Source organism: Notothenia rossii, assembly GCF_949606895.1.
Source record: "Notothenia rossii genome assembly, chromosome: 8".
NCBI lineage: Eukaryota > Metazoa > Chordata > Actinopteri > Perciformes > Nototheniidae > Notothenia > Notothenia rossii.
Window position 1 is genome coordinate 24,502,233 of NC_136906.1, and position 144,179 is coordinate 24,646,411.

Genomic DNA, 144,179 nt, shown 5'->3' on the forward strand with positions numbered 1-144,179 from the left:
TTCCTTTATAACTGTGTAATCAACAGCACTCCAGTTGTTATTCATTCATTTTAAATAATTGAAAAATACAGTTAGTTAATCTGTGGTAAATTATCACAATCAATGTGATATAAACTTGGAAACCACACACCATACTAGCAGTCCAAATCTTCTGCTGGTAGGAAGTCATGGAAGGCACTTCAACTGGATTTCACACTTGCATGTCAACAAAGTTGAGAGCTGAAAAACTGGAAAGGCCACAGTCCTCATGTACAGGCAGCAGATAGAGAGTCTCATGAGACAGCTTCTTTCGGCCAATTTAATCAGATACATAAGTAAGGCTAAATAGATGAGGGTACAGCAATTGTGATGTTTCATATCAGTTTCATATCTCATGAATTCAAACAGCTGCAGTACGGACTTATAATGTACTGCAGCTAAGAAAAAGAGCACATTTCATTTTGGCCAAGGTTCAATCATTTTATTTTCCTTTTACTTGTACTTTCGAGATCACATGTGTTTTTATTTCACCATCAAAACATTATCTGTATTCCAGATTAAAACATTTATTTTTCTGATTTCAAATTAATTATGTACATTTCTAAAGAAAATCATCCCATTATCCAGGGGAAACAACATTGTTATTCCAAGATAATGACACCAATGGCTTGTATTCAAGGACACAAATACAAGTTAGTTGTTGAAAAAGGAAAACAACCGAAAAATAAAATGTCATGGCCATTGATGGCTTCCATAAAAAACAGGTTAGTTAATGTTTCTTTTAATACAACACAAGATGTTTACATGTTACGGAAGCCCCAAAAGGCCATACTGATGTTTGTTGAGATAACAAGAAAACTGTTCATTAACTAAACATGATAGGACCGTATCTCTTCGTCTCGGTAAAACAACATTTGGTATTTCCAGATAATGACATCAATAACTTTTCATCTTGAAAACAAAAATTAACTGATGGAGGAAATAAAGTACTTGAACGATTGTCATTACCTTTTAATGAGAGGGAAAGAGCATTTTTTATTTTGAGATAATCACAAAAATAACTTGAGATCTCGAGAAAAATAATAAATGCAAACTTTTATCATTGGAAAAAGGCAGGGGGGGGGGGAAACATGGCAGTTGATGGCTTCCATATAATTATTACTTTAACTACACAGTGGTTGTATTAATTGCATTTCCATACCTTTTAATTCTAGTTCGAACAGAAGTAGAACAACACACTTTAACAGGACAGTGGGACTCGGATTGAGGCGTATGACTTCCATAACTTCACAGCTCATGCCCGCTGAAGGTTGGACACAATCAGGCAAGTGTTTGTGGGCCATGACCCAGATACTTATTTCCAGTCCCGGGCTTTGGACACTGCACCACGGAATCATCTCCCATTTCAGTCCACACTCACGAGCGGTGCACTCACTCAACAAAGAAACTGAGTTTCCCGTGTGAACTCACGGACGGAGCTTCGCAGTGTAAAAACCATAGACTGTAAAAACTCACTTGAGCAGTCACATCTGGGAGGGCTGTGTTTACTCTGATTACAGCCGGGTGGTTATGTTTACTGGAGGCAGAGGGGAAATGGGGTTTGGACTTGAGAGTGGGACTATCACTGGGGAGGTTCCCAAGCCAAACCCAAAACCGACTCGACCTAAATAAATCTAATTTAGTGTATGTAAACATTCAAACACTCAGTCAACAACAGGCCACAAGGAACTTCAATGCATAATCACTTTTTTTATATATTTAAATAATATATTTTGTATTAACGCTAGTCATATTAAGACTCTTATTGTGCAAGGATGTTTCCATAGATGCATATTCCTGTTGTGCCAGTGGGCTTCAAGTGTATTATAGTGAGTATGGCACCGGCTGCAGGCCAATGTCTATAGACATCATATAATAACCAAGTGATGATGAACAGCTAATGACATCACATGAGATCAATTAATAGCTATTTATTGACCGTGGTGAAAAGTTATTTTAAGTATTACAATCTATAAGAGTGTAGTGGAACACTAATGCCTTTAAAGGAAGTGAACAAGTAAGACCTGCAGTGACAATATTTCATACATGGTGGTAAAAAAAGGAAAGAAAGTGTCACAGCAGATTTTAAAAATAGCAAAGTATGAAAACCTCAGTTTGCCCATTGGCTTTCCAAATGTCCAATAACCCTATTTTTAAACCCCCACTGAGTCAACACTAGCCAGAAAAAAGCTGAGTCAACGTCAGATCTTTAATTCGGGCAATGCCCTGCACAGTAATTCAACAAATAAAAGTTATTTTGTTGTGAGCAGCAGCTATCTGATCGTTCCCTCCCGGATAAACATCTGACCTCCGGGTTGAGTTTTGTTTGAGTTTCGGCAGAGGAACGCTCAAGTTGCCTTTTCATTGTGTGATTCTACTGCGCCCCATAAACACTTCCTTATCGGTTTCAAGTTTAATTCAAGAGTCTGATAACAGTAAAGAAAAACAATACAAGTCAGATATTTATGCCAGCATGATTAATGTTAAATGCTTTATTTACAAAAGGCACACAGGAAAAGCACTTGTTTGTGTCAGTAAACTGATACTGGACAAGCATTTTCAAACACCTTGCTGAGGCCTTGCACGTGGTATTGACACCATATGCAGAAACTGCCATTTTTGGAGTACTGCCTGGCCACCGAATGTTGAGGAAAACTAAGGGCAGTATAGCCTTTGCATCTCTATTAGCACGTAGAAGAATACTACTAGAATGGAAATCCTCGTTAGCACCTAATGCATCACTATGGCTTAAAGATCTTATATTGTATCTGAACTTGGAAAAGATTAAATTGATTGAGGCTGATAATACAGCTCAGTGAGGTAAAGGACTCTTGAGTGTTTAGATAGTGAACTTTAATCTAAGTTATCTCAGTGGGTCTCAAACAGTTTGGTCACAATTTATGTAAACAAATATTTCCAAGGCACATCTTTATAATAGGGAGGCGTGTGACGCAGTGGGTTGTGCGTAGGTGTTTGGATCAGGCGGTCACAGGTTCAAACCCCACTGCAGTCAGCATGTCGTTGTGTCCCTGCACTTCACCCCAAATGTTTACCTATATATGTATTTATTTATTTATTTATCTACTTTACTTTGTTGGACCGGGAGGGGGAGGGAAGAATATAGACCCTATAATGTAACTCATTGTGCCTGACTCAATAAAAATATATATAAAAAAATAATATTGTGTCAGTAAATACTACACATTGGATGGTCATGGCCACAAAGGAAATCTGGCCATAGGGCATATTTTCGGTCGAAGGGTGCTTTTCTCAAACATTTGGCAGCGTTTCTGTCACACTTGCACAGCAACTTTTCACATTTGTCCTCCAGATCGTCTGCAACAAAGAACACACATGTCTTCCTTAAGTGTTTAAAGTTTTATCAACAACATTGTGTTAATGTTTATGCATTCTCCCTGGCTGTTCGTTTCACAAACAAGTCTAGCCTTATTCAAAACCACCACAAAAAGAGATAACAATTCCCCTGTGCTGGCATCACTCCACTGGTTACCTGTTTCTTTTAGTATCGAGTTTAAAGTCCTTTTATTAATTTACAAAGCCTTACATCAACACCTTCTTATCTCAGCGATTGCCTTTCTTTTCATGTTCCAACAAGAACCATTAAGGCCCAGATACACCGTCCAGTCACCTGAGAAGTCGCCGACGCCGACACCGACTGTTGCGTCGCCGGACTCTCCTGCGTATTTGCCGACTTCGCGCACTGGAACACACCGCAAATCCGAGCCGAGCACGTATGAACTGCGCATGCGTGAGTGGCAATAACTCTCCTTACCAGCAGGTGGCGGTAGTGTGTATTCATCATTCAAAAGAGGCAACAACCGGAACAACCGGAAGACAGAGAAGAAGAACAGACTCCGTGATATAAACAAACAACAAATAGCGTTTTTCTTTCCATTTTCATTCTCGTCCATTGGAAACATGAACGAACAGGAGTTCTATAAACCGATGAGGTGAAATAGCCGTCCGTGTCTGTTCCATCTTCCATTTTAAATCATGTGTTTACCTCCCTCACTTCCGTTAACGCTTCTCATGCACTGATTCGCTAGCTGAATAGCCAATCAGTGTTATCCCTTTGTCCGACTTCCGGTGGTGTTCCCGACGCATGTTGAATCGGCAAGAAAATGCGTCAGGTCGGCAGAAAAGACCCGACGGTGCGGGTGCACACCACTCCGAATAGGGCGTGCCCACGCTCATGTTCGGCCCGACTCCCATTTACTGCCGATTTCGGGCCGGTGTATCTGGGCCTTTAGATCCTCCACTGCCCTTCTATTAGAAATCCCAAGGGTATCACACAAGAGATCTTGTGAGGCTGCGTTCTGTTTTTACAGCCCTAAACTATGGAAGAGCCTCCACGTGGATCTTAGAACAGCAAACTCTGTTGAAATGTTTAAAAGTAAATTAAAAACCTATCTTTTTAATGTGGTTTTTATTTGGGTCAACTTTCAATTCCCACTGGTATCATTAGTGGAGTGCTGTGCAACTTTTTCAAAATATTCAGCTTTTTTAACTCTTTTTTTAAACACGTAACTCAATGGGAGGAACCTTCAAATCCTCTTTTAGCTACACCTTGTTAAAAAATGCTGCTCCTTCCACATACTTTCAGCTAGATACTTCATTCCAACGTTTTTCTCCCTTGTGTGTGTGAAATGATGAAGACATTCAGCTATTAAAGTTGTATACAGATTTGTTATATCTTTTACAGTTTTGAATTATCAACGTTTAAGTTTTGGTAAATGTTCAGGCCGTTTTAGATTTTATAATGGGTGTCTATGGAACAACACTTAAAATCCTCTTTTACCTACACCATGTGCAAAATGACATTCCTTCCTCAGCTGTTGAACAGCTAAATAGTGGAATGCTGTTGAATACACCACATATCTAACTCCTTCAGCTCCAGAAACCATTCAACTATTAAATGATGCAGCTATTTCAGTACATTGAGGCTACGGTTTGTTGTTATACCTTTTTTTTTTTACTTTTTTTTTTAAAATATTAAGCTTCATTACTATTTTTCCGACTCTTCCAGTTCAACATTTCACTTTCAAGTTTTCAACAAAGTCAGTGAAATGCATTTGAGCTGTAACAGTTTTGATTCAGATCATTTTCACTGTTTTACTGTATTTTTTCTGTTTTGCTTTTATTTGACATTTATTTTATTTTATTTATTTATTTATTTGTATACATATAATTGTAACGCAATACATGATTGTCACTAAAAGCCTTGTCTCTACATTACAATAAAAAATACAAAATAATTGATTAATTAATTTGAATAACAATTCAAGTTAGTAGCTATTATAGGCATAAAAAGACAGAAATGTATAATTCATTCTTTTATAGAAATGTTTCTTCTGCCCGTAAAGTGTCCAAACCGGGCTTGTCTGGATAGGTGCATTTTTAAAACATAGTCATTGTCCTTGCCGGTTTCAGTTGGATTATTGTAGTTGCTCCGATCAGATCGGTCTCCTCCATTTTGTAGATTATTTACGACTTTTGAATCCACACAAACACATCGTCAAAATCCGGTTTACTTTGAGCATGTGTTTAAAACAGTTTAATCTCTTTGTGAATTGTTTCAACTTGCGCCGTCCTTTAATTTCTTCATACAGCGGAAATCCAAATGAATTAATCCTGAGTCCAATAACCATCAGAGTCACTCCAATAGTGCTCCTTAATTACGCTTTCATCCTCCTTTAACAAAATACTTCACATTCATCCAGTTTGTGACAGTAGTTGTAGCATTTTTTAGACTTTTAAACTTTAATTTAATTGTGTGTGTGGGGGGGGGTGGGCGCAACTTCCAACAGGACTCATTTGGGGGGGCTCTTGGGAAAAAAGGTTGGGAACCCCTGCTTTAACGGATCATTTTATTCTCTGAAAATTAGAGTAAATGTGACTACTGAACAGAAATTGTGGATATAATAATTTCCTCTACATTGAGTAATTTGAAGAATGTCAACAGGCCTCTATTTTTGGTACTTGAGTGTGTACACCTTATTAAGTCTGCTTCTATTTATATAGAGGAATCACCATGGTTTATGGGGGCTTAAATATATGTTACAAACATCCTGTCTTTACCCTCCAATCAGCTGAATGTTTTTCATAGATTTTTCCGTTCATCAAACAGAGCCTGATCTGTGTCTCACATTCAGATTTACCCAAGCACAGAACATTATGTGTACAGTAGCTGTCTTACTTCCACAAACACAACATATTATGCATGCAAAAGCACAAAAAAAAATCAATACCACACTCCGCTTCCTTGTCCTCACACTTCCACTGATACTGGTCTGTTTTGGTTCGGCACCCAAGAAGCTCTGCATCTCCATAACAGCAATCATGTCTGTGGCAACACCTGTGATAGATAACATGATATGAGTTTTATTTTGAAGGCTGAACTCCAGACTACACAAGGCAGGGTCAAAAAAGCAGTAGGTGGGTAGTCACAGCACTGTGGTTTCAAACACACCATGGCTATTTTAAAAGGAAGGACAGGATCACCACATAAGTTTTCACAACAGATAGTTAGCAGTTCCCTGGTTTGAGGGGGTTTCGGTGGCTTGCGGCGAAGAAGGAAAAAAATAGACAATTAGGATTTGGGTGTGGAATTCTTGGGCTTATTTCGAAGTACCCATTGGAGTATGTGAGTCTATTCGATTTAAACATCACTCCTTCCTTTTAACCCATCGGCTAGCATCTGTGGTTCAGACGACTTATTGGGAAACGGAAACTGTGTGTGTGCAGGAGCAGGATGGAGGGGGACTGAGAGGAGGAAATAATGCATGATCTGTGGAAGGGCTGAATTAGATCCTTTGCATCACATAATGTATAGTTAGTCCGTTTATAGGGACAGCTGGATGTTTACAGCCTGCTACACACTATCATCATGTGTCCAGATATCCTTGGAAATAAAAACACAGACTTGACAGACAGTGTTTTTTATAAGAGTGTGATTAAAAATGAAATTGAAGTCGAGGCCTCACCAGTCCGCCTTGTCTCTGGGCCAGCCTTGCCCCCCGAGCCCACAGTAGCATCCATACATCATGTAAGCCAGAGCAGTTCTCCCCGTGCTGCATTTGATGGTTCCCGCCAGCTCCAGTAAGCCTCTCTTCGTCCGCTGGGAGGTGCGCGTCACCGCAGGGGCCACAGCCACTGCAGAGTGAAGAAGGAGGAGGAACAAACTCTTGTCTCGTAAACGACAAAAACATTCCATATTCTCTGGATGTGTTTTTATGGTAAGGTTTTAAAACAATTGTGTTATATTCATGGGTAGACACAATACTAGAAATTGCCATCTCTCCAGCACAATTACCATAATCAAGACTTCTTTGTGCTATTTAGGGGTGTCACAAAATACCAGTTTTGAAAAAAAACGGTATTTTGATATTGTGTTAGTAATAAAAAAATACATAATTAAATATAACGAAAACAACCAAGGCGCCTCAAGTCATCAATCATATAATTTTGTGTACATTTTCCTCTCTCCAGCTTTCTACACTTGTATTTTAAAGGTCACCATAATGCAAAATCCACTTTTTCACATCTTTTATACATCAACATGTGTCCCCTCTGTGTAAAGAGATTCTGAAAGTTTCTTTCTCTTTTTGTTCTGATCCATTTATATAAAAACCTGTCTGAAAATGAGCCGATCAGATTTTGGCCACTTTATGATGTCATAACGATGTTTTGGCTTGTGTAACCATTAGCCAATCACCAACCAAGGTAATATTTTTCCAAGGCCCACAACTTTTACCCAGTTTATCAGTTTGTACTAACCTCACTGAGCTCAGGCACCTGCAGCCTTGGGTGCTATGCTCTCAGTGTTTTGTGTCCCTGTTCCTGCCTGTTGGCGTCAGCTGATATGAGGTGTTATAGTGATTTGCCTGTTTTATCTTGTTATGCATCATGTTGATTATTCTCTCAGAACCAGCTAAATACATGGGTCTAGGGGTAGAGATCTGGCAGAATTGGTTTGGCATCCGTTGTGTCAACTCGTGGCACACGATATGTCTTGTGAACTCTCCGGCCGAAGCTCCAAAAAAACCATCAGTGTTTGCCATCAAAGTTCCTGCTCTCCTCGTGTCTCGTCTCCATTGCTTCAGTTGTTTCCATCACATCGATGAAAAACAGTATAATAGGGGACCTTTAAGTTTCTTTGGCCTTGACAGTTCTGTAGTGAAAAACTTAAATTGGTGTTATATTTTTGTACACCATGTTATTAGGTACACCTACAGTAGACTAAATGAACACAGTCCAGCAGTAAATCCTACCTTCATGAAGATTATAATACTCAGTTGTTGTTGTTGTTGTTGTTGTTGTTGTTGTTGTTGTTGTTGTTGTTGTTGTTGTTGGAATAGTTTCAAGAGAGGAGTTAAACAACTTTATCAGAATCAGAAACGGGTTTGTTGCCAGGTAGGTTCACAAGTACGAGGAATTTGACTTGATGTCATGGTGCATACATAAAACATTTAAAACAAAATGTTTAAAAGTACACAGGTAGCGAACTATATTAAGAACAACAAAGCGCACCAAAACACAGAAGCGGCCATCTGCGGCGCCATCTTAATTTTTGCCATAATGATAACTTAGGATGATGTGCTGTTACATTGTATGCTTTGTAGAGGTGTTTCTGTTCTTTTTCCAACTTCTACAGTAAATGTCAACTGGATCTTCTTTATTTTTTTAAGGCTGCATGACTCTGCTACAATGTGTATGATGTTCTTATATGCACACACATATCATTCAATCTCTGTATCATACGTCACTATCACATTTTATTTTTTGAAAAAAAAAGCACATTAATAGCCAACTTAGTGGCAACAGCTATCTAGAAAGGTATTCATTTGTTTTTCACAAGCATGTGTTTCTAGAATCCCTCTGAAAACCCCGGAGTTACAGTAAAGTAGTAAAACAAGACTTAACTTTACACTGACTCACTTCTCACACCAGAAAGCTTTACTCTGCGTCAGAGGTGGGAAGTAACTAAGTAAATGTACTCAAGTACAATTTTGAGATAGTTGTACTTCAATTGAGTATTTTCATTTTATGCTACTTAGTTCTTCTACTCCACTACAATTCAGAGGTAAATATTTTACTTTTACTTCACTGCATTTATTTTTAATACCTTTCGTCACTATAGCAGATTTGGTATAATAATGTGAAATATAATCAACTCTTAAATCATACTTTAGTTACACCATGGGTAAATTCACAAGCTACCCTGTAGTATACAAAGTAACTGGCTGCACCTTTACCAACTTTGATAAACACATAATGCATCAAAAATCAATAAAGTAATCTACCTGTTGGGGATTCATAATTAAATTGTTCGTCTTTAAAATCAAAACATATATCATATATAATAATCTGAAATGGACCAAAATGCATAGTGAGTACTTTTACTTTTTGTACTTTAAGTACATTTTTTAATGCTAATACTTTGTTCTTTTACTTGAGTAACATTTTAAATGCAGCACCTTTGCTTGTAACAGAGTATTCCTACACTCTGGTATTGTACTTCTACTTTCACTTAAGTACAAGAGCTGAGTACTTTTCCCACCTCTGCTTTGCCCGAACCAGGCTCAGATTTGAAATGGTGGGAAAGTATTCAATGTTGTAGAGAAAAATACATTGAATTTGTCTTGACTTGCTCCCTTAGAATAACATTTCCACTGAATCACCACCACACAAGTAGTGTCCTCCTTGAGGCTTTTACCTGCAGCTCACTGTGCCATGAAAATAACTTATCAAGCAGTTCCTCACTAGTTTGAGTTCATCCACAAAGTTAAAACTCTCCTTACCACATAACAGGAGCAGTATCCGGCAGAAAGCAGTCATGGCATGCATCAGGCTGAACTCCACACCAAGAGCTGTTCACTGACGAGAGTGGAGCATTGACTGAGTGGAGTGTTTTTTTTAGAAGCTGCTTCAATAATCTCCTGAGCATCACCATTGGCCAGAGGCTAATCCAGTGTTAGTCTAACGGTACGCCTCCTGCTGGACACAGCCTGCCTCTCATCACATCTATGGCAAACAGTGTTAGTGTGATTAAAGAGATGTATTTTCAGTTCTCTACAGATACCTGCCTGCCTGTTTTGACTTGTTAACCTGTGTGCTGCATCTCCCCTGCCACTTGAACATTGCTGTGATTGTGGTTCAAGTTAACACATAAAACTTAAACATAAAAAGGCTTCAGGTGTCTGTCACGGTCTGTTTCTAGATGGGGTTCTTATGTTTTGCTGCTAATACTTTTGTGCTTTTACTCAAGTAACATTTTGAATGCAGAATGTATCACGATTCTTATGTCATGTCACGGTTTTAGTTTGGTGTGTCTGGTAATGGGTGTTTTGCTGTTCTCCCTGTCATGTTTTCCTCCTTGGGTATTTTCTGGTCCCTCTCCCTGGCCCTTTCTCATTTCTCTTACTCCCCTCCTCGACTCCCCTCCTCGACTCCTATCCTCGAGACTTAGTCCCGCCCACAGGAGATGCGAGCGGAGGAGCCGAGGAGGGGAACCGAGGAGAGAGGAGGGGAAGCAGCAGGCGGTTAGAGAAATGAGAACTCCTCTCCTCTGAGCGGTCATTTTAAAGAGACGTCCGTTAATGATGACAGGAGGCACAGCAGCCCTCTGTCTGATGGACAGATGTGTTCATGACGACTTATATATTTACTTTTAATTCATTCACAGTGCGGTATAATGAGACAATAACACGCTACAGATGCGGGGACACACACACACACACACACACACACACACACACACACACACACACACACACACACACATATATATATGTATATATTTATATAAATATATATAATTTCAGAATCAAAAAGAGCACTCTCATAATAACGTAACACTATCAGAGACTGGATATATCGCCCCTGGATATACCAGCCCCGCCCCTGATTGTTTTCACCTGTGTCTTGTTGTCGTGTGTTTAAATTCCCCTGTCTCCCCCCAGTGTTCAGTGTCAGTTTGTCTTGTCTCTTGCCATGGTCAGGTCTATGCTCTCTTTGTGCTCTAGAAAAGTGTTGTTCCTCACTACGTGAGCGATTTCCTTTTGTTCAAATGTTTTGCCATCTCATCCTGAGATTCGATAGTGACCTTTTTTGTTCATCTTGCTTTGTTGGAAAAATAAAGCATCTTACAAATACTTTACCTCTGTCTCCCGGGTCGTGCAATTGGGTCCTATATCCTGAGTGTCTGAGTTCATAAAAGAATGTTAATATTTCTGCACCGCAGTATTATTACTTTTACTTAAGATCTGAGTTCTTCTTACTTTTATGTTAATTTTTCATTTTGCAGTTGGGTTTTTAGGGTTATGCCAATGTGAAGTATTACTGCTTAGAACATTTTTTTAAAAGATGTGATCCTTGGGCTGAGAAAGATTAAAATTAGAGATCACCAAATCTGGAGATGTGTGGTATTCACTTGAAACAGAGAGAATGCAAAAATGTATTCTTAAAAATAACTTATAGCTATCAGTAAAAACTACAATATTTGTCTTTGAGATGTATTTGAATAGAAGCACAAAGTGGCAAAAAAATGAACTAGCCTAGCCGAAGTAGCCTACATTGACTTACAATATATGTGGTAAATGAATTGAACAAATAGAGAACAAGTATTAGTATCTTGACTATGAGTTGAGGGACAGATTTTAATTAGCTGAAGGTCTAATTGTAGCTTTTCCTTTTTAAGCAACACATTATATGACTCCACTTCCTCCAAACAAATGCCTCTAGACTTACAGATTATGGTAATCATACTCTAATAACATAGCTTTCCCTTTGTAATCTTAAAGACTGCCTCCATCTCCCTTGTAAATAAACATGTCAGTGTGGGGAACAGATCTTCTCTCCATATAAAACAAAGTGCCACTATCATTATTGTCAGTATGATTTACAGAGCAGCACTCCAAGTGTCTGAGTTCCACCGCTGAGATTGTTTATTTGACAAATTGCTGATCTGAAAATGGCATGAATAGTGTCATATCTTTGGGTTTCATCTTTTTATTATGTTTTCTAAGAGTATATTTCTAGCTCTGTTGTGCTGGTCTCCATTGTCATTCATAATGTGGTAATGTCAGGGCAGCTAAATCATAAGAGGAGCAGGGTAACAGGGGAAATATTCACAGTGTTTAGTCATTCAGCTCCTCAGTCAGGCTCCTGCACAATGTGAGATAAGCACCTCCTCCTGGCAGTTATGATATGCACTTCATGAGAGCAGACACATCCCTCGATACCTGTGAATCTGAATATTTCCAGCTCCATCCATTGCTTCAAAACATCCACTGAATGTTTAGATCACATCAAGATGGATACATCGGAATGAAAAGCTTGCAAAAGCCTCAAATGTGCAGTAAAAACAAAGAAAGATGCTGACAATTGATGGTGTTTAATATTTGTTTTCTCTTCATTAGCATACCCAATGGCCTTTGGTGAAATACTCCTGTTTGTGAAAGGAGAAAGGAGATAGATGCACATTACCAAATGATCAAAAGAATAATAATAATCTGATTCAAACAGAGTTTCAGCCTGTTATTATAATGTTAAGTTAAGAACTAACTGTTACCAGTAGCCTACAGCTCGGAGTCTGTGCATGCATTTGGAATACATTTGGAATAAATATTATATTAAAAGAGAAGTTACCATTTATTATATTCCTCATAACAATAATAATATTCATGTCATATTATTAGAATAAAGGGTTCTTATTTCCAATATCATTGTACCGTCGAATCTGCTAATTAAATGAACATTTGAAGGTACACAATGTTCTAAAAGTAATGCATTCTTTTCGTGAGCAAAATTATCCTTGTTTCGCCGATACATTGTCATGTCCACTTCCCTAACAAAATAATGTAATCAACCACGATACAATGTGTGTTGAGGAGCAGGTTTAATTCGTGTGTGGTATGTTTTTTTTTTAAATAAATACATTTGTGAGGTACAATGTAAGTGTGTGAAAAACAATTCATCCATCACTGGATAAGCTCAAATCTCACAGTGCAGCTAGTAACCCAATAATATATTGTAAATGTTCTGTATGCTGGAAGTGAAGTTAAGTCCTTTGATCACTCCTTGTGTTGTCCTTGGCCTCTTTATGATACACAGTTCCACATTTACAGGATCTAAGAGGCTTAATGTTTTGATTATTTCAAAAAGGAAATGATTAGGAATATCACTGCCAGAGGAATGTTTGTAGGAAGAAGAGTTAGAGGGTGAGAGGAGTTTTCATACTTCTAGGTTTAATAGTCTGAACTCTAATGTGCTTTGTAGATTTCATAATAGAAATGGAAACAGCAATCTCAGCGATGCATAAGCAATGGGCAAAGAGCATTGTGAAAGTTAGACTTCACATTAAGTCTTTTTTTAGTTCTCAAGGTTACTCCACAAATAGAAAATAAATAGAAAATCACTTACATGGGCAAACAAATTCATATTCAGTAAATCAATGAGTCAGTTCCAGTTCAGTGATGTGTCAGTTCCCGTTCAATTGCCTTAGAAAAAGCCTAACTTATTTTGGTATGCATGATAACCAAACAGTCATGCACATCCTGAGTGTCAAACAGCCTCATTATGTGCATAGACATTTGATCCACTCATCCAAACACTTGTAAATCACCCATTAGATCACAGTCAGTTAGAAGGCACATTCAACTAAACATAAAGCAATACAACAAATAAACAACAACTTCAATGTTTAACAAACACTTATCTTTGGCTCAAACCACTGCCATTGCACGGTTGTTGAAAGTGCACTCAATGGAAAAAAATAACAGTAAAAGTGATGTAAAAATGTAAAGACAGACATGTTTTAAAACAATGTACTCCTGTAGTTAACTTTTTTTATGTTAAAAATGTGATAAGGTGCTTTCATTTAATTGTTTCCGTGACTTGTAAGGCTGTTATGTTTGTGTTTGTTTGTTTGTTTGCAGAACAGTTGTTTTTGTTTTTATTTACTGACAAAGCAAATCAGCTGTTAACAAATCAAATGCACAACAGATTAAAGAAACCATTTTCTAAATCAAAAATTATATTTTATCATTGTGTTTTAAAAACACCGGTAATCTTTGCTGTTATTATTAGGCTCAAGAGTTACAGATTGTCAATGTGAAATGGCACTGTGCGCTGTCTCTAGGGGGCAGCACTGCTCTGAGTCTGTGTTGACTCTGCCTCTATTCTAAGCAGAAGAAGAAGCAAAGGGCGGCCTTCAGCGATACAGCACATCTAGCCAAGTTATTTTAGCTAAAACAAGAAAACCCTTTCCCTCCTTTTGGATAACCGACGTAAAGGTTGTTTGGAATTAAGAACCACTCATGTAAGTATGTACAGCAGACATGTTAGATCATTAAAGTGATATTTACCACGACTAAGGCGGGAGCTAACATGTATTGCTCGCTATTGTTTGGGGAACTAGTTTAACTTGGGCATGCCTGCGTTGTGCTTTGTTAGGTGCAGTCTACTTCCTAGAAACTTAGTCGGGTATCGACACGTAGCTAGTGAGGCCGGTGTGTTTCCAGCAGCGGAAGACCCTGTTGTGTTTTCTCTCAGTGGAGGTAGTTGTGTGTTGGCAGTAGTTAAACTATGTGAGGCTAATGCTAGCTGATGATGATTGCTAACTGGAAGTCTCCTCGGCGGGTTCCCGGCCGCGGGTAACACACGTGCGCTAAATGCACATGCGTCCATTGTCGGACACTTCCCAGTTTCTCAGAAAACGTAACTTTAAAAAGTCTCTCTAGTCACCAACTCGTTTTGAAACAGACGCAACAGTTAAGCGTTGAATGCTCTGATTAAAACAAAAATGTTCCCAAAGTTCCGTTTGTTGTAGCTTTGCTGACAAAAAGAGGACAGGCGCACCCTTTTATATCTAATTCTGACACCATATTTCTGCCTCTTCCTGCTACACTCATCCTCATTTGATTATAAACTAGTTTTAAAGAAATAGCAACTAAGAAAACAACCATTTATGTCAAACATTAGCTATGACGGGACAGGGTGACAGTTTGACTGGCCCAAATATGGTAATACCACGACGAATCTATTGACAATAGCGTTACACGTCACAACACATATTCAGGACACATAAGGTATATGTTATTATTCTTATGTTATAAAACATTTTCATTCGTTAAAAAAATATACGTTAAAATCTGACATACCAGTCAGTGCTATCGAAATGGTGTCCGATAATAGACACCTTGCTTACTGTTGCTGTATTAAACAGTTTCCCATTGGTATAAGTACTAACTTTTTCGTCCACAACTTCAGATATAAAGTTGTTGACGGTATCCGCTTACAAAAGCTAAAAGATGTGTCTCTCCTCAGTTTCCGGAACGACATGTGTCGTCATTACTAAATGCGGAAGCTATAAACATTGAAAGCGAGAAGAATTACTTTAATATAGTTCCTGAGAACCCTGAGCGTATGAAGTCATTAAACCGGTCTGACAGCCTGCTCATTGTGATTTATGAAAGTAGGGATTGTTTTTGTTTAAGTGGTCATTGAAGCTGGTCTATGCCCATGTCTTTTACCAGTTAATGTACTATGTTATGAACCATATGTGTTGTCATTTCAGGTGCCGATAGAGGAGTGGATATTAAGTCAAACATGTCCGGAGCGTGTCAGGACAGAAGGACTCGCTGGCAGGAGATTCAGAAAGGCCTGCAGTTCATCCAGTAAGTGTCAGCATTAGGATCTGTGGTTGTTACATTTGGGGGTGCATCTAAATTGTACTTCAAACCCTGATAAATAACATACATATGAAGAGAGTAATGACTGTTGTGATCCTGTGTTTGACACCTCCTAATGTTACCATGCCCACTTGTCCTCTTGTCCTTCTCCCTTGGAAACATTGTAGGTGATAACTAGATAGAAACTCTTTCTAGTTTCGTGTCTGCAAGTTATTTTTGCAATAATCCGGGCTACCCCTACACACTGCATGATGCAATAATGATTTGTCAGCTCTGTGTCATGCATTGTTGTTCAGCGAGACAGCTGATTACTGTCCTTTAGTTTATTTTATAATGTGGGAGTTTCCCCTGATCAGAGCTTTTTATTCATGCATAATGTACACTCTCAGTATATCCACAACATATTGCTTTTTAGATTCATGACAGGCAGCAGAGTGATGAATCTGGCAGATACTTAAAATACTTGCACTGCACGTCATCACTGTTCCTACTGAAACTTCACTGGTGTGTGAATGTGCGAAGCCTTGAATAGTTCAGTACACAAAGGAGTAAAGAAAACTTTAAATGCCAGACAAGAGCAGAACAAGAAACCTGAATGACAAAACGCCTTCACAGGGAATACTGAGAGATGTTCTATCATGACATTATTATGAACACACACTTTCAATAATATTGCCCGTTTATAGTTAAACAAATCGCCTGCCCAATTACGCAATTCCCACAATGATTAATATCTGTTGCTGATAAAAGTCTTTTATCAGTTGGTTCTGTGCCAGCATGCAGATTTTTTGAATATTCCCTTATATTAATTTGCGTGGTTTTCTTATATGACTTTTTAAAAACAGACTTGTTTGCATTTAGCTATCAATGTTAAAAAAACGTTCTTTTTATTTTAGATCAACCCTTCCATTTCCTGGAAGTCAAGACCAGTATGAGGTAAGCTATGCACATTTTATTCAGGTTTTTTCCAGCTTCCGTCTTGTTTCAAGTTACACTGACCAAGTATGTCAAGTGTGTGAGTAAAGATGCGTGAATGAAAGTCAATCCATCAGCACTATGTTTAACTTGTACTGATTTGATTCTCTATTGTTTCAGTTGTTCATAAAGGATCTCGTTTGGAATCTTTTTGGTGAAGGAAACGACGTGTTTAGAGAAGGGGATTGGACAAAATCCATTGAGATGTTCACCGAAGCCTTGAGTATAGCAGAGTATGCGGATTCGGAAGATATCTGTGTTCCAGCGAGTTTACTGGAAAAGCTGTATGCCAATCGAGCTGCCGCGTACCTCAACATTGTTCCGGTAAGTCGGCCACATTTGATTCCTGTTTCAATTCTGCCCAAATCACGTTAAAAAACCAATCCTTTTGACGCTACCAAACACTTAATATCTGAGTAAATACAACAAGCAACTTATGTCTTGTTGTGGTCTCTGCGCATGAGGCCTCTGCAGATTGATTATTAGCTTCATACAGATAAATCTACAAACCTCAAAATGCCAGTTTACAGGTAGAAGTATGTCCTTAAATGTCACTACCTTTTGAAAAGATGAGCTCTTGTTTTGCACCTTATCGTCCTCAGATTCTAGGACTATATACTAAATGTTAAGTTCCACTGCTCATGGTGCATAGGGAAATCTTAACCATTAACTGATATGTTGGGACATGTCCTCTATATCTTGCTGGTCGTGTACATACTCAGTTCAGTTTGACAAGTGACCTAATTTAACCTGTAGTGTGTGTATAAAACTTTTTTTTTATTTGATTGGCTTCCCTTCAAGTATCGCTTTCATTATGTCTCATCAAAGATAATCATACACTTTTTTTCCCAAGGCGAAAATGTCGACCTGTCAAACTCAGGTGTGACCGTCTTTAAGGTGGGGTAGGTAATTTTGGAGAAACCAGCTCGAGTGCGCTAGAATTAAGAAGTACACAACCCCAAAAAATCTGCCCCTTCCTTCAGACTTCCTCACAGAGCCCCTCCTCCAACACACACGAACGCGCACATGACCAATGAAGGCACGAGATAAGTTTGTGCACAGATGGAAGGCTGACAGGCAGGTAGGCCATGCCGCGGGCCAAGGCAGATCATTGGACTTGCTTTTTACAGCGCCACGGCTTCCACAGATGAAATATTTGTATATATTTATTGTCAAAGCATTTAATGTATTCATTGCTATCGGGATGTTAAGAGCATTCCATGGAATATAACAAGTGTTTCTGAAGTGAATTACCTACCCTACCTTTAATATATAAATGCTAAAATCACTATTGCCTCATTTATCAAGATCCACATGCATCATTTGTTTCACTTCAATTTTAAGCATTTAGCATCAACATAAGACCAAAAATAAGATCTTTATATCAGCATTACTTTCAGTGTTCAATGTATTCCTTGAGAGCAAAGAACAATATTATAAAGTTTGTAGAGGCAAGAGCGCATGGAGCCTGTTTGATTTCCAAACTCCCCCCATTGACACTGTGCACCTCTGATTAAACAGTGACAGTTAACCTGAGGACACACGGCTATATTTGATTTATTTGGGGGTGGGGCTAGAGAGATTCTTTAACTTTGAATCCACCTTACATTCATCTTAGTGTGTCATTTTGTGAAGGGTGTGCTTGAGGCGTTGCATCTTTTTCAGACACAATTAGAGTGCTGGGTAATTTCAAATGAATAGACATGCTATACATCATTCCACAAATGGTGAACTATCCCTTTTTAAAAAGCAAAACATGTTGTTGTGCTTAACTGATGCTTGTATCAACCAGTTCATTTCTCAGCTTGTCATATAGCGTCTTAAGTCATGTTATCAGGAACCAGTTATGCGATGCTTTGAGGTTCAATGAGGTGTACAATCATTTGATTGTCATGCCTAACTGGATCAATAAATACATGCATTAATACGGTAGGAAGATAATGAATTGATTACTTTTTGTTTTTTGTTTTTTTAAATGAATACATCAAACAATAATCGATGTGAAAAGCTACATGAACAATGAAGTGAATTATACAATATACAAGATTCATCAATATTAGTGAAGTCACATTGGGTTGGGTGACAGAAAGCACACACGGATGCCGTTTAGTTCCACTTGAAAAGTAATGATTCTCTGGTAGATTTTCCAGAAAACAAATAAATCCAAAATCCAAATATCACTATTCTGATCATGCAATTGTCCAAAAGAAGGGTGTCAAGAATAATGCCCCAAAAATGCATAAAAAACATGTGCCAATAATGTGATTAGACTTTCCACACATTTTTGACATCACTCATTCACAAAAAAAGGCCTATTATCAAAACATAACTATATAAATAAACGTAAATACTTTAGCAGTTATAAAAATAGATTTCATAATCCATACCGTATCCCAAAATAAAATTGATCACAAATCAAATGCTATTAATGGCTCCAATAATTGTAGTATAATAAAAATCAATATAATGTTATTTTCAGTGACATGTTATAAATTGTTAAAATGTGGTAAATCATAGAATTAAAGGCGATGAAGACCTGTTTTATTTTAAAGAATTGTTGTTGTCATACAACCACCTACATAAAGAGTGGGGGCGCAACTTCCAACAGGAGTCATTTGGGGGGGGCTCTTGGGAAAAAAGGTTGGGAACCACTGCTCTAAGACTTGGTCCATTTGAGAATTATCGATGCTTTCAGAGCTACATTCACTTCCTATTTCCTGTCGGTGTCTCTTTGCATTGCGTCTTGTCCCGGCAGTAAAACACACTTTACTGTCTTCAGGGAAACCACTCCCCTACATCAACCCACTGAACACGTAAATGCAATTTATGATCAAACAGTGCTTTCTTTGTTCACAATGTTTAAGTATACATTTCCCCCCCCCCCCCCCCCCCCCATAGGGACTGTACGACCAAGCGTTAGAAGACTGTGAAAAGGCTCTCCAGTTGAACGAGGGGAACTACAGAGCGCTGTACAGAAAAGCTAAATCCCTGAAAGAGATCGGGAGACATCAAGAGGCCTATGAGGCTGTTGCCAAATGTTCCCTCACAGTGCCTCAGGTAAAGGCGTCGCATCATCCGGTTAAATGTTGATTTATCAAAACGTGAAAGAAATCTTCCTTATTTTCTTGTCTCAGCCTTTTTTTTACAAAAGTCAGGCACATTTAGCTGCTTTTCAGACCCCCTGCAGGACCCTCACTCCCAGCAGAGTCAGGATGTTTGTGGCGTGCTGCCCTGCATTGAGGCTTCTTTACTTTCAGTTAAGACATTTCAGGTAAAACTGATGTAGGCCAAACTTCAGTGTAAATAGCAGCCACATTACATTTCAAGTTTAAGAGGCTTTAGTTTTGTTGGGCAATCCTAATTTGTTACATTTTTATACATTGTTTTGCTTCAAAATGGAGTCTCTTTGTCACACTGCACCACAGTCCAAGAGAGTTGTATAGTATATGGAAAGTATCAGTTTGGAGATGTTAGACAAGATGGTAGACAAGACAAGTTTACCTGTAACCAAAATACATATTTACTTAAAATGTAACAAAACTTAACAAAGGACTAAATCAGTAATGTATTGGTGTGTGTGAAAATAAGCAGCAAACACAACAGTGGCTGTGTCCAAAAACACAGTCCGTATGGCATGGTGTTGGGCTTTTTATCCAAGCTCTTCAGGCTGATGACTTGGATCACCTGAAACACACATTAGGAGCCAGCCAGTAGATCTCCAGAAGGTTACAAATACTGACGTTTTAAAGGGAATCAACAACAGCACTTCAGGGGTGTGCCACATCATACACAATGTGTCACTCTTGATTCATAGAAGCAGGTTTTTATAAAAATACAAATGTGCTAAAGATAACCCTTTTCACATTGCAAAATACTTTTAATACATCATCTTAAAGCCTGAGCATCTTCGGAGTATCTTTACACCCCTAGTCAGGATATAGTGACCATTTCAGCTTATATGACAAAATGTTATTTCCATTAAAGTTGCCACCTATATTTTTAATCAAAAGGAAAATAATAAGTGAAGATCAAAGGCAGTGATTATCTAAAGTGTGTTTTGAGTAAACACTGTCAACTCTCCTTATTTCCCAGGATGCCAGTGTCACAAACCTGACTCAGGACCTTGCCAACATTTTGGGATTGAAAATCCGTAAAGCTTATGTAAGGAGTAAGGTACGTGCCCCAGGAACTATCGCAAACCGCCATGAAGCTTTTTTAATGAATTACCGTGATTTAAAAAGTGAATTGGAAGTGATACCGTTTCCTTTTCTACATGCTAGTTAAATGTATTAAAATCTGACTCGGATGTATGGCCCTCAAAATAAAATGTCGACATACATTTAGGGTTGTTCTTCTTAAAAATGAACTGAAAGTCCAACATTTTCTTTTGTTCAATGTTTACAGCCTGCCTTGAATGTTATGCGAGGAACAAATTACCAAGATGCGTCAGGTGACAAGGTACGAGACATAACAGTCTAAAACATATATTTCTATACTCCTCTAAGAAATCCATTCTTAAATGAATCTCTTCTGCATTTCTTAAGTTTTCCTATGACTCGTCTTCAGTTGAAGATATTGAAATTGGTAAGTTTAATCAAACACAGTTCATATTTATCGTTTTTGAAAGGGGAAAGAGAGAACGCCGCTCATCCTGTTTTCCCCGTTGTGTTTCAGAAGTGCCTCAGCTCACGCAGGACAGCAGTCTTCTGGCTCCGCTGCCAGCTCCAATCCAAGCTCCAGTGGAAATGCACCAAACTCTAAATGAATGCGCAATGGATGAACTTTCTCCCATCACCAGTATCTCATCTGTTACCCTGTCTGAGCCGCCGGGCTTCGAGTCCATCTCCCTCCCTGTGTCTGTGTCCCTTCCTGTGTCTGCCCCATCGTCAGTCCCTCTTGCCACGTACGTTAACGGCTGCCGAGCGAGTAAACCTTGCACGATGCTCGACTCGAGTAATGATTTTGACGTAGACATCATCGGGGACGACCTAGATGATCTACTGGACCAAGCTGGCCCCGAATCAGCCATGGTAAAGTGGCGTGATGAATGAAATGTGACAGTGTTGATGTCTGAGCAGAAGTGTAACTCCTATGTGTCCCCTCCCTCAGATTATCCCCACCATGAAGGGGCCTCTTCCTCTTCCAACCAGTATCGCCTCGGGCAGCTCCATGTCCAGTCCATTCCTGATGCCCTCCCACATCAACCCGTACCTCCACAGCAGCGTGCAGCATTGCACCGTCACGCTGCCCCCCCTCTATCACAAGTCGGGGTCAAGTACGTATTTTGGGATGGACACTTTTGACGCCCTCCCCCCACCGCTCGACTCCCTGGATAGTCTCAACATAACGGACTATAAAACAGGTATACTACTTTCTGACTTTGGTCCATATTTGTTCAAATAAATATATTATAGCCAATCAATATGCAGGTTCTGAACGGCTGCTAGAAATCCTTAAAAACACTTATATCTTAATATTAATATATCGTTTTTGAAGGTTTCAAAAGTGCTATGATTTTGGAATAAGTGCTTTAACACTGCTGGAAATAAGTATTTGTATTTCTTTTTATAAAAACTATCTGACTGAAAAGTACTTTTTAGATATGCTTTGTCTTTATGTGAGAAAGAATAATTTCCGACGGCTGTAAGGGGCTTGAAAGGCTCAATAATACTCTTTTGAAAGAGTATAACCTTTTCATTTAATCTTTTTCTTCCTCCTTTAGATATGTCAGATTATGCTCAGAGTCCATTCACTCAACAGGTAATTATTGTCTATCAATCATCAGCCTTTGTCATTCTAAGACTTGCTCTAGGCTTATATTTGATCAATTTCCCCCCCTTTTATTTTTTCCAACAGATGAACAATATTGATTCCCCCATGGGAATGGCGGTCGGTATGCCTGAAGTGAAGGGTCTTCCTGTTGCTGTGGATTTAACAAAGAACCCCTTAGCTGACACACATGAATTCAAACAAGCGTGCTCCATCTGCTACGTCAAAACTGGTGAGGAGTTCTTTATCCAGTTGTGTGCGGTTTGTGTCTTCGAGGTGCGTAATGTACTATTAAGTCACATATGTTTCTTTATTTATTCCCACAGGCCCTGGTGTATTGGATTACTCGCTACACACAGAAGAGCATAAATGCAAAAAGGACGCTTTACTCGGCAGACTCAAACATACAGCCGACCAAACGTGGAAGCTAATTCGGCCCAGACCCACAAAAACACAATATGTTGGGCCCTATTACATTTGCAAAGGTAACTTTTATAAACATGTATTTGTTTGTCTCTTTGCTTTGAAATTGCTGCATTTGCCTCTATATTACCAGCTGTCCTTTTTTTTTTTGCTGCAAGTTCCATTGATATTCCCACTTTTGACACTTGGCTGTCATCCAGACATCACTTGTGTGTGCGACCACAGAAAACATGACAATGTCCCTGTGTTGTTTCAGAGGTGGCGGTTGGAAAGGAGTGCCTGTACCCTGGCCACTGCACATTTGCATACTGCCAGGAAGAGATTGATGTTTGGACTCTGGAGCGGAAAGGTTTTATCTCCAGAGAGCTCCTCTTCGACCCCTACGGGCCAAACTCTAATGTCCGACTGACTGTCCCCAAGATCTTACAGGAGCATCATGGGATATTCATGTTTCTCTGTGGAGTAAGTTTATTTTACACTAACTCCTCAGTGCTGCTATTTTCAATGGCGCCCATTGGCATAATTGTTAATCGTTCCAGTGTGAGGAGAAAAAAGGCCATTACTAAATATTATATTTGTCAATGTTTTCTTAAATACATTTTTCTTGACTTTCTTGCCTGTTATTAGATGTATAGGACAGAAAAGGGGGTACATTTGAAGCAAAGTGCCATTGGTCTGATGTGAACCCCAGTTACAATCTGCTGTTTTTATAAACTTTTAAAATGTTCTGAACGCTTATCTTAATTTGCAGGTTTGCTTTGACCACAAACCCAGAATAATCAGCAAAACCAACAAAGATGACTCATCGCTTTGCTCTCATCCAGTGACGAAGCACATCTTTGAAGATCATAAGTAAGTCACTTCACTCTTTACATCATTTAAGAGGATTTAATAAAGAAGATTCTACCAAAAAACACAAGACTATGTGCAGATATATGAGGGATAGGCTTGTTGACATTGTACCCATGTTTATCTCTTAGGTGCCTGGTCCACATTTTGAAGGAGAATACAGTTCGTTATTCAAAGATCAGACCGCTGAGTTCTCAGTGCCAGCTGGATCTCTGTCGCCATGAAGTCCGCTACGGCTGCGTGAGGGAGGACGAGTGCTTCTACGCCCACAGCCTCATCGAGCTCAAGGTCTGGATGATGCAGCACGAGCTCGGTAAGGATGCTTCATTAAATACTTCTCCACGGCCTGGAACACAGTTTCCCTAAATGTCATTTATTTACCTTTTTATTTTTCATCACATAGGTATCCCTCATGAAAGTATTGTCCAAGAAGCGAAGAAGTTTTGGAATGCCACGGCTTCGTTGCAGGGAGCCCAGGTAAGCCCAGCAGAAGCACTCTGTGGATATGCTGAGACAAACATTGGTTTACAGTTTCTTCTTATGGCGCTTTTCCACTGCAGGACCTAGCATCGCTTAGCACAGCTTAGTTTGGCCTTGGTAGGCCAGGCTCACTTTAAGCTGCGTTTCCATTACAGTTTAGTAACTGGGGTACTTACTATAGTAACGCAGTGTAGGCGGGGTGATCGGCTGTTCGGCGGGCTGCGTAAAACTGCCGTGACGTCATCTTCAATGCGAACCACAAAACCAAAACATCCACTGTTAGCACTCAGAGCTCACAGCTCCTCATCTCTGTTCAGAAACTTGACAAAAGTTAAACAAGTACAAACCACAGACTGTCTGTCATGTCGAATACAGTTGCTGGTTTATATATGTCTGTAGGCCGTTGTTGTGAGTGTGAATGGAGCATATACAATGTTAGCTTAGCCTGATTGATCCGATCTCCATTCAGAGGACACGCATTTTAAAAGGTTTTTCGCCTGCCGTCTGTCTGCAGACCGGTATCAGTATGTTGTTACTTCGGCATCATTTTGAAACGTGTATTACAATTAAGTCATGGTAAAATATGTTCATTTTGTTGTAGTTGTAGCCCCCTTACCAGCGATTCTCTCTGACCATTCAGCAGTCAAGAGTGTTTACGTCACTAGTTTAGCATATTCAGGCCGGTTGTTGGCCCAGTAAGAACCTCGATTTTGGAGGGCCAGAAAAAAGGTGAAAAAGTAGCCCTGAGCCGGAACTACCCCTGGTGGAAAAGCAAAAAGAGCCGGCCAAACCCGGCCCGCTTAAACCGTGCTACGTGCTGCAGTGGAAAAGCGCCATTAGACTGAGGGTAGAGGTCTTCACAGGTCTGAACATGTGCCCACAAACCCAAAGACCCCGGCAATGTAGGAACAGGACCCCGTTGTTTAATCCACTGAATGTCACAGTGGAAGTACACGGGTCGACGAGGATCAGCTTTGCAGTTTCAGGTTTTTTAATTAAGATTTGGTTTGCAGTCAAGACATTGGATCCATTGTTATCCATGTGTGACGACACTTACAACTCAGTGTTTCCCATACATTGATTTATTTGTGGCGGGCCGCCACAATTAAATATTGTCCACCACAAATGGATCTCATAAAAGAATAAAAATAATAATATTTTAATTTGTTTTATTTTGGTGGTCTAATGGATAGTGAGGTGGGCTGATGATCGGAAGGTTGCGAGTTCAAATCCCGCCTGGAACGCCACTACTAGTTTGCCCTTGAGTAAGGCACTTAGCACTCAGTTACTCCAGGGAGAATGTCCCTGTAATTGGTCATTGTAAGTCGCTTTGGAATAAGGCGTCTGCTAAATGCCTAAATTGTAAATTATATTTTTGGGAGAATAAATCCCACAGATCCTCAACTTCGGAGTGTCTCACTCATTAACAACGCAACACAGAGCAACAAGAAAGTTGTCTACAGTAGCCATGAACTTGCATGTATTTTTTGTGGTGTGGTGCCCCCACAAATAGAATCAAATTCTGTGGGAAACCCTGCAACTGGAACATTTTTAGAAAAAGTCCCTCATGCTCCATTATATTTAAAAACACTAAAACAAACATCAACTATCAGGTGAGAGCTAGTTCCTAAATAACTGCTGTTACTGTCTGATGTACAGGGACTCACCAATCACTCTGCTAGACCACTTGTCTGACTGGGGGTTTCTGCTCTTCAAAGTTCCCTGGTCAAACCATACCACTAAAAAGTAGGGGTCTAACGGTTCACAAACATTTCGGTAAGGCACGTACCTCGGTTTTTAGTTCACGGTTCGGTTCGGTACGTTTTCGGTACAGCAGAAAAAATTATCACAAAACATAAAATATATATATATATTTTTTTTTATTATTATTAAACTGTGAATAATGTATTCACTCAAATAAATACAAAATATAATAAAATAAACATTAAGGTGCAGCATTTCGATGAACTGAAATAATCTGTATTTGAACTTTACTGTACTAGTACTCACAAAACAAACTATTAGTTTTGGGTTTTTAATTATTATTAAACTGAATATTCACGCAAATAAATTTTCCAAAAAAGCTTTGGTTCGGTCTACCTGTCTTTGTCCGTCATCCTTGTACGTAACTGCGAAACCAAGATGTTCCCAAACCGGAGACTTCGATGATGCTTGAGGATTTTTGAGCTCAACTTTATCTGCGTTCACTATTTTGACAGTTCCTCAAATACTCACTAAATTTGAACGCATCCCTGTGACCAGCTCTCATAGTATGCCTCTCGTCCAATGAAATGACTTGCTCGCTCTATGACGCGTTGAACCCAATGTGAGCAAATTACTCTGAATGCTGCGACGCAGCACCTGAGATTACTTCCAAAAAGTACACACGTGTACCAAATAATTTCGGTACGTGTACCGTTACACCCCTACTAAAAAGGATAGAATAAAAGCACTATGAAACAACAGCATCATGGTTTTGTCAATGTGGAAGTATTCATTTCCTCAAACAGATATTCTATTCCATGCCTTTTTTTTGTACACTGCTTTACAAGTTTCTTCAAAGTTCAGTTTTAAATCAATACGTGTTGTGTTGCGTTGCATCCAGCAAACATATGTTGGACTGTGCTCGCCATGAGCTAGATTGAACATGTAACAGTGGCTCTGACCCTGGATGGGTTCCACGTTGGGAGAGTTTGAGTGGACTTGAGGAGACCTTTTTATTCACCCTCTTGGCTTTGACTTCAACAAATCAATTTTTCCACTAATAACTTATTTAAATAAATTCTAAAAAGTAGAGTCCATTAAACATTAGTCAAATGTTTGCTCACATATAAACATTTTAAGTTATTAATTCCTTTCCTTAGGTTTGACATGCCTCTGTAATTCACTTTTCATTTATGTTGTTCCTAAATACTTGTATTATATCACTTCACAAAGATATTAACCAGTCCTTCGCATTCCATCAACAGCTCTCCCTCCCACAGAAGAGATTCGGGCCTCCCAACCTGAAGATGATGTTTGTTTGTGGCCAGTGTTGGAGAAATGGCCAGCTAAGCGAAGCCGACAAAAACAAGAAGTATTGCTCAGCCAAAGCCAGACACACGTAAGTAGCACAACGTCTTGGAACACATCGAGTGTGGACAGGAGGTAATTGATAGGTGAAAATGTGCAATCCACAAACTCATTCTGTCTTTCTGTCTCAGGTGGGCGAAAGACAGGCGGGTGGTGCTTGTAAGTTCAAATGAAAGGAAAAAGTGGACAACAGTTAGACCACTTCCAACCAAAAAACCCATCCCATCTCAATTTGAGGTACGTGCCAGACATTCTGCGACTCCACGGTCGCTTGTTCTTTGTTTCTGATTAAAACAAATCTCCTGCCATGGTCACTGAATGTTACTTTTTTTTACTTTCTTAGATTTGCATGCATGTGACAGCCGGCAAGAAGTGTCAGTACATCGGGAATTGCACGTTTGCTCACAGTCTAGAAGAGAGAGACCTTTGGACCTACATGAAGGAAAACAACAGTGAGTAAAGTCAAGGAGACGTGCTCTCTTACTTTGGTTGGATTTTTTTAATTAGTAGAATTTTATTTCCAGCAAAGTAATCATTTATTTCGCCCCCTCATTTAGTTCCAGATATGGATCAGCTTTATGAGCAGTGGCTGCAGTCTCAGAAGCCCGGCTGGGGGGACGATACCTCCAGTAACTCTGTGAGGGAGAACGGCAAACAGATCCACATGCCAACAGACTACGCTGAGGAAGTGGTGAGTTTAAAAACCCAGCATGGATCACGCACTTCTTCTGCATTGTGACAAACTGGTCAGGTTGCAGAGAGGAATACTTCATCACCCAAAAAATGACCATCAATCACTCACCCCAGCCACCATAAATGATTGAGCAAAATGTTCTTCTCCCATGCCTTCATGGTGAGAAAAAAAAAAAAAGCTGAAAAGTCTTGATAAATCTAAGTTGTTAAATTAAATAGCCATGTTTACAAAACTATATCAAAACATCCATTTACAAACTCTTCAGAACTTTTATAATTGAGTATCATTCATCCACATTCATCCAATGTTGGAACATGAACATGTGCTCTTTTATTAAATAAACTAAACGCCTAAGTTATTTATTCAATGTATGGGCATGTTTCAGTGTCCACTGCTTTGCGTATTCACATTCTCCCTCAGCTCTGTTTCTGAAGGCTCTGCTCTTCCCCCCCACACACACACACACACACACACACACACACACACACATACACGCACACACGCACACATGCACACATGCACACACGCACACATGCACACACTCACAATCAGAGACAAGAGCGGAGGAAAGGAGGAGAACAACGAAGTGTAAAAAAGTCAAACAAATCTGCATTATTGCCCCGAGCTCTGCTGTTTGCCCGTTTGTGGCCATTTTTTCCGTTATCGTCACGGGAGAAGGACACACATAGCCTACCCAGGTGGACGCGCGCGAACGCGACAACGAACGTGACGTGCGCATTCTAAAATTAGCTCACAGATGGTGAGCAGGTACCGCGGTTTTGAACTGCTGTATTGAATTTGACAGAAAACAACAATGAAACGCCAGCAGAAGAATAGTCTAATGAGTTGGGTGAAAAAAAAGACAGGAGATGTGAGTTGGTTTATTCAGTAAATTAGCTCAGGATAATTGGATGTTCTGTCTACACCTGTTGTGAGGCTAATGCAGGATTTGCTAGCTTGATGCTACCGGCATTTAACGGGAGTGACTCAACAAATTGCCTCTTAAAATGTATCGTCAGCAATGTATGACAAGCAGACTGCTTGTTTAATGTTAGACTCACACCAATAGCTCAATATGATCATAACACGATTGCTCTCATGTCAGAGGTCAGATGAGGTGGAGCTGCCTCCAGCAATAGAGGATGAGGCAGAGAGAAGCAGCAGCAGCAGCACAGGGTTGCAGCACGTATGTTATATGCTGTAGTCAGGTGATTTAAATGTATCAATGAAAGGAATGCTGGAATAACTGCATACTGATACCGGTTAGTAAAAACCATGAATTAATACTTTAACGAGTCTGCTCACACGACGGCTGGTGTATTATGCGAGTCAAAACAGTTCCATCGTGTTGTACATCGTTTTGTTCGAGAAGTCATGTTCAAGGAGTTGGTGAGTGTACGACTGGAACTGCACCAGTTGCCAAGGTTTGTACACGGCTTTGATACAGCTTTCCTTTTGGTAAACGGCCATCTTCATTCACTTCTATTCATCAAGACTTTTCTGTTTTTCGAGTATTCATTCATCGTGGACCTATGAGAAAATCCAAGTTGTCTTTAACACTTTAATGGCGCTGAGTAATTGATTGGTGGGTAAAGTATTCCTTTAACTTCCTTTCCTAGTTTGAATCTCAAGCGTTGACACGGTGCTGTTGTGAAAACACAGACCCACAGCTGCCGTGTTGTGCTCCTTTCTTTTGGCAGATGTTCCATCAGTTGTCAGAATCTGCGGGTTCAGTAAAATGCATTACTGCCTTAATATTTAAACTGTGTCAACATTTTTGATAGAATCTTGTTTCACTGTAGTTATTTGCCAAGTGATTAAAAACGAAACAGCAATAACTTTGACTGATTAGCAAACAGACGGTAATGAGTTATTTGTGTAAATGTGATTTCTCCCTGTGTGTTGGCAGGCTGGCAATCACTGCTGGCTGTGTGGTAAGAACTGCAACAGTGAGAAGCAGTGGCAGCAGCACATCACTTCAGAAAAACACAAAGACCGGGTTTTCAACTCTGAGGATGATCAGAACTGCTGGCAGTATCGCTTCCCCACCGGCACTTTCAAAGTTTGTGAGAGGTAAGAAACACAACTCGGTGATCTGGCATGGGGCTGTCTTAGATACAAAAATAGATGATTATGTTTACAGAAAGATGAACTGTATAGATACATACACAGCCGTAGGTACCTTTTGTATAAATAAAGAATACCTACTTTATTAAAGGGGCCATTTTATGTTTTGGGGTTTTCCCTTTCCTGTGGTTCTCGCACAAAAGGATATTCTTTATGGCTCGGATACAATTACCAGTGTACATTTTCAGAATGAGGAAACAATGCATTTTTCCAACATTTGGAACTTTTTAAATTATCGTAAGGTACAATTTGATATTGAAAATATAAGGGTTTTCATAGACTTAGATCTCCTAGATGAGTCACACAACACGGGGGGGGGGGATATGGATGCTTCAATTTATCGATGCAATGTTCACTTCCTACAAAAGTAGTGCATGAGAGCAAATCATCTACCAATCATCAATGTTGTTTACTAACGTGATTATCCCTCCTCTCTAAGCACCGTGTATGTTGCTGAGCCTCGTGGATTGATAGCTGACCTTTTGACCTTGTGTCCCGACAGGTTCCTCAAAGACACGTGCACGGAGGACGAGCTGTGTAAGCTGGCGCACGGGGACCAGGAACTAAAAGAATGGATGGAGCGCCGGGAATTCCTTTTGATGAAACTTGCCAAAGCCAGAAAAGACCATCTTATAGCACCCAATGACAATGACTTTGGAAAATACAGTTTTCTCCTTAAAGATATTATTTAATGGTGGGATGACAATATCTGAGCTACGTTGCAGTTAATGCAGTATTCAAACAGTCTGAGTCAGGTGATCCTACAGGGCCTCTGAGGCGCACAGGAAGCAGCCTGATGGCAGCATGATTTTTAAGGGGGGGTGGCGTTCAGGGCCGGCCCTCTGATTGGTGGCTGGTTTTCTCTGATCTGAACTACACGAGTGTTATCATTAACAGCAACAACTGAGTGGGAGAGCTATATTCTACTCATTCAGTAGAATATCTAAAAGCAGTGCGGAAGATGGCACGTGTAAACCTTAAATCTGTTCAGATGCAGCTGACCTTACAGTAATTTCTTTTCATAAGCAGTTTGTATATGTTCATGACCTTTAACCTTCGATATGTTTTAAGTATGTTATACTTAAATTGAGAGTATGGATGACATTCTCCTATTTGAATCAGTCAGCATAGGTCACTTTCCATTTAACCCATAGTGTTACCAGTGTATTGGAACCACACCAAATAAAGCTTTTTTAAAACCTGTTTAATCTGCTGTGGTATTAATTACTGGTGGTGGGCAGAAGCGTGTGTGTGTATATATATATGTTATTACAAGTAAAAGCTTGTATTGAAATCCTTAAGGAAAGATTTATAGGTATTAGTTACTTAAGGAATAGCTCACTTCAGGCCGTGATATATGCTCATTATATCACAGCTAAGGGGGTTGTCCACGCCCCTTAGCTGTGATATAATGAGCATATATCACGGCCTGAAGTGAGCTATTGCTTTTATAAGACGACTACCAAGTGTGGCAATATGAAAGAAAAATACACACTATAATTTAAATAGTTTTTATTAGTAAATAATGATGTTCAAAATAAAATAGTCCCTCCGTTGCCTTCTGCACAAAACATAGTGCGACGTGGTTGCTACCCAACAACACTAACAGCTGGCGAACATATTAGACAGAGATGGACAGATCCATTATTTGGCTTTTTATTTACATTAATGTGTATGTTGCTGTTTATTGTGCACCAACTGAAAAACTGTCCAGCATCAGTAGCATGGCTTACGTGGTCACTTCTATAGGTTGAGGTTGTTCTAGGCTGTTGCTTGGCGTGGCGAGAATATATTGCTCCACTTTCTCCGGTCCCCGAGATTGGGTTTACAGTAGCTCTGGAGAGAGCTTTCGCACCCGTAGCCACTAACGGTCATAATTTCTCTGCTTTGTTTCAAGACCCGCATCAGAAAGCTTTTGAATGGTGCTACTTTTCCAGTTGGTCTACCTGCTCCTCACGTAGCTCTGCATGCCGTCGTGCTTTTTTTTTCTGGAGATAGGCACTGCTCAATCCACGACAGACAGCAAGCGCATTTCGTGGCATCTGCAGGCAGTGGCAAGTACTTCCGCCATCTGCCACAGAGGCCGCTACTCCTTGGTATCTGTGGCAAGTATATGCCAGAGATGCCACAACTTGCCGTGGCATTTGCGCATGCTGAACGGGAGTTGCCACAAGATGCCAGAGTTAAGAGAAGGTTTACGGTAGCTGCCACTCGCCTTCCGTGGCAAATGCTGATATTTAAACCCGTATTTATCGCGTAAAATGTCGCTGTTTTGGCATGACTTTATCGGACTGATCTGTACACAAGACTGATGATCTGTTACTGATGGTCCGATCTCTATTTTTCAAAAAGATTAAACATATGTTCTATAGATTTTACTTGGAGAACGTGGTTTGTTAAAATAAATAAACCTGCTATTTTTATGATAATACTCAAGATATATTATTAGTAAGTTGACATAAAGATCTAACATTGTTGACCAGAGGTGGGAAGTAGGCTAACTTGTATACTCAAGTACTGTACTTGTGATTTAGAAATAGCCTACTTGTGCTTTAGTTGAGTATGTAAATGGTATGTTACTTAGTACTTACCCCACTACAATTCAGAGGTAAATTGTGTAATTGTAGCCTACTCCCCTACATTTATTTAATACGCTACCTTTAGTTACTTACTACAGATTCTGATTAATGATGATAAATATAATCAAGTCTTAAATCAGACTTTATAGTTACTCCTGCAGTAAATTCACAAGATACCCTACAGCAGGGGCGGGGAACCTTTTTCCTCTCAAGGGCCATTTCAATTTTTTCAACATCCTCCGAGGGCCGTACAAATGATTGACCTCTGCTTAAAAATACTAAAATCACAGCCCATTCATTTCGCCTTTCTTTCATTCCGTGCAAAGAAAAAGCAACCTCTTAATCCAGATATTTTACTATGACTCGTGCATGCATTCACGTGCACGGTTGAGGCATGACCACCAAAACAGAAAGCACATTGGACACAAGATGTGTGCAAAAGTATTTAGTTTCCTATCCATGTGGACTGATTTAAGTGGGGGGGACCTAACCTCCTCTAGGGGGGTCCTCACCTCCTCCAGTGGGGTCCGGGGGGCATGCTCCCCCGAGATTTTTTTTTAAATGTTGAAGTTAAAAGCATCAATCTGGTGCACTTTGAGAGCAACATTAGGAGATCTATGGTTAGATCTCTAAACATCAATATGAAACAGAACTGTAAGCAGATTTCTTTTTCTTTATGGATATTTTACAAATCACTCTCCTTTCAAACTGTATTCTTGTTTATTAATAAAAAAAATGATTTACTGTCATATAGTATTTTATACCTGTTTACTTTTATCTTGTTTTTTTATAACTATAATGATCATATAAAGATGTGCCTTTACCTCACTGGTTGTAGAAAAAGCTTCTTATATTCGTTAGCATAGCTAGCTAACCAGATGCTAATAACAACAAAGTTATTGACTGTATGATCAGTATGACAGATGAACAGATCGCCACTGGGATTACAACTAAAGACACAGCCACGAAAATACTGCGGCATGTGTCCGGCTCCTTATGGGTACGACGCTCTGGTGCTCTCCGTCAGAAGAACTGCACCCCTGTCAGACGAGACATATACCACGTGATGACACGTTAGGCTCGTGTTGTGTTCAAGGAACCTGACCTTGGCCAGGAAAAACAGGCACTCGCTTGTTAAATTTTTTTGCGGTCTAGATTAATTTAATTTTTTTTCTTTTTTGCGTGTGTTTATAAATTACCTCGAGGGCCGTAGCAAATGGTCTCTTGGGCCGTATACGGCCCGGGGGCCGGAGGTTCCCCACCCCTGCCCTACAGTATACAAAGTCATTAAAACTAGCTGCACCTTTACCAGCTTTGATAACACTTTAATGATCAATCATTATAATGAAAACATGTAATATGTACTTTAAGTATATTTTTATGCTAATCATTTTGCGCTTTTACTTGAGTAACATTTTAATGCAGGACTTTTACTTGTAACAGAGTATTCCAACATTTAGGTTGGCTACTTCTACTTTTACTTCACACTAGAACCGCCAGGGGTCGCTGTATAGCCTACCTAAAACCACCAACGTGTCAAATGAACAAATGCATTGATTTTCAAGGTACAATGTTATTGTATTTATCATACTAGAACACAATGAGTGTTGCCACTACTCGCCGTGGCATGTGCCTTGGCATTTGTGGAATCTGCCACAGAGGCCACTGTGGTATCTGTTGTGTTCTAATATACTCCTGCCAATAGGGGGCGCAGTGTAACCAGAGTATACATACAATGTTGAGAGAAGAAGAGTAAGCCCAGGAGTTGATACTGTGGCAGTTAAGCATGACGAACAGTAAAGAGTTGAGTACCCGTATCCTCTGTCCCTTGTTTCATTAATTTTTTTCTACTAATACACAACAAATTGGCGACGAGGATGGCCGTGGCTTCTACTCCTTTACCTCCCACCTTTCTTCAGTGTCCGGGAGAACCTACTATGCCATTTGGAACATGGCTAAAAATGTTCGAAAACTATCTGCTAGTGATCGACGTGGAAGGAGCCAAGTGGCCGGATACCCGTATACGTGCTACACAGCGTCGGAACCGAAGCACAGAGGATATTCTACACATTGACTGAAACGGGAACTACATACAACCATGCCGTGGCTGCACTACAGGCGCATTTCGTGCCGAAGGTAAACGTAATTGCGGAGAGACACAGGTTCCGCCAACGAGCCCAGAGACATGATGAAACAATTGCACAGTACGTCTCTGCGCTACGTGAAATGCTCGTTTTTTGTGAATTTGGAAATGCAGAACAGGATATGCTGCGTGATCAGATCGTGGAAAAAGCCTACAGTGGACGCATACGTGAACGCTTGCTGCTAGAAGACAAACTGACACTGGATAAAGCCATTCAGATTGCAAATCAGGTGGAAATGGCGGCGCGCAACGTGGCCGAGTTCTCCAACAGTGAAGTGCCTGTGAGAGAGATCAGCGCGCCAAAATGGGAACAAAAACGTCCCGCTGCAAGTAAACAAAGGCAAGGTGAGAGAAAGTCTGAGCAAGCACGAAGATGTTACAGATGTGATTCAGATAAACATATGGCCAATTCCACACAATGCCCTGCTACAAACAAAATATGCAAATCCTGTGGAAAAACTGGGCATTTTGCCAAAATGTTTCGTTCAGAACAAAAACGTGAAGTGAGGGAGGTCGTTATTCCAGAACTGACTGTTTTATTGCTGAATAATTCTGCCCCAAAAGAGAAGAAAATAATGTGCACTGTAGATTTGGGACTTTCTCCTGCTAACCAGTCATTTGAGATGATAGTAGATACTGGTTCTTCAGTGTCACTGCTGCCGGCTCATGTGTACGAGACCTATTTCAGTCACATACCACTGAAACCTACAAAGGTTCCTCTAGTCACATACTCAAGACAGAGAATCCCAGTACTAGGGAAACTGCATTTACGTGCATTCCATGACGGAAATACTGCCTCAGCTACCCTTTTCATTGTGAAGTCAGGTTCAATACTGCTGGGCCTGGACCTGTTTGAGGCACTGGAAATGGTCATCATGAGAAACAGAGTGGTACTGAAGTCAGAGCACACAGTCAGAGAGATAACAACCCCACCTGCAACTCCTACTACACCGACACCTACTGCATCTGCACCTGTTAATACAGTTTTACCTATGGGCTGTGTTAGGAACGTAGTACACAAAGTAAGAGTGAAAGATGAGGTGAAGCCTGTGCAGCAGAAATTGAGAAGGTTTCCATTCTCAGTCAGAGATGCTGTTTCTGCAGAGTTAAAGCGCCTTCTTGATGCTGACATCATTGAAAAAATAGATGCCTCTCCCTGGGTATCACCGATCGTTGTGACTCAACGAAAGAACTCATCTAAAATAAGGATGTGTACAGACCTCAGGGAGCCTAACAAGGTCGTCATAATGGATTGCTACCCCATTCCACACATGGAGGAGCTCTTCTCAGAACTCAGAGGAGCTACCATATTCTCAACCCTCGACCTGGCTAATGCATACTACCAGCTTCCACTGCATGAGGACAGCAGAGATCTGACTGCTTTCATTACTCACGAGGGACTTTTCAGGTACAAGCGAGTTTGTTATGGGCTAGCATCAGCACCCTCAGCATTTCAGAAGATGATGTCCATGGTGCTGAAAGATTTACCTGGAGTGCAGGCATATCTGGATGATATCATCATTTACTCCTCATGCCGTGCTGAGCATGAAACCCGCCTGGAATCAGTACTGTACCGACTGCAGGAAGCTGGACTAAGTCTCAACACAGATAAATGCAAATTCTACCAGGACAAACTAACGTATCTAGGTCATCTCTTGACCTAACAATCAACATCGGCACCTCTGTTGTTTCCCCGACTCAGACTGCAAGGAATCTGGGTGTGGTCCTAGATAACAAATTGTCCTTCACTGCAAACATCGCTGCTACAACCCGCTGCTGCAGATACACGCTTTACAACATCAGGAGGATACGTCCCCAGCTGACCCAGACATCAGCGCAGATTCTGGTCCAGGCTCTCGTCATCTCACGCCTAGACTACTGCAACTCCCTCCTGGCTGGTCTACCTGCATGTGCCATCCGACCTCTGCAGCTCATCCAGAATGCAGCGGCTCGTCTGGTCTTCAACCTTCCCAAATTCTCCCACACCACACCGCTCCTCCGCTCCCTTCACTGGCTTCCAGTAACTGCTAGAATCCACTTCAAGACACTGGTACTTGCGTACCATGCTGTGAATGGATCTGGCCCTTCCTACATCCAGGACATGGTTAAACCGTACACCCCAGCACGTGCACTCCGCTCTGCATCAGCCAAACAGCTCGCTGCACCCGCACTGCGAGGGGGACCCAAGTTCCCGTCAGCAAAAACACGTGGGTTTGCTATCCTGGCTCCAAAATGGTGGAATGAGCTCCCCATTGAAATCAGGACAGCAGATAGCTTACACATCTTCCGACGCAAACTGAAAACTCATCTCTTTAGACTCCACTTCGAGCGATAGAATTACTAACAAAGCACTTATATACTAATAAAGGGCTGGCTTTCTAAATGCCAGTTGAGTAGCACTTGAAATGTTTGGCTCTATGAAACCTGATGTACTTATATGATTCTGTTTTCTTAAAGGTTGTATCTTCCTGGTCGAATGCACTTATTGTAAGTCGCTTTGGATAAAAGCGTCAGCTAAATGCAATGTAATGTAATGTAATGTAATGTAATGTAGGACACAGCATAAGCAAGGAAGGTCTGCTGCCAAATGATGACCACATTGCAGCTATTCGGGATGCTCCATCACCCAGTGATCCAGTGACTCTCAGGTCTTTTCTTGGCCTAACATCGTGGTACTCCAAGTTCATACAGAACTATGCAACTGTGGTGGAACCAATGAGAGATGTGCTACGCAGAGCTACATTCACATGGACTGATGAGGCACAGAGTAGTTTTCAGCAGGTTAAACTACTCATCACAGACAGTTCATCACTCGCTCTTTTTGACCCGTCACGGCCCACCATAGTGTCTACAGATGCCTCGGACTATGGCATAGGTGGGGTGCTGACACAGATACATCGTGACAACACTGAAAGAACAGTGGCATTTGCTTCGCGCTCTCTTAGTGCTGCAGAGAGAAAGTACTCTGTGGTAGAAAAAGAAGCTTTGGCCTGTGTGTGGGCTGCAGAGCGTTGGAGAACCTACTTGTGGGGAACAAAGTTCACCTTAAGGACTGATCACCAAGCTTTGACCACACTCTTGGCTACAAAAGGCATGGGGAGAGCTGGTATGAGAGTAGCACGCTGGTCGGCCAGGCTACTCTGCTTCAACTATGATATTGTCTACAGACCCGGTGCTCAGAACCATGCAGCAGATTGCCTTTCCCGCCTGCCACTGCCACACGGACAGGACTGCACCTCAGACACGGAACCAGAGATGGTTGCTGCTGTCTCTGCCCTGCTGACTGCTGTTCCCTCGTCTGACTTCACAGATGCCTGCACTTCCTGTCCAGAGTTACGTCAGCTACGCAACTACATGACAGACGGGTGGCCAGCTTCATCCAAAGGCCTGCCTGCTAACATGTTGCCGTACTACCAGGTGAGAAATGAACTTTCTGCACATGAACAACTCATTCTGAGAGGGAGTCACAGGTTAGTTGTTCCAGTAAAGCTACACTCACACATGGTATCCTTAGCACACGAGAGCCACCAAGGCATTGTACGCACAAAACAGAGACTCAGAGACTTATATTGGTGGCCTAAAATGGATGCACTGGTACAATCGGTTATCGCCGCCTGTGTGTCCTGCCAGATGAATGATAAAACAGCTAAAACTAACCCTGCACCTATGACACCAGTCCCTCTGCCTCAGGGGCCATGGCAAAAGCTTGCCCTCGACATCGTGGGCCCATTTGAGACTGGTCCGGTGGACTGTAAGTTTGCTATTACTATGACTGACTACTATTCAAAATGGCCAGAAGTGTGTTTTGCCCCAAGATGCACTACTGCAACAGTGATCACCTTCATGAGATCAGTGTTCAGCCAAAAAGTGAACCCTGTGTCTGAGTGACAGATAACGGTCCACAATTCACATCCTCAGAACTCGCCTTTTTCCTAGAAGAAAGAGACATCCAACACATCAGGACTACAATCTACCATCCAGAAGGAAATGGAGCGGTGGAGAGGCTAAATAGAGTGCTGAAGGAAAGCATTCTCACGGCACAGAGAGAGAACGCTCCGTGGAAAGCTCACGTTGCTGAGTTTCTTCAGGTCTACAGAGCTACACCTCACGCCACTACAGGGACATCTCCGTTCCAGCTCATGTATGGAAGAAAAATGCGAACCAAACTCTCAATCCTGCCACAGCTTACGGATACTCAGGATCAGGAACTGAGAGACAGAGTGGAAAAGAAACAGTGGCACATGAAAACATATTCTGATGCAAAAAGAAATGCCAAGATTCCCAAAATACATCCGGGAAGCCTGGTGCGTGTGAGAAACCCGCTGCATGTCAAAAAGGGAAAGCCAAAGTTCAGTGAGCCTCTGAAAGTGACCAAGCAGAAAGGACCTCACAGTTACACACTTGATAATGGAAAAACCTGGGATGCTTCACACCTGTCGGTGCTTCCAGAAACATTCACTCCTCCATCAGAAGAAGTGAGGCCTGCTGAGCCAGCTACAGTGCATGGTGCTCAGAGCAGGAACCAGCGAATCAGAAAGCAGCCTGTTTGGATTGAGGACTATGTCACTTAAACTGTGGTTGAATTAATGTTTGAAAATGTTCTGCATATTGTGATATGTGAAGTTATTATCATTACAGATGTTTTCATGGTTACTACGTAAGTGTCTGTTTAAAATGCTAATGTTATGCATGCTGTTCAAGGGGAGAAGTAACTCTTTTTAAGAAGGGGGGAAATGTTGTGTTCTAATATACTCCTGCCAATAGGGGGCGCAGTGTAACCAGAGTATACATACAATGTTGAGAGAAGAAGAGTAAGCCCGGGAGTTGATGCTGTGGCAGTTAAGCATGACGAACAGTAAAGAGTTGAGTACCCGTATCCTCTGTCCCTTGTTTCATTAATTTCTTTCTACTAATACACAACCGTATCTGTGGCAAGTATATGCTACAGATGCCACAACTTGCCGTGGCAAGTCTATATGCCATAACTTGCCGTGGCAAGTATATGCCACAACTTACCGTGGCATTTGCGCATGCTGAATGGGAGTTGCCACAAGATGCCAGAGTTAAGAGAAGGTTTACGGTAGCTGCTACTCGCCTTCCGTGGCAAATGCTGCTATTTAAACCCGTATTTATCGTGTAAAATGTCGCTGTTTTGGCATGACTTTATCGAACTGATCTGTACACAGGACTGATGATCTGTATAAATGGACTGATAGTCCGATCTCTTGTTTTCAAAGAAATTAAACATCATTGATTTGAGATTTTACTTGGAGAACGTGGTTTATTACAATAAATAAACGTGCTATTTTTATGATAATACTCGGTATTCGAGTTGAGGGGGGATGGCATCCCTCCTGAAATAAAAACGGTTAAAATCATCCCCCTTCTAAAACTGCCACCATCCATCCCTTATGTACGCCTGTTTTATTGCGTAGGTAACGATCAGCACTATAGATGAGAGTAACAAATGCGTCAATTCCGGGCAAAAATAATGGCTCCGCCCACTTTTGGGGGAAAACAATGCTGTCAGTTGAACGGCGGTCAATACAAATTCTGAAGTTTTTGCCAATCCGATCAGAAATGTAAGAAAACCGGAGATTTTTGGATCTTCAAAGAGCCCGATTCCAATGGCCAGACAGGCAAACAATTGCATTAAGCCATTAGAAATCGACGATCGGGCTCGATATATGGTTAAATATAGCAGTAGGCTATTTATTTTCATAGATGAGAGTAACATCTACGTCACTTTACGGCCCCGCCCACTTTTGGGGGAAACAACGGCTGTCATTTGAATGGCGATCGAGCCTGAAGCAACAGAGATCTTCTGTTACTGTCCTTTCTTCTTAGAGGAAGTACAGAAACACGTAACTCTGGATTTGTTTTAATGTTTGAGGTGCAATAAACTACACAGCAGCTTTTTGGCATGATAAAACTATTATGTTCCGCCTCACTCATGAGAGTAACAGCTGGAGAAATTACAGCCTCGCCTACAGATTTTAATTTAACCATATATCAAGACCGATTGTCGATTACCAATGATCGAATGTAATTGTTTGCCTGACTGGCCATCGTAATCGAGCTCTTTGAAGATCCAAAAATCCACGGTTTTCCCAAAAATGTTATCGGATGGGCAAAAACTTCAGAATTTGTATTGACCGTCATTCAAATGACAACGTTGTTTTCCCCAAAAAGTGGACGGGGCCGTAATTTTTGCCCGGAAGTGACGCATTTATTAGTCTCATCTATAGCATACTTGTGCTTTAGTTGAGTATGTAAGTAAATTCACAAGATACCTACAGTATACAAAGTCATTAAAACTAGCTGCACCTTTACCAGCTTTGATAACACTTTAATGATCAATATAATGAAAACATGTAATAGGCCTATGTACTTTAAGTATATTTGTATGCTAATAATTTTGCGCTTTTAGAAAAATATAGACCGCACATCAGTCCTGTATACAGATCAGTCCGATAAAGTCATGCCTAAACAGCGACATTTTACACGATAAATACGGGTTTAAATATCAGCATTTGCCACGGAAGAAGAGTGGCAGCTACCGTAAACCTTCTCTTAACTCTGGCATCTTGAGGCAACTCCCGTTCAGCATGCGCAAATGCCAAGGCAAGTTGTGGCATTTACTTGCCACGGCAAGTTGTGGCATCTCTGGCATATACTTGCCACAGATACCACGGAGTAGCGGCCTCTGTGGCAGATGCCGGAAGTACTTGCCACTGCCTGCAGATGCCACGAAATGAGCCAGGCCCTATTGATCCACTCTTCCATAGTAAGACCCCCCCGGAGGTCGAAGTTAATCTTAAATGTTTCCATCTTATGCTTTGTAAGTTTGTTTCGTAACAGAAGAAATTTAAATATATTTATAAAACTGAAAAGTCAAATCAAGCAATCTGATTGGTCGATAGTGTTTTTGCGGACCTCTTTGAGTACAGATTTGAAAACATCGTTGCTTGCTTTAAAATTCGCACAATTCATTATGTCAAACCTTGGAAAGTGTCTAGATATCCCTGCCCTAATGCCAAAGGAACTGCACCCTGAATATGTTTTGCCCTTTGATGTCTATGTCTGGACCGCTGCGTAAAAAGGAGGCTTTCTGCCCCGTTACTTCTCCGCAGTTTGCTTTTCAGCCCAATGGCATACTGTTTTTCTCAGACGCGGAGGGATACTGACTTGTGAAAAGTAACTTACAATTCTACCCGTGGTATACGCTCAGTATATCACGGCTAAGAACCAATCAGATTGCTTGATTTGACTTGTCCGTTTTATAATTAATCACAGTGAGTGGTATTCTACGACAGTGTCATTTTCTTACTGATACAATAAGTTATAAGCAGGGTTTTATTTTAAAGCTGTTTTAAGAGTTCATATTTTATAAACTCATCTTGGTAATGTAACTAACGTTTTCAAATATTAGTGAAGTAAAAATAAATTTCCCACTAAAGTGTAATCATACAGCACTATTAAATGTAAATATAATCAAGTTCACTACCTACAATTTTATCCGAGAGAATGTACTTTTCTACAGGCATAAAATAACTTGGATAACATTAATGTGTTATAAATTCGTCATTAGTTAATCCTAATGCATCCAGATTCTAGTAGAGAAAACAAGGCAGAGTACTCGTGAAATATGACTCATCTTTATTTAACATTTGTACAACTTTCTTCCAGCCTTTTTCTATTGTAAATATAAACCAAAAAATTACAAGACATATCCTAAAATAAGTTAACAATACAAGATGCATCCAAATCTGAGTAATGCTTTAAAGGTAGATTCAACACTTCACAGCATAACCACAGTAAGCATTAGTAGGAGTCTGTTTTCTCCTGTCACTCTTGCATCATACCTCAATCAGAAGCCTGACAGAGTATAATCTGCTGTTTAGTCCAATGATGTATTTTGTTCCAACTGTCAAAAATGACTTGAATGCTGCACACCCATCTGGACAGCCATGACAAGACGAGGGCTTCCTGCCACCATTAGCTCTGCATTCAGGCCAAAACCTGCTGCAGATCCTCCACCTCCAGCTTCCACATCCGCCTGTGGAGCGTGGCGAGCGCAGAGAGGTCTGCCATCTTCACTGCACGGATGACTGGCTCCGGGGAGAAGGCCTGGATGACACCCATCACCATGACATATTTGCCTGTAAAACAGCAGCAGGTGGTTCTTTGTTCAGTGGGGAAATATTCAAGGGAAAAGAGGAAGGTGATTTAACGAGGGATGTTCATGTGCTGTAATTAATGTTCCAGCTGAAGGCAACCAGTGAGCAATTCACAGAAAAGGTTGTGGAAGACTTTCTTGTAATTAACCAGGAATGAAATGGATTGAATGATTGGTCAATTGACCAATATGAACAGTAAATAGTCATATACAAACCATGCAGAATTAGCAGTGGTGGAAGGTAACAGCCTACAGTAATGTTTCAATGGGGTGTATGCAATTTAATTACTTTTAAAGAATGTTCACACATTTTAAGAGTTCATTATCTAATAAAAACGTACAGCCTTATAGATGTATTTAATTTACATTTACTCTATATTGAGGGAGAAATAGCACAATACAATTAATTCAATTGAGTTACTGATTCAATTGAAGGTTTATTTACATAGTAATATTTGTATTAACTACAAGCTATAACACACAGATGACGTTAAAAGCATAAAATTGTATGTCATAAAAGACTATAATACAGTGTGTCAAAAAAAATGTCATATGCCAAAATTCATAGTATGATACAACATCAAAAACCTAAGTATAGTAGGCCATAAAGTGTCACAATAGTATGGCACATAATACATTCCTATAAAATGTCATTGTACGACATAAAAAAGTAATGATACGATATATCGTAAACATGTCATGTCATATCAATAGTGTTGTCAGAAAAATGTAATTGTATAGGATGCAGAACAGCTATTTTGTTCTTATTAAAAAACAACAAATGTTTTAATTTTTTTAAAGAAATAATATTATCACCTTGGGACAGACACGGCTTCCCTTTGGGGATGTTGTTGACCCCTTGCACCGCAAAGGTCCCGGTCTCATCCATCAACAGCAGGGTGTTTCTGTCCAGCTGCACCTCCAGGACCGTCCCCTGCATCCACACCAGAGACACCTGCAGAGAGCGACCCCTGCCCGGCCTGATCACATAACCCTCCCCGCTGTCGGCCGGCCGGCTCACTACCGTCCTCAGCTGACCGGACAGCACCTTGACCGGCGGGGGGCGTTTCCTATCGACGGTTGTTTTCAACGTGTTGTTCATTACAGACTGCTACTGTCGTTAAACGGTGGTACAAGCCTGGAAAAGTTTGCATTACCCTCGTCCCGCCATAAGGGGGTTATGCCGGAAGTTGTGGGCGTGTTTTTGAAAAAGAATCGACACAATTTCCTGTCTGGAGTCCTTCAGATTAAAAGCATTACATCAGTTTCTGACAGTTCAGTTATATTCATTCATTAAACTCACAGGTCTTAATGTTTGTGTGTTGTTTGGAACATAAGGTAAGATATTTTTTATATTAATAAAAAAATCTTTAATTATTCATATTTTGAAGATAATTAAAAGAGATATACATAGATTGTGGAAGTGTGCAGTGTTTAGTTGTGTCATGAATCACAATCATTAATAAGATTTGCAACCAATGGCTACCTTTTGGATTTTGACCTTAATGCTTTTATTTTACAAGATAAGTATGGTCTTTATTTTTGGCAAACTCAATGTGTTAAGACCTATATGAACAGAGTTACCTATGTTTTGATTTTGCCATTAGTGAGCTACCATTTTAAAAGGGTGACTAATGCAGAGATACTTTGACCTTTGTTTCAAGATAACGTTTGGACGGATACAACACAGACAACAATAATGACCAGGTGCATTCATTTCGTTAAATAAGTTTTATTTCTTTAAGAATAACGGAAGAAAAGTGTTAGCAATTTCTGTACAATTGTTTCATCATTTTCCCTTGGATTTGATGAAACCCCTGAAAGATCAACAGGGCTGAGAAATGTTATGCTGCCACATAGTGCACTTTTAACCTAAAAACAATATGATTAGTCCACAGGCATCCGTCCGTTTCCTTCAAATGTATTCCAAGAAGTTCCTTCAGTCGCACTGTTGACTCCAGTTTCATTTTTCATTGGCTCCTCCTCTCAATCCCAGTTCAAAAAAAGAGGCACACTAGAAATACTGCCATTTTCCAAGGACTGTGTCTTTGATTGCATCGACAAACTGTGCAGGCACCCAGTAGACCCAGTATTGAGACGCTTCTGTTGGACCCAACTGAAAAGCCTATAAAAGTAGAGGAACAAAGTGATTATACAAATTCACATATTCTACAAACAAACCATTTGAAATGCAAATGAACATACTTTGAATGTGTTGATTGAGAATTAACCATTTATAATGTCAGCTGGACTGACATGATTTATTGTTGGCAACATAAGCATGTTTGTAAATAAATCAACGTTTAAAGACTGCAGCATATTATACTCTCTCATCCATCCATACAATACACCTGACCTTTTCTGAACTACATTAAGGCTATAACTAAGAATTATTTGCATTATTCATCCCACATTTCGTGTTTTGTCTACAAAATCAAAAACATTCAGTTAAAAATGACATGAAACAGGGAAAACAGTATATCCGTAATTAAGAGGCTGAAAACCAGCCATTTTTGCATACAAAATGAAGTGGTGTAGTAGACCTGAACAACTAGGACATTTGGAAATTAGCTAACTTTTATTTTACAGCTTAGATGCTGAATTTCATGATCAGCATCTTTTGCTTAATTGCACTTTTGGCCAACCACCATCAAATTCCCACCAGTTTGTCCTACTTTCAAATTAATCAGATTGCTTTTCTGGTCTAATTTACTTCCCATTAATCAAAACATCAAGTTTAAAAAAAACACATCTGTCATTCCGCCAAAAGGATAATGAAGACCTTTACTTCTCTCTGCCAAACTTTATATTCATTTGATAAATGCCACTTTATTTTGTTGTCTTCAAAATAAATCTTGATCTCCATGAGACAACTGAGTTCAATTAAGTTCTACTTGTTCTGGGACTTCCATTTCACTGACAAAGAAGAACACGAGTGGCTTCAGACAGAAAGGTTAATGGAGAGAAAGCGCTGACATTTCCCGCTCCACTGCGGAGCCCAAACAGCAAAGGATGACCCGTCACTGTGATGCTCACTGCAGTGACTTCAGGCCACAGCTCCACCTGCACCGTCACAGCTCATAGACTCACACAACTGAACTAGGGCTGGGCAATACGAACATTAGAATACCAGAATGTATCTGAGTAAAACGGCAAGAAAACTGCATTTTAAATAAAAAGACAAAACCTATGCAATATTACAATACATCTAAGACAAAACCTATCTTGATAGTATATCAATATATTACCCACCAATAAACTCTACTAAACACACCATACCACAATCTGATCTTTGGCTGTTAACCTGTTAATATTTAACAGTTGTAATGTTAACTTTAAAGTAGTGTAATGTTCCCTCTTTTATGCTTTTCGTTCTTTGTTTTAAAGGGGCCCTTTTGTGCTCATTTTCAGGTCCATATTCATATGTTGTGCCTCTACCGTTTCTATGTTCAAAAAGGTCTTTTTTTTTCTCATACTGCCTCTTATCACCCTCTCTCTGAAACCATAGCATGTCTGCTCTGATTGGTTAGCTGGTTGCAGCACTGTTGTTATTGGTCAACCGCTTAGAGATGTGTCGGGAATAACCCGCCCCTGAGCAAATCTGAGCCAAAAAAGTAGCACTAGCAAATAGAAGCACTTGCGTTACATAGTGAAGTCACTATGTTATGGAAAAGGATTCAAATGGAGGCATTTCAGGCAGGGGGGGGGTGGGGGGGTGGGTGGGAAAGAAACCCCCCTTTGGCATGAACTTTGGGATTTCAGCCTTTGCTAAAAACCTATATAACACAATACAGGAAAAGGAATCCCCCCAAAAGCATTATAGGGCTTCTTTAAGTATAGTGTATGCGTCACTGTAGGAAGAGCCTGAGACCAGCTGAGAGGCTGTAGCTAATGTGCATATGACATTAAAGCTCGAGTCTTGAATCTTTTTACCTTATTCCTTTTGCTTGATTAAGTGGACTTTTTAGAGCATTTGGCATTACAGCTGTTAATGATACAGATAATTCTGTAATGCAACAACACTTACTATCATGTAATAATCCTCATGGCCTTCGATGGGTTCAGACACTACGTGTTTAATGGAGCCCATCGGGACCTTCTCGGTTCTCTCTGTTGATGTAAACACAGAAAAAGATAGAGGAGTTTTAATTATCACGATATTTGTGTTGTGGTGAATTTAGAACAAAAAGGAGGCTGGCTGTACTCTCACCCTTTGTTCCGATCCACAACTGATCCTGCTCCAGTTTGAAAGTGAGTCGGACTTTTCCTCCGGACTTGTTATACATACCGGCTAAAGGCACTGTTGGTAATCGTTCCTGTTAGAAGAAAATGCAGTTAGTCGACATTGATCTGTGAAAGCAGCTTTGAACCGCTTGGCAGTCAATACAAGGAAAACAAAAGCAGGCATCCCTTCATCTTCTCTCACCTTTGTTCCTTTAATAGATGGCATTATGTCCTCTGGTTTCACTTTGTCCAAAACTTTCCTGTGTTGCTGCAATAACATCACCAGTTAGTATCCCAACACTCCATACATCTCTTTACTTCATTTAGCAGAAATGCCAGTCATCTTACCTTTTGCCTGCATAAAGGCTCTTTCTTTTCTTCTTCGGCTTTAACCTCCTGCTGGATGACCTCTTTGGGTGTATTCACAGCTAATACATCATTCATAGTAGATCCTACCACCATTATTTTTGCACCATTTGTGACCTTTATTTCACGTAGCGTCTTGTCCTCTGGAAGCAATCCTTTGTACATCACTTTCTGCATTGCAGGTGGAAGACCTAGGAAGACAACCGAGAGCATTTTCTAGGTTTTGCTAAACACTAACAACAACAAAGCCATTCAAATGGAGGGGATCTCCTGTGTGTTCTTACCAGTGAGTGAGTGGATCTTTTCTTTCAGTTGGGCTCCTGTGTTGTCAATAGGAATTTTCAGATCATATTTATTCTTGTTCCAGATGATCTTCAAGTCCACTTTCTCCCGCTCGTCGTCTGTGTCGTCCCCATTGCTAATATTAGAGTCCTGAGTTGTGGCGTCACCTGCAACTGGGTGAGACGTAGATTCTGTTTCACCTTTTTCAGCATCCTCTCCGAGGGCTTCGGCTCCTTTTGGCTTCGCCTCAGTTTCCATTATGACTTCTTCACCTCCTGGAAGAGTATGAAAACATCGATTGGGGTCCATTAAAGGACATTCAGTGTAACGGTTACATTCTCAAGGGTATACAACCCCACAACGATTCAAAGACAATCAGAATAACACATCTGGCATGTCCTACTACTATAAAACAAAGATAGTCATTATTCATATGTGTCAATATAATAATACAATAATTACATTTAAACAGCGTATATTACATGAAGTCTTCACAAGAACAATATATGAGTATTGGGGATATCCAGTTTAACAAAGACCTAACTGAAAGGTTTCACTTTCACTCACCAAAAAAACGTTGGGGGAAACCCAGCTTAGTTTTTGTATTTCCAAATCACATCACTATAATATCATATTTCCCGTCTGTACATTTGGGAATTTATAAATGGTCTGTACCATTTTAAAATCCATCAAGACTCTTAATTTGACAGCATTTGGTGGGTTAGTTGGTTATTGTAGTAGTTGGTAATATAATTAATTTGTTTATAGTTATTTTTTATTTTAAAGAAAAAATAACACTTCCCCATACTCCCATGCAATAATTAGCCTGAGTGTGTATTACTATGAGTCAACAGTTTTACTTTAAAGTGTGTAAACAAGTCTAGTTTCGCTTATTCATCCCCCCTCTCGTAGTTTTTCTAGATGTTTCCATCGCGTATTTTTTCCATCTAGGCATCCATTCTTACTTGAGAGTTGTGTGAGGGGATAAATAAAGGCAGAATTTAAGATGACATGATTCTTGATCGAACAAAACACTGGATGTTGACGGTTGGCCTTACCGGTTACAGAACTCGTAACGTTAACGTAACAAACTGTTTGTTGTTTACTTCGTCCTTACCACTCATGAACAAACCATATTTAACCAGCTATTTTAGTTCAGTTAACCAACTGTAAACCTTAAACTGGTTAAATCCCCAAACGTTAACTTTGGACCTCCACAAATCAAGCTAAATGTGACTGCTGTTAGCGATCGTAAACGTTAGCTAGCTACAACACTACTGAACATTTCAAGAAAAACGTTACGGAGATACGTAAATGTACGTCACACAACATTAATAACGTTATTTATGAACATGTCATTTACAAACATGCACTATTCCATTAACATTGTTCAGTCTCAGTGTAAAGATATGAAGGAAATTCTGCTGCATTTTCTCAATACCCACCATCCTGGGTCGCCATGATGATTGTGTACAATCTGTTGTAGGTTGAGGCAAAGAGAGTACGGAGAGCAGGATGAGTTCTGATATTCAGGAAGCAAACTACAATCAAAGTCGTGTTCAAGCTCGCCTTAACGTGTGACAATATTGTAAACAGAAGAAAAACAACAAATGATTTAAGATGAAATAGCAAGTATAACTTTACCCACCGTTACAACGTTAAAACATGTAGTTTCATTTAGCCGGTAGACAGGAGAGCAGAAGGGATGCGCATGCGCACTCGAAACTAACTGCAAATAAAGTTAATCTTTGACAGAAGCAGTTGTTTTTATGATTAATCAAATAACATCTCCAAGTTATATAGTAACATCAATTCAACCTGGCATAACACAAAGATTTTCACTATGATAATTGAAAAAGCGAACTCTGTAATTTAGCTGCAAACGGATTTTTTGGCATACATGGCAGTAAATGGCAGGTAATCCTCTTGCTCTGCTGAACCTCTTTGTTGTTGTGGCAGCCAGAGCAGACCGAGAGGTGGCACTTTCCTCAACGGCTATTGGTTCAGGTTTTTCTTCTTTCTTCACAATGGATGTAAAATGATGCATTATCGCCTACTGTTGGATTATATGAAACATCCCAACTAGGACTAAATTAAATGTAGCGTTGACACAAACCCATTTATCTCCCATGCTAATGGACATTATGTAAATCCCTTACTTTATGTCTCTGTTTCATATTCCATAGTGGGCTACCGTCAAATGATATTAAATTTATTTGGGAAACTGTTCCCCTTTTCCTTGCCTATTTATATGCACTCTTAACACCTCGCATTGCAAAAATCAGAAAATTATGGTAGAAAATGTGACAATTGAAAAGATTAAGTAATCCAACATCTTATCTCCTCCCTTATATCTTGAAACAACTTCTAACACATTTTTTAAAACTCTTTTTGATGCAACTCATTTTACATTTCATGCATTACATAATTGCTCTTTCATGATAATTGCATGCATTGTTTTAAGATTCTCTTCATCATGTAGGAACTGCAGACATGTGATAATAATTACACTATTTTAATTAGTTAATTTGCTTGCTGAAATAAACTCAGTGCAAAAGTAAAATTACACTTTATGCAGAATGTATTTCAGAATTTAATTAAAAATACCTTCATATTTCATTCCTTTAATGTTGCAGCTTAATACTTATTTTACTCCTTAAAATATGTAGGCTATGACGTCACCGAAACTCATATACTCATCTGTGTATGTGTATACATCCTACGTTTTTCTTTAACCTTCACCAAATTTCAAATCGTCAATTTGGTTTATGTTCAAGAGCTGAGACATTTATCTTTATGGACATTTCAAAAGCTGAAGAGCTGCTTTTGATGATTATTTAAAAGAAGTGGAAGATGTTCCCTCAAGAGCCTCTTAGGATGATTTTGTGAACAAGCATGAGGAATCAATGACTGCCTTTCTAAAGGAATCTGTTATGAATGGCTAATGGAAAGATATGTCTCCTGAATAATAATCATACATTGTGAGCTGTGGGTTAAACTTGTTACACGACTGCCTACAAACTTGTGACTTCTTTCAACTCTACGTTTTTAATAAATTAATTGAGTTTGCAAACCATATGGATCTAATTGAGAAAGGTGTAGACTACGAGATCAATGTGTGTAAAAAACCTATCTAGACTCGGGCTTAATACTATGTAACTCCTTAATGACAGTAACCCAATTACTTTTGGGAAAAACTTCTTACGGCTTTACTCCCTGATCGCTTATATTCATGCGACATTAAAATAATTATTTACAATTACATACAAATAAAAACCAAGAAGGGGTCTACTTTTATGTAGTTTTGCACTCATCACAAATTAGTTTGTAAAGGCAGGTCATCTACTTTGAACCTTTCTATTTTTGTTACAACTGCTCTGTCATCCTCATTTTTGCAATTAACACAAATGAACTGTGGTCCAAACTGTGCACTTTTTCTGCAGAAGAGCAGAGGATGAGCACTGGAAAGACATTCTTGCTTGTTCTTTAGGGTCTCAATTTGCTCTGCACTCGGTTTTGATTCTGACTTGTCTTGGACTTTATTTGGACGTTTTAAGGTTGGTTGGTTCTTCAACAAATACAATGAAACAAACAAATAGTACATGACAGTTCTATTGACTTTCAAAATGCTTTTCACTATACAAATCTTTCAGCTCGAACTTTTTGAATTTGGGGTAAATGAAAGATTATACAGGGGCCACATGCAGTGATCCCTTGAGGTCAGATCTCACTTAAAGTCATATTTCAATGGCTATCAATAAAGCAACACTCGGGGAAAGCTGTGGATATAACTATGACCAACATTGGAAAAGTATAATTGTGAATTATTCTTTTTTTATTTTTTTTATATTACCTACAGAGGTATCAGTCTGATGAACACAGTCTTCAAACTATATTTTGCTTAGTGAGAGGCTAATGTTTTATCTGGAGAGGAAACACCAAAATGACAAAGTAAAAAATCCTCAAAATTATATTTATTAAGTGATTAGTTGCTTTTTGCTAATGACAGTAACACTTAAAGCTAAAATATCTTCATTGTTAAACTATTTTGCTTTCCATGGGAGAATATTCCTCCTGGTCTCCTCTGGAAGGCAGCAAAGCTAAATGAGTGTAAATGACCACAAACCGCAGCAGGAGGAGAAGAAGAGGAAGCAGGAGAGAGTGAGGAAAGAAATAAATGACGAAGCTGGAGAGGAACAAGGAAGACAGCCACAAATCTCATGTAATTAAAGTCACAAGTTGTCATGCGTACTTAGCATGATAGAAGGGAAGTGGTTGTATAAGAGTGCTGCTCTGTTGCTGCCTGTGTCACTGCACCCCGCGAAACGGCCCTTTTTCCTGCCTTCCGCGCATTAAACTTTCACTATAGCGTTAGAAAAGTAAACTCTAGTGTCGTGACTGTGTTACCATGAATTTATCCTTGAAGAATCCGTATGGGAGTCTTTCCTAGATCAATTGAGGAGACGTTATAACAGTGGACGCGGCAATAAATTTAACATGTATTAAAAGGAGTAGGAGAACACCATGGCAGACAGGAGGACTTTCAACGTTGTGATTCTGGGGTTGGGTTTTCTGTTCATTTTTACCGCCTTCACCACCTGTGGGAATGTCGAAGTAAGTCAAACATTATTACTGAGTTTCTACACATCTAAACCTGTTTTTTTATATTGTAAGTGTTTTTATTGCATATACTTTTCACAAAACCCTGCAGCAAACCCTGTCCTTCTAATCTAAAACACATACAAAACTTGAAGATAACTTAATTTTACAAAGGTATTGCAGCATACGGAAATGTTGCATGTTGTTTGGATATTTTTTTTTTATAAAGAGTTAAAATAAAAACATGACATTTATGCATTTGTTTTTGGTGGTAACATCTTTTATTACAACGGCAGAGATATCTAATAATGCGCATTACGGTGCAAAAGCTGTTTGTCATGCGCAACTCGTGTTTCTAATTTCCATCAATGGTCAGTGAAATTATCAAACCGGATGGGTGACTTAATGACAAAATCATGACCTATTTTGTCCAATCTAACCCTGTGTTTTAATGTTTTTATTTTATTTTTTAGCAAACGGTGTTTTAATGTTTTTATTTTATTTTTTAGCAAACTGTAGTGAAAAGCCTGCAGAACAACACTTTCACTGGGAGTGGGTACCACAGGTAGGCACATTCTCTTTATCGACTAATCGATTAGTGTCATTAACAACGACAGATGTGTAAAACTGAGATTCACCACAAAAAATCATGGAAAAGCACTGCTTTAAATCTTGTGTCTTGTTTAACATAGATGTCTTTATACATGTATTGTACATTTAGCATGGAAACATCATTAAAACAAATGGAATAAACACATTTTCATAAACAAGCACATTGTAAATAATAACTATCTTTGCCTTCCCCGCAGTCTTGGAATCATCTATGGAGTCTTTTCGTTCGCCAATTTACTTGCACCAACGGTTGTTGCCGTAATTGGACCAAAATGTACTATGTTTCTGAGTGGCCTACTTTACAGGTAAACATTGTTATTGTAATTACATACAGGATGTTGCAAAGATGCTGAAACATGCTGCTCATTGCTGTTCTGCATGCTTTCTGTGCAGTGGGTACATTGCTGTGTTCATCATCCCTTCAACATGGTCCTTCTACCTGACCTCCGTGCTGATCGGCATAGGAGCAGCCAGTAAGTTCCGCTACCAGATAGGAAATGATGTTGAACATATGACTGTAACTTTTTTAATGTTTGCAGCAGCATTCAGTTTATAACTTAAAATGCTGATTAGCAAACGTTAAAAGAAAATGATAGAAGTTCCGTTAAGACAAAGAGATTTGTCTATTTGTAATTATTCCATAACTTACAATGCACAATTGAAACCTGGCTTATAATGTCAAGAAAGATCAATTAATATGGGTGTGCCTGGATTTTTGTCATTTGGATTTAAGTTATTCATTCCATTGATGATTGTTGTTTTAATTCATCATTTTGTCTTTAAAATGCCAGAAAATAGTGAAACATTGTCATTACTACTCCACAGAGCTGAGGTGAAATCCATAGACAAACATATAAGACAAAGAAATATATCAAAAATATAAGTGAAATTGTCTTTATCTTTCAGGTTATTTGAATGCTGAAATCGCCTTGAAAGTATTTTTTTAAGAATTCAGGTTTATCATTTTTTTGGTTTGGGCACATAGGATCAGATCCCATGTAAAAATATGTAAACATCAATAGCACAACTTTGTTCCTTTTCAGCCTATTCAATCTTATTTTCTGTGTTTCAATAGTGTCTGATCATGCATACAGGGATTATCAGGCCTGGGATGGGTAAACGCGCATAAACAGTCTTTCCCAAATTAGAACCTTAAATGGGTGAGGAGCTGTTTTTGTAAATATTATGCAGCACTTTGAGCTTGCTCGCAGATATTAATGAAAATATAGAGAAAGCAGCCCTCTGCTGAGCATTTACTGGAAAAATGAAGAAAAATGATTCAGGGCTGTTTCTAATGCAGCCTCAAATCATTGCAGTGTGATGAATTTGTATCATGTCCCAGGGCTACTGTGAGGCATTACTTACCAACACAGAAAGATAATTTGTCACATCGGGTGGGCAATTAACTGACTGGTTACATTTTTCCCTCTCATGACCTCTCTCACTCTCTTTCCTAAAGTGCTGTGGACGGCTCAAGGACACTTTCTGGTGGAGAACTCTGAGGCCTCCACCATCAACAGGAACACAGGAGTGTTTTGGGCTCTCCTACAGTGCAGGTACGCAGATACTGACACAGATACACTCCAGTCTTTCACTCTATCCACTGGTACACACGATATGTTTTCAAAGGGCCCTGTTATGCTCGTTTTCATGTTCACATGTGAATGTTGTTGTGCCTCTACTGTGACATGTGTTCATGCTTTAATGTTCAACAAGGTCTTTCTTTTGTGTTAATTGGTTAGCTGGCCTGCTCTGTTGTGATTCCTCAACCTCTTACAGATGTCCCGCCTCTTAGCCTATCACGTACGTTGAGTAAGAGCGGTAGCCAATAGAAGCGCGAGTGTTACATAGTGATGTCACTGGGTTAAAGAAGTAAACAAAGGACTACAATGGAAGCGTTTTAGGCAGGGGGGAAGTGTGTCGAAGAGAAAATTGGGGATTTTAGCCTTTGGAGACCATTTACATGCTAAATACTAAAACCTATACAACACACTGCAGTGAAGGGAAAAACCCCAAAAGGATAATAGAGCCCCTTTAATATTTAGATAACACTACGTGAATCTCTTAAAACTTTTGAACACTTCCTTTAGGGAAATAAATATTCATTTTTTTATTTGTGAATCTAAAAATCCTCTTGGTTATTTGCTTCCTAAACCAACCCACAGCAGCAAATACAATAGCTAACATTGTTATTTCTTCCATCATCATTACATACATAACACCTTGATTTCCCCCCCCCATTTTTCTTTAATGCAACTATTCCATTTGATCAAAGACAGAGTTACACTGCAGCAGCCAAAATACTGTCAGGCCTGTATTTGTAGCCCGACAGGATATTACTGTATGCCCCATTTTTAAATACATATACACAAAAAGAATCATGCAAAAAATTGGCTGATCTGTCAGTGAGTCATTTGTTTTCTGCAAAATGTAAAAACACCCAAAGCTCTTTAAACCGAGTTCTGCAACCGAGTGTTGGCCTGTTCATCGCTTGTATTCAGCCCACTGCTCTTGTACACTGGCTTGACCAACTAACATGTATTTGTTTAAATATGCAAATTGAATTAGTCTAATAATGACATTGGCTGTCACCTGCTCCAAAGCTCACAGGAGGGCCCTGCTAATCTGGCTCTGCAGTGAGGACCCCTGCCACAGTAAACTCATGAATCACTTTCTCACTGCTTGTAGAATGAACTTATTGTTATGTTATAATGAAAAACTCCTGTTATAGCTTGCGGAGGCTTTGGGAAACACTAATTGCTCATCTCCATATTTTTTGTTAAAGTGTTATGGAATTAAAAAATGCTGTAAAAAAAAAAAGAAACTGCAGAAGCATACTAGAAAAGTGGAAACTGAAAAAGAGTTTCAGTTCTCCTTGTTGGCTTTTCTGTCTGTCAAGCATGCTTTCTCAAATAACAACTCAGAGTATACGATATAAGCCTCTGTATCTTTTAATTAAACTGATTGTCTTAATGCAAATACTTTAATTAAAGGTCAACACGTACTCTTACACTAGAGGGTTTGATCCACAACAAATTGCACAGGGCATAACTTTCCAAATGTTTTGTTGTTGTGTAATTCTTTAGCTGTAGTCATTGTAGAAGCTGGATCTTCCAACGTATCACATGATCTTCAGCCCTAAAGGGGCCCTGTTATGCATTTTGGGGTTTCCCTTTTCTGAAGTGCGTAATATAGCTTTTGGTGAATGTAAATGGTCTGCAAAGGCTGAAATCCGAAAGTTCATGCCAGAGGGAGTTTCTCTCCCACTCTCTCCCCCTGCCTGAAACACCTCTGTTGGACTCCTTTGTTTACTCCATAACATAATGACGTAACACTCGCGCTTCTATTGGCTAACACATTGTACATGATAAGCTAAGGGGCTGGACATCTCTAAGCGGTTGACCAATCACAACAGAGCCGGCCAGCTAACCAATCAGAGCAGACTGGGCTCTGGTTTCAGACAGAGGGTGAAAAGAGGTGCTGCAGCACAGGCAGTATGAGAAGAGCTTTTTGAACATTAAAGCATGGAGACATATCAGAGTAGAGACACTAAATACAAATATGAACCTGGAAATGAGCGTAATAGGGCCCCTTTAAAGTGCTCGAGATAAAATCAAAATCTATAATTCCATGTTGCGGAGCAAATTCTGTCTACTGATAATGATCATGCATTACAGTTGAAAGCTTCAGAACAGCTAAACATTGACCTTGAGGTGGAATTGTTTGTCGATTTACCCAAATAGTTTGAACATGTTGTCCTGGGAGCTGTTCAATAGCTGCCCTCTGCTCATAGTACTAGGATGGGTTAAATGCAGAGGTCGTGCTGTGTGTATGTGTGACCATTAAATAGGGTTTCATCCCTCAACCTGCAAAGATGCATCAAAAGGCAGAATTACAACTTGTTGTGCTACTTCTTTGACATCTGTTATTTACTCATGTACATATTTGATCTTATTTACAGCATGCTGTTTGGCAATCTCTACATTTATTTTGACTGGAATGGGAAAACCGAGATATCAGGTAGGTTAGAACTTGAGTAAGTCCTGTCTGTGACTATAATAGAAATATCTAGCATGGTGATGGAAGCAAATACCAAGAGGATTATATAAGGGTGTTTGTTATTGTAAATATGCTCAGAGCTTAATGTTGTTAATATATCTTGTGTGTTTTAATTAAGCGCTTTGTTTTAATCTTCCTCTCCCAGACAGCAGCAGGAAAAACATCTTCGTGTCCCTGCTGGTCACCTCGGTGCTCGGCACACTCAGCTTCCTGGTGCTGAGGAAGAGCCATCACGCAGAGGAGCTGCTCTCTGAAGAGGAAGGCCAGTCGCTGCTCTCACCTCGCACTATGTAAATGAATATCCTTTAGATAATAAGACCTTTTTCTCTCTGGTCCAAAACACTCAGAATATATAAAAATGTCAGTACCACTCGTGCAAAAGGACAAAAGGGTACAAACCTCAAGTGATGAATAATAGTCCACTGTGTTTTATACAACATGTAAAAATGACAAAGAAGTGAATTCACCTTTCGTTCAGTTGACCATGTTTAACTATAATTATACCACCTTAAAATGATATTTTTAAATAACCCGCGTTGAATTTTGCAAGGGTTTTCTACATGACTTTTAAATGCAGTTCTGCAGGAGTTTTAAATCACCCTTGTCCTTCACAGAAATGGCAGAGCGGTTTCCTGCACATCATTGCAATTTTGACAGAGCAAAGCCTAATCATCGCACTTTATACGAGTGGGGTGCAATCAGGAAGATGTGGGGCAGCAGGGACGGATACTTCCTGTTTGAGAGAGTACAGATTCTCCTGGCACAGCCCTCAAGAATATTTAAATATTTATGGCTTGAAGGTTCGACTCAAAATATGGGATGAAATAATAAGTGAAATGTGTAGCTGGAGACTTAAAGTCACGTGGAAGTTAATGGCCAAAAGAAGCCCAAATGCAAGGGTTTGTGTAGGACAATTTAGAAAATTTGCAAAATTTGACATCAAGATTAGTGGATAGAAATCTAGTTAGCGCTTATTTGTAAAGAAAAACGTGTCCTATAAGCATGCTTGTGTCTGCCTTATAAGCAGTTTGCGCTCAGAAACAGTTACAGATATCCTTTCTGGATGCAGGTATTTGATTATTAGCAGAGTGTGAGTGTGTGTGTGTGTGTGTGTGTGTGTGTGTGTGTGTGTGTGTGTGTGTGCGTGCGTGCGTGCGTGCGTGCGTGCGTGCGTGCGTGCGTGCGTGCGTGCGTGCGTGCGTGCGTGCGTGCGTGCGTGTGTCTCATTTCTTTTAGCACTCATTTGGATTTTACAGGATTATTTTAGATCATTATGCAATTAAAGTGTGTTTAATTTAATTCAATGTTTTAATTTAGGATTTCTTTAGGATTAATTTCAGTTTTGTCAAAGTTAAAACAATTTTTTTGTTTTTTAGGTATAAGCAAAGAGCCAACTCTGCCGTGGAGGATGCCAAATTGGAATTCAGTAGGTTATATTATTTGTATAAACTAGTGTTTATTTGGATACAGAACAAACTAAATGTAGTAAAAAGTCCCAAATATTCATAATGCTCATTCCATGTGTTGTGTTGGATTAGTGATCAATTGTAGTAAACCTTATTTTTCCGCTTGAGGAAAAGGGGCCCTATTATGGAAATGTTCACGTTTATATTTGTATTTTGTGCCTCTGCTATGAAATGTTTACATGCTTTCATTTATAAAAAGTGCTTTATTTTGTGGGATTTTAGCCTTTGCAGACCATTTACATGCACACAAACCTATAGAACACACTACAGGAAAAGGGAAACCCAACAAAGCCTAATAGGGCCTCTTTAAGTCTTCATCACCTGGGAACCTTGAATGTCCATAAAGAATAGTGTTGAGATATTGTATTTCAACATAGTATGTCATGGCTAAACATCCAAAGGAAGAGATATTGCAATTATTCCATATATTCCAACATTTCACAGAAGACGGCCCTCAACAGCTAACAGAAATACTTGTTATTTTCCGTCTCTCACCCACTGCAGGCAGCCTCTAGCTTTACACACTTCACCACTCATGTTCTGAAGCTAGCAGGCACTTTGGTTTTCCTTTCAAGTGAAAACTTCTTTCGTCAAGGATAAAAATCTTCTAGCATTACAAGAGTGTACACACAAACTGCCTTGTTTCAGATTCTATCTCTGTTTGTCAACTTTAAACTGCGCAGCACTGGCTCCCGCCTTCAGTGCAGCCTCAAGTTGTTTGGATGATCAGATTGCTCTTTGTCCTGCCTGTATCTTGTGTGCGTGTAGACTTGTGAACATCTGCCTCACAGGTATCAGGCTTATCCAAGATGCACACTGATTCATGTCAAGCGAGGGCATCCGGGCCTGTATATAAATAAAAACAAACCCAGTGGGATTTCTTCCTTCTAAAAAATCTGGATTTACCTAACAGCCGGTTGAAATTCTCCCTTGGGTGTTTTTCAACTTGCATTAAGATGCGGCTTTTTGGCCTATTGAGAGGAGTATTTCCTTTTATCTGTGTTAAACGCACATTCTCAGAGGGTAATGGGACCTTACCGTCTGCATTTCCTCTCAATCCACGTATAAAAAAGGTATATCATATGTTATTAGCAATTCAAATCAGTGTATTGTGTCTCTCCCTGCTCAGGAACCATGCTGCAACTTCTGAAGACTAAAACTATTCTGCTCCTGAGTCCCTGCATGGCATACAGCGGTAAGCCTCGTGATAAATGAGCTAAGTATTAGCATTAAGTATCAAACCTCCAGTGAAGGCTCGCGGCTACAGCATGTGTTTCTTCTTCTGCAGGCCTGGAGCTATCATTCTACAGCGGGGTGTATGGGACGTGTATCGGAGCGACTGCACAATTTGGGGAATCCGCAAAAGGCTTGATTGGGATCTCTGGGATTGTGGTAGGCATTGGAGAAATTGTGGGTAAGTTAACATTACCGCAGCTCTTTCAGTGATTCAAAAAGTCTCTCACAGGGTCTTGAGTTCATTCATGTGTTCCCTCTCGTCAGGTGGAGGCTTGTTTGGATTGTTGTGTAAGAACAATCGCTTCAGACGGACCTCTGTGGTGTTTCTGGGATTGCTCGTCCATTTTGTTGCCTTCTATTTGATCTTCCTCAACATCCCAGATGACGCCCCTGTCGTCTTTTATACCAGCTCTCAAAGTAAACCATATTTAGCTCCGAGGTAAGTGACTCCCCCAACAGTTTTGGATTGTTTGAAGTGGGGTTTTATGAGGTACTTATCCATAGTCAGTGTATTACCTAGAGTAGAACATCGGAAAAAAGCACAAACAAGTATTAACAAGGAAACAAAGCAATGTGCTGCTGTGGAAGGGGAGAAGAAGTCAAATGTATTTTAGCCACCTAAGAGACAACCATTTCAGATTACTTTATGCTATATTTAATATATTTTCACTGCTTTACCATGTTATGCAGTCCTTTCTGACAGAAAACTTAAGCAGTTATCAAAACTACCAGACTCTTAGAAAAGAACAGTCATTTTACCTCACAATACACAGAAGTTGCTGATCTAAGATTTGCATGACATAACTACACTGTAGCTATGCACACATGACAATACAAGCTTTGCCTCTTGAATCTAGCAAGGCTTCAATAGGTCAGTTCCTCTGTTTTATTATGCAACTTTTACATTTGAACTAACCAAGGTCACATAGCTGGTGCTCTTTTATTTGATTAGCTACCTGTAGCTAATACACTGACTATGAATACATACCCTTTTCAAGCTCTCTTCAAAAAATCCCTAACTAACCCTTTAACAATAAAGAAGAATGAACACCAGGAAGGCCAGTTACAATCCTCTTTAGCAATCTTTAATAAGAACTATGTTTCTCTCTCAGCGTGTCCATCGCCCTGCTGTGCAGCTTCCTGCTCGGACTCGGGGACAGTTGTTTCAACACGCAGCTCTACAGCATATTAGGCTGTGTTTATGCTGAGCAGAGCGCGCCTGCTTTTGCCATCTTCAAATTCATCCAGGTAATCCCGAGTCGCCAATTCCCAGGATTTGTTAGCAGAGCTGAGCAAAGCTAGGTTAAAGTGTTGTTTTGTCAAGTATGAAATACATTCGCCTGGAGTCCCATTAAAAAAGGGAAAGAACAAGACCTTTCACACACCTCCTAATCCTCCCTTTGTCTTTGCTGCGAAATTGGTCTCTAACAAGAAATAAACCATATGAATTGAATGTGAAATTAACTCCAATTAAAATGCAGTTTTGTGCTCTTAGCGCATACATATCTTCTCTGTAAACCACCATTTTCTAAAAAAAACACAGATCCCAAAAGGGGGGAATTAAAATGGTAATTTCTTGCTTTTATGATGGCCCACCGTAGTTTCGCATTTATTCGACTAATGATCAAATACCTTGTTTTGATACAGCCAATCAGATCTTGAATAAAGTAGTGTGTTTTTATTTTAATACTTTGGCAGATATAAAAACAGCAGGAAATTAGATATAATTACAAATACTGATGGCATTGGCAAAAGGTCTATCTTCTATTAGTTAATTTGATTGCATTTAAAGAGGCCCTATAGTGCTTTTTGGGGTTTTCCCTTTCCTCTAGTCTGTAGTGTGTTATGTAGAGTTTTGTGCATGTAGATAGTCTGCAAAGGACGAAAATCACATAGTTCCCTTCAGAGGGAGTTTCTCTCCTGCCTGAAACACTTTCATTAGACTCCTTTGTTTACTTCAGTAACAATAATCATGACATCACTACATAACACTCGCTCTTCTATTGGCTAGCGATGATATGCTAAGGGGTGGGACATCTCAAAGTGGTTGACCAATCACAACAGAGCCGGCCAGCTAACCAATCAGAGCAGACTGGGCTCTGGTTTCAGACAGAGGGTGAACCTGAAATGAGCATAATAGGGCCCCTTTAACAATGAATGTTCAGTTATAAAACTGGTACAATGAACTTACTTAGCAAAACCATGGATTTTGTCGGCTGAACTGAAGCATCCTATATCTTTGATCCTCTCTCAGTCTGTTTTTGCAGCCGTGGCGTTCTTCTACAGCGGGTACATCCTGCTGAAGTGGCAGCTCCTGCTGATGGTCATCCTGGGCTTCACCGGGACGCTCTGCTTCTTCGTGGTGGAGTGGGTGCAGAACCTGTCTGTAGACCTGCCGGAATATTAGACGGAAGACATTTCTGCATCAGCAATGATTTTTTAATATGTGTTAGTGGGAAGAACTACAGCCATCAGAGGAACAATCCATCGTGTTTTATTCCATCAGGAGTCATTTGACAATCGTTTATTATCAGCACAATATATTTCATAAACCTTGGGATAACATTAAAGCAGTTTGAGTTGTTGCAACGTGTGACACTGAGTTGCCTTTAGAACATTTGAATCGTGGACCTTTGCTCTCTGTTCTATAAATCGCAACACTAAACAATCTCATCGTTAATGATTACCTTATTTTCCTCCTGCACTGTTGATCTTATCGAATCTTTACAAACATAACCACTTACCTTCTTTTGTACTTAGTTAGAGTTGCTTCCGGCCCAGGTTTGTTATTGAAGTCAGAGTTATATGGTTAAAAAATATGTTCTACTTTAAAAGCTGTTAGTTTGTCAGAATGATGTAAGAAAATGGAAGAGAGAAAGTCATGTAAAACTGTTCCTGTCATGTTTAAGAGAAATGTAAACTAATGCTTGACAATCCTTGTTCTTAACTCTTTGTTTGTACATTTATAATTTTTTCAATGTTTTTTGCCTATCTTGATAAATAAAGTTGTATTCATTTTTGGAGATTTCATCCAAAATGAAAAGGAACAACTGTTAGTATTTTTCTTATACAAACTGTAATAACTCAGATAGTGTCAACATAAAAGAATCAATGCATAGACACATATTATTTTTAGAGGAATATTCACTCATAATTATTGATTACATTGTTTATAACCCATAAATCAGCCTGTGTTTCAGATCTACATTTATAGGGATGTTTTACTCACCACAACATAACCATTGTACATCCAGTTCATTCTCCCACAAAACGAGATAAATCTACCGCTATTTATCCTGATTTGCCAGATTTATTTGAAAATCCATGAGCCCATTAATCAAAAGAGCGGGGGCAGAGGGTGTCGGTGGAAGCGAAAGGGTTATAAGACCCCAAGGCCCCAAATTACTTCACTGGTAATTGAGTATTGATTACATTTTAATGGGAGTAAGCAATTTTGTGTGATCCTAACTCAATTGTGCCACGTACTTGACGACAACAAAGCACTGATGGGCTAAATGAAGTTTACAGCATTTACTTACAGAATTAAACTCCGCAGGGTTCATATTATTGGTTTAGCCTCGTAAGGAAAGTAACTACGTTCGGATAAATCTATTACCTGAACCCAGGCAATGTTTAATGCACCAGCTCTCAGATATTACCCTCGCAATGGAGGTTTTTCAGGTTGCGTTGTTTGTTAGCTGGATTACGGAAACGCTACTGACCGGATTTTTATAAAACATGGTGGAAGGGTGTAGCACAGGTGTAGCATTGGGTAAGGGAGAAGCCATTACATTTTGAGAGCGGATTGGAAATACAGGCGGATACTGGCATTATTTTTACACTTACTGAAAAAGCAGGGTGTGCCACAATGTTTCTCAAAATTCAAAGTTCAAAAGTAATACATTTAAAACATTGAACGTTTTATCTGCTGTTTTATGGAAGCTTTCAAGATAAGATATTGACTATCAGTTCATTTACTTTTTTCAATTTTGAGATAGCCTACTTGAACTGAGATTTGACACTACCTGCTGATTTATACTTCTACTCCCCTACATCTCAAGAGGAAAATATTATACTTTAATTTACAATAAAAAATATGTATCATCATTTTTAATAGGTAGATTAAAGATCGATAACATAAAACGTTATTGATCCCTTGGTGAAATTCACAAGCTACCCAGCAGTAGGCCTATAGATAATAAAAACAAGCTGCACCTTTACCAGAATCAACTTTGACCTGATGAACACATTGGTGCAATCACAATTTTTATCATAAGTATAAATTAATATATTGTTCTGAAATGGAACTTGAGTACATTTTGATGCTAATGTTTTCATACATTTCATGTGTATTTATTCAATTTGATTTAAGTAATTGTCCTTCAGTAAAAGGTCTAAATACTTCATCCACCTCTGGTTACTATTCATAATTGAAATGCATGAACGAGCCCATATTTACAAGCACTTAGAGAAAACAGTGATTCCAAATTTCAGTCACCCGTCAAAGAGAGACAATTTAAACCCATTTTATTTTACATTTGCGGCAAATTATGCATGTTTGTTTAGGCCACATTACCGTTATAGACGGCACTTTGTTCAAAGTAAAAATGTCACACTCGTTGAAAAAAATGAATTGTATTTTAAATCTATTTATTTGGGCTGAAAAATTATTAGAAACTCTTCACCTTCTCCTCAGATGTTTGTCTGCCGTGCGCAGACTGTGAATTGGGTTGAAAGGCAGATCAAATGTGTACATCAGTGCTGATCTACTTAATGTTGTCACTTCTGTCATACTGCTTGACTCTAATTAGAGGGTTTGATTGAAACAAACCGACGGCATAATGACTGGGGTTTGTCAGAGGTCTGAAAAGTGAAACAAAGTGTTGCCGTCTTTGTAGTCAGGTGTTGCGTTTGTGAGACAGGAGTTGTACTGTCAGGCTGCTTAACCAATGAGACAGTTTTAATTTCAAAGCCTGTCTTTTCCCAGGGGATTAATTCATTTCATTTATTAATTTAATCTGTGACCTGCCTAATTGCCTTTGGCTGTCAGTTAACCACAGAGCCATGTTTATCACCATCTTTGTACCTGTAGCTCGCTCGGTTAGTACATTTGAAGACTTGCCTCATTTCCATGAATTATGGAAATCATACATCTGAGAATAGTTGTAGGAATAAGGTTGAGAACACAATTAAATATGCCAATTTGAAAAGAGAAACATACCCTATCAAATGAGATGACTAACACTGCTCTGTAATTATATGCAGGTTGAAATGAGCACAAACAGTTTTAACTGCTCATTTGTTTTTTTTCCCTCCTGCTTCCAGCTTTCCACACAATGGATGTGTTTGCAATCATCAGCGGCACAATTAATCTAATTGTGTGTTTATTGTTCGTGGATCAAAGGTTTGTGTGATCAGTGCCGGTCCAAAGATTTATCAGAATTAGCCTTGCATTATTTAAAAACTCCCAAATTGGTTTGCTTCCACAGAAACAGAAAACAACTGAAATTGTAAAAAAAGTATATTTTTGTATTAAAGATTTGTGCAGTCATGACCACCAGAAGCTAACAGAGAAGCTGAGCTCTAAGGAGCGGACGTAGTGCCAGTGCTGGACGGGGATGAACAGCACGTCTCCGGGCTGTAACACACATTCCAGATAAGGAGCCTTGGCAAACTCCGGGAAGCGCTCTGTGTCCGGGTTCTCCACATCCACCTGCATGGGAGGAAGTGCTGCATACATTAACTGGCTCCAACATGTATTTCTTATCTATATATGGACTGTCAATCCCACCTGACTGGTGTTGTGGAGGAGCTGGGATTGATGAGGGTACAGCTTGTCCGTGTCCTCCGGGGAATAGAGGCGAATGTATTTGCTTCCCACCACCTGATACAGGGGAAACCCGTGGTTTAAACAAAGCGCGGTCACGTGACACATCTTTAACTGGATTCATACTCGCCCTGAAAGTCCTGAGGCGGCAGAGAAAATACATTCTTTGTTTTGTCACTTTATGTTTGAAAAAGGACAAAACAAAGAATTGATTCTCTCCGCCGCCTTAGGTCTTTCGGGGAGTGTAGACAAATTCTTCTTTATTTTTTTACATCTGTGGTTTTGACTGTTCTACAGTATTGCAATACTACATGGTACAAGTGTTTGTCTACCGCTTTCAAATCAAAAAAGCTCCACACGTTAGATAAATGCTCAAAGAATGTAGGTCACCCCTGTGAGAAACTCATGAATCAGCCTACCATAACATCATAGTGAGGCTTTCCAACAACATGCTCTCTGACCACAACGATGTCCTGAACAGCGAATATTCATTTTTACCATCAAATCACAGAAACAGGGTCCCAAGACTTAATAAAGTTAGACTGAAGCAATCCTTTGTGCACCATTCAATCCTCAAATTCGGAGTTCAATCCGAGTTTAAATGTATGATAGAGGTTCTTGAGCGTGTTTCTCTTCAGTGATCGTGATGTTATGTTACATGTTGTTTTCCTTGCATCGTGTTTCTTAATATTTCTCCTTTTGGAGCTGCTGTGATGCAAGTAACATCTCAGACTTGAAAATGAATAATTATCACATCGTATAAAACATTGTGTGTTGGTCACCTGAGCCAGGAAGTTCTGCTGAGGGTCTTGGTGCAGAGGGGACACGGTCCCCCCGGGGCCGAACCAGGCGTTTACAGTGATGTCCTCCTCGTCTCCTTCACCAAGGCAGCAGTAATCAGGAGGACGGATGTCTGCCTTTAGCTCTGGAATCTAATGCAACGTTAAAAAACAGAATCACATAGGGAGGGCTTTAATTCACACTGACAGAATTATACCATGTTGTTTTTAACCACAACATTTGCCAGTGTCTCATCAGAAATATTTTTCTATTCCTCCCTGCTGGCGATAGCTGTGGCCGCAGGCGTTTTGTGTTTGGCTCGTCTGTCTACTTCCTGTGAACCTTATATCTCAGAAATGCCTGGAGGGAATCTCTTCAAAATGTGTCACAAACTGTCAACATTTCAAATCAAGAATAAACATATTAGATTGTGTCGGACAAAGCTCGCTGTGACCCGTCAAAACTAAATAATTCACACTAATTAGGACAATTTCACACATATTGCATAATAATAGAAATGATTCTATGTTAAATATATATTTATTTTTATTATATACATTATTTAAAATTAAATTAACACATTTAAAAATGTATTTTATAATATTTCTTATTGTGAGATATTGTAGTATATTATACTATTTTTAAATATCATTTTTCATTTCCTTTTCTTATATTTTGTTATGTTTCCGTACATTTCTATTTGAAATGGGAGCAACTGTATCCTTGATTCATCATTCATTAATTCATGTTAATTATCCAAAGGAGAACATCGAATGTCTCCTTTTCCGATTATAATGCAACATTTTAAGTCAATTCCTTGATACAAATAATAGACATATAATTAGCTGATTAACAAGTTATCACTTAATAATAGGGATTTCATGTAAAATAAATCATGAAATATCACCAAATTCACAGCTATGAACTTGACATGATGCCCTCTCTGTAAAGGTCAATTCAGACAATGTATTGAAAATTAGGACTAAAAGGTCAATAGTCTTTAAAGCAATGTGGTTTGAGGATGACAGTTGGAAATAAGGAGAATTCAATTGTTCATTGTGCCAGAAAATAAAAGGTGAATAATCAATAGGTAATCAAAATAAATGGATCATTATTTCCATAACCATGTAGTCCGGAAGAAAGAAAACATACCTGATCAAAAAGCTGGTGTTGAGCGAGATAACCTGATCCTTTCACTCCATCCTGGGCCATTTCAGAACAACAGAGCAAATCAAAAACAAGTTAGAAAATAGTTTTGATCATGTTAACAATGCAGAACAAGTTAATGATGGACTTACTTTATTTAAAATGTATCGATCGATAAATTCATTGACGGTGAGCAGAGTCTGGGACCACCCCTCGTCCGTGTACCTGGACCCCACCTCGACAGGAACCGTCCGACAACCGGCCACTGACCTCAGGTATTCTATGCTTTGCGGAATGAAGAAAAACAAACATTACTGAAATAAAAACGGCATAACTCCTCAAGTCTGGTCATTCAGGGTTCTAGCACAGCTCAATATGTGGTGGGAGCACTTCAGGATGCCCCCCCCCCCCCCCACCGTCAGAGTGAGAGTCAGGCGCCGTATGTCAGGTGTCAGCGAGAGCAGTCAGCTGTCAGGAGGCGGCAGGGAGAGGGAGGACAGTGAGGGATCATCTTCAAATGCAGAGGCAGTTATATCGGCCTCCGGTGGCAGACATTAGAGTCAGGAATCGGGGGTGTTTTGACAAGTACACCAACATAAATTCACTTTGTGTTATTTCCACATTTTAAGGCAATTAAGACGAAAACGTAACGGAAGTGTCTGCTAACAAACTGATGTGAATTGTTTGTAACACGCCAGAGCTGCTTCAGTGAGTCGTGCAGGTTTCCCCTCTAGATGAGTGCACTCAGCTGGCGTCACAAGTGTAAATCAGTCTGATTACATGACTACACTGAGCCTGAGGAGGGCTGTAGTGTTTAACAATGCTGGAAGACTGCTGATGTATATGCTTATAGCAATACCGTGTGTTGTTTTCTAAATTCAAATTGACTATAAAAGACTTTGGGTACGGTGGCCAACCCGTGCACATGCACTAATCATGCAATACTATGTTAAAATAGGCCAATCATTTCATTTCAGGTAATTTTGGATTATTTTAACAATGTGAACGCATGATTCCTTCTGATATTATTGCAGATCTGCTTTAAGCTAGCTAGCTCACGTAGCTAACCTAGTCATTTCAAATATACTGACAAAACACTTACAATTATGAAGTACACAAACAGTGGCCAACTTTCGCAGTCTCGCAGACCCCACGCAGCAAGCAGGAAATGACACCAGTAACCCAGCTCACACCCAGACCCCACGCAGCAAGCAGGAAATGACACCAGTAACCCAGCTCACACCCAGACCCCACGCAGCAAGAAGGAAATGACACCAGTAACCCAGCTCACACCGAGACCCCACGCAGCATTCTCATCTGTTTGTCATTACTGGTGTCATTTTCTGGATGCTAACGCCATTGTAACACATAATCATTGATGTTCCGCTGTAACGCTGGTGGACTCATCAAACCAGAGTGGGCGAGCTGACCAATCAGAGCACAGTGGGCTCGTAGGGAGGGGTGGGCAGGAGCTCCAACAAGCCCTTTAGGACAGAGTGAATACACACACTATACAGAGATGCCATACCAATGTGAGTTTGGAAAATTGCACAATATAAATCTATTTTAGTAGACCTCAATAATGTAATTATGATCAGTAGAAATGTCATGTCATGGGACCTTTAATGATACTAATACTGATTAAAAAAAATGTATGGCAGGGAAAACGACTGATATAGTGATTTCATCTGGAAAAAAAAATAGCCTGTTTTAGTACAAATAGAACAACAGATTCAAAACAACAAACAACAAACCTCCAGGGGTGCTGGTTGAGGGCGGGCCAGTGCTCGATGGTCCCCTCTAAGATGAGCGGTTTGAGGGGGAGCAGGTAGTTTGTGTTGAAGCTCTCCAGTGAAGGACGTTTTACCCTGGGAATGGCCACCTCCTCTCTGATCACAGGAACATGCGGGCACTCCATCTTTATTCTCTGTTGATGACGCCAACACAACAAGGGGGTTTGTCAAGTATTCAAATTGATTCTAAAAACGAGCGCTGTAAGAGGCAAATAACAAGAAAAACAATGTGTCGGTAAACAGGCTGGGATAGATGGAAAAAATTAAATATAATCATATTTTGAGTTCTGAAATGGCAATGATGTTGTAGGATTTACTAATTGTGCTTTAACAACAAATGTACAAATGAGATTTTGATTTATAATCATCAGTAATGTGGATCAAATGACTAAACAGATCAAGGCAGCTAATAGAACAACTCAACAAGTAATTGTGCATCTATTATCTGATATATCATTCCAATAACTTGTATAGACTCGTATTGCACTATTCCACTTTTTTTTCTCTCACTTTTTTTTTTTAAAGAAAAAACATTTTTCTTTTTGTATTACTTTTAATATAGTATATTTTAATATTGGTTAATATTGTCTGCTTATCTGTATGAATGTGTTGCATTGTTGGAGAAGCCTGTGACCTAAGATTTTCAACGACATAATTACTCTGTAGCTATGTTAGTTTGACAATAAAGAACCTTGAACTCAGTTCTGAATCAGATAGATCACTTTATTGTACAAGTTAAATACTCTTATGCCATATTTAAATATCCTAAATCTAAAATGTCTCTCAAAAAATATCAATATAGTTTTTGCACATTATGCAGCCCTATTCTGTTGACATATTTCCCTATAAAATAACTTTATTGATTATAAGATTAAGAGATGAGTCAATCTCCAACCATTTTATGAACCATTAGAGCCGAAACCAGGATTGATGATGATGAGCAATATTAAAGGTTGAGGACTGTTGGTAGTGCATACAAACCGATATGAAGTTATCTCTATCGGTTTATGGAGACTGTCATGGCAATTTCTTACTTCTTTCTGGCATTAAGTTGATCAATTGATTGATCAAAAGGGTATTGAAGATCAAAAGACATTACAAATAGTTGTTATTTGCAGCCTTAAGCTCCACTACAGGCAGACATGGAAAGTTTCGTTTTGAGAAAAATCCTCCAAACCCTACTCTTAGCTTTCCATCTCAATCTTAAGGAATCTAAACAAAGGGATCTGACATTTGAGTGTTTGTTGCACTTTATCTTCAGTGACATTTGACAGAGTGCCTCAAGATGAAGGGCGACAAAGAAAATAAACACTTCTCACAAACTTTAGAAAAGCTTATTTTGAAATGTCCTCCAAGGTTACCAATTGTTGTAAACATTGAATAACCACTACTTTAGTCTGTTGCTAAATTGGTGACATTCAGTGGTCACTTAAATAGAACAAGTTGTGCACATCTTATTTTATGATAATGACTGATAATCTGCTACCTTTTATTCTTGTACATTTAATAGTAAATGTGCTTTGGCAATTACTTAAAGCCTTAAGAGTTCAAGACTTTTGATGGTGCTAATGAGGTAAATTATTACTTATGATAAAATCAAAAGGGACAAAAGATCACCGACCTTTACCTGCGGGTGTTCACTATCTTCTTCTTTAGTAGACTTCCTGACTTCACCTTGCAGAATCCGCACAATAACCTGAAGTATATCCTCCATGATGGCTGCCCCCATGAGTAAACCCATGTCACAAGTCCTCAGAGCCTCCAGGACATCCTCTGCTGACGGATCTCCGCGGCACAGAGCGGCCACTTTGAAGAGGCAGCCATACGAATAAACGCGCCTCCATTCTTTGTCCACATGGCGCCATGTTCCAGTATTGAGTTTCTCCCATGAAAAATCCAAAAGGATCTTGGCAGTGAGCATTCGGCTGGCGCTGGTGGTGTCGCTGTACAGCTGACATCTGGACCTTCTCAGCATCTCCACCACACTCGACTCCACTACGGCCCCAAACGGCAGTGGAAACTTTTCCTCATCTTTAGGCAGGACAGCAGAGATCTTTGTCCACAGCGTGTGCATTAATGAGACGTCTTTACTCATGCTGTGGAACAGACAGTGAAAGAAAGTTAGGACAGCCCTTGTTCGGACTGAATCCCGAATGATGATGCACAGGCACATTGACATGTGGACTGTTTGGTGATTCAACAACTCTGAAGCAAAGGTTGTATTTTAATTATTGTCCTGTGCTAAGATGTCATGGGTTCACACTTAGCTAAAAACTGTCCACCATGTTTACACAAAAACAGGACACTTGCTTGTGTATACTATACACCTCATATTCAAGTTGGAAATCACAAAATACAGCTGAGGGCCTCCAGAGCCAAAATTGCAATGTGTACAGTCAGTGTTGACCCTCTGTCACATGGTATCTGTGCCCGCCACCTCTGCCTCCATGTGACTCAAACTGTTGTTTTGGATGATCCTTTGAAACTGGAGATGACGCCAAAGTACGAAGCATCCTGATTCCTTTGAGTCAAAAACACACCCTTGTGAACAGAACACAACTAATGTAATTTGCCACATGCATGAAGTGTGTCAGGAGAGGTTTGACCGTGCAGTTCCCTCCACCAGGACACATATCATTCTGGTTTCTCAGAAACATTAGTATGCAACCTCTGACTTTACACACATTTGAGCAAAAACAACAAAACAAGCAGAAATAAACTATTTTTAGATAGGATGTTTGGGGGAATTATGGCCCTACTGTCATACATTAGGCTATTATGGAGTCATTAAGGAGGATGGGCAGAGTAAAGCTTCATCGAAAGTGTACCTCAAATTACTAGTGGGAGGAGGATAATGATTGTATCTAAAAAGCCTCAGAAATGGGTCTCTAGTGTCATTTTTAGAAAACCGAGTATCCTCTTTATGCTCATGTTGACTCCAAAATGTAACCCAAAAAAAGAAAGAGTCCCAATGAGTCCTGATGTCAGCTTTATTGCTGCAAGGCTGCACGATTAGTGCAATTTTAATTTAAAGATATATTTAAACCCTCAAATGCAAGTTAAATGTGAGAGCTGGACATACAAGGAGGTGGTTTAATATATTCAGTTGTTATTGGAGTGCTAAGACAGTACACACATTACATTAAATCCACAAAATGTAAGCATAACAAACAATGATTTTCAATCTTTGTAACGATATATTAATAGATTCATACTCAAAAGTAGTCGGAGTTGATGACAACCAAAGCTCTAGTGTATAAGATCATATTAATAACAATTTGAATATGGCATTAAGAGAAAGCTGCACTAAAAATCAAGTCGGTTAACGTTGAATAAAGTAACACGTGTAAACCAACGTTATATTAAATTCATTTTTAAACAGTGCTGGCTGTAGCCGAATTCAACACTTTAAATTGTATATTTACCCGTTTTCACAACATTTATACCGTGTATCCAATTTATTATATATTTTAAATAATAGACAGCTTCAACGCTGCTTCTGGAGTGGGACGACAAAAACACACCGGAAGGAAACTCGGATAGCGGGGAATATTGGTTCCGCGTTATGTTCAAGTGCTTAAAACTGATTAAAGGGTTTCTGCAAATGTTACAAATACTCGAACTCAATTTCGTTGCAATTGAAGCAATACATTTTTTTCAAACGTATTTTTATAGTTGCTCTGCATTGACTCTGTGCCCCAGTAGAGGGTAGTAACCCCTGCACACAGGACACGTCTGTGAAACGCAGTGACAGACACTGATTCAACTACTGTGTGTATCATAGAGTTGTGTACACTGTATAATCAGCTGCTCATTTATTTTGCAAATATAATGTTGCATACACTATCCTACATTGTCACATTTGTCCACAACCTCAGCCTTGAACATAAGCATCTGTCTTTTTTTTTAAAGTGTTGCTATGGAAACCTTAAAATGCCATGGTTTAAAGAGCAACTTCCAGGTTAAAGACACCTGTGAATAAATGTGTAGGAAAATGATGAATACACTAGATTTTCAAAAAAATATACAGAAATATACACTACAGTGACATCTGGCGTCGTTTTTGTAAGACATTTTCCCTTCCGCATAAAAAAGCCTCGGCTCGTGACCTCCCGCGTGTGACGTAACATGGGGAAACAAGGGGGAGAGCGGCCTGTGTAACGTATTAATAAACATGGATCCCAATGCTAGTTTCGACACAGAAGACACGGAAGAAGTTGAACATGAATATTCAAATGCATATGATGGACCAAAACCTTATAATTAAGAGTCTGCTAGGCGTCAAAGAGACCAGGAGCAGCCAAGGATTAGAAGAAATAACGGCCATTGGAGAGAAATTGAGCTGTGGTGTGAGGAGAACCAGTGGAGAACTAGGCAGCTATCTTGGTGAGTGACTGGCGTTAGCTACAGAATGTTAGCTAACGTCACATCACAACATTGTGAAGTTAGCTATCATATATCAGGCTATAACTAAAGTAGCATTGATAATATAGTAACGTTACTGGCAGGACTGTTGATACTGATCCATAACAGAAACTAATGCGCAAGTATCAGCCGTATCTCGCGTTAACTAATGCAAATCCACACTACGGTGCTGTGTACCGGAGGGGAGACGCGAGATACGGCTGATACTTGACGATCTGGCGGAGAAAGGTTGTGGAGCCTCCGTTGATATGCCGTTGTAAATGGCTTGATGGAAAGCAGGTGTGTAGTCGGGGAGGGTGCACAGCTGATTGCAGCAGGTGAGTGGAGGTTGAGCCGGGAGCCAGGAATGACAGCCACCACGCACACACAAACAACACAGACAGGGGGAAACAAACAAACACAAAGGAGACGACTGGAGCACTACAGCCACCACAGCGTTACCTAATGCAACTCCACACTACGTCTTACGGTGCCGTGTGCCGGAGGGGAGAGAGAGAGAGAGCAGCGAAGGGGGGGGGGAGAGAGAAGTAATACCAGGGCTGCCAACACTCACGCATTGAGCGTGAGAGTCACGCAATCAACCCATATCTCACGCACTCACGCCACACTCGCTTTTCCTCACGCTAAGTTTTCGTCCAAAATAAATGTATATAAATTAGGGTTGGGACTTTAACGCGTTAATTAAGATTAATTAATTACACAAAAATTAACGCGCTAAAAAAATTAACGCATTTTAATCGCACTTATTTTTGCACCGCGGAACGTTTCTCACTGGATGAGTTTCAGGGGTACCGATTATACTGGAGCACCAACTAACGTTCATTACTTCAGACAACAACAAACCACAGTGAACAATAGTCAAACATGAACGAAGAAGCTGATGAGACCGCTTTGGTTGGCCCTGAAGGATTATTTGAATTATTTGAAGTATTAAAGTAACGGGGTATGGCAGGAAAGTTAAATCTGGTATATTCATTTTGGTGTCACCTTATATATGTTCATGTGTGTTAAATTTGAAGGGACAAAGTATCTTTTCCCTCCCCCAATATATTGAGGTGAAGTCCTGGTGTGTTGAGAAGAGATGGGAGCATGGGACACCCTTATTTGGGAATAGGGCCAAGACTCTGGAATGTTTCCCTCGTAAAAGAAGGGTGTGCGTTACACAATCTTGTAGTAGATGTGTGTGTGTTTTCATTGAAGTAAATATAAGTGCTACATGATTACTGGTCAACTATACCTCTGTTCTTATTCTTTCATGTGTGGGTACTAAATGGCTACAAACATTGTGGAGAAATTAGCTTAAATATCTTTTATTACTCTATATGAAATGGAAGCAGTTTTTATGACAGGGACGAGAGAGGTGGGGGAGGGAGCGCATTCCGAGGAGTTTCAGCATATCAATTGTCAGGGGAATCGACTTGTTTTCAATAGAGGTGTGTGGTTGGTTACTTTGTATTAATAATAACAGTATGTGTAAAGGAAGCTGGAAATATACAATGTGAAACCTTTTATTTGAAGTAAAGATGTGAACAATAGCTCAAACAAATGGAAAGGCTGTAAGACAAATGAGTGTGTTCTCTGTATTGGGCCTGTGTGAAGTTTGACTATTTGAAAAGCATCACTAATACTGCTTAAGAGCATAGGTAACGTGTTCCTCGTTATTATTGATATGAAAGTAATTAACATGTATTACGTATATTTAGCCAACTATAACAACTATATCTTAAAACATACTTTTAACTTGTGTGTGGTAACCTGAAGGGGGGAAGATGGACTCAGGGACAAAGGGCCATAAAGGAGATGTGTGTGTGCTGGCTACAAGATGTGAAATAAGATAAGGAAACTTGTTGTTGAGAGCAAGTTCGTACCAGACACCAAAAGGTGTCTGGTCTTCGTCAAACTGAATGAGACTTTTTGTTTCCGGGTTTCTTCTGCTGTGTCGCACTGATTGGGTGCGACAGGCCATGTGTTGGTCTCTCCCAATAAGATGACCTCTGGGGGAAAGCACGTACACCTCCTCCTCCTGTGTTTTTAGTATGAAACACTGTGTTTTCCCGGGGTTCACTCTCTTTTTCTTCAGGCTGACCAGGAGGGTAGGACAGAAGTAGAGCAGGAAGTACTTCCTTTGTCTTTGTGTTTGTATGTGTATTTTGGGTTGTTACTGTATATCATTAAAGCAAGATTATTGTTTAACTTGTATTCTGGTGTTTCTTAATCCCTTCCTTTTCCCGAATTCACCCAGCTTATTAAACGACACGCGGAGACGAGGTTGGTTTTCAACATCCTCCAAATCTCCAACAGCCCGTGGATGGGACATTTTGTTTTAAAAAACGGACGGATGGAAGCGTCAATAAGAGCAGGGTTGTTTGCAAATTATGCAAAAAGGAATTCGCATATCACCGCAGCACATCAAGCCTCAAGTATCACCTCAATGCAAAACATATAGCAGCTAGCGTGGAAGCTAGCGTGGACGTTAGCCCGACTCGGAGTACAAGGACCCACACCCAATTCGCGTTGATCAAACAGCGGCCTATGGAACAGAGAGATTTTATTTTTCATCAGGATATTGGAAGAATAGGAGGGATTGAGGTCAATCACTGGCACTTTTTTTTTTTTTTTAAATGGTACACTTTATGTTGAACTATTTATTACATTGTTGGTGCAACTGGCACTTTATGTTGAACTGTTTATTGTTTTGGCCAAGGTTATTGAGAGAGTTGGACTGAAATTGATTAGATTTTTTAAATCAACTGTTGGTAAATCAACAAAGTCTGTTATGGCCTCTGAAGCAACAGCGAGATGTTTTCTAATAGTCAGGGTTTCCAATGTTCTGAATGTACTTGAAAGTATTGTGTTTTACTTAAAAAACAAAGTGTTATAGTTTACAGAAGGTCTACCTACCTATAGGCTACCTGAATCTCTGAAATGTACTATATTCCTAAATATGCTATTGCTAAACTTTATGAAAAAAATTTCACTTTTCTGTTGGTCTTGGTTAAGTACCACCTTGAACAAAATAAACAATGTTTTGTTGCTTAAGCTTATGTATTCAGTCATTATTCAATGGTATACTAAAATCCATGTGAAAAAAATTGCTTCTCACTGTTCTCAGGTCAAATATTTATATGTGATTAAAAATGCGATTAATTTCGATTAATTAATTACAAAGCCTCTAATTAATTAGATTAATTTTTTTAATCGAGTCCCGGCCCTAATATAAATATAAAAATAAAGTGAAGGAACAGCAAACCGGGCGGTCTACGAAATGAGACGGTCTTCTGGCTTAATTCAGTAAAGTTGGAACGATATTGGGAGATTCTGAATTATTATTCAGACACAAATGACGTCTCCTAAGTACTGTGGTAAGGTTGACAACGAACTACAGTCACATTTTGATAAAAAAAAAAGCCAATATGCGCCGTCCTCCGAGCTGAACACATTACATTGGTCTCTATCTACAGCCGGAGAAGAAACGAGTGCTCAGGGACCGTCTGCAAAGTGCAACTCCCAAAAAAGAGAATACAATAATATTCAATCACTAGTATAAGGCTTATTACTACAAAACTCACCACACACATCAATAGTCTCCTGGTGGTCATACTACAAGAGAGAGTTTGGAAGAATATGCTTTTAAATAATTTTTGGGGAATATTTATAATGTAAAATCTTCAATAAATATGGCATCATCTTAAATAACTTTACTATTATACAGTATATTTCTACCAAATTCATTTTGCTCTCAAAATGCACCAGGTTGATGCATTTAACTTCAATATTTAAAAAAAAAAATCTTCCCGGGGGAGCATGCCCCCGGACTCCCCTAGAGGAGGTGAGGACCCCCCCACTTGTAAAATAGCACTTTACCTCTGCTTACACCTATATGCCATTTTATATGCTGTGAGATGATTATCGAGCCTTCATTGTAAGAGTCGCGGGTACACTGTGTATGTGCGCATTCCACTGTAGTGCCCGGTACATTAATGGGAAACCCTAGTTTTGTACATGTTCAATACATTTGTAACACTGTACACATGAACGCATCTTTTTTCGGTTCACCAAAAAAAAAACTCACTCCAAGCTGAACTCAAATGTTGGCAGCCCTGAGTAATACGGTTTCCTGATAAAGCTGTGGAGAGTATGTGCTGCAGGGAGGTGGATACACAACGCACCCAGGAACGAACGCTAGCTCCGGTCCTTTTTACTGTGGACTCGATGTCCTGACAGGCTGGTATTTGTGCAACCTGCACAAACACAATACTGCACCATGATTACAAATGGTGAAATACAATGTAAAACTACCGAAAAATACCAGCTCACTAAAACACAACCGCTCAACTCAACGCAACTACTAACTATACCCGCGGTCAGAGAGCGGAGATGTTTACCCTGTGTGATGTAATATGACGCGTTTGACGTATGACCTTAAAAAAAAGCCGTTTTTAAGAGCAGAGCTCAAAGTTGCTCCTTTCCCTCTGAATTCCTGCCCTTATGTCTCGTAAAACATATCAAATCCTACATTCACTTTTTTAATTGTAAATTTCAAGCAAGTTTAAGCATAAATGTAGAAAAAAAAACCCCTGCAAGATGCTCTTTAAACATTGTATTGCCCCTGTTTTTCGACAACAACAAGTAGACTCAATTTTTTTCACAAGAATTCCGGTAGTTAATGAAATTATTTTGAAAATTATAATAGTTAAGTCAACAGTATAAAAGCAGTAATTCAAACATTTAATTTCCTCTGTTATCCCTGCTATAACAAGTTAATGCTATTTGTTTGTTATTTAGGTCATTATCTCTAAAAGATTATATTATTTTCCTCAAATAACGGGATATTTATCAAGAGATCACAGAAACAAACAATTGTTCATGCATTAAACATTTTATCCCGTTATCTCAGGAAAACACGTGCTATTTAGAAATAATGACAAACACATTCATTGACCTTTTTATTTTTCACTTTTCTAACATTTTGAGTTATCTTAGTAAAACAAATTTGCACCTAATTGCTTAATAACTTGCGATTTTGAGATAACAAATACAATGGAATTGTTATCATGGGTATAGGCTAAAGTCAATTAAATTACAACAGTTTTACTGTGACAGACTGAGTTATATACACAAAGAGACACATTGTATAAAAAAGAAATCTGTCTCAACAGGTGAAGAACCTCATGTTATAATGTGGAATTAATAAAGCAATTCTTCCTTCATAATAAATGTTGCACAAACATTTGTTTTCATCCATTGCATCTGTTACTCCGAATATTTTTATGTAAATGGGAATATTCCTACAAGGCAAATTGATATGTATAATGTATCCCTTGACGCGGAGCTAAAACAATAATTGTGTTTGTCTTTTTGATGTCACACAGAGATATTTGAATTTTTTATATATTCAATTGCTTTTTTTCCAAGGGGGTAAGCCTGAACAAACATGATAGGGAACCTTCAGCAGGAAAGTCTAGAATCTATAAACACACAGCACTATTATCAAATGTCAAACACTCTATGAAATTCAAATATCTCAGTGCAAACCGCAGAGCTGTTCCTGTATGTAAAGCAGATGAAGACAAGAGAGACGCAGCCCGCCTTTCCAGGAATCACAGGGGATTTAAAAATGTTTCATGCATTTCTGTTCATTCGCTCTGTGTAAACAGCAGAATTCTCGCGGCACGATCTATTGTTCACTTACGTGCATGGAGGTGAGAAATTACTGTAGGGGCCGCAACTGCTGCTTTTCCCCATCTCTTTTAAGCCTTCGCTAGAGCTCTTGGAAAAAAAGGAACTAAAATAGAAAAGGTGAATCACAAATTAAATACTAGAGAATAAAAGAAAGGATTAAGCTTTGGACGAAGAGGTGTGACCTGCACAGGAAACTGAACTACGGATGAAAAAATGTGTGTAACATCTAATACCAATATATTATAATACAATTCATATGTGTGCCAACTCAGTACAGCAACAAAAATCCACGTATAAACATATTGTGAGGGACAGGGACTGTTCCTCAGCATGCCAAACTGTCTGTGTTCATTATTGTTTGAGATGCTGTGGGAGACAAACCCCACTCTATGATGTGAATCCTGTGTTATAGCTTTACTAGTGTGAGCGGTGGGGGTGGTCCCAGCAGCAGAGGCTGATGTATTATTCACATGCGTCTGACTCTGTGTTGTAAGACGGTGTGGGGCTCCACTGAAGGTCAGAGGCCCAGCGATGTTATGCCTCCCCGTGCTGTCAGGGCTCACTATATGCTCAGGCCGTACTCCCCAATCTCCACCGGCAGGGGTCAGTGACCTTTTCCCAGGATTATGTGAGGGGGGAGGGGGTCGCTCTGTTGGATCCTCTATGGGCATCGTTATCTGGTGTCCCTCCGATGAGGCTGAAAGATTTTCATTTTAAATTTGTGCCATTCGTTTGAAAATACATTTAAATTCAGATTTTACATGAGAATCCATTCTCAGCTATTTCATTCTCTGAAGATTGCATTCTTGCCAATTAAATTATTTTGGAAATGTAAGGATGTTTGACTAATTGAGAAAGGGTGTTCCAAACACCTTCACTCCACTCTGTATTATATTTCTTTGTATTCTCCCTGCATAACCTTGTTTTCTATTTGAATTTGCAGCGCCTGCTTGTGTGTTATTTGTTGAGCATAAATATAGAACTTGAACTTGAAAATGTCTTTCTATTTGTATTCTAAGCTCCGCAAATTACACAAAAAAGGTATTGTATTCATATTTGACCAAATGTCAATTCATGACTGTAATGTAATTGTTTGTTTTACATTAAAGTAAATTCTCTACAATTTGATCCTTAAATGAAAAATGCATCCTCAACAACATTATTTTACAAATCTAATTCTAAAGACATTCAATATAGTTATATAAAAAGATCTCGAAATGTTCTTGAGCTTTGATTCGTAGGACACATTTTTCTTTGGAGTTGCCTGATTTTCTATGGAGGATTGTATGATCAAATGCTTGAATGGACTTGGGAAGATTGCTTCTTCAACTGCTGGTCAAATATCACCATTCATCCCATGCTGTAAAAATCTGCATTATTGTTTATTTATAATTGGACACGCTCTTTTCTCCATGAAAAAATACCACAACCATTAGCACTTTGTTTTTGTCTTTGATGTAAAGCGAATTGATTGTGTTCAACACATAGGCCTACATTTACTTTGAAGTGAACAGTTTTAAATGTTATGCCTGTACAAATAAGAGTATGTCTTGATCTGTTGATTAGCATCTCCACTGTGTAATACTTTGTGCTGTAAACAATTTGTTTGATTTGTATTACCATGATTCCATTTGAACCTGTGCTTGTCTGCCCAGGGCAGCAGGGCAGCAGGGCAGCACGGACCGTGACTGTTAGCAGCTTGTTCCCATGGGCCTGCGCAGGCTCAACCACCGGGACACCGCAGGAGGGATGTAATCACCACCATTACGCTCCAGGTGCTGCTGAACTAAAAGATTGAAACAAGGCTCCAGTGGTGTTGCCATGGATCAGAATCCAATTAAACACTGTTTAGCTCGGCACAAACTGCCAGTCGTAGCCTGTTGACTCATGAAATGAATCTATTGTTGTGGCACAAAGAAACTGTTGCAACAGCGAGTGTAGCATGACCTGAAGCAGGGCTCATTCAAACCTCTGCAGCTTCGTTTCTAGCTGATGTAAATTTCATTAGGCAATTAAAGTGTCAGACAGAAGACACTGTGTATGCAATTTCCCAATGTTTTGGCACTACTCAGTTTTAAAGGTCATCTTTTTGTCTTACCTGTAGCACTATTTATCAGTCTGGATTGTTTAGGTGTGAGTTGCCCAGTGTTGGAAATATTTCCCGTATATATATATGCCTTTTCTCCAATATTATGAAACTTATGGTGCTTTCCCTTAGAAGCTCAGAGCGGCAAAAACATACCTTAAAAAGACTAAACAGCAGTTACTCTTACATACATCATCCATTGTGACGAACAATTGATTCTCAGACCTTGTTGTGCGCATTTTCATGTTGGAAATTGTACCGTATCATTGGGCAGAAGGCACCAAAACCAACTGGTTTATAAATAGTACGGCAGGTGTTTCAGGGTGTCCTGTCCCTTTAAGCCTTCACACAAACACATGTCACTACCGAATGCAGTGTCACGTTATCCCCAAGGCAATTTATGCACACATTAAAAGCTAGTGGAGGTTAAGGGCTTGGTACATACCTTGGGAACTTGGTAATGGAAATTGGAAATGCCCTGAAGAGGTAACAAATGAGAGGTGTAAAGTTAAATGTCCTGTGAAATCATCAGGAGATCTGAAACAAGCTGCATTTACAGCCTCGGGGAGGTTTCCACAGACAATTATGTTGGGCACAGCTCAGTGTGACTACAGGTCAGAGGCACGGGGCCGCTCACTTACAGATGTTGCTGGTGAGTCAGACTCAGGGATGACAGAGCCGTCTCCTGGGTCACTGGGAAGAGACATGGGCTGGCCAGCGTGGTGTTCCTCCACAGAGCGGTGTTAGTGGAGCCCTATCGCCTGTTCGCTCCAAGCAGGTGCTCAGTTCCAATGGCTTAATGTGGGACGCCAGAGTGCAGGCAGTCCGTCAAAACCACTTTGGATCAAATTAATGCAGCCAGGTGTGCCCCTGCAGTGGGGGCTCAGGTGACACCTGCTACTTCCCTTTAATTAGAGCTCAAACAGCTGTTTCAGGATAGACAGAGAGGGAGAGGGTCCCCGGGTTAGTCTGCTGCCTCTCTCACCGCTTGATCCTGGTCACATTTGATTATTGCTGCAAGTTGTGGGTAATGCCGATACAGGAATCAATACCTGGCAGAGGGGGAATATTCGTTTTCTCCCAAATAAAAAGTCATAATGACATTGTATGTGTTTGCCTCGAGTCTCGCTCAGAGCATGTAGAGCATGGCACAAAAAAAGACTTTTCTGACAAAAATGACTCACTTGCTAAGCAAGGTGATGATAAAAGTATAGACAACCTTCACCTCGTTATTCTAGTACTGTGAGGAATCTTCAGGGGGCTGCGAGCTCTGAGGGTAGTTTAGCTCGCTTTGATCTTTCTTGGATGCAGTAATAAGCATAGTGCAGATGAAGAGAGAGGGTATCCATCGAGAAGTATGATTTCCCTTTGGTTCTTTAACAAGGCTAAAAAGAGGTGGGTGGTCAGCTCCAGGGGCTCTGCTGGAAACTCTCAGCTCCTGACAAGAGTGTAGCTCATAAATACGAGTGCAGGATCTGAACAAAGCGTTATTACTCCAAATGTTCGAGAAGCCCCCGGAGCTGGGGATCCTGTAAATCATTACTAAAGCTGCATGCCCCCCCACCGTGTGGAGGTCTGCAGATCACAAAGTGGAGAAGATGTGCCGTAAACCTACGAAAGGAGATGACAGAACATTTCTAAATCTGCCGATAAACAGCATGCTTCTGAGGAGAGAAAATAATGAATGACACTGGTTTCATGATACATCTCTCTTCATACATATTCAAATATACAGGATATGCATTTTTAATACTGATGATAACAGTGTACACTCATCCAGGGATTTTAGGTGTAGAATTAAAAGAGATCTTTTAAATATTTTAAAACACTTTCCTTTGACAAACCTGAATGGCCGTTCCCTCCAGTTGTTAACAGTTCAGAGGTCAGTCTCACATAAGAGGTCCATTAACCAGCAGAGAGCAGCATTGTGGCAGCAAAGCCCTCCCCTATCACCGCTTCAAAATTACATATGCAAAGAGGAACACGGAGATAGTCGTGTCTATCATGCTTTCTCTGTTGACAGTATTTTGACTCCAAAGGCTTTTCATCAGGTCAGATTCATGAATGACTTTTAACAACGTTACAGAGAGGCTGCAAAACAGAGATAAGACTTCAACCTCATGTCAAGAGTCAGACTATTATTACTATTATACACCACACACTAAAAAATAATGATTACTTTAGGTAAATGAATAGTTGTGTCTCGACCCAGAATAAAAAGAATGGAATAACTCTATTTTCCTTAACTTTTATTTAAAGGGGCCTTATGCTTTCTCCCCCTTTCCTGTAGTGTGTTTTTATGCATGTAAATAGTCTTCAAAGGCTGAAACCCCAAAGTTCACGCCAAAGGGAGATTCTCCTCGTGACATAGAGACATAGTGATGTCACTACACTCACGCATCTATTGGCTAGTGCTCCAACATGTTGTACGTTATAGGCTAAGGGGCGGGACATCTCATTATATATCAGAACAGAGCCTGCCAACTAACCAATCAGAGCAGACTCGGCTCTGGTTTCAGACAGAGGGTGAAAAGGGATGATGCAGCATGTAAGCTTATCACAGTAGAGGCACGAAATACAAATATAAACCTAAAAATGAGCATAAAAAGGCCTCTTTAAGAAAATGCATGTCAAATCTATGTTTTTCTATACCTTTTACAAGTACAACAAATGATGCTTTAACATTTTGTTGCACTGCGTAATGGCTCATAAAGGGAAAAGAAGACCGGAAAGACGTCCAGAATTGAAAAAGAACATGCACAAAAACATACATAACTGCGAATACACCTGAGCGGAAAATGCCTTTTGGCGGTTTGTGAAGAAATAAAAGCTGTGGGTGTCTGACCTTGGCACACGCTACCATCTTCAAACTGGGTCAGCAGCAGTCACCTCCACTTGTGAAAAGGAGTCTATTATATGTGCGCAAGATGAAATCTTATACGGGCGAATGCATCCGCAGAGCTGTGTGTCAGTGTATGGGAGGGTAAATGCTTGCACTTGTTTGCAGTGAAAGGAAGAAGATGGTTAATTTCCGTGGCACCTGTGACCTGCAACAGTTCTTGTCACAAACAACTGCCTGTGTAAATAAGGAGGGAGAGAAGAAGATGCTTCCTGGCAGGGTCTTGTTATTTCAGTCCCAACAGTCTTTGGGCGGACGTATGCAGGGCTCTGCCAAGTTGTCATCTCATGGTATTGATTTAGGAAACCTCAGGAGGTGATTGATGATTTTGTCCTCTGCAATGAGCTTTCATTGGCTCTCTGTTCAGCTCGGCACATTTGACTGAGATGCTAAGGAACATTTTTAATAACAGTCATTATGTTTTCAAAGCAGGGGTAGGATCGACCGGAGGCCGCACAATACATTATAATCATGATATTTAAGTCACCTTAGATATATTGTTGCACATTTGACTTATTTTGATAAGTATTGCCATCATTCTTAGTAAAAAAAAAAGGGATTGCCATCAAATCAATTTTTTAAAATAAAAATAATGCAATTTTTTAACAGCTGTTTTTATCTAATATATTAACATTTCACTACATTTATGATTTCTTTCTCTCTTTTTATTTGTACCAACTTCTTGCTGATCCCACAACATCAAAAGCAAAAAACTCCACAATCTAAGGAACTATAAAAGGAATTGTTTAACTCTTTTCTGCAATATGAATATTTTATATAATACGATTGATATCTGTGTAGGGTTACAATATTGCCTTGCAAAACATTGCTATACTTTGCTGAATAAATGTTTCCCCATCTTTTTTTTCACACCCCTGATGCACATGAATGTATTTCTCTGTTTTATTCTGAATTCTTGCCAATCCCACTCAAAAAGACAATTGTTACCGAAAGGCTGAAATTATATTTGTAATATTATCAGTTTGCATCTGGAGTGCTCGGCGGGAGCAATATAAAGTATTTCAGTATTTTACCACATGCCTCTCCGATACACAGACACATCCCTGAACATGCCCGAGGGCTCCGATCACACCCAGCTGACAGGTGGGTGTGATCCATCATCCAAAGTTCTGTGTTCACATTTTGACACTTTGACCCTTCTGAATAAACCTTTAATATGTTTGAATACGTTGGATATTCATAGTTTTTGTGTTGGGATGAATTATTTTCAACAGCGACACACACATTGTGGCTCGTTGTTCTTTTCTTGCCCTTCATCCTATAACACAGCCGACTTTTACAGATTTCCCATTACAGATTTTCCTCTCCTCTTTACCCTTCATCAAAAGCAAATTGTGATCTATTCCCAAGTCCAGATAAAAAAAAACAAAGCTGTATTACTGGTAACCTTGGAAACTGCAGCCTTGTTTGAAGTGGCAACAGCTCCGGTTCTTTAAAATAAAAAATCATTCAACCACCAACAACCTTCATATATTATGTAATAAATTATCTTGTGTTCTTGAGGCAGATTAGGACACTGTGACATGAAATACTGGGAACACCATAAAACACCTTGAACACCTTTAATTTAATGTTTATGATAAGATGTAATACTCTTCTTGCATATAATGTATTCTCTGAAAAATCTGCTAAAAGAGAAATCAATTAATGTATAAAATAATAATTTAGATACTCAGCTGAACTGTCCTTCATACGCTCATTTCCTTTTAAATCAAAAACCCTTTTTGACATTGACCATTTAAAAAAACTGTTTGAGAAGTTAACTTATTCATCAGCATTTGAACTGGTTTGATAACTTTTCAGTATGACATTCATGATATCATTTCCTTTCCAAAAATGAAATGTTATCAACGATATTCACAACACTCTTTTTTTTGCAGCAAGTGAAGAGGATGCAGCATTCCTTACAGTAATCAATAACAGACTTTGTGGACTTAATCCAGCGAAGAGAGTTAAAATGTGAGTGGGAAGACCCTTTGATTCTCTGTCTGGCCACAGACAACATTTCCCGCTGCCATATTTTCTGCTGTTAAGACACTGAAATGAATCCTTTACTTGTAGGATGTGTATGATTATGCTGCAGGCGAATCTGGCAACCCTCAAAACGTTGTGTTTGAGCTTGGATAGACTACAGTCTATTTGGTGTAACTGGTGTAATGAACTTAAGCCTCTCTCCTTACATGCCCTCTAATCTTGATACTAATGCTGAGTAAAACATAGAAATATTGTGATTGGTTATATAATAGCAGACTGTAGCCTGTGTCAACATTTGAAATGTATTTATTTATTCTGATTGGTCTGTGACTCCTTTTCAAAAAAGAAGAAAACATGAAGTTATTATGAATGAGCACAGGCAAAAATAATATATATATTTAGAATTCCCCTATGACTCTCTTATTACAATTTAATTTGGAGACCCTCCAACTCAGCTTGATTTCAGCTGGAAGTGAGTTCAATTTTGGGGGGGAAATAAACAGTACATGCTTCCTCAGAGAAAACAGAAGCATGTTTTTTTTACAATAAGTCCCTACAAGAGAGATTTGGCCCAAAAATAAAACTTTCCGAACACAGTACCACTATTTAAACAAACAAAACAAAACATATTATTTAAACATCTATGCCAAACTATGGCAGATAATTAATGCCAACATTCTGATCTCAGAATCATTCTCTTCCCCACTTTTGTTCATATCTCACAATGATTTTTACATGTGGCCCTCATCATCTTAGATACCAAACTGTATAATAATTGTAATGGATGTTTACCTAATGTGCTGAGCAAAAACAACGGTTTCTGTAAGTGTACTGCACAAAATACTTTTATGGTCACTGCTGTGTCATATTCAGGAATTAAGGTACAGCAGACATACATATATATTTTTTAAAGTAAGTGATTTCCTTCATCAGCTGCGCACTTAAGTTTTCAAATGTTACCCAAACAGTATTATTATGGGATTGTTCTTTTTGAATGGAATTTGTTGAAAATAAGAAAAATATAAAGTTACATCTAGTATATTTTTTAACCTTTTTGAATACTTTGTATGACATTTACTGTAAAATAACTTATTTCATGTTTTTCCTCAATGTGTCCTTTTTGCATAATAAATGGTACGCTGGCAGACAGGTGCTAACGCGTTACAACGGGCCGAAACATTTCCATTAGAAATGCGCATGTCTCATCAAGTTGGTGAATGTTTTCTAAATTCTGCGCATGTGTTTTCAAGTTGGTGAAGATGTTTCTTAATTAACATATGTTTTGTCACATTTCTGTTTTAATATTTGCCTCGTTTTTTAAACTGCAGTGCGTTTCTCCTAACGGAAATATTGTTGGCCGTTGCAACGCGTTTGCACCTGTTGGCCACCGTAAAGTTGGCCTTAAAACTACAAAAGTCAGACTCATCAACCTCTCCTCACCTCATCCACACCTTGAATATTCGTATCCAACATAAATATACAGGCTTCATATATTATTTACACCGCAACCTAGTGAACCAACTCCACAGAAGTGATCAGAGGATTTCCCCGCCTCTCCTCCCATTCATAAGCTTTGCATGGTTGCCACACATTTCATTCTTTTTCTCCTGGAGTAGAGTACACGAGGGCATGATTACCTCTCTACCTGTGTGATGGAGACATTTCCTCCCTGACTCGGGGTCCCTTCATGCTTTCATTACAGCGGCGCCATACATCTTCTCTGTATCCTGATGGTGTTCGGGGAGTGCATCTAGCATCTGGGGAAGCATGCAGACATACATACACTGCATAATTTGTGGCAACCTATCAACACCAGCCTCACCTTTTTAATTCTGATTTAGAGCGAGCAGCGAGCGGTTGAGCGGAGGTGCTGATGATACAATCCCCTTCACGCCGGGGCCTATGGAAACAAAAGAGACCATGGAGACCGGCTCTCCTCCAAGAGACACATGAATCATCTCTGACAAGGCTCCTCCTCCTGCTGTGTAGCCGCCATGAATTATCTACCTCTGTAAAGGCCTTGATCAATTAGTGAATCTCTCAACTGAGGCCCTCAATTATCAAGGTGATTCCCCATGCTGCTGGCTCCTAACATGTTGTGCATTACTTGACGCTGCCAATTAAAGCTGCGCCACAGCTCTCAAAGCCCATACGCGTAAGTATACTGAGGGATTCATCCATAACCACTCTGTGTGTGTGTCTGTGTGTGAAGCTGAAAATGAGGGGGTAGAAAGCATCTTTCATAGATTGATGTGCTCAGGGATGCTGTTAGAGAATTGATTTTGTTATAAATTCAGACTGAAGGTGCCAATCACCTGTGTTGGCAGCCAAAAACACCCAGTCTAAACAGAATTTGAAACGAAAGCAGGGGTAAAAGGAGATGTCTGCGGGTTCAAACTGAATACAGATTGGCACTGGGATGTGAGGGCCCCCAGTGCTCCACAGCATACCACTACCCTAAGTCCACTCCAATAGGCCGCTGTGTGTGTCAGGGGGACTGTGGTGCGTGAGGCTGGCTGTAATTGGAGCAATCTGTTCCCTTGGCCTGGAGCTGCTGAGGCTGTTACATGTTTGAAGTCCTAACCCTGGCAAGATGTCCTCCATTTCCCACCGCTCGTGACCTGTGCCGCTGCCTGTTTGAGAATCTCCAACCGCTGCATGCTCCTCACTGCACCTAAACGCACTTTGACATTTGCTCATGTGCAATTGCCAGTTTGCTGCCGTCATGTGTATATGCTATCACAATTCCTGTTTCTGCCTGTGAATTAGAAAGATCATTTCAAGAAGTACAGTACATGCTAGATTGAATCCATGTGTGTTTAGTTCTCTTGTTTTCTGACACTAAACATGATGTGACGCTTTCTTGAAGGTTGTATGTAAGAAGTGGATGTAGCCACCGTTATGTAACCCGTTGTTTTGAAGACTACGGTTTTGAAGCCTCAAGTCAGATTTCTATTTTTCAATATTAACCTTATTGCTGTTACATTGTATTGCATTTACTTTAAATTAAAAAGGCATATTTCACTCCTCTCAACGTTCATAAATGAATCAAATAAGAATGTTCAGGCTTGTCTCATCTGCATATTGTAGGTCTCATTTGTTTGCTTTCACTTCCCTTAGCACAGCTGTGGCAAAGCGTGAGAGGATGTGGAGGAAAAATGTCCAGCAGGTGATCTCTAAAGAAGTGCTCACCCGTAATAGAACAACTGTGTTCCCCTTCAGCTCGAGAGCACAACACATGAATGGCCACTCAAATGCCGCATTAATATTGGAGTTGATAGACTCCGATCAAAGCTGCTGGGCCAGATGCATTACATTTCTTGGCTCATTGGAATCGCTTTTTCCTCCCACTTTATTCTTTTTTCAAATTAGACATGCTTTGTTGGAGGAGTGTCTTCCTCTGAAGAGAGATGAGGGCTGAAGTTCTCTTCCAGAGCCGGCGACTCAACAATCCTGCTAACACTGTTATGCACCTGCTTTTATCTGAAGTGGTTTGGATTCTTTGAGAATGTGAGAATGCTATTTGAGGTAATGGCTATAGCTCTGGACCCTCATTCTGCTCCTTCAAATAAACAAGTAAGACGAATCCAACCAAGATATGTTTGTCCTATCCGTGTCAATCGCAGTGATCCATAGGGTGGCGGGAGAAAATCAATTCATTTTTTTAATTGCATCAAAATCTTTTCTTACTCCATCTTGTCCATATGTCATGCTGTGGGGCTGTTTCATGTACAGGAATACTGCCACCTCGTCCTGCATTAATACATTCATAGCAGTTGACATCCGTATGGCTCCATGTGAGGCCATTTCAATCATTTTGTGCATGTATTCCTGCGGGTCCTGAATTTCCCCTGACAGCCTGCGTAATTGCAGGACTCCTGTGGGTCAGGCAGGTCCTGATAAAACCTGATAAATGTGATGAGAATAATTAAATGTAATTAGCACAGTGCTGCTTTGAGGTATATACACAGTTGCCCTAAATTAGGACATCACTGATATTCTGCCTTATATCCACCTAGTCTTATGCACAGTAACTTCACAAATAACACAAATACATTTTCTGTTAACCAAACAATGTTTCATGCATTTAACTATGTTAAGGGCAAAGAAAGTGTTAATATCTTCTTTGTACACTCGCAGCCTGTAGTACATAGTGCCTCACTATAAAATAATGAGGCATATAGTGGCCTCCTGGAAGTATGTTTTTTCAGGGTAATTTAATAATGTTTTCCATTGCCCTGGTTTTCATAATGAGAATTGTGTCCGGATGGATATTGTTTGCTTGCTCTGTTGTCATAGAAGAGAACACAAGTTAAACCATGTTTTGTTTGAGGTTACGGCAGCATTACATGTCTATTTGTATCCACTCACACTATACACATAGCTTAGTAAAGCTTAATAAAAAGTGAATAAATACCACATTTCCATACAATTAACTGCCATGCATATGTTCTCATTTTCTTTAATTTACTGAATATATTACCTCCAAGTGTGTAAGACAACAGCATTTATTTTACAGTGGAACATTGACATTCATCATTTTTGAGTCTCATGCTGTGCCAGTTAATGCGTAATATCTAGGAGATCATGAAAATCATTGTGAATGTTTGGTGCCATATATCTGAAAACTCATACCACAAGGATTGGATGTTTTAAAGAGCACATAACATGCTAATTTTCAGTTTGATTCTTGTTTTATGGTTTCTACACATTTTCTGCGTGCTTTAACGTTGAAAAAAACATTTATTTTTCTCATACTATCTATCTGAATCTTCCTATAGTCACCCTCCGTTTAATGGCCTGTCTCTTTAAGGCCCTCTCCCGAAAAAACCCAGTCTGCTCTCATTGGCTCACAGGAAAAATATGTTGCAACCATAGGGCTGCAACTAGCTGAGGTTGTTCTCACATTTTCGTTGCAGATACTCAAATATGGGGCGTATATATATTCGAATGAGCCTACAGAGGATTTAAAACAATTTACTTTTTCAACACACAACCAGAAATTACAAGTTTTGGAACAAGTGATTTTTTAGGACACAACTTTACAAATGGGCATAATGAAACAGGTGCATTGTTAATCAGCACAGTTCAGGGCAATCAACTTTATAATTACACCCATTTCCATTAAATAAATGTAGTATGAGTGGTAATTAATTGTAAAGATTATGTTAAAACAAGAGAACCAAAATCTGGAAACCAAGCTAACTGAAGCTTTAATTTGTGTGTGTATATTTCCATTTACTACAGGATAATATAATATGATATAAACTTTATTGTCAAAATGGGAGAATCTCTCATTGAGTTGTTTCTCCTTTTTTCTTCAGTGGTTATCTTTTTACTGAGTTTTTCTCGTGGGCTTTAGAGAGCTGGGGCAGGGTCGTGAACAGTTTCCGTTGTGAGCCCGTAAAGCCCATTGAGACATTTTATGTGATATTGAGCCGTACAATATAAACTTGACTTGACTTCACAAGGCTTTTCCTCTGGGTGCTGCAGTTTCCTCCTGCAGTCCAAAGACATACAGGTCAGGCTGACTGCAGCGTCTGACTTTCCCACATGTGCAGATGTTAGTGTGAAAGTGCTAGCCTGTGTTAACCTGTCCCAGGTGTGCCCCTGCCTTTCTCACAACATGTACAACCCCCTTATTTCAGCCTGAATAAAAACAGGTATAGACAATGGATGGATGGATGGGGGGGTATGAGACTAATCGTTAAAGTCCTCCACTGTTGGAATCAGTCATTTTTCATGTAGCAGATGGTCAGACATAATGAATGAGGAATCTGTGAGCTGGAAAGCAAACACTCATTTGGTTTACAATGAAACGACTGACTAAATCCAACTCACCAAATCGCTGGTTCAGCTCATCAGACACGGTCTTTACGGGCATTGTCATTTTGACTAACACACCTCAGTGATGTTTTGTGAGACGAATAAATAATGCAGGATGTTCGTCACCTACACTGAACAAAAATATAAACGCAACACTTTTGTTTTTGCTCCCATTTTTCATGAGATGAACTCAAAGATCTAAAACATTTTCTATATACACAAAATAACCATTTCTCTCAAATATTGTTCACAAATCTGAAAAAATCTGTGATAGTGAGCACTTCTCCTTTGCCGAGATAATCCATCCCACCTCACAGGTGTGGCATATCAAGATGCTGATTAGACAGCATGATTATTGCACAGGTGTGCCTTAGGCTAGCCACAATAAAAGGCCACTCTGAAACGTGCATTTTTGCTTTATTGGGGGGTCTGGGGGGGTCAGAAAACCAGTCAGTATCTGGGGTGAGGGTTAGGATTAGGGTTAGGGTTAGGGTTAGGGTAATGTTGTGAATCGAGTGGCCCATGGTGGTGGTGGGGTTATGGTATGGGCAGGCGTATGTTATGGACGATGAACACAGGCCACTCGATTCACAACATTACCCTAACCCTAACCCTAATCCTAACCCTCACACCAGATACTGACTGGTTTTCGGACCCCCCCAGATCCCCCCAATAAAGCAAAAATGCACGTTTCAGAGTGGCCTTTTATTGTGGCCAGCCTAAGGCACACCTATGCAATAATCATGCTGTCTAATCAGCATCTTGATATGCCACACCTGTGAGGTGGGATGGATTACCTCGGCAAAGGAGAAGTGCTCACTATCACAGTTTTTTTCAGATTTGTGAACAATATTTGAGGGAAATGGTTATTTTATGTATATAGAAAATGTTTTAGATCTTTGAGTTCATCTCATGAAAAATGGGAGCAAAAACAAAAGTGTTGCGTTTATATTTTTGTTCAGTGTATATCCAGCAGCCTGAGACACACAAGTCAAACTTAAACCCTAAACTTTTTTACAGGATCAGTTCATTTTCTCTAGGTGTTATGTATGCAACTAATTAACAATAGAAAACATACTTTAAATGAAAAGCCTACTGGTTTATGTTTTCCATTAAAATAATGTTAATTATCTGAGAATTGCAGAAATGCTGATAGTTAACATATCAGTCAAATGTACTTCGGCATAAAATATTATTTTGCAATAACATATCCAATATGACAAAGATGTTGTAGCTTCATTTGCCATGTTTGCATTATAAAGGGAATTTTAAATCTTATGTTTTTTTTATATATATATGCCCTTATGTCATATAGCTCACTTAAGTTATTTAAATCCTCCCATTTGTCCCCTAATGTCAACCCTTTTAATATTCATGTTTATTAAGGATCTTCACTTACTGAAAGTTTGTTCAGTTTAACACCTCTACACCAGAACCTGATTTACTGACCGGGACTTATAATATATCTATTGTAAACATATCTATAAAGCTCAGAATGTGCTTAACACAACCAGTAATAGGCAGATAAAACCATAGTTAATTAAAGCAAGTTTATAGAAGGTTGGCCTTGCACTATATACTATGGGTTTAAGTACACTAAAATAGGATTTATATCTTCATAATATTATCCTGAACATGAATAAATCTTATAAAAGGATGAATTATTGTGCTGCTGGCAGAGGCCTGCCTTGAGCACAGAATCAGTCAGGTTTAGGAGCTCTCTTTCTGATTCCTGAGGTGTAAAGCTACTCTAATAGCCACCATCACCACACCTGCATACCAAAGAGACTCTCTTATTCATCCAAATTACTCTGCAGAGGAATCCAGAAAAATATCACTCGCACAGTTCAAATCTGCAGTGAGTGATAAGCTAAATATGCCAACCAAAACACAACTGATTTATCAGTAATCCATTTAACAGGCCAGACAAGGTCCGAGGTGCGGATGGCATGACCAACAAGCCCCGATAAGAAATGAGTGCTCACTCTCAACCTTTATCCTCTTCAGAAGAATCCAAATATGCACACTTCTGTGGTCTGTTTACATTTTGTTGGCATTTTAAATGCAAATTCTCACATTAAAACCCAGTCCCCATTTCTATCAGGTATGCACAAACCAGGATTAATGTTATTATAAGGTAAATAACCCTCATGGATTAAGTACAATTGCTCTTATTTTTACATGTACATAAATATATAATGTGAGTGCTTATTTCTGTAATCCTAGTTTATGTAGCGCTTCCCGTTGTTGTAAGTAAAGCGTTACTATACATTCTGTATGATGATCATTAAATTATTTTTATTTTATGTGAAAAATGACCCTGATACTTTGCAATAATGATGAAGCTACATTACAGTGGCTGCCATTATGGGTATTCAATCATTTGAAAGTCACCTTATACTGTCCCTAACACTGAAGATGCTCTCTTCTCTCTTGGGTGCAGCTGTTGCAGGGTAATCTACAGAACACCAACACAACAATACATATATATATATTTAAACACAAGTAATTCGGCAGGTTGCAAGTTTTATAATTTTTGTGAACATGAATTATGGGACCACACATTTTACTGACACCACATTCTAATGTTTATAATTTCTAGGCTCTATAATTCTCTATTTCTACTGTTTCAGTTATATTATCACAAGCTTATTCTAGTTTAGATTATAAATGCAATGTGTTACCTTAATATGCGACCTTGTATGGGATTAGTTTTGTTTCATAAACACAAAGCAACACTTTCTCAGAATCAAGCAAAACTAAGAGTTTAAGACAAAAAAAAGTCAAGCAAAATAAATGCAATTTCAAAAATAAAACTATAAGTTGCAAACAAATCATTTGTGTATTCATGTAAACTATAAGTATTTTTTCCTTGTTTTAACACATATTTTTGTTTGTAGTTCTCTTGGCTTCTTTCTCAATGATCAGACTTTTGCTCTTGCTGCAGCTCTCTCGTTTACGCCTCCTCATTTTTTGTTTGCGATTCTGACACAAACATCCCAGGTAGGCGGGACTTTCAGGGTTGCGTCCCCATTGGCTACTCAGTTTTTGAGTGACAGCCCACTACACCACAGATCGTACAGTGCAACTCATGCAGCAAACTCCGGAGTCCACTCGGCCACGTTACGGGCCGTCTACACTACAGGCATCAAAAAATCTTGAAGCTGGGCGTGTCTGAAGCTTGGCGATTTTTTGCGAGCAACGCGACCAACAACCAATCACATGAATCTCCCGCCCCCGACATACAAAGCAATAGCAATGTTAAAACAAAGTAAAACTGGATATAAACTCTCCAAACAGGCGAAAAACCTACCAGTTTCACCCACTGTCTCTGCCACCTCCCTCCATGCCTGGTTCCTCCGGTTTGTATCCCGGTAAATAGTTCTGGTCGTAAAGAACCGGGTGATTTGCTACCTTAATATCTCGTTTGGAATATTAGGAAATGAACTGCGGTCTGGCTCTCCCAGCTTGCACGCGGTTTGATTGGCTGCGCTTGCACTGGCGGGATTTGCATAAACGGGATTTGATTGGATGATGCCAAGCATCGAGCCTCAAAAGTTGAACATTGTTCAACTTTTGAAAGCTGAAACGTTGAAAGCATTTTCCGATGCCTGTAGTGTAGACGGGCCGTTAGTGTTGGTTTCTCCTGGGGAGTTTTCATGAACATATCGGACTTATCTTATACTTGTGTTGTGTAGTTTATACTTTATTCCAACTTTAAATATTTTAATACCTGAACACACTGCTGCTGTAAAATAATTTGTAAAGTGTCTGTCTGTCTATTTATTTATTTGATAGATAAAAGAACACATCTATGTATTTTCAAGCTAAAGGTGATACACAAAATAAAAACTGTATACTGTTATTTTTTCAGAGACATGTTACATTTCAAAAGCATATATGGCTATGTTTAGGACAAACAATTAAAGACTGCTTTCATTTAACATATTCTACAATATAAAAGTGGCGGATTTGCTTTATTAAACAGACCAAACCTAGGCTGCATACCAACACAATTAAGAACATACTCACATCTTACTATGTTGGTCTGAAGAGCTTACGCATTCATACACAATGCATAGGGGCTGTGTTGTCTCATTCTATATCCTGTGAGAAAATGATATACAATTAGCATTAAAAACTCAACATACTATTCCTAGCCTGAGGAAGAATTGAATAATCAACAGATTTGAATGGAATCTCTAACATTTTCATGTAGAATAAAGACCAAAGAGTGATTATACAAATTACATTTATTGAAATTTTAACCATAAGATTAAGTCTCAAAGAAAGTTTTAGATAAAAGGAAATAAAACTAAAAGGTGGATAATAATACAATATGTAAAGACATTTCAAATGAAAAATGACACTGAGCCAGTGATAACAGCAACGCCCAGTGTGGATGAAGCTGGTGCAGGTCTTTCTTCATGCCCCCCCTCCGTGCTGTCCCCTCAGAGGAAGTGGGAAAATGGGATAAGAACTCTGGACGCCACACTGTTAATATGAGAGGAAAATAAATGTTTTAGTTAATCAAAAATACCAAAGTAACCACATAAACCAAATACCAAATCATATTAATATCAAATTACCAAATAAAACTCAGCTCAGGGGCATCATGGACCGTAGGTTTTCCTACAAAGAGAAGTAGTAAACTCAGCCTCCATTGATTTTCATATCAAATTAGCGTGTTAATAAAACAGAATCCTGAAAGCATGTTGGTAGAGTGAGTTAGGCACACAAGTCCGTTTGAGTGTGTGTGCGAGAGAGTCACTTTGGTTTTCATGGATATGTTGTAAAATGTATATATTTTTGTTCATTGTTAACTATATATTGTTGTTTTGTAACATATCGTTTTGAATTTATTGTTGAATTATTTGAATGATGATATTCAATATTTGTGGTGATATTTATTTATATATATATATATATATATATATATATATATATATACACTATATTTCCAAAAGTATTGGGTCACCTGCCTTGATGTGCATATGAACTTAAGTGACATCCCATTCTTAATCCATAGGGTTTCATATGACGTCGGTCCACCCTTTGCATCTATAACAGCTTCAACTCTTATGGGAAGGCTTTCCACCAGGTTTAGGAGTGTGTTTATGGAAATATTTGACCATTCTTCCAGAAGCGGCAACTGAAGTTGGATGAAGAGACTGGCTTTCAGGCTGTGCTCCTAATTCATCCCAAGGGTGTTCTATTGGTTTGAGGTCAGGACTCTGTGCAGGCCAGTCAAGTTCATCCACACCAAACTCTGTCATCCATGTCTTTATGGACCTTGCTTTGTGCACTGGTGTACGGTCATGTTGGAACATGAAGGGGCCATTCCCAAACTGTTTTCAAAGTTGGGAGTATGGAATTGTCCAAAATCTCTTGGTTAAATTACCTCACAAATGCGCCTCTGGAAGAATGGTAAAAAATTCCCATAAACACACTCCTAAACCTTGTGGAACGCTCTGCTTATTTATATAACAAATAATTCACTCATGAGAAGGAACGACAGATGTCCCGTAATGTAGTGGAGTAAAAGTAAGATATTTTACTTTGAAATGTAGTGGAGTAAAAGTAAAAAGTCCCCCAAAATGGAAATACTTAAGTAAAGTACAGATACTTCAAAAAAGTACTTAAGTACAGTAACGAATTACATTTACTTCGTTACTGTCCACCACTGTGTGTAAGTAATACTGAGTAACTATACTGGGTTAATATTTTTGGGGTGAACTAAATAGAGTATGTCACTATAAAACAGGGCGATAATCCTTTGCACTATGGGCTGCTTAAAAAAAATTGCAAAACTAAGAGTATACCCACTTCTCCAGGGACCACTACACCACTGGTGCCGGTGTCTGAACGCTCACTCACTGCTAGCTATGTAGCTAACTTTCCCTGCTGTTAGGCTACTTAGCCAGCATTGTTATGGATCTAAAGCCCCGGACACACCAAGCCGATTTTGGCCGTCGATGGATGTCAGGCCGACGATGAGCATCCTGTCGCCCTACTCAGATTGGTGTGTCCCGCACAGTGCTTGAATTGGAATAAAACAAGGTGCCAGTACTCTAAATAAGAAACTGTTTCAAGTCAATTTATTTATACAGCCCAAAAACAAGTATTTGGCTCAAAGTCAGTATAATCCTATAATGCTGGTGGGTTGGTCTCTTTACTGTATATTTTAGAAAGGCTCACTGTACTTAAACAAAATGACTAAGGGTGCATCTAAGATTAGAAGGGGTGCAGTGGTAAAGTGCTATTTTTATAAGTGGGGAGCGGACCTGACACCCTCTAGGGGGGTCCGGGGGCATGCTCCCCCGGGCAGATTTTTTTTTTAAATATTGAAGTTAGATGCATCAATCTGGTGCACTTTGAGAGCAAAATGAAGAGATATATGGAGACCTCTCAACATCCATAGAAACAACTGTAAACAGATTTACTTTTTCTTTATGGATATAAAAGAAAGTAAAGCCTGACTCCTAATGGCGGCTGGTTAAATGACTCCTCGTCCCTGAGTACACTCACCATCTTTCAGCAGGAAAGGAGAGAGGGAATCCTTGTCCGGCGACAACCGCTGTCTTTTCGCTCTATTATTAAGCCACACTAACATTTTCGAAATGCTAACGTTATGTGATGTCTTTTCTGCTCTAGTCTATTGCTGCGGCGCGTCATAGATGCGTCATGAGATGCCAGCACCTTGCCGGTACTCAGTAAGAAGTGCCGGTACCACATGGTAAAAATCAGAAGTGCCGGTCAGAGTTCCCGTTAGCCGGTAATTACCGGACTATGACCGGTAAAATATGCTGAAGACCGGCAAATCTAAATCTCTCCGGTCAAAGTGTCCAGTCAAAATCATTTACCCTTAGCGCAATACCGCATCAGTTGCGCCACTTATGTGACAGACAAAAGAGTATGTGACAGATAAGAATAGTCAATTCTAATGTCTAACACTTAATGTGGAGAAAGAGATGTCCTGTATGGGTTGATTGTGCATTGATCTGTTGGTAATGCCTCGGGGTTCCGGTGGGCATGTAAACAAATGCATAATGCTGCGCTATACTTTGCGCCTCACCCGGTTGGACAGCGAAGCTTATTGTTTAGGTGTCTTTTAATAAGCAGGTAGTCATATCATTAGCTAGAACCAGCTAGATCTGATCGATATGGACATAAACGCGAGTAAAGTCTAATCTGACGGGAGAGAGATATCAGCTGCTGCTGACGAGTTCACACGCAGCTCTGCATGATCACATGCAGCGGTGAGCGGACAAAACACACACTTCAGGTTAGAATATCACACGTAGCTATTTTAATTACCTCTCAAACTACCTAAACTAGTTATAGATATGTTTAGTTTTACTGTCGGGTCACTCATTACTGATCCGCGAGCTGCATGATACTGACGCCCGACGAGCTGTCAGGAGAGGGAGAGAGCGCTCCGTTTATTATTCCCTGTTATTGTAAATTACTGTACACTTTTGAATAATGTAGTTAATCTACTATAATTAGTTTGATTAATATCGAATCATATACATTTTTATTTTAAAACTCTGGTGCCGGTACTGCGTACCGGTGAGTACCGGCCCAATTCAAGCACTGGTCCCGCACCGTCGTGTCTTTTCGGCCGTGCCGACACCTTTTTGGCCGAAAACCTACCGATTCTCTATGTCGAATCGGTAGGCAATTGACCGTCAGTCAAATAAATCACTCTGATTGGCTGATCAGCTAGCGAATCAGTGCATGAGAAGCGAAACTAAAGTGAGGGACGTAAACAAACGGTTTAAGAAGGCACACACAGACGGCTATTATTTTTCATTTTCCTTCCACAGGCAACAGTCCAAGGGCTGATACCGCCAGTACCACATGAAACATGTTTTCGATAGAGGAGAGAGAAAATGGAACGCACACGCTATTTGTTGTTTGTTTATATCAAGCAGTCTGTTCTTCTTCTCTCGGTTATCACGCAGTCTGTTTTCCGGTTGTTGCCTCTTTTGAATGACAAATACACACTACCGCCGCCTGCTGGTAAGGACAGTTATTGCCATTCACGCATGCGCAGTTCATACCAGACTGAAGTCTTTGCGGTGTGTTCCACCCCGTCCACACAGCAGCTTTGAAAAATCTTGAAAATCTTGGAGCTGGGCTTGTCTGAGAGTTTGGGGATTTTTTGCGAACAACGCGACCAACAACCAATCACATGAATCTTCCGCCCCCAACATACAAAGCAAAAAACCCCAGGGATTTTATGCGAGTAATATATATATATAAACTCCCCAAACAGGCGAAAACCTACCATCTCCCGCCCCCGACATACAAAGCAATAGCAATGTTAAAACGAAGTAAACTGGATATAAACTCTCCAAACAGGCGAAAAACCTACCAGTTTCACCCACTGTATCTGCCACCTCCCTCCATGCCTGGTTCCTCCGGTTTGTATCCCGGTAAATAGTTCTGGTCGTAAAGAACCGGGTGATTTGCTACCGTAATTTCTCATTTGGAATATGAGGAAATGAACTGCGGTCTGGCTCTCCCAGCTTGCACGCGGTTTGATTGGCTAGCGCTTGTACTGTCAGATTTGCATAAACAGGATTTGATTGGCTGAAGCTTCCAGCTCAGCTTCAAAAGTTGAACATTGCTCAACTTTTTAATCCTGAAAATCCTGAAAATCCTGGAAATCTTCGCTTTGCTTCCCCACAATGCTGTTCGGCGAAAAGCGAGGCAAAGTGACGTCACCCCCATTCAAAGTCAATGGGCAGAGAAGCGTTGGAAGCGTTGGAAGATTTTTTTAAAGCTGCTGTGTGGACGTACCGTTCCAGTGCGACACATGGCCAAGATGCAGGTGACGCGAAGCGACACAACAGTCGGGTCCGTCTGTGTCAGTTCTTTGGTGTCAGCTCGGTGTGTCCCTACCTTAAAGGTAGCAAAAGCTAACTTTCATAGCACAGTTTTTCTTTACTTCTCACTTAACACAATAAAGAAACAGACCGTATAGTACAGCACAAACGATCAATACTTACATATATTTTCACTTGTAGTATTATAATCATTGAAATGCTGGTTCTTCTGGGGGTGCTCTATCCACGCTCAGCTACCGCACCGCAGCTGCCTGCACTGTACAATCGCTGGAGGACTGGGCTGTCACTCAAAAACTGATTAGCCAATGGGGACGCACCCCAGAAAGTCCCGCCTACCTGGGACGTTTGTGTCAGAATCGCAAACAAAAAATGAGGGAGCGCAAACGAGAAGAGCTGCAGCGAGAGCAAAAGTCTGATAATTGAGAAAGAAGCAAAGAGAACTGCAAACAAAAAGATATGTTAAAACAAAGAAAAAAGATTTGTTCGCAACTTATAGTTTTATTTTTGAAATTACATTTATTTTGCTTGACTCAGTTTTTATTTCTCTTAAACTCTTAGTTTTGCTTGATTCTGAGAAATTGTTGCTTTATCTTTATGAAACAAAACTAATCCCATAACCTTGCAGGTGCACTTTTGTATATTCACACTCATTATTATGAGTTTTCTGACTGCAGATTTCCGCTACTATTCAGCATGGAGTCATTCAACTCATTCCATTGTTGTCATTAGCCTCATAGTAACATGAAGCTGTGACATTTGAAACACAATTTTATTTAAAACAGGCATTTAAAGTGACGGTTGGAAATTTGAAAAACAGCCAGGATCCTATTTGTAGTTCCAGTTTGCAAACAACATCGCTTAGAATATTATTTACAGGTCACAAGCCTGAACGCTGAGTATGAATAATAACAACCCACACCATCTGGGGAACTTCAAAGTTTCACATTAGCCGGTAATGAACATTAGTGTTGTAAAGAGGGTCACTGAGCAAATCTAACTCACACAGTGTTCCTTCATTTGAAGCATCCTTCCAGAAAGCGGCAAATGCTGCAATAAACCAGTGAGTGAGTATCAGCTTTATAGCATGTGGATGAAACCACATCCATTATAAACACTGTGGCTTCCTGCCCTGAGCCTAAACTGCTGTGACTAGAAATCAAGTCAAATGTTTAAAAGCTTAAAAGCTCTGCACAAAAGGCAAAGACTTATGTCTGGAGCAAAACAAAACCGGACATAGTATGTAGAGACTTTGTTCTCTTCGTTTCTGGTAATGGTTCATGATAAGGAGAAAGTGATATGTGTTTGGAGGATTTAAAGGTCCCATATAACACTCTTTTTCAACAATATATTATAGGTCTCAGATATATACAAAACATGTGATGTGAAAAGGGGTGATTCTGCGTCTGCTTTTTTTTTAGCTTTAAATGCTAATGAGCTGCTGCTGGTCACGCCCCTCTGCAAGATGATTGGTTTAAAAACACACATGGTGCTCTAGGAGGAGATTTGGGTAAGTTGGGCGGGTGTTACCTTGGTTGTTTATTAGATAAGGGTTGCACAAGGCATAAAAACATTGTGACATCACAAACTGGCCAACATCTGATCAGCTCATTTTCAGACAGGTTTTTATATAAATGGATCAGGACAAAAAGAGAGAATATTTTTTTCTGAATCTTTACGAATCTCTTAACACAGAGGGGACACTTGTTTATTTAAAAAAGACATGAAAAAGTGGATTTTGCATAATAGGTGGCCTTTAAGAGAGGGGTGGCCAGGGGGGGAAACAGGCTACAGAATAATTATAAAGAGACACAAAGTCACTCAAAACGAAAGGAATGATGAACACAAAAAGATGGAAAACAATAAGAAAGAGATACACCAAAAAACAATGCAATATGACTAGAGAGACACATAACAACTACAAAGAGACCCACAGAGACGAAAAGCATCTAGTGTCTAAATGAGAGGCGAAATGTCGCAAAACAATCAAGGAAAAGTGTATGACAACAACATAGACACAAATACAATACAAAGAGACACAAAAACACTACAAAGACTCACAAAGCAACTACAAAGAGAAGCAAAATGTTGCAAAACAACCTGAAAGAGGAGCAGGAAGACATGCAACACAATTACAAAGGGAAACAAATAGACTGCAAAGAGATGCCCGATAACTACAAAGAGACACAAAACAACTAGAAAGAGATGTAATATAACGCCAAACAATCATTAAGATGCAAATAGTGATGTCCGTTCCATTGGCATGGGTTCCCTGCAACCATATGCAAAACCCATGGTCACTAATCTGGGCGTCAAAATCGACAGTGCTTTTAAATTCGATAAAGAGATAAACTCTGTGGTTGAGTCCAGTTGTTATCTCTTGAGGCTCCTGTCCAAAATTAAACCGGTTTCATCCTTTTTAGACTTTGAGCGTGTAATTCATGCCTTTGTTTCTACGCGTCTAGATTACTGTAAGGCTCTTTATGCTGGCCTAAACAAGACCTCGCTGGCACGCCTGCAGCTGGTACAAAATGCTGCGGCTCGGCTGCTTACAGGAACACGCAAGCATGAGCAAATCACACCAATTCTGGCTTCCCTCCACTGGCTTACTGTCCATTTTAGAGTTCATTTTAAGATTTTATTGTTTGTTTTTAAGTTGCTTAGGCTGGCCTCTCAGTACATCTCCGACCTCCTAAAGGTGTACCTTCAAGGGCTTTGAGTTCGGCTGATCAGCTGCTGCTAGTAGGCTAGTCCCTAAAACCAAGAACAAGACCAGGGGAGATCAAGCCTTCTCAGTGGTAGCCCCCAGGCTCTGGAACGACCTGCCCCCCCATGTCAAATTGTCGCCCACCCTCCAAACTTTTAAGTCCCGCCTAAAGGCCCACCTCTTTTCCCTCGCTTTCGAGTCAGTCTGAGCTGTGTTTTATCGATTGTTATACTTTTATTGTCTGTCCATAGCCTTTATGTACCGTGTATTAATTCTTATGTGTGCCTTTTATCTTTTCTAATGTGTGCCTTTTATCTATCATTGTAATATTATATTTTATTATATGTTTGGTGTGAAGCACTTTGGTAAACCCTGTGTTTTTATTATGTGCTATACAAATAAAGTCGATTGGATTGGATCACCACAAAGAGAGGCCAAACAATTACAAGGAGACTCAAGGAGGCCTAAAAGAACAACAAAGTGCAGCAGTACGACTTAAAAAACCACAAACAACCATGCAAAATGATGCAAAACAACTACAAAGACGCACAGGTTGATCACAAAGACATGCAAAAAAAAACTACAAAGAAATAAGATAGGACTGCAAAGAATTCTGCCGTGTTTTTCTCTGAGCCTTGCTTTTATGATTCCCCCATATAAGGATTGCTAATAAGCAGTCAATAGGTCGAAACTTTCAAGGCTAAGTCATGGCATATTTTTTCTCTCACACACACAAACACATGCTAGTTGACCATAGGTGTATTGATTCAGAACAAGAAGCTACACACAGAGTTGAGAAACAGGAAGAGTCTCTGTTTGAGCTGCATATTTGAACACCATTTATTACTGCACTGGTTTTGCTAGAACTTGTTTGGTATCATTACTCTGACAGAAGCCTACTCGCGCAGCAGCAGATGTGTGAATTTTTTCTAATGTTGCGTTTGCTTTTCTCTCCTCTCGCTGAGTGCTCTGTAACAACTCAAAACAATGCATTATTTATGTGTATGTGATTCCCCCCCCAGTCTTTCAATGAAGCCTTCATGTACAAGAGCATAAGGGTAGTCTATGTCTTTTAACACGTGTTCCTCACACATGCTAAGGGTGAAAATGTAGCCAAATTAAATCAAATAGAAATCTATTTGAAAATATAACAAAAAGGTTGTTTAAATATCCTGAATTTACACTGTTTTCAGGAAATGTGTTTTTAAAAAGGAAAAGTAATTTTAAGGTGTTAGTTGCCTCAGAAAAGTGGTGATCTAGCACGTCAAGATTCACATCATCTGGGCGGAGATGAGCCTCAGCAAAACATGCTCTCTGCTGTTGAAGAGGGGAAGTGTTTTCACTGATTCCATCCATCATCCAATCCATGCTTTGACTGCAACCTGAAGGGCGCAGCATCCATCCCGATGATTAGTTTTGGTGTTGGATCCATATTTGGTGGCAGAGAAGAAATCAAGGCTGCCGGGCGAGTTCAAGACCTGAATTTGTCTGCAAGAATCTTTCTGTCCAATGAGGGCTGTCAGGGGAAGATCGAACATGAAGACAAGATAAAGTTACATTTTGTGTTAATTTTGTGGTAACTTATGGAAAAGAAGCCCTCCAGAGCCCAAAAGAAACTTGACAGTGCAGCTATCGTATTTTAGACACTGAGCCTGCAGTATCTGTATGATGCAATACCATTCAAATGGACAGGAAAGAAGAAGTTCCACTGACAACCGATCCAGAAGGAAGTGCTAGAAGACGCATTTATAGGATAGGAGCAGGCGATGGACCATGGGATCGCTGATAGGCCAGGCCTCATTGTGTCCACTTCCTGATTCAGCCAGTTTATATTCTCTTCCTCTGCCTCTTCTTCTCCTGAGCCAATATAACACCCTCTATGCTTTAAAAGGAAAGACTGTAGGGCATGCTTGGCGTTTGGAAGAGATAGTCATCACTGGTGTGACAGTGAGGAGCTGAAGGTGAGATACTCCAACAAGCATGGCGTGGCAACAATTTCAGAGTGGGGGGGAGCAAGCCACAGCTGAGAGGTCAACTGAGCAGTTTAAGACAGACAGATCCAAGTATAGCAGATTTCCAGCTCAAAATCACACCACTGGGACCAGGTTTGGTCCAAACAAAGTCCTGCTGTTTGAAATATCAGCACAGGTACTGTAAGTGAGCCGACTGTGACCAGGGAGCGGAGGCCCGATGATGAGAAGATGACATGACTATCAGGGCTTGACGGCACAGCTAGGAGTGATGTACTCAGGATGTGCTCATCAAGGAAGGTCACACAGTTGTTCTTCCAGCAAACAGGCATGCAGGACATCTCTCCTTGGGGAGGCGGACCACCGACAGGGAGGTGGGTGCACAGGGCAGGATCATTTGTGGAGTCTCCTGGGGCCTCGCAGATGTGCACATATTGCAGCACAGGCTGTAAGCAGGGTCTTCTGATGCTTGGTGATTAAGAGGAGTCATCCATAGATTGTACATGTTGTCTGGACACGTTCCAAGGCCAAACCACCTTCTATTCACTGAAAACTAAATGAGAAAAACAATTGATATCTTATTAGCTGATTACATTAATTAATTAAATTACAGGAAAACATTTTTCTCCCCAATATGTTTCATATAAATACTAGCGATATAAGAACTGTATATACTAGATCATGTATTTCCCCTTAAAGAGCAACTTGCAGGTTTTTTTTTATTACTACATTTATGCTTAACCTTGCCTGAAAATTACAATTAAAAATGTTAATGCAGGATTTGATATGTTTTACAAGACATAAGGGCAGGAATTCAGAGGAAAAGGAGCCGTTTTGAGCTCTGCTACTAAAAACTGCTTTTTTTTCAGTAGGGCCTGGCTCATTTCGTGGCATCTGCAGGCAGTGGCAAGTACTTCCGGCATCTGCCACAGAGGCCGCTACTCCGTGGTATCTGTGGCAAGTATATGCCACAGATGTGGTATCTGTGGCAAGTATATGCCACAGCCACAACTTGCCGTGGCAAGTAAATGCCACAACCATGCCACAACTTGCCGTGGCAAGTATATGCCACAACTTATATATGCCACAACTTGCCGTGGCATGTAGGCTATATGCCACAACTTGCCGTGGCAAGTAAATGCCACAAGTTAAGAGTTAAGAGAAGGTTTACGGTAGCTGCCACTCGCCTTCCGTGGCAAATGCTGATATTTAAACCCGTATTTATCGCGTAAAATGTCGCTGTTTTAGCATGACTTTATCGGACTGATCTGTACACAAGACTGATGATCTGTTACTGATGGTCCGATCATATTTTTCAAAAAGATGAAACATATGTTCTATAGATTTTACTTGGAGAACGTGGTTTGTTAAAATAAATAAACGTGCTATTTTTATGATAATAGTCGGTACTCGAGTTGAGGGGGGATGGCATCCCCCCTGAAATAAAAACGGTTAAAATCATCCCCCTTCTAAAACGCATGGCGGGACCAATACGATTTTCATTGCCATAAGCAATAGCTGTGCACATGATATAACCTTTCACCCTTGATGGATTTCCATCATACATAATACACATAAGGATTATCTTATGTTAATGTTGGTATAGGCTACTTGACAGTAAGTGTGCTTCTATTGTTTGTTTTATATATAAATATATACATTCACTTGAAAAGACTGTGATTTCCTATTGTTACTGTTTTACTTTATGACAACTAGTGGTCATTTTCTGTGTTTTTGTTATGTCAGTGTTCATTTACTGAGTTTGTGATTTGTGACTTATTAATAAGGAAAACATCATCCTTAAAATTATTTTTTTAAATGTATTTTTAAATGTTCTAAATTTGAAAAAAATAGATAAAAATAAACTAAAGTTAAAATCTTGTTTTTCATGCCCCAAGAGCAATAAAAACAATTGGTAAAAAAATCCTGAGTGAGGCTTTCATAATTCATGGATGAAAGGGTTAAGAAAGACAAATATATGTTTCTATTGGTTTTAGTGAGATGGTTTATTGTAGTGTATTCTTACATATTCAGTAGGCTATATTGTTTATTCTTTAGATACTCTGTAGATAAATATCTACTAATAATGTGTAAATTATTTCCTGTTTCTTTTTATTATTATTATTTGCTGTAACGCAAAGATTTCAACATTTTAGATAAATAAATTAAATACAACGTATCATATCAAAATCTGTTTATGTTAATTAGCAACACAATGATTTGATATTTGCATGCATGACATATAACCTTTTTACTGATGCACACAAAAAGTTTTAACAAGGGTGTAATTATATTACATTTTAACCCTCTTTCCTCAACATATTAAATCAACTTTATACGGTTAAATGAGGATTGCTTGGAGTATCATGCTTAAGAGAACATTCTTCATGTTAATTGTTAACCACTTTCAAAACGCAATAAAAGGATGGATAAAAAAGCATGCATTGTGTCTTGATTTTTAATATACTGTCATGATGGTCTTAACGGAATAACATGGTTTGTTTGGATTCACCGATATCAATATCTAATAAGAATAATCTGAAGCCTTTAAATAAAAATGTTCAACCAGAATTAAAATATTAAACAACAAAACAGATACAATGACATTAATCTGTTTATTAACAACGCAAATAATACAAATTAAGTACATATGCCTGGATTTAAAATAACACATTTATACATGTGTACAATCAAATATAACTGTCCTTTGCCTCATTTATAAAATATAAATCTTAGCATCTCACTAGCAGTGGCAACTGCAATCAGTTACAGCTGCCCTAAGTCTGTAGCCAAGTCTAATAACACCATTGTACACGTTGCTGTGTCAATACAGATATTTATTTTTAATTATTTGTCTTTACTAGTAACAATACACCTGGTTATCGTAGCAAGCAGTGGAAACTCCCCTCAAGAAGCGACAATTGCCAAGGGCTTGCGTTGCAACGCTCACTTGCCAATATTTATTTTTTTATTACAATATAGGCCTATGTTTAGCATACTATCATAGATATAGCATGTTTGTTTATTTTAGCAAACCACGTAGGCTATTCCAAGTAAAATTGAATATAAATGATAATTTATTATCTTTTTGAAAAATAGAGATCGCACATCAGTCCTGTGTACAGATCAGTCCGATAAAGTCATGCCTAAACAGCGACATTTTACACGATAAATACGAGTTTAAATATCAGCATTTGCCACGGAAGGCGAGTGGCAGCTACCGTAAAACTTCTCTTAACTCTGGCATCTTGTGGCAACTCCCGTTCAGCATGCGCAAATGCCACGGCAAGTTGTGGCATATGCTTGCCACGGCAAGTTGTGGCATATGCTTGCCACGGCAAGTTGTGGCATCTGTGGCATTTACTTGCCACGGCAAGTTGTGGCAAATACTTGCCACGGCAAGTTGTGGCATATGCTTGCCACGGCAAGTTGTGGCATCTGTGGCATTTACTTGCCACGGCAAGTTGTGGCATATACTTGCCACGGCAAGTTGTGGCATATAGCCTACTTGCCACGGCAAGTTGTGGCTGTGGCATATACTTGCCACAGATGCCACAGAGTAGTGGCCTCTGTGGGAGATGCCACAAATGCCAAGGCACATGCCACGGCAATGTAGTGGCAACACTCATTGTGTTCTAGTATGATAAATAAAATAACATTGTACCTTGAAAATCAATGCATTCGTTCATTTGACACGTTGGTGGTTTTAGGTAGGCTATACAGCGACCCCTTGTGATTCTAGTGTGAAGTAAAAGTAGAAGTAGCCAACCTAAATGTTGGAATACTCTGTTACAAGTAAAAGTCATGCATTAAAATGTTACTCAAGTAAAAGCGCAAAATGATCAGCATAACAATATACTTAAAGTGCATATTACATGTTTTCATTATAATGATTGATCATGAAAGTGTTCTCAAAGCTGGTAAAGGTGCAGCTAGTTTTAATGACTTTGTATACTGTAGTAGGGTATCTTGTGAATTTACTCCAGGAGTAACTATAAAGTCTGATTTAAGACTTGATTATTATGTATCATCATTAATCAGAATCTGTAGTAAGTAACTAAAGGTAGCGTATTAAATAAATGTAGGGGAGTAGGCTACAATTACACAATTTACCTCTGAGTTGTAGTGGGGTAAGTAGCCTACTACGTAACATACCATTTACATACTCAACTAAAGTACAACTAGGCTATTTCTAAATCACAAGTACAGTACTTGAGTATACAAGTTAGCCTATTTCCCACCTCTGGTCAACAATGTTAGATCTTTAGGTCAACTTACTAATAATATATCTTCAGTATTATCATAAAAATAGCACGTTTATTTATTTTAACAAACCACGTTCTCCAAGTAAAATCTGAACATATGTTTAATCTTTTTAAAAAATATGATCGGACCATCAGTAACAGATCATCAGTCTTGTGTACAGATCAGTCCGATAAAGTCATGCCAAAACAGCGACATTTTACGCGATAAATACGGGTTTAAATATCTGCATTTGCCACGGAAGGCGGGTGGCAGCTACGGTAAACCTTCTCTTAACTCTTAACTTGTGGCATTTACTTGCCACGGCAAGTTGTGGCATATACTTGTCACGGCAAGTTGTGGCATATATAAGTTGTGGCATATACTGGCATGGTTGTGGCATTTACTTGCCACGGCAAGTTGTGGCTGTGGCATATACTTGCCACAGATACCACATCTGTGGCATATACTTGCCACAGATACCACGGAGTAGCGGCCTCTGTGGCAGATGCCGGAAGTACTTGCCACTGCCCGCAGATGCCACGAAATGCGCTTGCTGTCTCTCTTTTTTTTTACGTCATACGTCTAACGCGTCATATTACGTCACATGGGGGAGTAAACTTTCTTGGACTCGTTCTCTGCCCAATCCGCGGTAGTAGTTTGTAGTTGCTTTGAGCGGTTGTGATTTAGTGAGCTGGTATTTTTTCGGTAATTTTACATTGGATTTCACCATTTGTAATCATGGTGAGCTTGTGTTTGTGCAGGTTGCACAAACTCAAGCCTGTCAGGACATCGAGTCCACAGTTTCCCTCACGGGAAAAGGACCGGAGCTAGCGTTCGTTCCTGGCTGCGTTGTGCATCCACCTCCCTTCAGCACATACTCCGTCTCCACAGCTTTATCAAGAAACCGTATTACATCTCTCTCCCCCCCCCTTCGCTGCTCTCTCTCCCCTCCGATACACGGCACCGTAAGAAGTAGTGTGGAGTTGCATTAGGTAACGCTGTGGTGGCTGTACTGCTCAAGCCGTCTCCTTTGTGTTTGTTTGTTTCCCCCTGTCTGTGTTGTTTGTGTGTGCGTGGTGGCTGTCACTCCTGGCTCCCGGCTCAACCTCCACGCACCTGCTGCAATCAGCTGTGCACCCTCCCCGACTACACGGCTGCTTTCCATCAAGCCATTTACAACGGCATATCAACGGAGGCTCCACAACCTTTCTCCGCCAGATCGTCAAGTATCAGCCAGGGCCGTGGGAAGTAGGGGTGCTGAGGGTGCTGCAGCACCCCCTGGTGGAGGACAGAGGATCTGCACTTCCACAAGATGTACCGGCGGGGATTGTTGTTAGCTTCTGCTGCGCTAACGGATATAAGAAGCTGTTTCTACAATAATGTGGAGAGAGAGTTCTGTCCTGTCAGACTGAGAGGCTCAGTGAGGTAAAGGACTCTGAGTGTTTAGATAGTTCACTTTAGTCTAAGTTATCTCAGTGGGTCTCAAACGTTTTGATCACAATTTATGTAAGCAAATACTTCAAAGGGACACCTTTATAATTATTAGGATAAATAAAAACAGGTTTGAAATCATTCCAATGTATACTATAGGACAGTAAACCAAAAATATTGTTTAAAACTGGAGAGATTTAAAAATATGCATAAATAAATGTTAACTGGTAAAATAAGATATAAATGAACCACAAAAATAAAACAAGTTAGCCTACATTTATTTGTTATTGGCTATGGTAGTTTATTGGTTATGTTCACATACAAACCGATCTTTTTCACATGGGTGTTTAGAGTTGTATCCCCTAGATCAGTCTCTAGTAATTGGGCGCTCAAAGTGCACCAGATTGAAGTATTTTACTTTAAAATGTTAAAAAAATCTTCCCGGGGGGACACCCCCGGACCCCCTTAGAGGATCTGAAGTCCACCCCCCAATTCAACATGTTCATGCAATACTAAATACATTTGAAGCCTTTTTATATAAGCTGTCCACCATATCAATTCGTTTCTCTTTTTGTAGTGTATTAGTCTTTTGTAGAGGTTTTTCATTGCCAGCTAAAATCTTGCCTAGTGCAGCAAATTGGTCAAAACCGGCCCTGGTGTCATCCCCACAGCACCCCCCATTTGAAACATGTTCCCACGGCTATGGTATCAGCCGTATCTCGCGTCTCCCCTCCGGTTAGCACCATAGCGTGGAGTTGCATTAGGTAACGCGAGATACAGCTGATACTTGCGCATTCGTTTCTGTTATGGATCAGTATCAACAGTCCTGCCAGTAACGTTACTATATTATCAATACTACTTTAGTTATAGCCTGATATATGATTGCTAACTTTACAATGTTGTGATGTGACTGACGTTAGCTAACATGCTAACGCCGGTCACTCACCAAGACAGCTGCTCTGTTCTCCACTGGTTCTCCACACACCAAAGCTCCATTTCTCTCCGATGGCCGTTATTTTTTCTAATCCTTGGCTGCTCCTGGTCTCTTGGACGCCTAGCAGGCTCATAATTATAATCATATGCATTCGAATATATATTTTCAACCTCTTCTTTGTCAAAACTAGCGTTGTGATCCATGTTTATTCATACGTTAGACCGGCCGCTCTCCCCCTTGTGTCCCCCGTGTTACGTCACACGTGGGAGGTCACGTGCGGAGGCTTTTTTATGCGGAAGTGAAAATGTCTTACTAAAACGACGCCAGAAAATCTAGTGTATTCATCCTTTTCCTACACATTTATTCACTGGTGTCTCTAACCTGCAAGTTGCTCTTTAACTACATTTCAAATTAAATTATTGTAATTTCAAGTCAACCACATGTATACACAATTTTATTTGGATAACATGTGTATCATTAATTATTCTTTTTTTATTTGGCATTTGTGCTTCTTAATAAATGAAATGATAGCTTAGAGAGTCAAACAATATGATATATGGAAGTTATACCCCCCAAGAGTATGCATAAAAAGCAAAATGAGCAAAATGCTATAGCATTATTAATGTAATCATTTGATATATATAGTATAAACGTACTGAAGGCAGTTTCCTACATTAAGTTATATTATTTATATTACATTGTTACTTACCCCTAGTTAAAATGTAAGTGGTGTTACTCCTTGAAATGTTAATACTTATTCCAACATTGAATATTCAGCAGAGGCTGCAAATATTTCTGTAGGTTTATATTTATAATTGGTTGACATCAAAGCCGTCATTAGACATACAGTATATAAGAACACTTGAAACATTGTATTTAAATTGTTGTTGTTTTTTTTACTTATTTTGCAAAAAAAGAGACTAGGATCTTTGAGATCTTGGAGCAGTACATTTATTTTTCCCTCAGAAAACACATCTCATGCCAATAATTATTTTATTGGCGACCATCCTTAATATGATGCATTGGTGGACAGGGCTGTACATTCAGTAAACAGTGAGAGTCCATCTTCTCAGCTCCAACACTGCATGATGCCAAAGCCGGCACCTTGAGTTTCAGTGTTTCCAAAGACACACAAATCCTCTCAATCCTGCAGCTTAAAGCAAAACAACAGTCCTTTGAAATGCCTCATACATTGAAGTCTGCTAATACATACATGACAGTATTGTATTTTGCCCTTGAGAGCATGATGGAGCTGCGTTCAAAGGAACAATGGCAGATGTCCCCGATGGAAACAGGGTTCCATTGTTTGAAATGACTATGGTCAGAATATTGCTGTAAAACTGTAATGATTCAGGCAAACATCTGCAAAGGCACCCACAAAGCTCGGAGTATTCAGCCTTTGGCACATTAGGAGCTTTTTCAGATTCATTCTCGTCGTTCTTTGACTATGAAATGAGGAAATGACTGTGATGTTAAGAGTTCACATTGTGAGCTTTGAGCGCCGGAGGGGATTTTCAACCATATCAAATGAACTGAGCTGCAGACTCTTTTGTGCTTCTGCCAAAAGTATTCCAACAGATTAAAATTGGGTCCTGTTCACTATCTGTCGGCCTCGCCTTATCAATCATTGCCGCAAACTGCTGGAAAGTAAGAATGGAAAGTTGCTAGAATGACAACAGTTACATCAGATGAATTCAAATCCTATTACCTCAATACTGAAGAGTTCCAGCATGCTTTTGTGGGCGAGGTTTGTCGAACACAGTTAAGTAAGTGTTCATATTGTGAATTCAGAGCATCAATGTATACAAATTCAGCTTTAAAATACATTCTGGGCCACAGACAAATATCCACACAATAATCCGTCTGGGATGCCAACTCTGTCTGACTAATTTAGCCAAGTCACTCTGAGCCAGAGAGACAGCAGGTCGAGTGAGGCGGAGGCTGAAGCTGAGGTGAATAACAAAGAGGATTTCAGAACAGGGAAGAAGACAAACGGTACCTTTATCTGTGATCATGCTCTGTGCTAAAGCAGGGTATTATCCCACACCTAATAATTAGAGTTTGTCTTAAGTCTGTCTGTCAGGTGTGTTGCTGACAAAACCTTAAATAAGACGATTGTAGTCTCTTAACTCAGTGTTTGGTCTTGGTTAACAGGAGAAATGCATGTTCACACTGATACATATTATTTGCCACACAAGGATTGCTATGAATAGATAAGGAAAACAACAACATTTACCTGATGTTTCCAGTCTGTCTGTATGCGTCCCTGGCTGATTCCTCAGGTTGCTTCCTACTTTTCCTTGTTTTGTATTACATTGCCTAGTCCCTCTGTTTTAGTTTTTTTACCAGTTTTTTGGTATCACCTTTAGTTTTTTAAAGATTTCTTCTAGTTCTGGATACCTGTCTCCCTTTTGTGTTTAGCTTACAATCCTGCTAAAAGCCTGATATTCTTAGAGCACAGCTACACTAGCAGCTCCTTGGGGCTAGCATGAAAGCTACACATTAGCTTTCATGCTAACATGTTTACCATGACATTGTGAACAGAATTCATGTTAAGCATGTTCATAAAGTAAGCTTAGCAAGTAAGTATGTCAACATGCTAGAGCTAAACACAAAGTACAGACGAAGCTGATGGTAGGACAAAACATTTTCAGCAGTTTAATTTTAATGTTTACCTCATGGTGGTGCTGGAGGAAAAGTCATCGGATCACCGTATCATTAGGAAACATTTTTCTGCGCTCCATGGATATCTGTAGGAGATTTCATGGCAATCTACTTAATAGTTTTTGAAATATGCAGTCAGGACCTAACCGGTGGACCGACTGACAGACCGACATTGCAATCTCTAGATCCACGCTGCTAGCATGAAATTGCCTGCTGTTCAATCAAACGGTCACACCTGGAAGCTTCCCAGTACAACCACAGTCTCAGCCTTGGACACTGCGCGGGAGTAAGTTTCGTGCTCAATAAAACAGTGGGTAATGAGTGAGGGGCAAGTGGTACTCTTTCAATTCCCCAGAAACATGCCTCTCTAACCTTTGGGCCACTAATATTATGTATCATGTCCCCTCCTAAATATAGGACAGTAAACCTCCATGCATTTAAACAAAATTCCTGTATAATCACTTTCTGATGTGGGGACTGTTTCTAAATCACAAAGCAGTCTTTCATTTAAGGTTTCTTCTGTAGCTTTTAGAAAAACAGGAAGCAAAGAGTGTCAATTACCCTGGCATCAGGTGGGTTGAAGGATTGCGTGGATGTTGATTAGCTCAAAGTGATGGATATTGAAGACAGTTTCATTTTGTTTCACCTGCATTAATGTGAAAGGTATGACTGCAGTTCATACACCGACTCAGACTCCGATCCATTAGAGGTAAATCAGGATGCATTAGACGCTTAAATGAAATGTGGGACCCACTTAGTTTTAAAGTGCTGTTTTTCTTTTTTTTCATCCTGCATGCTGCTTTTCGACAATAACAGTTCAGGAACTTAACTGACATATAGATGTAGAGCGGGAACAAAGGATTTTTCTAATTAAAACATGTATATTATTATATATATTCATGCAGGAAAAGGAGCTTAAGTCATTGTTAAGGAGAGGAAAAAAGTAATTTAAGGCTACAATACACTCATCACCGTCAAGAGCTCCCCTCGCATATGCCTTTCATTTATTTATTATCTGAGACGTACTGTACTGACAAGCGAATCTAGAGTCATCCGAAAATGCAGTAAAGGTCGCTGAATTAATTAAGGGCTATGAGCTTTTACCAGAGTTGTGAAACATTTTTTTTTTTAGCTGGCTTCTTAGCCCGCTCAATGCTTACTGCTCTGACAGAAAAAGTAGAGCCTGTGCAGTCCCACGGCGATTCCATTGCATTTTACAGTACATATGTTCCTGCGCTGGGCATGTTTGTTTCGGAGAGACATATGCGTTTTTAAACCATTGTAGCTGTCAGAAAAAGGTTTTGCAGTTGCAAGAGTGAAGTAATGAATTATGCAATGTTTTCAATATATGGAGTCAGTGATAAAATATAGATTTTCATTTAGTTTGTTTTTACTCCGAGCATCAACATCATTTCACCCCTCCTGTCATGGATATTTAAATGGTGGTATGGAAAATGATGCATAGGCCTACAATTATTTGATTTTCATTTTCGTTTTCGGAAAAAAAGTGCTCCGATCACAGATGGAACTAACAATCTAGTTAATGCCAGTGTGATATTGGGAATTTAAGTGATATAACAACCAATTATTAATGTACGCCCACACAGATATCAGAACAATCACATTACACATCACATCACACATCTTTTGTTTTCTTAGTTATGTTCTCTGTATTTTATATGTTTGTGTTATGTGTTATGTGTAACGTTGCTGCCTTCTTGGCCAGGTCAGCATTGTAAATGAGATTTTATCTCAATGCTTTTTATCTGGTTAAATAAAGGTTAAAAAAAAAAAAAAAAAAAAAAAAATTAAAGAAATAACACCACCAAAACAATTGTTTTCACAAGTATACAAAATAACTGCTAATACATGTGAGCATGTCCAAGCTTTTTTATAACCTACAAGACATTATGAACCTAGTTAATACAGGATATATAGATTTCACATAAAATATAGTCAAAATGTGTCACCATCAATTCTTCTTTTATCCAACCCCTCTCCCTGTGGTTCATCCATTCAAATCCCTAGCCCTTTGCAATGACAATCCTACAGAGACTCAGACAGGGCTTTGAAGTCATTGACAAGGTTTTCACTTTGCTGAGGACTTTCTCTGTGTCTCCGTGTCACCCCCTCCTCTCCTCCCGGCTCTACGTCTTCATGCTCTCGCCGGGTCGGCTCACTCGGGTATCTCCACGAGTCAGACCAGCGAACGCCTTGCCTACAATGACAGAGAACCGCAAATTACCATTTTGATGTTGGGGGAGAATAATGCAAAGTTAATTACCCTGAGCTAATAACTTCAAGCCATAGAGCCAAGCCCGGCTCAGTGTCTCCGTCTAATTGTGAGGACGGATGAGACCTTTTCTCCTTCATTCAGGGGGCGACGCTCAGCAGACGACCCAGTTCTGCTGCTGGTTTGAACGGGGTGATAAGGGCACTTTCAATCACGACGGTGTTAAGACTTTATTTCCTGGTTTGTCTCTTCAATGCAAATAACTATACTGAAATTTGACAGCAATGAAGATAATAATGTGTAGGCCTACTGCTAATCAGATAATTCTCAGTACAGTGTGGAAACTACGGTTATAAAACAATTTTAGAGTGCAGAGAGTTCAGTACATTTTATGGGAAGCAGCTCACAGAAATCTTTTTTTTGTTATGATGTTAACCGTGGCGGAAATAATTATGGGTGTGCATGTGTTCAAACAACTGGAGTTCTTTATTGTCTTCTTCTGAGGAAAAAGGCATGTATGCGATCAAAAAGCCGGGATATTTACTGAAATATGTTGTTGATTAGGAGGATTGCATCTCAAAGGCTGCAAATCAGTCCCTTTGTTTTCCTTTCAAAGACACTAAAAGAAGAGGATTAAAGTCATTTCTACAGCCCCGGGGGAAAATCTTAAACAAGGTTCACAGAATTAATCATTGTTTTGCCAAGCAAGGGCGGTATTGTTCGAAAACAGATATTATCCAGAATATGTTAATAATGTTTATTTTTGCCTTTCTGCCTGAGCTAACAAACAGGGAGGAGAGGCCGTGATGCAGAGACGCTGAGTTTAAAGATTTAACACACCTGCTTTTAGCTGTGTTTCATTAACACACAATGAGAAAATTAGCCTGTCAGCCTTCTGTCATTAACATTATATGAACAGAATTACAATGGAACATCTTTCCACCACTGCTTGTGTGAAAGCTCAAGAATCTGACAGTTTGACAGGGAGGTGCTGACAAACGCAAGCCACAGTAGTCAGATATAAAATATATTCTACCAAATATAGCTTTTGAGCCTAAAGTAGTCAGTCAGAGTTCACCGCCAATGGAGCTGATGCAAGTACAATCGCAACATTTCTACTGGTCAAACTGTCTTTGTCATTTCTCTTTCAAAGTTTCACAGCAGACCTAGGGTGTCTTTTTTTAATTAAATGTTATTATTATACTGAAGGGTCCTAATACCCTGGTTAAGAAACAGTTAATTATGGAAGCCCACGTTGCTTCGATAGCGGCCTTCAGCTCGTCTGCATTGTTGGGACTCGTGTCTCTAATCTTCCTCTGGACAATCACCCATAGATTCTCTAGGGGTTTCAGGTCAGGCAAGTTTGCTGGCCAATCAAGCACAGTAATTCCATGGTCATTAAACTAGGTATTGGTACTTTTGGACATGTGGAAAGGTGCGAAGTCCTGCTGGAAAATGAAATCAGCATCTGACAAGCTTTCTGGAGAGAAAGCTTGTCAGAAGAAGGAAACATTATGCTTGCCTGGACGTACGTTTTTGTTTAACGAGTTTCTAACAAACCAAATTCAAATAAACAAATCCAAGATCTGTCATTCATACCAATTAACCGGTTAAACCCCCCTTTAAATAGACTGAATGTGTAATATAGGCTGCAAGTGTTTTCTCTCCTCTCACTGACACACTGTTGTGACATCTGCTGGAGCTAAGGTGTGATCAAACGTATGTCGCTCCAAGACAAACTGTTTGAAATGTGTATTTTTGCACCCATGCATTGACTATCGGGCTGAATCTATACTGTGCTGGCTGTTTATTTGCCCTTGATTTGATATGGGTGGTGCTTTGAAACTGCTCACACTTTTGATGTGGTCCTGAATGTTCAAAGGAAAATATATAATGCCTATTTTGCCTTTGTTAGCTGTTGTTGGAAGCCACAGCTTAGCATATAAACTGGAATCAGAGGAATCAACCGGCAGTGCCATTTCCAAAACACAACAACATTTCTACCCGGTCTGAAACCAGAGCCTAGTCTACTCTGATTGGTTAGCTGGCCGGCTCTGTTGTGATTGGTCAACCGCTTAAAGATGTGTTGGAATTGTTACCATACTTGCCAACCTTGAGAACTCAGAAATCTAATTGCGATTTTTCTGACAAATATTGCGATTGCGATTCGATTTTGTTTTTATTGTAAAATGCGGCCATATCTCGTCTGGGAAGGTCGCATCCACGTGCTCCCGTCTCTACAGCACTTCTGATTGGTGTGAATGACTGACACACAAGAAGAAGAAAAAAAATAAAATAAAATAAAATCGCAGGCTTTGCGATTTGATAATCGCATCATTTAAAATTGCGATTTTGATTTAAAATCGATTAATCGTTCAGCCCTAGTTGGCAAGTATGATTGTCACACCCCTTAGCCTTTCACGTACAATTTGTTGGGGCGCTCGCGGTTATAAGTGCGAGGGTGAGGTCACTATGTTAGGGAAGTAACAAAGGAGCCAAATGGAGGCGTTCCAGGCAGGGGTGAGAGTGTAGGAGAGAAATGTTAGCTTTTGCAGACCATTAACATGCACACAAACCTATATAATACACTAAAGCAGGGGTCGGCAACCCCTGGCACGCGTGCCAGCATTGGCACGCGACACCGTAACCAGTGGCACACTAGGAATAAGTTGAATAAGTGTGCACAAATATTTAAATTGTATTTTCGGATCCTGAACGAGACCGCCGCCAGAGCGCGTGTCCCCGTTACCTGCAGAAGGAAGGCATGCACGCAACGCAGCCCCGCTCTCTTTATCTCCAGGTGACATTCTGCCGCTTTCCTCCGTGGTGCAGTGCTGATCTTTTCACCACAGAGGAAAGCACTTCACTAATTGCAGTACTCATAAGGAGCTGTACAAATGCCGCAGTTTTTGCGTGGCTGTGTATTTAGTTGAAAGGCCAGTGGCGATCTGCTCATCTCTCATCGACATAATATGCTACAAAGGGGCGGACTGTGTGTTGAACTTTCCTGTCGGCTCCCAGACCGTAGTCGAGGAGGGCAGAAGCAACAAGCTTCAGGTTCAATAACCCACTTTAGAGAGAGGCGAGCTCTTCTTGGGAGGCCGTTGCATTGATTTAGCTGTTCTTCTGTTTCACAAAAGACCTGTTTTTCTGCTTCCTCGTTTCACTTCCAGAAACATACACACGTTCTCTCCATAGGTTCTCTCTCTGTCGCTCTACCATCCACAAACACACATGCACAAGCCACACCCCTCTCTCTCTCTCTCTCTTAAAGGGACAGCGATCTCATCTCACTCTGCATGACCCTAATATCATAGCATGTGTGCTCTGGAGAATCACAGAACGGACGATCGTCCTTATTATTATGCCGTTTAAACCAATTATTTAAATGTGTTTGTTAAATTCGGCATCATGCGAGTTGCGCTGACACGCTGCTTCCCCGCAGCTAGGCTCCCCCCCGCCCTCCTGCTGATAGTTGACGAGCGTCAAGCTCCTCACCCCCCCCCCCCCCCGTTGATAATTCTCAATCGTTGGCACGCTGATAACAATTATTTTTTACATGGCACTTCATATCATAAAGGTTGCCGACCCCTGCACTAAAGGAAAGGAACAAATTAATAATAGGGCCACTGTTTGATTCAACAGCAGTAATTCCTTTCAGAAGTGTATGATGTCTGTAAACAACATACATTGTCAGCACACACACAGATATGTAGTGTTACAGAACAGCCTTTTTAAAACGTTTCTACTGTTTGTTTCAATGACAACACAACAACGGAAAAACATTTCAACGAGTATGACATTTTCAATAATGACATCAGACACTTTCATATGTGTTCCTCAATCCTCAGTGTCATTTGTTACAATGGGACCTCAGGCTGAAGAGTCATATCACAATTCATGTTTCCACTAACAGCAGCAGTTAGTCCTGTCTGACATCCTTAAATCCTGCATGAGTTTTCCTTCCTGTGAATTCCTCCATGTAACTGCCCCCCCCCCCCCCCGCCTCACATCCAAGTATCCATCTGTGTCAGCACGACTCAGCAGTGACCAGCACTGCTCGAAAAAAAGCCAGGATTTGTATCTTGGCCTTATTTCTTTGTCGTCTCTCCCTAGTTATTGTGTTATTGTAAATTTGCAGCTTGCATCCATTGAAGTACACTGAACAAAAATATAAATGCAACACTTTTGTTTTTGCTCCCATTTTTCATGAGATGAACTCAAAGATCTAAAACATTTTCTATATACACAAAATAACCATTTCTCTCAAATATTGTTCACAAATCTGAAAAAAATCTGTGATAGTGAGCACTTCTCCTTTGCCGAGATAATCCATCCCACCTCACAGGTGTGGCATATCAAGATGCTGATTAGACAGCATGATTATTGCACAGGTCACCCACTGACATGTTAGGGTTAGGGTTAAACCTGACTGGTTTTCGGACCCCCCCAGACCCCCCAAATAAAGCAAAACTGCACGTTTCAGAGTGGCCTTTTATTGTGGCCAGCCTAAGGCACACCTGTGCCATAATCATGCTGTCTAATCAGCATCTTGATATGCCACACCTGTGAGGTGGGATGGATTATCTCGGCAAAGGAGAAGTGCTCACTATCACAGATTTTTTCAGATTTGTGAACAATATTTGAGAGAAATGGTTATTTTGTGTATATAGAAAATGTTTTAGATCTTTGAGTTCATCTCATGAAAAATGGGAGCAAAAACAAAAGTGTTGCATTTATATTTTTGTTCAGTGTAGATGGACACTGTTCTAAAGGCAAGACGTTACAGGGAGCAAACTCATTCAGACATTTATTTGATTACACTTTGTCTATTTGCATCTTTAGATCCCTCCTAAATTCGTCTAAAGTATCAATATATTAGTATCACCAGATAACCCTTCATTTGCACAATTCAAAAATTAAATTTCGGAAAACTTGTAATAAAAAAAATTGTGTCCTAATATAAGATATTGCCTTTAAGTTACATGTTTTACCCTAATCTCCTGTAGTGTCTTAAATACAGGGTCATTGTGCTCATTTTCAGATTCATATTTTGTGCCTCTACTGTGACATGTTTGCATGCTAAAGGTCCCATGACATGCTTTTCCGGTTATTACCCGTTCCATTGTGTGTTATGTAGCTCGTTATGCATGTAAACAGTCTGCAGAGTCACAAACCCTCAAAGTACACCCTGTAGCGAGTAAAACTCTAACACAGAAAAGACCTGTCTATGCTGCCCCAGAGCGCCTCGTTGGAGATTTCTCTTTTTCCATTTCTTTCTTCCTGGTCACGGTGACGTAACGACGACCAAATTGACCAATCTCGCTGTCTCGCAGACCCCACGCAGCAACCAGGAAACGACACCAGTAATCCAGCTCACACTGTCCACTCCTCGAGCCTCAAAGGGCGGAGAAGCGAGCCCCGCAACGTCCCGCCAACACGGCACCCAGACCCCACGCAGCATTCTCCTCTGTTTGTCATTACTGGTGTCGTTTTCTGGTTGCTAACAAACGCCATTGTAACACATAATCACTAATGTTCCGCTGCAACGGTGGTTGACTCATCAGAACAGAGTGGGCAAACTGACCAATCAGTGCAAAGTGGGCTCATAGAGAGGGGGGGGGGGGGCAGGAGCTCCAACAAGCCGTTTAGGACAGAGAGTGAATACACATACTGTACAGAGATGCTGTATGATAAATCAATGTGAGTTTGGAACATTGAACAATCTAAATCTATTCTAGTAGACTTCAACAATGGAATTATGATCAGTAGAAATGGCCTTGTCATGGGACCTTGAATGTTCAATAAGGTCTTTATTTTTGGCCAGCTCTGTTGTGTATCACACAGGAAAGGGAAAAGCCCAAAAACCAGAATAGGTCCCCTCTCTGAGTAGAAAGCCAATAATACATATTTCCAAAGATAACTTAAACATATTGTATTATGGAATTGCGGCTATAATTGCAAAACTGTGAGCACTGATGTCATTTTGTTTCTCTACATTAACAAAAACACAGATGGTTAAAGGTTATTCATTCAACACAGCCACAGTCTGTGCCACATATCCAGCTCTAAAGCAGGTATTTTGTATTTTCCCATTCTCAAATATTTTCTCAAATGATCTCTCATTCTGTTACCTGTTGTCCCCACCAACACCACTAACACCTCCAGATTCTGTGCCAGAACAGACAAACAAAAACAAGACATGATTCACTGTTTGGCTTCACTGAATAGTCTGGAGTCTGGAGGCTGGCTTTGGAAAAACAGTATTTACATTTTACACAATCTACTGTAACACACTGACTGTATCGACACAGAGTCCGCTTCCGGAAGATAATACATGGTATTCTCCCTGCAGGAATTTCTATAGATTCAAATGGCTTGTTAAGTAACATCCTGGAGGAATGTTTTCAGAATTTAATGTTTTGTATTGAGTGAAGAAACTGATCCAATAGATGTTATTTAAAAAGCCTCCTTCAAATCTTTTGTCATTTTTTAACAGAGATATTTATATCACTAATGTATCTGAAATGCACATATCATGAACAATACCTAAACAGATTAAATCAATGCAAGGTATATTACAAGTACACCACTGCATCAATACCAATTTAGAATAACTCGATTATGCAGACTGCTGCTGGCAACGACGGCGAGCATACAATAAATCTGCATCCTTATTCATGATCGTCATCTTGATTAATGGCGTGCTATATATTCAATTCTTAGTAATTTACGGTTGCCGGTGATTATCCCCTAACATCATTTTACACACACTGCAGAAAGAGTAAATGAATGAATAAGGAAATAAATCTTAAATTAACAGAATCCTATTAACACGATTCTGTTAATTTACAATTAAGCGTATCCCATTATCAATTCCCCCCCATTCACTTTGCTCTATGTCCAGGCCAGAAAACGATTTCACCTCTTTGATGGCAAGCCCTTACACTCAATGTTATTGCACTCAGGAGGACTTGCACAGCACAGGAAAAAATATATAGTGCAGCCATTCATTTGCCATCTCCAGAAAAGGGCATCAGTGATCTGTGAAATCACTTTGTTCGTTTGAGATGGTTGCACTTTCTGTTCATTTACGTCTGATAATGACTTAGATTATGTGAATCTCCCCGTCTGCTTGTCTCTTTTTTGGCATCTGCTGTATGTCAGACAGGTCCTTCCCATGCCCTCGCTGTCTGTCTAATTCTCCTCCGGACAAAAGCTTAAATAGCTCTAAAGTAATGAAGAATGGGAGCTGAGATCCTCCCTCTGCTGAATGAGCCACCGTTTTGTTTTCTGTGATCCATGAAATCGTCTGTCATTGGAATAGAAAACCTGAAGCACTACCATCGATAGTAGTTTTTATCGTCAGTGTTCAGTTCTGCTCATGTAGTTTTATTGCACCATGGGAAGTCTCTGGTGCTGCTCTGCCATCTATTGTTTCCCAACTTCTGTTCTGTGTGGGAAGCTGGAGTTTCTGTACAGTACTCTCTTACTGCAAGATTCTCGCAACCTTTTTGGCAAGACCAGCGAATCCTCGCAGATGCTACCTGGGCTTGAAATGATAATTGTTAAAATTCAGTGCTGAGGAAGCTACTTTGAAATCATAACTAAGCAACCTACCAATTACTTCACACTGGAAGAGGTTACATTACAGTAAAGCTGCTCTAGCCAAAAACCTAGTTTGCTTAAATAAAACTTTTGTTTCAAATGTACTCTAATAAAACAATTATCAATCATCCAATCAACAATGTTCATGTAATAAAAAATGATACTCAAGAAAATATAAAAAAAAGGCACATGCCTGCAAAGAATGCCACATGTTTCACACGCTACAAAAACCCTTGTAAAAAATAACCACGGCTTTAGTGTAGTTTCTTTAGTTAACTACATAAAAAGGTAATTCACATACCTGAATATGCTAATATGAATAAGTAACAAGCTACTTTGTTAAACTATTTTGCATTAGTTCACTATTCCCTAACACTGGTAACATATACTTGTAGTTCTTTAACCATCAAACCCACCAGTAGAGCCAATACAGTATAGACCTATCAAAACCGTTGGTAATAAGCTGTTCATCATGTCAATCAATTTGATGTGTCACATGAAATCATACAAGGTACAACTGAAATGCACTCCAGTTAGCTCCTTTATTCGTGCCTAATTCAACATGAAGCACACTCCTCCTATCTTTTGCTGCCAGTCTTCTGCTCTGTTAGATGGGCACACAGAAAAAGAGTCACATGGCCGTTCAGCCAATCGTCCAACACCCACACGTTGGCAAACAGGATGCCAACAGAGAAGAACCACGCAGCTGAGCTCTTCTTCTACCTCCACACTCACCTCGGTGCCTCTCTGCAGCAGAGAAGGTGCAGAGAGGATTATGCTTGTCCATGAGGTCAGGACTATAGCTGTATCCCATCTTCTCAACCATTTCCTCAGTGTTTAGCCTGATCAAATAAAAAACCTTGACTGGCCAGATAGGAGAATTGATTCTCCATCCTGATGACCAAGCCCCGGCCACTTGTCAACATGGTCTATTGTTTCGACTCCCATGTTTCCTCAGTCCTTACCTTCATCAATAAAAGCAAGCAGTACAAAATTGCCCTGGAACTTAGCTTAAAGCTGTACCATATATTTTTTAAGCCAATAACATGTTCTATGGATGGTGTTGCTTCATGTTAGGTTAGTACAGGGGTGCCTACACTTTTTCAGCTTGGGAGCTACTTTTAAAATTACCAAGCCCAAATGATCTACCTACAGGGCCGCCCCTGCCCAATCTCTGTCGTGCCGTGAGCGGGGGGGGGGATAAACTGTGGCGCGTTTACACTAATTGCGCCGCATTAGCGTATAATAGTGCGCCGCATTTGCGCTTCTGTCATGGCCTGGCTCTTGGCCATAACAAAAAGTGTGGGAAGGACAAGAATATGTATAGGAAAAGGTATTTATTTGGCAAAACTCAATATGGCCAAAAAACAAACAGAAGGGCAAGGCAAAAAAGAATAAGCGACGCTGCTCTCCGAGGTCCGGTCCTCTGGGGGGGAGAGACCTCGAGGCTCTGGCTCAGGCCTCTTAATCCTCCGGTGCCAGCAGTCAGGTGTCCTCAATCAGTGAATCAGGTGTCCTCAATCAGCGCGGGCACAACCAGAGGAGGAACATTAAAGGGCCATACACCCCACAGGAGACCTCAAGGCAGGGGTCGTCACACAACCCCCCCCCCCCCCCCCTTAAAGTCGGTGTCCCCAGGACCACTGGCATAACGAACCAACCCTATCCCAAACAAAAACAAAAAGTCACAGTACACAACAAATATATAGCACCCTATCTTAACGAACCCTAATTGTAATATACCACCTTTATACCACAATCCCGTCTTCAGCAACCAGCCACATCTTTAACACAGATATCTGGGAAGCACACTTTAAAAAGATGGGCAGAGGGAGAAAGATTTAACAAAACGGTATACAGGTAATATATATAAACATCAAGGTCAACCTAACACGTACTTAGTGCCATGGAGCACGCGATAGCGCGTCAGCAATAACATTGTCCGATCCCCTAATGTGCTTAACATCGAGATTGTAAGCCTGGAGAAACAAAGACCATCTTGTCAGTCTTTGGTTAGGACATTTCATTGAATGCAAAAACGTCAGAGGATTATGATCTGTATAAACCAAAATTGGTCCTCCTGCTCCCACATATACATTGAAATGTTGCAACGCCCAGATGAGTGACAACGCTTCCTTCTCAATCACCGAGTAATTTTTCTGGTAACAGTTAAGCTTCTTTGAGAAGAAACTGACTGGTCTCACCACCCCTTCATCATCACCCTGGAGCAAAACTGCACCCGCTCTGACCTGGCTTGCATCTACTTCGAGACTGAAAGGTCGATCAAAACATGGAGCAGCTAGTACAGGAGAGGAACACAACAGAGACTTAACATTATCAAACGACCAAGTATAATTTACCTTATCCCTAAGAAGTTCAGTCAGATGAAACACTGTAGTGGAAAAATGTTCACAGAACCTCCTGTAGTAACCCACCATACCCAGAAACCTTTGGAGTTCCTTTTTGGTTGTGGGCTGTGGATATTCAGATATTGCCCTGACCTTAGCCAGAACTGGAGCCACACAACCCTGACCCACCACATGGCCAAGGTATGTCACTGTGGCCTTTACAAAGGCACATTTGGCCAAATTAATAGTCAGATGTGCATCCGCCAATCGTTCAAACAACAGCTCGATGCGCTGAACGTGAGAAGTCCAAGTATCACTGCAAATTACCAAATCGTCTAGATACACAGTACAGCCCTCTAAACCCGACACCACGCGATTCATCAAACGTTGGAATGGAGCGGGAGCATTTTTTAACCCAAATGGCATTACTTTATATGAACAAAGTCCAGATGGTGTAATAAATGCCGATATTTCTTATGCCTGCTTGGACAAGGGGACCTGCCAATAAGCTTTCAGCAAATCAAACTTACTAACATATTTCGCAGATCCCACCTGATCTATACAATCATCCATCCGTGGCAAAGGAAAAGAGTCAGATTTCGTCACCGCATTCACTTTCCTTAAATCAGTACAGAACCTAGGTGTTCCATCCTGCTTCTGCACCAAAATACATGGGGACGCCCAACTAGATGCTGATGGGACAGCAATTTTATTCTCCAACATGTAATTAATCTCAGCATCCAAACACTTGCTCTTAACTGGTGGCATACGATAAAAATGTTGCTTAATCGGCTGAGCGTCCCCAACATCAATATCATGCTCAGCCCAGTCAGTTTGCGAAGGAGTGTCTCCAAACAGACATAAATACTTATGTACCAATGCTGAGAGTTCCTCACGTCTCGATTCCGGCAAATAAGAAAACAACACGTCTAAATTACCCAGTGATTCAGAATTTCTCAAACGACCACAGAGCAAACCATCATCAGGTACAGGCACTCTATCTCCCTCATGCACCAAACCATGTGATGTCACAGCCACAGCTGGATGCACACTGTCCTTCATCACCTCTGTGTCTGTATTAGCTTCACGCCTGTGGTAAGGCTTCAGAAGATTTACATGACAGAGGCGTTTGGTCTTCCTCCGTTCTGGTGTTGCCACAACATAATTTAGGTCAGACCTTTTTTCAATGACAGTGTACGGACCAGAATATTTAGCCCGAAATGGGGAAACCAACAATAGGCCTAAGTGATAAAACCTGGTCACCTGGATTAAACTCCTGTCTTGCCGAACCACGGTCATACAACTTCTTCATTTTACACTGAGAATCTGACAGCTTTTCCTGTGCCATACTCAAAGCTACAACCAAACGATGTCTGAATCCATTCACATAATCAACTAAACTCCGTGGTGGCTCAGTGTCAACCCAACCCTCTTTCAGCACTGCCAAGGGGCCACGTACAACATGTCCGAAGACCAACTCATTAGGGCTAAACCCTGTACCTTCATGTACCGCCTCACTTGCAGCCAACATCAACCATGGAAGACCCTCTTCCCAGTCTCCATCTAGTTCAGTACAGTATGCCCGTAACAACGATTTCAACGTCTGGTGAAACCTTTCCAAGGCACCTTGGCTTTGAGCGTGGTAAGCTGCTGTTTGGTTCTTTTTCATTTTCAAAAGCTTCAACACCTGACCAAACATGTGAGATGAAAAATTGGAGCCTTGATCACTCTGGATGACTTTAGGAATACCAAATATCGAAATAAACTGCGACAAAGCCTTAACCACAGCTTTAGTTGTAATCAACCTCAAAGGATAAGCAGCTGGATATCTAGTGGTTTGACACATCACTGTCAGCATATATTTGCAACCAGACCTTGAACATGGTAATGAGCCCACACAATCCACAATGAGATGTGTAAACGGCTCACTTACAACTTGTATCGGCTGTAGTGGTGCTGGTTTGACCTTCTGGTTTGGTTTCCCTGTTAACTGACACACATGGCATGTTTTAATATACTGCGACACATCTCTTTTTAGACATGGCCAAAAGTAGTGTTTCAGGATGTTTAAATATGTTTTCCGAACACCAAAGTGTCCACACTCGTCATGTGCGACTTTCAGGACCAGAAGACGAAACTTAGTTGGCACCACCAACTGAAAAACATTATTCACCACACCACCATCAGCCACAGGAACCCATTTTCTAAACAACAAGCCATTATGCAGCAAGTATCCACTTGAAGCATTTTCCAGCTCTGCAACCGGCACAACACAGTCAAAAATGTCTTTCAACGAAGAATCCTGACGTTGCCCGTCTAAAACTTCATTGTGTGCAAGTAATCCCGAAAACTCAGACAAAGATGGAACCTCCACTGTATCACCAGACTTTCCATCTGGTGACAAGTCATGATCTGTTTTGGCCATAGCACGAGTAATCACGCAAGAGAACGTAACGTCTGGCACCACTGTAGAGCTCTCCTCAGACCCCGACTCAATCAGACCGCCAGTGACAAAAAACGCAGGGGGAACATCAGTCCAGACTCTGCTACTTGCCAAACCGTTGCCCAGAATGAAATGTATCCCCTCGATTGGCAAAGCTGGACGTACACCAATAGCTACTTCACCCTTAACAAGATCACAGTCAATATACATCCTATGAACAGGAATAGGGAGAACCTTTAACCCCATCCCCCGAATCAGAACTGTGTCACCAGTGTGACTTTCCTCAGACAAAGGCAAAACAGAATCAACAATAAACGAGTCAAATGCCCCTGTGTCCCTCAAGATTTTAACTGGAACTCTGACATCGCTACCTACCAATGACACAGAGCCGTCTCTTATAAAAGGGGCATACGATGCCAAAACATCTGACCTCTTAACCAACGCTTAAAATGAACCGACAAATCCCTCGCCATCTCCACATATGTTTGACCTTGTTTCTGCTCAAAGGACCTAAAACGCTGTCGATAGGCCTCTGGCACCAGTTCATATGCTCTAAGCACCGCCAATTTTATTTTACTATAGCTAGAGCTATCCTCAAGACATAAGGAGGAATATGCTGACTGTGCTCGTCCTGTGAGAACACACTGAAGCATCAGAGCGCAGTTGCATCAGGCCAATCTCTAGCCCTAGCTACCCGTTCAAATAACAAAAAAAACATGTCGGGATCACTTTCATTAAAGTGTGGCAGCAAGCGTAGGTTATTAACATCAAAACGACGAAACCTGGGCACCTGTTCACCCTGCCCCTCACAACGCGCCATCTCTGAGAACAGACAGACGATGTTTCTCCATCTCTATCTTGGCTTTCTCAGATTCTTGTCGTATCCGCTCCACTGTGATTCCCTTTTCAATTCCCAACACATACTTTACTCTGTCATGTTCCAGCTGCAACAACAACATTTCCTTCTGCTGCTCAAAAGAAAGTGCACTAGCCTGAAAAAGAGGTTTTAACAAAACCCCCTCTTCCTTTGCAGCAAACACTCCTCCATCCATCCATCCATCCATCTTCTCCCGCTTATCCGTGGTCGGGTCGCGGAGGTAGCAGTTCCAGCAGAGAGCCCCAAACTTTCTTTTCCCTGGCCACATCAACCAGCTCTGACTGGGGGATCCCAAGGCGCTCCCAGGCCAGCGAAGAGATATAATCCCTCCATCTGGTTCTAGGTCTACCCCTTGGTCTCTTCCCAGCTGGACGTGCCTGGAACACCTCCCTAGGGAGGCGCCCAGGTGGCATCCTAACTAGGTGCCCGAACCACCTCAACTGGCTCCTTTCGACGCGAAGGAGGAGCGGTTCAACTCCGAGTCCCTCCCGGATGACCGAACTTCTCACCTTATCCCTAAGGGAGACACCAGCCACCCTGCGGAGAAAACCCATCTCGGCCGCTTGTACCCGCGATCTCGTTCTTTCGGTCATGACCCATCCTTCATGACCATAGGTGAGGGTAGGAACGAAAATGGCGCGGTAGACAGAGAGCTTTGCCTTCTGGCTCAGCTCCCTTTTCGTCACAACGGTGCGGTAAAGAGACTGCAGTACCGCTCCCGCTGCTCCGATTCTCCGACCCATCTCACGCTCCATTGTTCCCTCACTCGAGAACAAGACCCCGAGATACTTGAACTCCTTCACTTGGGGTAAAGACTGATTCTCTACTTGGAGTGGACCGTCCATCGGTTTCCTGCTGAGAACCATGGCCTCAGATTTGGAGGTGCTGATCCTCATCCCAGCCGCTTCACACTCGGTTACGAACCGATCCAGTGAGTGCTGAAGGTCGCAGACCGATGAAGCCATCGGAACCACATCATCTGCAAAAAGCAGTGGTGCAATCCTTAGTCCACCGAACTGCAGACCCCCTCCCCCACGACTACGCCTCGAAATCCGATCCATGTATATTACAAACAGGATTGGTGACAAAGCGCAGCCCTGGCGGAGGCCAACCCTCACCTGAAATGGGTCCGACTTACTGCCGAGGACCCGGACACAGCTCTCGCTTTGGGAGTAGAGATTGGTGGGCCTGAGTAGAGACCCCCTCACCCCATACTCCTGCAGCACCTCCCACAGTAACTCCCTGGGAACCCGGTCATACGCCTTCTCCAAGTCTACAAAACACATGTAGACTGGATAAGCGTATTCCCAGGCCCCCTCCAGGATCCTTGCGAGAGTAAAAAGCTGATCCGTCGTTCCACGACCAGGATGGAATCCGCATTGTTCCTCCTCAATCTGAGGTTCGACAATCGGCCTGACCCTCCTTTCGAGTACCTGAGAGTAAACTTTCCCGGGGAGGCTGAGTAGTGTGATGCCTCTGTAATTGGCACACACCCTCTGATCCCCCTTTTTAAAAAGGGGAACCACCACCCCGGTCTGCCACTCCTTCGGTACTGTTTCCGACTTCCACGCAACGTTGATGAGACGTGTCAACCATGACAGTCCCTCAACACCCAGAGCCCTCAGCATTTCTGGGCGGATCTCATCCACCCCCGGGGCTTTGCCCCTATGAAGTTGTTTGACGACCTCAGTGACCTCCCCCCGGGAGATTGGTGTCGATCCCCCGTCATACTCCAGCTCTGCCTCTAACATAGAGGGTGGAGTTGTTCGGGTTCAGGAGTTCCTCAAAGTGCTCCTTCCAACGCCCTAACACTCCATCAGTTGAGGTCAACAACGTCCCATCCTTACTGTACACAGCTTGGATGGTTCCCTGCTTCCGCCTCCTGAGGTGTCGGACAGTTTTCCAGAACAACTTTGGTGCCGCCCGAAAGTCTTTTTCCATGTCTTCTCCGAACTTCTCCCACACCCACTGCTTTGCCTCGGCCACGGCTGAGGCTGCTGCCCTTCGGGCCTGTCGGTACCTTGCAACTGCCTCGGGAGTCCCCCGGGATAACAAATCCCTGAAGGCTTCCTTCTTCAGTCGGACGGCTTCCCTGACCACCGGTGTCCACCAGGAGGTTCGAGGGTTACCGCCCCTTGAGGCACCTAGGACCTTGAGACCACAGCTCCCCGCCGCGGCTTCGGCAATAGAGGCTTTGAACACCGAGCACTCTGGTTCAATGTCCCCAACCTCCACAGGAATGCCCGAAAAACTCCGCCGGAGGTGGAGTTGAAGGCCTCCTGAACTTGGGCCTCCTCCAGACGTTCCCAGTTCACCCGAACTACACGTTTGGGCTTACCAGGTCTATCCAGAGGCTTCCCCCGCCACTCGACCCAACTCACCACCAGATGGTGATCAGTTGACAACTCCGCCCCTCTCTTTACCCGAGTGTCCAAAACATACGGCCTCAGGTCCGATGATACGATAACGAAATCGATCATGGACCTTCTGCCTAGGGTGCTCTGGTACCACGTACACTTATGAGCATCCCTATGTTCGAACATGGTGTTTGTTATGGCCAATCCATGACTAGCACAGAAGTCCAGTAACAAACCACCACTCCGGTTCAGATCAGGGGGGCCTTTCCTCCCAATCACTCCCCTCCAAGTGTCTCCATCATTGCCCACATGTGCGTTGAAGTCTCCCAGCAAGATTAAAGAGTCCCCTTCAGGAGCCCCATACAGGACTCTTTCCAGGGTCTCCAAGAAGGCCGTATACTCTGAACTGCTGTTGGGTGCATAAGCACACACAACAGTCAGAGTTTTCCCCCCCATAACCCGCAGGCGTAGGGAGGCGACCCTCTCGTCCACTGGGGTAGACTCCAACAATGAAGCACCCAACCGGGGACTTGTGAGTATTTTAGTGCACAACCAGTTAAGCTTTTATTCTGAAAATCCTTCATCTCCGGTTAGCATTTAGCATGTGGCTAATATACCATTTCCTATAGAGGTGAATTTAGTAGCGAAATGACATGGAGTGATGTACACCGAAACCTACTGATTTTAACATTACAACTATAGACGTAGAGATATTATCATTGCTGAATATTAAATGAAGGTACAGTTTATTTGAATAAAGTTATTGTTTACAGACGTGAGTAGCATGTTACAACATCCGGAACGACCGGAAACCAAACCAGCCATGAAGTATTTTCTGTATTTTTTAGAGTATTGATTACAGCGTTTAGAATGTGTTAAATGAAAAGGGATGAAAGAGAATATGAGGAGAAGAGGCGTGTTAAGCATATATTGAATGTGAAATGTACCAATCCTCTGTTCTCATTCATAACACTCTGTTCGATGTCTCACTATGGGATGCGCCTAACCGCGGAGCAAACAGAAGCATCAATCTCACATACGCTAATCCTGATTGGCAGGTGATTTTGACGTCAGCGTCAGGGAATCCACCCCCTATAAGTAGCTTGCGCTACGTCTCATGCGTCATTCAAATACCTCTTCTCGCTTCAGAGCACATCTCTTTATCGGCAGCCGCGCAGCTTAACTGTCCACAGACGGAACCAAGCTATCCTAGCTAAATTCGGTCGACGGACGCTAGCGAGCTACCCTTAGATATTATTCGAAGAGAAGATTACTAACACACCAGTTAGTGCCACATTCGACCTCACCCTTTTTTATTTTTTATTCGGAAATCGAAAAGGTAAGGTTTTGATTTAAGCTAGCAGCACACCTGTTGCTAGCTTACCCTCCTTGCTACCGACACCACGCTAGCGAGGACAAATCTTTCTTTCTTCTCCACCAGAGAAGAATAGGATTAAGTAAAAATATTAACACACCAGTTAATATTCTTCGGGAATAAATCCCACACCGTCGTCTTTTCCCCGGATTAACGACAGGTTGGAGAGGATTTTTTCTAGGCTAACGCACCTGCTACGAGCACGTCCTTCCTACGTCGCCATAATGGCGAACAAGATGGACACGTCTCTCCCTCACACCAGAGGAGCCAGGGAACCTGAGGCTCGGCTTTGCGGCTGTGGGTCAAAGATTTCGGACACAGACGCACACCAGGTCTGCTCGTCCTGCCTCGGTCTGCAACATGCCCAGGAAGCTATCGACAAACCCGGCTCATGCGGGCATTGTGCTCGTTTCACCACGAGGAGCCTCCGCCAACGGCTAGCTCGCCAAGCTAGCCTGTCGAGTCAGGACCCCCTCATGTCCCCTGATTTATCGGATGGAAATCATGACATGAGGGTGTCCTCCACAGAGATGGAGCCCCGCACTGTGTCGGTCTGGGGCTCATCAGTGGTAGCCGCTGCAGAACCGGAGTCCCGCGCCGTGTCAGGCTGGGTCTCGGTAGCAGCGAGGGACACGCGAGCGGAGCCCCACGCTATACCAAGCTGGAGCTCCCGGCTGGACCTCACCATGGTCCAGCCCGCAGAAGACGTCCTAGAGTTGGATTATACGGAGGATGACGAGGACGCCTCGGGATTCCTCCTGTCCGAATCTGACGAGCAGGAAGACAACGTCTTCATGTCATCGGCTCAGGCTGCGACGCCGGGAGCGATGACTGCTCGCGGGGGCGATAGCACACCAGCTTCGCCCTGTCTAAGTATGGACCTGCAGGCCGTGTGTCAGCGTGCCGCAGCCAGACTGGACATCCCATGGCCTGAAATGGCCAAGGAGACCTCCAGATCCCGTTACGAGGGCAAGAATTTGTCCCAAACAACGAGGAGAAAGAGGCAACTCCTACCAGTCTTTCCGGAGATGTTGGAAGAAGTGTCGGTCTCGTGGAGAGACCGGCCCTTCAGCAACAAGACCCCGATCCAGGGTGCCTCCTCCCTAGACTGCGACGGCATGGAGAAGCTCTGCCTACACCGCATGCCGCCGATGGAACCGCTGGTGGCAGCTCACCTCCTCCCGAGGACGGTGTCTGCACCGAGCAGGAACCCCACGCTGCCGGCGAAAGCGGACCGGTTCCAGTCAACCATGACTGAACGGTCCGACAAAGCCGCAGCGTTGTCCGCCAGGGCATTGAACATTTCCTCGCTGTTAACCGCTTACCAAGCGGAGTTGTGCGAGGAAATGTCAAGCAACCCTGGACCGGCAGTACTGGACGAGATAGCCATGATCACAGACATCTGTCTCCGTGTTCAACGCTGCGCCGTCCAAGGCAAGGCTATGGGAATCATGGTGGTGCATGAAAGAGCGAGATGGCTCAACCTCACCAACCTCCCAGACCGGGAACGAGAGGATGTGCTGGACATGCCCATCGTTCCCGAGGGAATTTTTGGATCTGCGCTAGCTTCCATGCAGAAGAGATGCGAGTCCAAAAAGAAGGAAGACTAGGCCCTCCACCTTTGTCTCCCTCGACGGGTCCAGCCGCTCCCTCCATGGCGGCAGTCCTTCACCCAGGCCGCTCCAGCAGCTCGGTTCAAGATACCCAAGCTGCAGAGGTCACATTCCGCCCAGAGTCCCCAGCCCAGGCAGGAGACGAGGACAAACAGGCCCAGAAAATCTCCGGTTCCGGCTGCAGCCCAGGCACAGCCAACCCAGAATTTCGGCCAGCAGGCGAGGAAGAAGAAGCGGCCGGTCTGACAGGCCCCTCTTCTCCCCCCCGTGACAGAGCTGGAAGTCCACGGTTCCCCAGCTCCAGATGTGTTCCCGCTACTTCGAGAGATGCCTCAACGCCATCCTCAAGTGCACCAATACACATGTTGTCACAATATTGTTCCGTTTTCTCTTATAAAGCATTTTCCGCTGACGCATCCAGGCCAAGGGCCAAGGGCGCAGCTTGAAAAAATGAAAGAAAAACAATAAAAACAATAAAACTAATAAACAGCCCGCCATTTGTTCCCCTTTTGAGAGCAGCTACGAGCTCTCTCAAAAGACGGACGATAAACGGGTCTGTGAGGGCACCACCGCCTCGCGCATGCGCAGTGACGACTGGGGCCATGAGGCCGCCACCGTCACGTGCAGATGCTGTGCCGGTGGGGGTTGTGATGACGCCTCCGTCTCGCGCATGCGCAGTGTCGGTAGGAATCGTCAAATCAGGGTACCACCGTGTTCAGACACTAGAGGGCCCTATAACACAACAAATAGAGACTCAGGGTGCAGGAGACGTGTCATCTCCACTGACTCTAAGGAGCGAACAGTGGAAGATGCTCACAACATCTGCTTGGGTGTTAAAAACAGTTACACCGGGCTACAAACTCCAATTCGCTGTCCCCCCCCCTCGCTTCTCGGGCATCGTATATTCACAGGCCCGAGGGGAGTCAGCCCTCATTCTAGAAAGGGGAATCCTCTCACTTCTAGAAAAGAGAGCTATATCTATAATACCCGCAGAGCAGAGTCAGAGCGGCTTTTATTCCAAGTATTTCCTCGTTCCCAAACGGGGAGGGAACGAAATTCGGCCAATACTAGACTTGAGGGCTCTGAGTGCATATCTAAGAAGATACAAATTCAGAATGCTCACTCACACATCTCTGCTGCGTCTCGTGCGACAAAACGACTGGTTTACATCAGTCGACCTGAAAGATGCGTATTTCCACATCCCAGTATATTGCCCACACAGGAAATATCTGAGATTCGCATTTCAGGGGGTCTGTTACGAATACAGAGTACTCCCTTTCGGACTGTCTCTCAGTCCCAGAGTGTTTGTACGATGTACGGAAGCTGTGGGTGCATTACGGCCAAGCCATGGTAGATCTGTTCGCATCAAAAGAAAATGCTCACTGTCAGCTTTTCTTCTCAATGCGTGATCGAAACGCACCGTTAGGCGTGGATGCGTTCGCACACGAGTGGCCCCCGGTCCTCCTGTACGCGTTTCCACCCCTGGCCCTGATACCCCAAGCTCTGGCCAGAGTGAGGGAACAGCGCCACACAATGATCCTGATAGCTCCGTACTGGCCTGCAATGTACTGGCTGGCAGAGATTTATCAGTTGCTGCACGGTCAGCCGTGGCAGCTCCCCTTGCGCAGAGACATATTGTCTCAGGCGGGGGGGGACGGTCTTTGACCCACACCCGGAGCGCATGGCCCTTTGGGCTTGGCCCGTGAGTGGTACAATTTAAGTACAGTGGGTCTCCCGCAAGAGGTGATAACCACTATTCAGAGTGCGAGAGCCTCCTCCACCAGGTCTCTCTATGACCATACGTGGAGGGTGTTTGAGGAGTGGTGTCTTCAAAAGAGGCACACTTCCTTTCAGTGTCCTGTTTGAGTGATTTTATCATTTCTACAGGATCTGGTTGAAAAACACAGAGCTTTCTCCACGATCAAAGTTTACTTGGCTGCTATTGCCGCATGCCATGTGGGCTTTGAGGGTAAGAGGGCCAGCCAGCATCCCCTGGGCTGCCGTTTTATTAAGGGAGTTCGCAGGCTCCTCCCGGTCTCCAGGTCACTGGTGCCCTTGTGGGACTTGACAGTGGTTTTAGATGGACTCACTCAAGCTCCATTTGAACCCCTGGAAGAAGCTGACATGAAGCACCTGTCACTCAAGACAGTGCTGCTACTGGCCCTGGCTTCCGCCAAACTGGGTGCATCCTTCATGCACCCAGTTTGCCCCAGGGCATACTAGGGTGTTACTGAAGCCCAACCCTGCCTTTGTACCTAAGGTGGTGGGTTCATGTACTCCAATTGACATTGAAGCATTTCCTCCGCCGCTGTGTCCCTCCGGGGAACAGCAGCCGAATTTGCTGTGTCCAGTCCGTGCTTTACGCACTTATATGGACAGATCAAAGAAGTTTCGTCATAATGACCAACTCTTTGTGTCCTGGGCTAACCCTCAGAAGGGCAGGCCTGTTACCAAGCAACGGCTCTCCCACTGGATTGTGGAGGCAATTGCTTTGGCCTATACGAGTCAGGGTTTGCAGGCACCTTCGGGTTTGCGTGCTCACTCGACTCGTGGTATGGCTACATCCTGGGCTTCTCCGGAACACTACACACCACGCTCAACAATCCCAAGGGAACCGCCGCTTAACCTGCCAGGGAAAACTCCGCACCGCTCCGCACTGCTCCACATACAACGCACCCGTGTCAACGAGAGAGAAAGGAAAAACAAAGCAAACAGCTGACCACGGCTAAGAACAACTGGTAAACCCTGTCCTGAAATATAATACAAAACAAATCCAAGCCTCACAAAGTAATCTAATCAGTCCCCAAACAACGATCTAAAATCTAATGTCCTTCCCACAATGAGCCGAAACACAGAAACCGGCCGCACTGCAAATGCGCTCCCAACAAACTTTATGCACACGCACCAACTCCCAACACAAATCTTACCTATCCGCAGGGGCGCCGCCAGGGATTTTGGGCTCCATGAAAATATATCACATTGGGCCCGACCACCAGGCACAGGCCACTTTGTTTATAAATTACCTCGAGGGCCGTACCAAATGGTCTAGCGGTCTGTATACGGCCCGGGGGCCGGAGGTTCCCCACCCCTGCTTTAATATAATAACATTATAACCAAAATGTCGGTGATTAACATTTAGTTTACCTAATACAGAGTCACTCAACGCTTCAAACTGTCCATCATCCAAATAGACTAAAAGCAGTTTTTTTTTTTGTATAGATCATTGGCTATGTGGGAAAATACTGTGTTTGAAATGTATAATTAAAATTAGATGTTAGCTTTTTGTTTTGAAAAAATCTGCCCCTTCCTTCAGACTTCCTTACAGAGCCCCTCCTCCAACACACACAAACGCGCACATGAGCAATGAGGGCACGAGATAAGTTTGTGCACAGTTGGAAGGCTGACAGGCAGGTAGGCCATCCAATTATTTTAGCCGGGTCGGCTCAGATTGGTCGTGCTTTTTACAGCGCCACGGCGTCCACAGATGAAATGTTTGTATGTATTTATTGTCAAAGCATTTAATGTATTCATTGCTATCGGGATGTTAAGAGCATTCCATGGAATATAACAAAAAGTGTTTCTGAAGTGAATTACCCTACCTTTAAATGTCAGCTAAAACAGCAGTGAAATGAAAAACCTCTGAATTTTCTGTTAACAGTAGCCTACTTAATGTCAGCTTAGTAAAAACAAAACATTAGCTAACAGAATAATTTCCACCACTCATGGACCACACCTTTTCTTGTGAAAAACTGGGTCACATACTGTCGCCCTTTGGTCCGTCTTTCTTGTCTTTCTCTCCTTTCTCTTCTTTTCTTAGAGCCTGACTTTTTTGAGACGTTGAGACATGGTACAACACAAGTACATAGGCTAAGTACTAGCATCCCTCCTCACATGCTTTTACTCTCTGCAAGTGCCGGTGCCGCACCGTTTGGAGGCAGGACCAAACCATTACATGTAAATAGAAGGGGGTGTACAGAGGCTTTGGACAATTAACTTTTGGAAGAAAATAAGTTAAATGAATCGTAAGTTTAGTGAGTACTTTATCAATATAACGTTCTATTAATGTTAATTATTGAGGATTGATGAAAGGTTGCTTACATTTTTTTTTCTTAATGTTCTAAACATTTTGGGGCCCCCGTCAGTCACGGGCCGTTAGCATCGTCCTAACTTTTCACCCCCTTACACGCCCCTGCCTATCCGTTGCTGTATCACAGATAAAAGAAGTGGACAAGCCCCCATCTTTCATGGCCTGGCTCTTGGCCATAACAAAAAGCGTGGGATATGTATAGGAAAAGGTATTAATTTGGCAAAACTCAATGTGGCCAAAAAATAAACAAAAGGGCTAGGCAAAAAAGAATAAGCGACGCTGCTCTCCGAGGTCCGGTCCTCTGGGAGGGAGAGACCCCGAGGCTCTGGCTCAGGCCTCTTAATCCTCCAGTGCCAGCAGTCAGGGGTCTTCAATCAGTGAACCAGGTGTCCTCAATCAGCGCGGTCACAAGCAGAGAAGGAACATTAAAGGGCCATACACCGCACAGGAGACCTCAAGGCAGGGGTCCACACACTTCAGATGAGGATGTGATGCCCCCTCATAACTGCATGAACCCGTATGGCACAATACAACTCAGACTGGCTTACCTGTATGTCAATCAAGTGGCAAATGCCATCGTAAGGATGGATGATGATAACTTTTTTTTTTTTCTTCTTTTTTTTTCAATGCCATGCCCACATCGACGTATTGGGCACCCCAGTAGAACTATAGTTTCCCATCAGCTCTGTTTTGAACCCATTCACCAGAATTGTTTTTGACATTCTGCAAAACCCTGGATAGATTGAATGTCAAAATTGTTGAGCCAAAATAAAACATGTTTCATTTAGTATGACCTCGCATCACACTTGCAGCAACGCCCAATGCCATGAGGTTCAAAGCTTGGTTAGGTTTAGGCAACAAAATTACTTGGTTAGCTTTCGGAAAAGCATCATGGTTTATGTTTTAAACCATGCAGCACGCTCAGAGATGTATATCACATGACATAACACTTTCAGCAAGACTACTTCAGACTACCTGCTGTTCACATGGACAGCAGTGTCATTGGAGCAAAAGTCAGTTTTTTATCAGACAATACAAATTATGATATGCTGATATGTTGATATGTAATATTTTCCCAATGATGCCTGAACATATAAACTACTCTAGCTTGTATGCTGCCCCTAAGAGGCCAAAACAAAAATCATGTAATGGATAATAATGTGGAAATATTTTGGAAACCCAATGGACACTTGACGATGATACGCATTTCACACATGACACTGAATGAGTACAGAACAGTAGATTGTAGACTGATGGTTACATTTACACTGAACAAGAAGTTGTGAAAGCTGCTGTTTTTCAGCATTTAGTGAAAGCAGCCATAACCCATCAGGATTCCTTGGAGGACATTTACAGTGAGAGCAGAAAGATAGTGTCTTCTTTTAATTAAGTGAACGATTTGTACTTCCTCCATCAGTGCTACAGCCTTAACGTCACCAGTAGTTTCACTTTACTGCAAATTGAGCGGACACTTTTCATCTCGCTTTGGGGGATTCAAAAGAAATACAAATCACTTAGTTCTGTTGATTCCAAACATCACTGAGCTCCCAAGGGATCATAAAACAACCAAGCAGTAAATAGCCAAAATACTTCTTTCAGACACTGTAACACTTTATTCCAGCTCCATATTTAACTTTAAAAGCATACTTTTAAGCACATGTGCATTTAAGTAGCAGTGTTGCTTGCTTTCATTTTGAACCTGCTGTACAGAAGGTCACACCTGTTGGGTTTTAATTTAAAAAGAATCAATCAGGTAGATATTTTCCTCTCCTCCCTCACCACCTCCTTAACAAGAAATATGATGAGAGTTGGATGAAATAAAGGAGAAGAAAGGAGGAGGTGAGGTAAAATGGAGGCCATTTGAGACAGTTTATTTGCAACTCCATCATCAAAAATAGACGTGTGCTGTTAATGAAAATGCCCCACTCTAACTGTCACAGTTAGAGTGGTATTCATATTCCATTTTCACTGCAATCGGCAGAATGGCGAGGCCTGGTAATTAAACACAGGCTATTCAGTACTTACATGCACACTTACATGGATTTATCTTTTTCTTTAGCCTTCAACCACGAATATTATTTTTAATAGGCCTAATTTTTGGACAAATAATTAATCTGAAGTATACATTAATCTCTTAATGTATCACATCTCATTTCATTTGAATTTATTCTCATTGTAAGGCTTCAAGTTCCTAATCGTGACTAATCTTAAAGGCTCTTAATGTAATCATTTTGATTTAATCTTCATGAATTAACTTGTCACCTTTAAGCACACGTGTGATTTCAAGGTGATACAATATAGCTTTCAGAAAGACAGTGCTTGTTATTCGTTTCATAGCACATTCCTTTTAATAACACTTGTAAAAACTTTGATACTCAACTAATCTGTGGTTTTGAAAATGTACAATACCAAGGTTTTTCCATTCAGACTTGCCTGAAACTATGCTAGGTGGCTCAGCTACTGAAACCTATAACTTGTAGTTGTCTTATTTATTTGTGTCTTTATTTTTGCAAACATTATTGGAATGCATTTTGAAACTATTGTAAAAGAATCGAAACCAAACGACAGACAATGGAAATCAAGTATTTTAAAATAAGAACGTTTTTCTGTAGTATGCTATATAGGTTTTAGTGCATGTAAATGGTCTTCAAAGGTTAAAATCCAAAATGTCACGCCAGAGGGAGTTTCTCTCCCACACACACCTGCATGCAAGTCTCTTTCTGAATCCTTTGTTTACTTCCGTAACATAGTGACATCACAATGTAACAACACTTGCGCTTCTATTGGCTAGAGCTGCAACACATTACACATCATTGGCTAAGGGGCGGGACAATATTAAGCAGTTTACCACAAAAGAGAGACTTCAGAGTATACCGGACTCTGGTTTCAGACAGAGGGTGTGAAGAGGAGTTGCATAATAGTCAGTATGAGAGAAATATATAAAAAAGTGGACATTAAAGTATGTAAACATTTAACATTTGAGGCACAAAATACAAGTATGAACCTGAACATTAGCATAATAGGCCCCTTTAAAATAACTGTCTAACTATACAAACAACCTGCAAAGCTGTTGAGAAATTGCTTTGTTTGGATCAGAAGAAACGCATAAAAATGTACTGGCTAAGATTTGCAGCTCACAATGCAAATTCTCTCTTTTTTTCAATGTACTGTTGTTGGATAAAGCTCAAAGAAACCCAATTAGGCCGGGTAAGAGACAGAGCAGCATTTCCAGCAGTACCCTTCCTCAACACTCAGGAGATCACTCTCTACTATTAAAGTAATAGACTCATGCACCACACTTTTCTAATTGATACCTTTGGGACTGACTTTTGAGCTTCAGAAAACGCATATAAATGTTGGAGGAGACAAAAAAGCTCAAAGGATCAGGGCCCTCTGAGGTGAAAAACCATATTGGTGTGTGAACCCTCCTCCACCGCTCTAACTGACAAACCAGTTTCCTTCGTCACTGTTAAGCGAGATTAAGACTAATTATGTTCAATCAGGAGAGACGTGATGTATGGAATACATGTTTATTATCGGGTCACATTATATAAATGAAACATAACGATGACAGTTTATAACAAGTGAATGAAATGATGTTTGGCGATTAGGCCCAGGTTTTGTAGGATGTCATTCGGGAAGGGAAGAACCGTTTCCGATGAACCCCCCCGGGTCTAGACACTGGTGGTGGTGATAAGTGGTTAGGTCCGGTTGGAAGGGAGAAGGTTGGGCTTGGCCCTGAGTTGGAAGCAGGAGGCGAAGGGGTGGAGGAGGGTTGCGCATTGACACCTGGAAGACAGCTGATGGAAAAGGGGAGAGCATATATAGAGGGATTAACAGGTGCGATGATTAGGCTTGTGAACGGAGGGAAGTGATAGGTTAGCTGAGGAGTGGCGCTCCATCATTTAGTGAAGGGAGCGAGTATTGCCATGACGCGCAATACAAAGTGATAGGTCTTCCTGCCTGAACTTGCGCTGAGCTTCATTTCAATCAGGAGAGACGTGATGTATGGAATACATGTTTATTATCGGGTCACATTATATAAATGAAACATAATGATGACAGTTTATAACAAGTGAATGAAATGATGTTTGGCGATTAGGCCCAGGTT

At 40.7% G+C, this 144,179-nt stretch overlaps 6 protein-coding genes and 1 long non-coding RNA gene across 13 annotated transcripts; 2 read left to right on the forward strand and 5 right to left on the reverse strand.

Moving 5' to 3' along the window:
* Positions 1 to 433: 433 nt before the first annotated feature.
* On the reverse strand, positions 434 to 9,985 carry pla2g10 (phospholipase A2 group X; the record flags this gene model as incomplete). Its single annotated transcript, XM_079646338.1, is given in 6 exon segments — positions 434 to 3,354; positions 6,288 to 6,394; positions 7,023 to 7,191; positions 9,840 to 9,890; positions 9,893 to 9,934; positions 9,937 to 9,985. Coding segments are annotated over 6 exon segments (567 nt in total). The 3' UTR covers positions 434 to 3,205.
* Positions 9,986 to 14,176: 4,191 nt separating this feature from the next.
* Positions 14,177 to 31,323, forward strand: zc3h7a (zinc finger CCCH-type containing 7A). Of its 3 annotated transcripts, XM_079644597.1 has the most exons (23): positions 14,177 to 14,359; positions 15,617 to 15,716; positions 16,628 to 16,667; positions 16,827 to 17,030; positions 19,605 to 19,763; positions 20,799 to 20,879; positions 21,111 to 21,164; positions 21,251 to 21,290; positions 21,381 to 21,736; positions 21,816 to 22,068; positions 22,429 to 22,466; positions 22,563 to 22,707; positions 22,802 to 22,960; positions 23,155 to 23,360; positions 23,650 to 23,750; positions 23,879 to 24,060; positions 24,151 to 24,224; positions 27,197 to 27,330; positions 27,431 to 27,536; positions 27,643 to 27,751; positions 27,857 to 27,990; positions 29,903 to 30,066; positions 30,623 to 31,323. In XM_079644597.1, the coding sequence occupies exons 2-23, from the start codon at positions 15,649 to 15,651 to the stop codon at positions 30,810 to 30,812; spliced, it is 2,997 nt and encodes a 998-aa protein (XP_079500723.1). In that variant the 5' UTR covers positions 14,177 to 14,359; positions 15,617 to 15,648; the 3' UTR covers positions 30,813 to 31,323. The 3 variants fall into 3 exon arrangements, with proteins under 3 accessions (XP_079500723.1, XP_079500724.1, XP_079500725.1); XM_079644598.1 differs by lacking the exon at positions 19,605 to 19,763; XM_079644599.1 differs by lacking the exons at positions 14,177 to 14,359; positions 15,617 to 15,716; positions 16,628 to 16,667; positions 16,827 to 17,030 and adding an exon at positions 19,841 to 19,977 and having other exon boundaries at positions 19,608 to 19,763.
* Positions 31,324 to 42,478: 11,155 nt separating this feature from the next.
* rmi2 (RecQ mediated genome instability 2) lies at positions 42,479 to 44,220 on the reverse strand. Its single transcript, XM_079645527.1, has 2 exons — positions 43,838 to 44,220; positions 42,479 to 43,004 (listed from the first exon to the last, which is right to left on the reverse strand). The coding sequence occupies exons 1-2, from the start codon at positions 44,121 to 44,123 to the stop codon at positions 42,853 to 42,855; spliced, it is 438 nt and encodes a 145-aa protein (XP_079501653.1). The 5' UTR covers positions 44,124 to 44,220; the 3' UTR covers positions 42,479 to 42,852.
* A 513-nt stretch (positions 44,221 to 44,733) lies between these two features.
* Positions 44,734 to 49,686, reverse strand: ubfd1 (ubiquitin family domain containing 1). Of its 3 annotated transcripts, XM_079641980.1 has the most exons (8): positions 49,542 to 49,557; positions 49,339 to 49,415; positions 47,896 to 48,168; positions 47,594 to 47,802; positions 47,448 to 47,513; positions 47,232 to 47,337; positions 47,049 to 47,131; positions 44,734 to 45,146 (listed from the first exon to the last, which is right to left on the reverse strand). In XM_079641980.1, exons 2-8 carry the CDS (start codon positions 49,352 to 49,354, stop codon positions 45,036 to 45,038), a joined length of 864 nt encoding a protein of 287 aa, XP_079498106.1. In that variant the 5' UTR covers positions 49,355 to 49,415; positions 49,542 to 49,557; the 3' UTR covers positions 44,734 to 45,035. The 3 variants fall into 3 exon arrangements, with proteins under 3 accessions (XP_079498106.1, XP_079498108.1, XP_079498107.1); XM_079641982.1 differs by lacking the exon at positions 49,339 to 49,415 and having other exon boundaries at positions 49,542 to 49,686; XM_079641981.1 differs by lacking the exon at positions 49,542 to 49,557 and having other exon boundaries at positions 49,339 to 49,429.
* A 2,333-nt stretch (positions 49,687 to 52,019) lies between these two features.
* On the forward strand, positions 52,020 to 62,915 carry LOC307015175 (UNC93-like protein MFSD11). Of its 2 annotated transcripts, none has more exons than XM_079643640.1 (13): positions 52,020 to 52,507; positions 53,002 to 53,057; positions 53,302 to 53,409; positions 53,498 to 53,577; positions 54,564 to 54,660; positions 57,066 to 57,124; positions 57,309 to 57,453; positions 58,540 to 58,589; positions 59,759 to 59,824; positions 59,918 to 60,043; positions 60,130 to 60,304; positions 60,978 to 61,113; positions 62,133 to 62,915. In XM_079643640.1, the coding sequence occupies exons 1-13, from the start codon at positions 52,418 to 52,420 to the stop codon at positions 62,166 to 62,168; spliced, it is 1,224 nt and encodes a 407-aa protein (XP_079499766.1). In that variant the 5' UTR covers positions 52,020 to 52,417; the 3' UTR covers positions 62,169 to 62,915. The 2 variants fall into 2 exon arrangements, with proteins under 2 accessions (XP_079499766.1, XP_079499765.1); XM_079643639.1 differs by having other exon boundaries at positions 52,021 to 52,507; positions 62,120 to 62,915.
* Positions 62,916 to 65,368: 2,453 nt separating this feature from the next.
* On the reverse strand, positions 65,369 to 72,949 carry kdm8 (lysine (K)-specific demethylase 8). Of its 2 annotated transcripts, none has more exons than XM_079643642.1 (8): positions 72,837 to 72,949; positions 71,039 to 71,507; positions 69,373 to 69,545; positions 67,771 to 67,903; positions 67,625 to 67,675; positions 66,475 to 66,624; positions 65,657 to 65,749; positions 65,369 to 65,578 (listed from the first exon to the last, which is right to left on the reverse strand). In XM_079643642.1, the coding sequence occupies exons 2-8, from the start codon at positions 71,504 to 71,506 to the stop codon at positions 65,414 to 65,416; spliced, it is 1,233 nt and encodes a 410-aa protein (XP_079499768.1). In that variant the 5' UTR covers position 71,507; positions 72,837 to 72,949; the 3' UTR covers positions 65,369 to 65,413. The 2 variants fall into 2 exon arrangements, with proteins under 2 accessions (XP_079499768.1, XP_079499767.1); XM_079643641.1 differs by having other exon boundaries at positions 71,033 to 71,507.
* A 23,610-nt stretch (positions 72,950 to 96,559) lies between these two features.
* LOC307016458 lies at positions 96,560 to 115,348 on the reverse strand. Its single transcript, XR_013801813.1, has 3 exons — positions 115,139 to 115,348; positions 96,914 to 96,956; positions 96,560 to 96,818 (listed from the first exon to the last, which is right to left on the reverse strand). It is a non-coding gene; the product is annotated as an uncharacterized lncRNA (long non-coding RNA).
* Between the last annotated feature and the right edge of the window lie 28,831 nt (positions 115,349 to 144,179).

Coding starts and splice junctions, on each gene's coding strand:
- zc3h7a (XM_079644597.1), top strand. CDS start 15,649: ATGTCCGGAGCGTGTCAGGACAGAAGGACTCGCTGGCAGGAGATTCAG. Junction 19,764..20,798: donor GTTCCCTCACAGTGCCTCAG/GTAAAGGCGTCG, acceptor CTTATTTCCCAG/GATGCCAGTGTCACAAACCT. Junction 27,752..27,856: donor CTACATGAAGGAAAACAACA/GTGAGTAAAGTC, acceptor CCCCTCATTTAG/TTCCAGATATGGATCAGCTT.
- rmi2 (XM_079645527.1), bottom strand. CDS start 44,123: ATGAACAACACGTTGAAAACAACCGTCGATAGGAAACGCCCCCCGCCG. Junction 43,005..43,837: donor GAAGCCGTGTCTGTCCCAAG/GTGATAATATTA, acceptor GCTGTTTTACAG/GCAAATATGTCATGGTGATG.
- ubfd1 (XM_079641980.1), bottom strand. Junction 47,803..47,895: donor AAAGATCCACTCACTCACTG/GTAAGAACACAC, acceptor TTGTCTTCCTAG/GTCTTCCACCTGCAATGCAG. Junction 47,338..47,447: donor CATCTATTAAAGGAACAAAG/GTGAGAGAAGAT, acceptor TTCTTCTAACAG/GAACGATTACCAACAGTGCC.
- LOC307015175 (XM_079643639.1), top strand. CDS start 52,418: ATGGCAGACAGGAGGACTTTCAACGTTGTGATTCTGGGGTTGGGTTTT. Junction 54,661..57,065: donor TGGGCTCTCCTACAGTGCAG/GTACGCAGATAC, acceptor TCTTATTTACAG/CATGCTGTTTGGCAATCTCT. Junction 61,114..62,119: donor CCATCTTCAAATTCATCCAG/GTAATCCCGAGT, acceptor ATCCTCTCTCAG/TCTGTTTTTGCAGCCGTGGC.
- kdm8 (XM_079643641.1), bottom strand. CDS start 71,506: ATGAGTAAAGACGTCTCATTAATGCACACGCTGTGGACAAAGATCTCT. Junction 69,546..71,032: donor GTGAACACCCGCAGGTAAAG/GTCGGTGATCTT, acceptor CGTCATCAACAG/AGAATAAAGATGGAGTGCCC. Junction 67,904..69,372: donor CTCAACCAGCACCCCTGGAG/GTTTGTTGTTTG, acceptor CATTCCGCAAAG/CATAGAATACCTGAGGTCAG.